The sequence below is a fragment of the Pinus tabuliformis genome, chromosome 8, assembly GCF_031772625.1.
Source record: "Pinus tabuliformis cultivar Carrire ecotype Pingquan chromosome 8, CPIR1, whole genome shotgun sequence".
Lineage (NCBI taxonomy): Eukaryota > Viridiplantae > Streptophyta > Pinopsida > Pinales > Pinaceae > Pinus > Pinus tabuliformis.
Genome location: NC_142294.1, coordinates 805,652,539 through 805,796,717, shown reverse-complemented (window position 1 = coordinate 805,796,717; position 144,179 = coordinate 805,652,539). Strand labels below are relative to the sequence as shown.

The 144,179-nt window shown below is 37.2% G+C and overlaps 2 protein-coding genes across 2 annotated transcripts; both read left to right on the top strand.

The window, feature by feature from the left end:
* Positions 1-29,545: 29,545 nt before the first annotated feature.
* On the top strand, positions 29,546-35,112 carry LOC149238038 (uncharacterized). Its single transcript, XM_089369452.1, has 3 exons — positions 29,546-29,792; positions 29,970-30,657; positions 30,996-35,112. The coding sequence occupies exons 1-3, from the start codon at positions 29,546-29,548 to the stop codon at positions 35,110-35,112; spliced, it is 5,052 nt and encodes a 1,683-aa protein (XP_089225578.1).
* Positions 35,113-49,350: 14,238 nt separating this feature from the next.
* On the top strand, positions 49,351-123,230 carry LOC149238037 (ubiquitin carboxyl-terminal hydrolase 16-like). Its single transcript, XM_089372898.1, has 11 exons — positions 49,351-50,440; positions 74,529-76,068; positions 76,403-76,491; positions 101,235-101,320; positions 101,454-101,616; positions 101,861-101,984; positions 102,156-102,313; positions 121,121-121,205; positions 121,291-121,503; positions 121,931-121,992; positions 122,122-123,230. Exons 1-11 carry the CDS (start codon positions 50,160-50,162, stop codon positions 123,146-123,148), a joined length of 3,828 nt encoding a protein of 1,275 aa, XP_089229024.1. The 5' UTR covers positions 49,351-50,159; the 3' UTR covers positions 123,149-123,230.
* Positions 123,231-144,179: the final 20,949 nt, after the last annotated feature.

Here is a 144,179-nt window from a genome sequence, read left to right as displayed (position 1 = left end):
TACTTGATGTCTTGAAAAAAGAACAATTGTATCTTAAGATGTCAAAGTGCGAGTTTAGAAAACTTATTTAGTTTACTTGGGTCATATTGTTGGAGAAGGTGAGTTGAAAATAGATCCCTCCAAGGTTGATTTCATTGTGAATTGGCTAAGGCCCAAGACAGTTATTGAGGTGAGAAGTTTTTTGGGAGCAACGCAATATTGGAGGAAATTCATTGCTAATTTTTCTCTTATAGCCGCTCCTTTGCATGCATTAACAAGTGTGAAAAAGGTTTTTCAGTGGGGAGGCAAATAGCAAAAGGCCTTTGATGCATTGAAGGAAAAGATCAGTATAGCTCCAGTACTTGCACTTCCAGACTTGAGACAGTCATTTGAGATTCATACTAATGCTAGTGACTACACTATGGGTGCAGTCCTCATGCAACATGGTAAGCCTATCTGTTTTCATTCGAAAACTTTTAATGGTGCAATGATTAACTATCCTACATATGACAAGGAATTGTATGCATTGGTGCAAAGTGTGAAAAAATGGAAACACTACTTAATGGGTAAGGAAACCATCATTCACACTAATCATCAACCATTGCAATACTTGCAATCTCAATCAAAGTTGCAACAATCAAGGCACTTCCGATGGATGGGTTTTCTTCAACAATTCCACTTGGTAATCAGGTATAAGAAAGGTATCTACAATAAATTTGTTGATATGATTTCTAGGCCTATTGTTAGTGCAGCTACTTTACTCAAGCATAATTATGTTTTACATGAAAGTTATATTGAGCAATATGCATTAGATAATGACTTTCAAAATGTTTATGCAAGCTTGAGTCAAGGTAACCAAGTAAAGGATTGGATTATCATTTGCATGATAACTTGTTGTACCATCTTGGCAAACTTTGTATTCCACATGGAGAAAGAGTTAACATCATAAGAGAGGCACATACTTCTCTTATTGCTGGTCATTTCGGTCTAAGTAAGACGATGGCACATCTACAGAGGTATTGTTATTGGCCTCATATGCTTGAAAGTGTGTCTCATTTTATTAAAGGATGTTCATTATGTGCAACCAGTAAGCATAACAATAGGAAGTTAGGATTGTACACACCGCTTCTGGTTCCTTCACAACCGAGGGAGAGTGTTTCTATGGATTTTGTAGGAGGTATTCCATTGTCAAAAACAGTTCATGATTATTTGTATGTAGTTGTGGATAGGTTCAACAAAATTTGTATTTTGATGCCATGTAAAAAGTAAGTTACATCTGAACAAACTACTCATTTATTCTTTCAGAATGTTTGGGTGCATTTTGGATTGCCCACATCCATTGTTAGTGATCGATATTCTCACTTTGTTGGGAATTTTTGGTCAAGATTGTGGGGATTCATGGACACAAAATTGAAAAAGAGTACAACTTTTCATCCACAAACATATGGTCAAACAGAAATGGTGAATAGAACAATGATACATCTTCTTTGTGGGTATTGCAGCAAGCATCCTAAGTTGTGGGATGAACATTTTCACTATATTCAGCATGCTTACAACTAAGCCAAGCACTTTTCAACTCAAACTTCGCCATTTGAGGCATGCTTGGGATACTTGCCTAAATATCCTTTGGATTTTATTTTTGGCAAAGATGTCGCTATTGAAGGTCATAGCAACATAGACAAAGCAGGAAAGTTCATTGAAAGTACACCAAAAGGTTCAAGAACAACTTGAGAAAAGCCAAGGAAAGTACAAAGCAAGGCACGACAAGCATCATCAAGATCACAAGTTCCAAGTTGGTGATGAAGTTTGGCTTCGCATTAACAAAGAGAGGCTCCAAGGAGAAGGTAAAATGCTAAAACCAATTAGATATGGTCCATTTAGAATTTTGGAAAAGATTGGTAACAATGCTTTCAGGTTGGATTTGCCTTCATATATGCAAATTTATGTTGTTGTTAATGTTAAGAATTTAAGGTTGTATGAGCCTCCTTTAATTAAAGATCAAGGAGAGAATATTCAAATTCCATCTATTGAAGACTTTTCTCCATAACTCCTTGATGAGCTTCTACAAGACACTATACTTGACAGAAGAACAAGGACATCAAAAAGGGGAAGCATCGATTATCTTCGAGTGGGCCTCAAGGGTACAAATCCTTTAAAAGCCAAATGGATGGAGGTTGGAAAGGTGAGGAAATTGTACCCTCACCTGCTGGACAATTGAAATTGATCTTTTGTGATCAAAAGGCTTCCAGTGGGGAGGAGTTATCAAGTGCTCAAAGTTAGGCTCAAAACTCAAAGTGGCATAATCTTGATAAACTTAGCTTCATATTGAAGGTGCTTCATATTGAAGTGCTCGTCATCCTAATTCCAATGGTGCAAATGACACTCGAATCCGAACTCATATGAAGAAGTTAGAGCAAGTCAAATTTTAGGTTTGAGCTGGATAGATGGCAAGAGAAGATGATGTGGTAGGACTCTTTAGCGAATGGGGAAGCACCAAGTGGCAGGCTGCCATTAGCCCCACATTTTTCAAATCGTATATCACAGGCGAGTCAGCGTTAAAGAATCAACCCCAGAACAAGCTAGGGTGCGATGCGATAATCACAATTGCACATCGCAAAAGGGAAGTACTACAAAAATCAGACCCAGCGTACTAGGTTGTGATGCGATAATCGCAATCGTAGATCGCGTAGTGAAGAGTCTTGTATATATGTTACCCCCTCACTTCGCCGATTGCGATTTGTGATGGATCCTGGATGCGATAAGATTATGGGTTTCAGTTGATATTTTCATCGGGTCTGCCGTTTATCGAAATCACATATCGCCCACGCCGCGTTCACAAACCATAAGACCTACCGGTTCTCACCGATTGCGATTTGCGATGGAGATGTCGGTGCTAATAGCTTATAGCCACCATGCAGTGAGATTTTCGCCTAATTAGCACTTTTTGGAGCGAAATTGTAGGATCATGCCAGAAATGGTGCAATTTGTGGAGCGAATATTGGGAAAACTAGGAGAGGTCATAAATTCTTTAATTTTCCACCAAATTGGATGCAAAAAGAGGCTAGATAGCCATTTTGGACATTCTAGACTCATTGGAGCAGGTTTCAGAAGCATTTGAGCATTGTAAACACATCTTTTTACACTTTTGAGCATAATAGAGAGGCCCAAGCCATTGTAAGCTAGACCAAGGAGACGTAGCCCAGGAGGGGTGAACTCTTTTATCATATTCCTATTGTAATTTGTTTTTGATGATGTTCTGTACATGGTTATGCTACTCTTCAATCTCTTATTTATGTTAAACTACTCATAAAATTAACATAAAAACTCATCATTTCACTTGCATAAAAAAATCATGAATCCTTAAGCACAATGAAAGAATTTTGTTTCTAATCTGAGGAGGATCATAGCACAAAAATCTAATATTCTAAATCGGATCATTCCAAGTAATAAAAAATCCTCATGTACTCACACCAACAAATTTGGGTGCAAAGCCCACAATTTGGGTACTCTTGCCCACAAATTCCATGTGGGTCAAATTCCTCCACAACCTTGTACCCTAAGGTTTGTAGTACCTCCCAAGCTACCAATCTAAACACTCCCTCTTAGTGACGGAGGTATTTCCAAGACTAAGAAGTAACTCATCATCATTTTCACTGTTGGCGACACTACCCCAACTCCTGACGCTCACCACTCTAACATACCCTGAAGCATGAATCACGCCCTTCTCAAAAGTGTTACTACCACTAGAAGCCTCGTGCTTCTTCTTCTCTTGAAATTCTTTTAGGTCATGCCATGATTTCTTCTTGACAATTGTAGAAGCACCCTTGCTCCCCATTGACCACATGCTCTTCTTGGGCTGCAACCTGCAAACCTCTATTAGAAATCAGCTCCCTCTGAAGCTCTAGAACGTAGACCTTCTCCTACTTCTGCTTCTCATGATATATAGGCTTTCTCATCAACCTATATAGACCATGCTCTCTGTTAACACTCCTCCAGATCTCCAAGGCTGAGGAAGAATATAGTTGAGGTAACCACAGGCCAATCTTTTGACTTGGTAGCTAGCCCTACCAAGCCGGAGAGGGCTCTCTCCAAAGGATCATAGTGAGGAGGGTTGGATAGATTAGGGTTTTAGGCTAGATATAGTAGCTCAGGGTTGTTTTGATTTGATTCGGTTGGGGTAGTCACTTGATGAGTGAATTAGGTTAGAGAGTGAACTAGGTGAGGGCAAAAGAGAATCAGAACTGCAGACATCTGATGGGCCAAGGTAGGAAAGTTAATTTAACACTTGGTAGTACAGTGGTGAGATGGTTTAGACTATTGAGGTGCTAAAAAGAGCATGAAGATCATGAATTCTTTTTAAACTGAATAAATAAAACCATCTATGATGATTTTCCCAAAACAAAGCATGCAAGATGAATTATGCTTATCACATCTTGAAAATCAAACATACTTAGAGTGAAATGGATCATGAAAGGTACAAAACATTCATACATATGTAACTGAAGAAGAAACAATGTCAAAATACCATGCCACGGGAATCCCACCAAAATAGTTGCAACTCATCCATATATTCCATGCCAAACTCTGAAACACTAATATAATATCCAATGGAGTCCAACCTGTAGAATGACTAATAAAATACATAATATAGGCCTCAAACCAATTCATCCTAGCCTCAGGGGTCAAATCCATGAGAGGAGCAGTTGCAACAAAAACTGAACTCATAGCTAGAGTGTAGGGAGGTCAAAGTGACTCATCCCTAACTTAAGCAAATTGATCCATTACAAGCCATCTGAGGCCTTTTACCAAATGTATTTACGAGTAAAAACATAATAATTACATCATCCTTATCGATTACATCAGTAAAACACTAATTTCCCATGGGTAAAAATAAAATTGGAGAGAAATAGTGAAAATCTGGGCTGACTCTAAAAAGCGCAGCACCAATGTCAAACGCACAGCACCATATTCAGACCCACTTTTTCCTGCCTTCCCGGTGTCCAAATTCCCTGGATAGCTCATTGGAAATATTATCCTTTCTAGTTTCCAAATATTCCTTTATTTTTCAAAATGGGCCTGATTTGACCCTCCAAAACTTCATTCTCCCAAGACTAGTCAAAAAGTGTAGAATGAGGGTGCAAAAATGAAGTGTGATCTTGCAGGAAAATTTTGGAGCTCTTCCTCAACTCCAAATTGATCTCATGATAGCTCATTGGAAATAAATTTCTGTCTTGTTATCATTTGACTTATTAAGAAATTCATGTGGACACTCTAGCTAGGAGAAAAAATTATTTTCCCCAGGTCACTCCAGAAGTGTAGCAACTCTCTTGTAGCAACTGTATTTTTGACATTTAGCCAAAACCATAACACTGGTGTAAAAACTGAAGGATTTTTTTCATCCTTGGACTAGTATGGACGAAAACCTCTTTCCATTTTGTAAAATTCATCTCTGTCTGGTTGGAAACATACTTTGAAGAAAAACTGGCCCTATGTGTGGCAAATGATTTGTCCCTTGGAATGACTTCTTCAAAAATGATGGAGACATGATGTTTATGAGTTGGAATGGTCTCATACTTGCTGAAATTACATCCCTTATGCATCCTCTACTCAGATGTCTCTGATTCCATAGCCAACCCTATCTCAGTGGGAGAGGAAATTAGGGTTTAGTGTAGGCAAAATAGGGGATTTGGGAAATTTATAGGAATGAAGGGAAATAAAGAGGACATGGGGCTTCTAAATTCTTAAAAAAAAAATTGGGAGGTAGGGGGGATTTTAGGAAGTAAGGAAAACTATAATTATAAGGATTGAGTGAGGGGAAGGCGTCCAAAAGGGCGAAACACAGGCCTAGTCTAGAAAAGTGTCAAAAGCGTAGCAATAGGCTAGGGTTTGTAGAAAAATGATGATTTTGAGTGATAGGAGTGATGGGAAGTGTTTAGGAAGGTATATTAAGGATAGGGGAAGGCGTAAGAGCATCAGGATACAAGTTTTTTTTTTATGATTTAACCATGGAGGTCATGAAACCAAGAGAAATGTCCTCAAAAACCCTAGGAGAGGGAAATGAGAGGAATGGGTATGGGAAAAGGTCAAGGGAGGTAGATGGAGTGTAGGTGAGTGAGATTTTTTGACTAGGGCTACCATTAGTGAGTAAATTTTTAAATGAGGACCTAGGTGGAATGACAAAAAATTCATAATGGGACCCTAATATGAGATAAAAGAGTAGTTTTGATCACTGATGCCAATATGCAAATACTGACACTAAACCTCTCTAACTCCAATGCCCACTCTACCAAAGTTAGAGCCTTTAGACCTAAGATTTTCTTTCCCATCCTAGAAAATCACGTCAAACCCCCTATGTTTAATCACTGAGATAGATAACATAATATATTTGAGCTCTAGTACATACAATACATCCTGAATTCGCATCAACTGACCTGAAATCATTATGGATAGCACAACACTTGATCCCTTGAACTCTTTTTAACTTTTTTCACCTACCATCATGTGCAACTTCAAGTCCCACTCAACTAGATTCTTGAACACATCCTGCGAACCTGTCATATGCTTTGACACACCACTGTCTACATACCGTGTAGCCTTGTCGATGATACCCTCTTGCAACCACCTCCCCCTTCTTCTTCTCATCATCTCCATGCTTCTTCTTCGGACACTTCATCAAATAATGACCATACTTGCCATAGTTGAAACACTTCAACTTACTCAAGTCCTTCTTTTGTTTTCCATTCATCCTTGTTGCAAGAGCCATGTCATCATCATAAGCCTTCTTCTTCAGATGAAGATCCTAATCTCGCAATTCTTCTTGAATGAAGTCATCCCACATCCTATTCCAATCTGGTAACTTCTCTTTCGAAATGATCCCTTTGATCAACAACTTCCACTCTGAAGTAAACCCCTTCAAAGAAATCCTCACCATCTCAGAATTTGTAATAGTCATTTTGATGGCGGTAAGCTCATCTCAAACCTGAGACGATCTCGTTAGATATGAAGTCACCCCTTCACCTTTGTCATCTTGGTGGCTTTCAACTTATCCTAGAATACCAACTGTTAGTTCTCATTCTTATTCTAGAACAAATCTTGAAGGTCTTTCCACATCTCGTGGGTAGTGTTCATCCCAAATAGAAGAGGTATCAAAGGATTCTTGACACCATCTAGGATGATCAACTTGGCCCTCGTATACATCTCTTCATACAATTCCAACTCCTTAGGGTCAATCAACTTCTTGATCTCTTTCTCGGCAAAGTCCTAGATCTTGTTCACCATCAGAACCAACTTGATCCTTTCCTTCAATGGACTATAGTTGGAAAATCCTTCCAACCTATCCTCATATTGCAGACCAACTGATATCTTCGACATTGTTATTAATGCTTCAACAACAATGTGACCAAACCCCCTCTTGAGTTGTACACATTGTGCACACTCTAATTCATTGGCCCTTCAAAGTAGCTCCGATACCATGTTGAATTTCCACGGCACGAGAGAATCTAGGTTAGGGTATTAGAATCTCTTACACTACCAACTCAAATGCCACAATAAACTACTTTGCACAACGGAATATAAACAACAATAAATCAACACGTGCATAAATAGACAAATTTTTACAATTTTTCAACAACCCAACTTCATTATATTATCAATCCATAATACAACAGTCTAGGGATCCCATATCAGGGATCATGGCCCCCAAACAATATCTGATACAAGAATATAAACTAGGGTTTGGTGTCAACAATTGTGACAACCAATCTACCTTGAACAAGATACAACTGATTGTCTAGTTGATGCAGCGTGCCTCATAGATTCTCCTGGTCGAAACCTAAACACAATTGATGGTCCTTTTTCTCCCAATTTGCAACTTTGCCTCTATCAATGGATCCTACTCCTTCAAGTCACTGAACACAACTCTCCAATTTTCCCTCTAGTTGATCATTAGTCCATCAACAAATCAACACATAGGATATTCATGCGAGTTGTTAACAACTCTATTTGTGAACAACTCCTTGACTTCCCATTGCTGCTCTTCATCTCTTAGGGACTTCTTCCCTCTATTGTCTTCATATGCTCCTCCAATGAGGCAAACTTAGGGCATAAAGGGTTTCGCTCTATCACTACAAGATGTCCTTCTCTTTAGCAAAATTGGGCTAGACAAATTGATCCCTTCACTTCCTTCTTTTGTCCTTCAAAGATCAGTCCCTGAGCATCACACAATTCTACCTCTGCTAGCAGGCTCAATGTCCTTCTTAATTCCTACACTTAGGGCCTCGTTGGACACCTACTTTCTTCCCTCCAAATAGCCTCAAGATGCCTAATCCAATTGTCCAAACTAAGACGATATATCCACTAGCAACACATCAATAAAAGGAGACAAGCTACCTTGTTTTCTGTTCCTCTTGTCCTCGGCTTTTGTGCACTTATACTGAGGTTTTGCAGCTCTGTTTAGGACAAATGACAGTCCTAGTCTTTGCTCCAAACCCTGTGTTTTATCCTCACCACGGACCTTCCTTTGTTGCATTGCCTTATCTTGTGCTTACGACCTACTTTAGGCCTCTCGACCTCCTCCAACAAATGAGTCATCCACTACAACTTACACATGAACCCTACTACCTTAATCAGAGATAAAACACTCCTCAAATGTGCCCCAAAACTACCTAGATTTCTCCTCCTAGTCCTCAACCACCTGCTTATCAAACTCGACCTCAAAATAGTCTTTAGAAGTCACAAAACAAACCTTCTACCCTTTGTTTGATCTCCTTTTGATTGGCATCTAGTTCAGAGGTATATTCATGTGATTGTGTTGCACTTGGATGTGAGGTATAAGGTCTCTCCTCCCCATTATTTATATGTTTCTATGCGTGTAACGAACAACCCTTGAAAGCGCACCTTTAAGTCTAAGCCGACTTGAAACACTTGTTATAAACCCATTTTTAACACATAAAAATTAATATCTCAGCTTTGACAAGGACTCTCTTGGTGCCTTTTGTTGCCCCTTGCTCCGTTAAGGGTTATCTACAATCCCCAAGTGTCAAGTCATAAAAAAATCCTCATGGGTTCACACCCACAACTTTGGGTGTAAATCCCAGAGCTTGATAACTCTTTCCCATAATGCCCATGTGGTCAAATTCGTCCATAACCTTGTACCCTAGGGTTTGGAGTACCTCCCAAGTTACCAATATCAACACTCCCTTTTAGTGAGGAAGGTACTTCTGAGAGTAGGAAGTAACTAGTCATTATTGTCATTATTGGCGACACTACCCCAACTCCTAACGCTCACCATTCTAGCATACCCTGAAGCATGAACTGTGCCCTTCTCATAAGTGTCATTGTTATTGGAATCCTCCTACTTCTTCTTCTCCTAAAATGTTTTTAGGGCATTCCACGATTCCTTCTTTCCAGTTATAGAATCACCCTTGCTCCCCAATGACCATGTTCTCTTCTTAGGTTGCATATTCTCCCTCTAAACATGCAAACCTCTACTAGAACTTGACTCCCTTTGAACCTTTAGAACCTAGAACTTCTCTTGCTCATGTTTCTCATGGTCTATAGGCCTTCTCGTCAACTTATATAGATCATGCTCTCTAACTCCAATGACCACTCTACCATAGATAGAGGCTTTAGGCCTGAGCTTTGCTTTCCAATCCTGGAAAATCATGTCAAACCCCTTCTTCTCAATCACTGAGATAGACAACACATTATATCTGAGCTTTAGTACATACAATACATCCTGAACTCACATCAACTGACCTGACTCCATTCTGAATGGCATGACACCTGATCCCTTGATCTCTTTTTTACTCTTATCACCTGCCATCATTTGCAACTTTGAGTTCCACTCATCTAGAGTCTAGAACACATCCGTCGAACTGTCATATGCTTTGACGCACCACTATCCATGTATCGTGAAACCTTTTTGATGGTACCCTCTGATAAATGAGAGATCAAAGAAAAATTATCTCTCTAATCTCTTAGACATGTCATCTATCTTAGTAGAAGTGGTGACACTTACAACTGCCTTCCCCTTCTTCTTCTCATCATCTCCCTGCTTCTTCTTCTGACACTTCAACGAATAGTGACCATACTTGCCATAGTTGAAACAATTTAACTTACTCAAGTCCTTATTTTGCTTTCCCTTCATCCTTGTTGTAAGAGCCACATCATCATCAGAAGCCTTCTTCTTCAGATGAAGATCCTCATCTCACAATTCTTCCTAAATTAAGTCATCACACATCCTAATCCGGTCTGGTAACTTCTCTCTGGAAACAATCCCTTTGATGAATTACTTCCACTCTAGAGTAAGCCCCTTCAAAGAAATCCTCACCATCTCAAAATCTATAATAGTCACTTTGATGGTGGCAAGCTCATCTTGAACCTGATACAATCTTGTTAGATACGAATTCACCCCTTCACCCTCTGTCATCTTGGTGGCATTAAACTTATCTTACAATACCAATTGTTGGTTCTCATTCATATTTTGGAACAAATCCCAAAGATCTTTCCACATCTCATGGGCAGTGTTCTTCCCATACATATGAGGTATCAAAGGATCCTTGACACCATCTAGGATGATCAACTTAACCCTCGTATCCATCTCTTCATCCACTTCCAACTCCTTAGGGTCAGTCGGCTTCTTGATCTCTTTCTCGGCAAAATTCCAAATCTTGTTCTCCATTAGAACAAACCTGATCCTTTCCTTCCATGGAACATAGTTGGACAATTCTTCCAACTTGTCCTCATATCGCAAACCAACTGACATCTTCCAATTGTTATTGGTTCTTCAACAACAACATGACCAAACTCCCTCTTGAGTTGTACTCGCTATGCACATTCTAATTCACTAGCCCTTCAAAGTAGCTTTGGTACCATGATGAATTTCCACAACACGAGAGAATCTAGGTTAGGGTCTTAGAATATCTAACACTACCAACTCAAATGCCACAACAAACTACTTTGCGTAGTGGAATATAAACAACAATAAATCGACACGTGCACAAATGGATAATTTTTTACAATTTTTAAACAACCCAACTTCGTTATATTATCAATCTATAATACAACAGTCTAGGGCTCCCGTACCAAGGATCATGGCCCTCATAAAATCTTTGATACAAGAATATAAACTAATGTTTGATGTCAACAATTATGACAACAAATCTACCCTGAACAAGATACAACTGACCATCTAGTTGATGTAGCGCAACACACAACTTCTCTTAGTCATACCCTGAACACAACTTCTGGTCCTTTTTCTCCCAATCTAAACTATTCTTCTAAAAATGGATCCTTTTCCTTTAGTTCACTGAACATGGCTCTCCAATCTGCCCTCTAGCTGATCATTAGTCCATCGATGAATCAACACATATGGTCTTCTTGCAAGTTGTTCACAACTCCTTGACTATCCATTGTTGCTTCTCAACTCTTAGGGACTTCTTCCTTCTATTGCTTTCATGTGCTACTCCAATTAGGCAAACTTAGGGCATGGAGGGTTTCCCTCTATCAATGCAAGATGCCCTTTTATTCAACAAACTTGGGCTAGTCAAATTGCTCCCTTGACTTCCTTCTTTTGTCCTTCAAAGATCAATCCCTGATCATCACACAAATTTGCCTCTCTTAATAGGCTTAATGTCCTTCATAAGTCTTGCACTTAGGGCCTTCTTAGACACCTACTTGTTTCCCTCCAAACAACCTCAAGATGCCCAATCCAATTGTCCACACTAGGATTATCTATCCACTAACAACACATCAACAAAGGGAGACAAAAATAGCTTTTTTCTACTCCTCTTGTCCTCAGCTTCTGTGCACTTTTATTGATGTTTTGTAGCTTTGGTTATGGCACACATCAACCCTAGTTTTCACTCCAAATCTTGGGTTTTGTCCTCACTATAAACCTTACTTTCTTGATTTGCCTTATCTCATGCATGTTTCCTAGGTTAGGCTGCCTCCTTGACCTTAAGACCTCCTCCAATAGATGAGTCATCCACTGCAACTTACATAGGAACCTTGCAGCCTTAATCAAAGATAAAATCCTCCTCAAATGTGCACCAAAACAACCCAGATTTCTCCTCCTAACCCTCAACCTCCTGCCTATCAAACTCGACCCTCAAAATTGCCTTTAGAAGTCACAAAACAAACCTTCTACCCTTCGCTTGAGCTCCTTGTGATTTGTGGATAGTTCAAATGTATACTCATGTGATTGTGTTGCACTTGGATATGGGGAATGAGGTCTCTCCTCCCCCTTATTTATATGTTTTAATGGGTGTAACAAATAGCCCTTGAAAGGACACCTCTAAGTCTAGGGTGACTTGAAACACTTATTACAAACCTATTCTTTAACACATGAAAATTCATATCTCAAATTTGACAATGGCTCTCTTGGTGCTTTTTGTTGCCCCTTGCTCCATTAAGGGTGCTCTACAATCTCCAAGTGCCAATTCATCAAAACTCGTCATGGATACACACCCACAACGTTGGGTGCAAAGTGTTGAGAAATCCTTAAGGAAACTTATTGGGGTTTCTTTAATTTGATTTCTCTTTAACATGACAATTACTTGTGATTTGTTATTTCTTCTTCTATTATTAAGTTAATATCATCAAGATAATTGTCAAAACTATGAAGATCACAAAGACAAGAACACAAGATGTAGGCATTCAGTCAAAGAAAAATCCCTCTTAGGGAAAAACCCATGTTGATTTTTAATGTACCTTGGACAAGTGGTTTCCCATGGGTTAGTCTCTACCTAGGGAAAAACGTCCAAAGTAATTCTTTTCCTAAGTGTGACTTTATAAAGTGAAAGTGACTTTATAAGTGGTAAAGTCAATGTTAAATTATAAAGTGAAAAGTGACTTTAGACATAAAGTACAATGTGGGTACTTTATTTAATGGGTGAGTTAAAAAGTAGAAAGTGAGAATTAAATGCACATTTATTCTCATCCCTTGATCTAAATGAATCTGATCCATTACATCTTAGGGTTGCCCAAAAGTCATTTGGGGAAACAAAAGGGGGAAAGAAAAGAGAGACTGCATTCATTCTTCATGAGTAGATTGGAGAAAGGAGGCTGAGAGCTGGAGAAAAGTTCTGAAGGAGAAATTTGTTGCAGCAAGCTGAAGGAGTAATTTCTGGGCAAAGCTAGGCATGGAAATCAAGGCATAGAAGATAGTAGAAGGTACAGTACAAACAACATTGAATGTTGTGAGATGCACGACATTCGAGAGAAGTTTTCGAAAAAAAATCATACAACAGTATGGAAATCCGTACAGTCTGTATGGATACCATACAATACAGTCCATATAGTCGTGTCCATACAATACATATTTTCAGCTTCAAGTGGGCACGGAAATCGAGGCAAAGTGGGCACGGTTTTCAAGGAGTTTTGGGTTGAAGAGATAAGTTGTATTTTGTTGTTTTGTTTTGTCAACAAATGTATTTTTCCTGAACTTGAAGGATAAATAAATTTGAAGAGCTCTCTAACAAGTTTTCCCCAGACAAGATTGAAGGGGTTTTGCCTGGGTCTAAGTTGACCAAAAATCTGAGTGTATTTTTATGTGTGTTGTTGGTTTTGTTATGTCCATATTTACTTTCAGCATGTGTTTACAGTCCCATGTGTTTTAATCTAAAAATTTCATTTATAGAATTCTATATGTTGAATGTATGTTTATGGGAAAGGGCATTTAATAACTGAATGGGAGTGATAAGGTGAAATTAATACCGGGTTAGGATTGCAGGAAACCTTTTTTTAGTCCTCAAATTTCAACAACCCAACTAAAATTTCTTCTCTTCTTTAAGAACCAAATCAATTGAGATAACCAAGACCCTTTGATCAAGACAAAGACCTCATCCAATCCATCTAGTCAACCTCCCATGAAAACTTGTCAAATTCTACTCATAGATCAAACTCTAGAATCTGAGTGAAATAGGGTCTCAACCCTCTCTTGCTCCTGAAATCTCATCCTACACCCTCGGTCCTGCAACTTTGCATTAGTCACCTCAGTATTCTTGCATGTGTTACAACAAAAGAGAAAAAATTTGGTCTTCCTTAGCTTGACAAGGGCTCCTTTCTTCCTTGCTTAGAAAAGGGTCTTCTTTTCCTCCTTAGAAACTTCAAATCAAATTGATGGATGGATGCCACAATAGGTCGAAGTTTTAGTCTATATATAGTCTCCCAATGATACGTAAACAACCATGGATATTCCACTGGATAGTTCGTCACAACAAATTTGATAATATTATATTAAAAATCTAAGATTCTACACTATTACAGTTTTATTTAATTTCTAGATCTGTAGATTTTATTGTAATCAGTGCCTGCGTGTAAAAGTAAACCAATCAGAAGAAGTAGATAACGAAAAAATAATCTCTCACACACATAAGACACAAGATATGCTCTCTGGTAAGCCCTTCTAGGAGAAAACCCAGCTGGAAGGTGAGGTCGCTTTGTTCTCTTTCTCTATCTGAAAATATGGTTGCAGATACAAAGAAGTAATGCCTATGGCCCATGGGCTGCTACAGTGCACAAATCCTCTTTGTTCTCTATCTCATATCTCTCATGGCTATCTTTTCTCGGCTATGGAACAAAATGTTCTCGAAAGAATGGAACGCCTCTTCCTCCTAGTGGCTCGGTTATAACACAACCTCATAGCCTACTAATGGTTAAGTTTGACTACATCAACTCTTAACTAGAGTTACAAATATACTCTTCTAGAGTCTTTTATATCATAAACACATGTCTACCCCCTTTTCCATGAATAATGGGGGTTGATGCAGCATCATCCTGAACTATAGGTGTGAAAATAGGAAGGTCAACTTCTGAGTGACATAACTTTTGCATATGGATTCTGATTGACACACTTCTTATGTCGTTGGAAAGGTCTTTGTGTGTAGAATAGCATGAAAAGGTGTCGCAGGAAGAAGCAAAATTTTACCCCCAAAAAACATTGTTTGATGCCTCAAAACGCTCCTGAAAAGTTTCAGACCTTGTTTTGCCAAACTGGGTCCCGCTAGTAAAAACAGTGCCGTGAGCTAATTCCTCCACTTTTTCCACTCCAAATGCATCGAGATGGATGAAAAACAATATAATGATCCAATTCGGATCACCCAATGAGGTCAAATATCTTCATTAAAGCCAACATGAAGGATGGGCAGGTTGACTTGATGGTGGAGGTGTAGATGACCAAGTTACATCAAAATAATTTTATTTCTTTAATTGAAAAAGCCCAATAGGGGTCTAGAACATAATGACAAGTACAATGATTCATGACTCAAACATAGAAGCAATAAATGGGTGCTTTAACCTAGAAACAAAATAAAGAAAGCATGAAACCCATGCTTATAAATAATTTTCTTTTACAATCATTTTTCTTTTTATTTTCTTGTAACAAATACATAAGAATTATAATCAATTATGAAGACTGATACTAGTTATGTTTCTCAACACAAAGCCCATAACTTGGGTAATCTTGCCCACAAAGTCCATATGGGTCAAATTCCTCCATAACCCTATACCCTAGGGTTTGGAGTACCCCCCCAAGCTACCAATCTCAACAACAATCTGGAAGACAAATCATCGATCTCTACCGAAGTTGTTGTTTGCTTCCCTTTCTTGTCCTTCTTCCTCTTCGGACATTGGCTGACATAGTGACTGAGCTCACCACATCCAAAGCAGTTGACCTTCAACAATTCTTTCTTATTATTTTCTCCTTTAGATTCTAATCCCTGGCTGGGACCCTTCTTCGCTTTTCCCTTCCCTGCAAGAGCGACTTTCTCCTCCTTCTTCTCCACCTTCGATCCCTTGCCACTGTTGGTGGTAGTTCCATCAGCGAAGTTGAGCCTCAGTTCCTCCTAAGTGAATCCACTCCACAGGTGTTCCTAATCTGGAAGCTTGTCACGCCTAGAGATCACTCGGATGAACATACGTTATTCCTTGGTAAACCCATTGAGAGTTATTCGCACAAGCTTTTCATTTGTTGACTTGTTTCCAACTGCAAAGGGTGAGAACGTCACATCCTATCTCACTAGGATGTCACATTCTCACCCTTCTGCATCTTGATTGTCCTCAACTTCTCCTTAAGAATCAACTTCCAGTCCTCGGAAGGATCCTGGTATAGATTGACTATGGCATCCCACATCTCCTTCATTGTAGTCTCTTTTGTGATATGCAGAATGATATGATCTCAAACACCATTGAGGATCATCCTCTTCACCTTGGTGTTATCCCTCCCATAGTCATGAAATTGGATGGAATTTGCTAATATAACTATCGCTATTGTAGCAAACTCCTTCAGACTGTGCTCATCTAAGAGGGATAACATCCTGACCTTCTATATGCCAAAGTTAGAGGCTCCAACCAACTTGTCCTGATCTTTGAATCCTACTGCGGCCATTTCTGGAAAACTTTGTAAAATTCAATAAACTGGACTTTGATCTTCTATCTATTAGAGATTATTTGTCTTCTGAATTATTAGTTCGATAAATAATGATTAAATCACTATTGCAATCTTCACAAATAAAAACATTGTGGAATATAAAATACGAAACTAAGAAAATATGCACACACACATAAAAAAATATGACATTGTTATTTTTGGATAATTGTCCCTAGAAAAGCCCCAAAGGGAAAACCAATGCAGCAGATGAGGGTTTTATTATTATTCAACAGTTTAGAAGAAATTACAACTGGTTTCCTTTCATTGGAAAACCTTTGGAAAATACTGATCTCTACTGGAAAATTAATCTGGAGCTTAATTGTCTCCCTCTGCAACTCAAACTGGTCCTCTCCCGGCAACTCGCACTTCTTTAGGCTATTTGCATTGCCTTTGCAAAATGTGCATTGCTTCTCTTCGGAAATTTGTTTAGCCTCGGTGTTGGGTGTGTGTTATATTCTTTCCACGCGTCACAAAGTTCAGGGCAGCACCCTGATTTTTATTTTTATTTTATACAGACCCAATAGTAGTTGGGCAGACCCAAAGATGGTGGGTGGATCTACCCATGGCTTTGCACATGGATTTCACGCATGGTTCCTAGGCACAATGTTTTTTTGCATGTGGTATTTGTAGATCTAGTCAAGGGAACTACGATTAAGTTCTAATCCAGGAGTAATGAATTGGGGCTTATGAATGCTTTGACATGTATATATATGTATTGTAACATTGAAAGGAATATAATGAAAAATCAATCTAGTATTCTCGGTTTTGTGATCTAGGGGGAAATCTCCATGTATATTTGATTTTTGCTTTCGCCATTATATGTTTTTTAGTTTTAAGAATTTGTTTGTAGGTCATTTCTATAAAGGGTTAAAACCTCCATCTGGAATCTCCCTTTTGCAAGTCATCTTTCCTCCTGGACTGCGCTAGGCCTACTCACTCTACCTTTGAATCATAGATCCGATCTCTAGCTCGTTGAACAAACTCCTCTTTCACTTGCATTGTTAACTGGTTGAATACAACTTGCTCTATAGATAATTCGACAACCTATTCCTATCTCTCGGACACTGGAAAATACTGAGGAAATCTACTCCATACACCTGCTCCAAAATCTCTGCTAATCCCTTGTTTCTTATGCTTCCTTAGCTTCAACTGTACCCTTACTAAATACCTGCAACTGGGTAGTCCAACTGCTCAAATGATAAATTGTGTCGTCCCCAAACCCTTCAACCTGCTCTTATAATCTCTCGTTGGAGTCTCAATGACCACGATCACATCTCAACCGATGGCTAAGATCATCTTGACTCTGTCAATTAACTTTTCCGGAAGTCTCTAGAGAAAAATTGAACTCCCTCAATTAATTCACTTTAATTAACCACTTTTCCTAAGTTAGACTTAGGAAATATTTTAATTATGGCTAATTAATTTAATTGAGGTGTCTCCAACTATTTTCTCGTGAAACCTTTTATGGATTTCAGAGAGCTTTTGTTCCTTAGCCTCTTAGACACCAGACAGACTAGAATACTTTTCCGTTGCTACCCCAAACAAAAACTAACACAACCTTCACTTCCCAACTACCCTTGAGTCTGACACTCAATAATCAATAATATTTTTCCAATGAAAGGACTTGGGTGTCTTGCAACACATCACCTACTACATTTGCTTCTTGGTTATTTTCCTATTGTTCATCTCCTTTTTTCCCTTTTTCAAACCAACAATCTTTCTTTAGGTGTCCTTCTTAGATTTCCCATGGTTATGTGGGTGCTTTCCTCTCCCTCTTTATTTTCCTCTATTATCCACAATCAAAGCATTGTCTATTCTCTCACTTGTGCTTTTCCATCACATATTCTCGCTAAAGATAACATAAACAACATCATTCAACTTTAAATTTCTCGAACCAAAGACATAATTATTCACAACCATGACCAAACCATTCGAACTTTTTGGCTGTGAGCACAAAATCAAAAGAGCCCTAACATCATCATCAAATTGTATTCATATATAACTTAACTGACTGTTGGTTGTGTTAAACTCATTTAAATGATCAACAATAGGCCCATTTTTTGACATCTTCTTATTCAATAAATGCTTCATAAGAAACACCTCGTTGGAGGCTAATGGTTTTTCATACAATGTAGCTATTGCCTTCATCAAACCCTATATTGTCTTTTCTTTTGAAATGTTGAAAGCTATCGATATTTCCAGGCATAGTTGTATTGTTCATAGTGCCTTTATATCAAGAACCTCTCATTCTTCATCTTTCATAATCATTGACTTCTTTGTTATTCTACCTAATGGTAGGATAAGATCCTTCTATTATAGATAGTCCTAAAATTTCATCTTCCATAGCTAGTAGTTTTGGCCTTCAAATTCTTGACCCTAAACTTGCCTTCTTCCTCCATTGCTCCCACTTGAACAAAGAACACCTCTTTCTTGTGAGTTTATAAGCCACATAACCTTTGACTTTGGAACAAAATTTAGGGAATAGGATCATAGATAAATAAAAAATTGAAATGAATGTGAAAATAAAACATAGAAGAACATAATACAAGAGAGACACTAATATTTGTGATTCACCCAATATGGGTTGCATCCATAGAGAAGCAACCAGTCCTTCCTTTATTCCATCCACCAAAATGAAAGGATAAAACTACAACACATCTACTGCAATCTCCTCTTCACTCTCTAGCAGTCTCCTCTCTCAAACATAATGTTCTTGCAGAATACACAATTGTAATACATATCCATCATAAAAAGATGGTTGCCTTGTAGGGGAAAAAAGAGACCAACACAACTTCTATTGTCATATCTATGAATTAATGATGAATGGTCCAATTTGACTATGAAATTACAATATTTCACAAGGCATTTTTCCAAAAAAATTATCTTCGAGCACGTTGCTCCTAAACCCTAGGCAGGGGGTATCTTAAACAATTGTCGCACACCCCTCCCCCCCAACCAAACCCTCCTAGACGCCATGGAGACAATAGTTGGGGGGTAAGACCCCATACACCCTCTTGTCAAGAACTGAAATTGATATGTGGTTGAAACAAGACCTCTAAATTAGGAAGATAATTAGGCTCCACAACTGATGCCACCAAATGCTAACAAGAATTTTTGGGACTTATAAGCCAAAGTTAAGTAGAAGGATGAGTGGATAAGGGAGTTGGAATGAAGACTAGATAAAATCATGAGCATAACTAAAGCCAAGTTCTTGTCAATTAAAATTTGTAGTGGAAGTTCTAAAGAAGTAGAAAATAAGCAATATATGGAATCAACAAGGGCAGGTTGCGCAACTCATAGTAGATGTCAAGTAGATGAAAGAGACAATAGAAAAACTCTATGACACATGACTTAAGTAGGCTAGGGTATTATATAGTTATTGTTGGGTGTGAACACCTCTATGGGTATTGTGTAATTAAATGTTGTTATTTTAGTCAAATCAAGTGAACCAAAGGGAGGCTTTAACCTAATGATAAAAGTTGTCTGTGTCATGTGACCCCTTGCCATAAGAAGAGGATGTCATTAAAAGGTTATGTTATACTCTCTTTTTTACCACTCAAAGTTGTGAGAAATTGGTCATTGTTATATTAGTTAATGTTCCATTATTAAATATTGACTCTTGATTATCTTAGCCAAGTACTTTTTCCTCTATTTGCAGTTGGTTTCCTCTTTTTTTCTTTTTTACTCTTTTTTTTTGTTAGCTAGACCCACGAGGTTTTGAACCACCAAACTTTACACAAGGAGTGCCTTAACAATACACTTTATCATCGACTATTCTACATCCTATGGGCATAGTGGGTTTTCTCTTAGTACTCAAGTTTCCCCACTTAGATATTGTGTCCATGGTTTTTTTATGTGATTTTAGCCTCTAGATCTAGCATTCAAGCTTAGTTCAAGCAAATCATACGTGGAGATTGTGTTGTACTCTTCTATTAATCATTTACTTAACATTTATAGTATTAAATTAGAATTGATTGATTATTATTGTTGCATTTCAATTATTTATGTTGTACTTGTGTACCATCGATGATTATTATTGCTTATTGAAACATGTTATTATTGTTTGTTTAGTTTCAATTATGTCAATTTTTAGATGGCTAGGTTCTAAATATTAACCAAAACTTACTTGAGTTCTTTCATTCAATAATGGTTAAGTTATTAGCAATAGAAGAATAAACTTAGTGAACTTGTACTAACTTGGTACAAAAATGGGTAATGTGGTGTTTTGTTCATGTGCACATTGGTGACTATCTTAGACTTAACATATATCCACCATGCTTAATTGTTTTAACATAATTAACAAAAAGAGAGGAAAGTATTCATCATTATTAAAATGATTGAAAGAGGACGTGATTTTCATTTTTGTTAGACAATATCCAATGGCCAGGCTTGATAGCTCACGAGACTAGGCAAAAACGACCTCCTTGGACTTGCTGAGGGGTTTCCAATATTTATTTATTTGGTTTAGCCAAGTAGACGATTTGGAAGGAGGATTTTTATTTATTTATTTATTTATTTTATTATTATTATTATTACTATTATTATTAAGTTTTTTTGTTGAATTCCACTCAAAATATGACTAGTGTGCTTAACTCCACTTAGGATTTAGTGCAATAAATGACATTCCAATTGGAATCATCTATCTAAGAGGTTGCAGGTTATTCCACCAAAAATGCCTAGGCCTTGCACTTGGCCTCAATCACTATCACAAGTATTGATTTATAACTAACATGAGTACAAGTAGGGTTAGGGGTTGGGGAGGGGGAGAACCTTGACCCTGAAGGCAAGCATGAAAAGGTCATTGCATGGGGACTAGTTGAGACCACTAATAATCATGCTGAAGCATTGGATCTTCTACAAGGGATGGCGATTCTAAAGAAAATGGGAATAAAACAATTATCGGTGATAAGGGAATCCTTGGTTAATATTTGGCATATGTTTAATCATTCATTGCCTCGAAAAATCCAAATGAGTATAATTGCTTAAAGAACTAAGAGGATGGCATAAAGTCTTGAATTTGTTTCACTTTTCCATGTCCTATAATCACACAACTCCATAACAAATGAAATGGCAAATGAGGCAAGCTCATTATAGACAAGTATCTTACAATTTAAAGGGGAAGTTCATAATTATTGTAATAGTTGATGTCTCATAACACAAGCAATAGATAATGCACAATCTAATCCACATCAAAGAATATGTGGCGATTCATGGGGACCACGATTAATGAATCATTAATGACTCCATATATTTGTGCTCGTTCTCAATTATTGTTGCAAGAAATTACTCATTTTTTCTATGTTTAGATGGGACAATTCACAAGATGTATGATAATGTATATTGTAATATGTGTTACATTCCCTCTAATTGTTCTTGTCACATTTTATCACTGAATACAAGGGTTTGTGAGAGAGGTCAATCCATGCATATGTCTTCAGGGTTATTAATGACTTAGAGAGCTTATAAATAAGACATTGTAGTGGGACTTGAGAGGCATCAACCTTTGTTTTTGCATATCTAGAAGCATTTTAGAGTGTATCAATTCAAAAAAGAGAATATAAACAATACTCTTGAGCATCCCAACTGAGGTGTGTACTATGAGATCATTAACACACATAGAGGCCTTTGAAGATGTGAAAAACATTGCGAGGAAGCCTAATAATGTCTTCCTTGTATATTAGGAAATGGAAAGACTGGAGAGAGGAATGGGAACATAAAAATTAAAGGGACAAGAAAGCAATTCAGAGGTAGTTGATCAAATTAAAGGCTCAAGCATAAAAGTGCAAGGGCAAGCGAATTGAAATGGAACTTATTATGGAAAGCAACAATAGTAGACTAGAAGAAATAGAAGCAAAATCAAATTTCAAAATGCTGCCCGAGAGAATCTCAAAATTGGAAGCAAAACATCTTTAAAATGAGGAAATTATAAAAATTATTCCCCTATATTATTCATTAGCTCATATGAATTAGACCAAATTGTAAACATGAAAGCATGAAAAACTACGTTGTTAGGAAATGAACATACAAAGAGACAAAACTCAACAAGCATGAAAAATGGTCACAATGGATATGAAAATCATATCTTTGAAATATAATATGTTTTGTGAGATTTATTTTTAATAAAACAATATATAAGATGTGCACAAGCCAAATAATTAAGGCAAGAAACTAGGAAAGATACTAGGTAGTTTCGTTGAAATTTAATCCTATCCTCAAAAATGTGATTAAGTCCCTTAACAAGTGTTAAGTCCTTAATTCAACTCACTTATCAAGTTATACATGCCATCGAAAATAAACTAGAGGATAACTTAATAATGGGACAATTAGTTAGGAAACTTCTTTCAAATTGGATCAATATTATTATTACAATCTTTATATAAAACAAAACAATTTTATTAGTTGTAACTTTTGTACTGCATTGATCTTCGTTAAAAGTCGGTGCAATTTGTTGTATTCGAGCTTTTACCAACAATTTCCAATATGCCCTGCTGTACCCACAATGTAGGTCCACCGACATGTATCCCAATTAAAACATTATATTTTTTTTCTAGTAAAACTTTTGAAGAATCTCATGAAATATCCAATTAAAAAAGAGGGTCAAATGTTTATACTTGACATTGTTGGTAACTCATAGAAATTCTAATATTCTAAGTTACATAAGGCATCATGTGTTTTTCAATGGATATAGTTGATGACGAGACCATATAAAGGGAAACACATAAAGTAACATTAAAATAAATTATTATGAATAAAAATTAGCACAAAGTCCAAAAGGGAAGTCAATACCTTGTTAGTAATTCTCACTTGATGAATCCCATGATTGATACATAATTAGTATATTTTAATTTTGGTTAAACAAGGAATATACCTTTTAATATCATGTTTTTAGAGTATTTTAAATTTAAATATTTGGGCCAAAACATTAAATTACGTTATGAGATGATGTATCTCCATCAAAAATTAATTTTTCTTCCACATGCTCATGTGACCAGTGAGACTGGTAAGAAAAGAAAACATATTTTGAAAGCATGCTTGATATTTGAAAATGACATGTGCTCCCATTCACAAATCACCTTTTGTTTCTTTCAATGAAGTTGGTGTAATAGGGTCACATACCAGTATACTATTTATAAAAATATATTTTTAATAATTATATTTGTATTTTATGATTGGCCTCTTTTTAAAAGGAGGTAATTTGCTTATAATTTAAGAAGAAGAAAGAAAAATTAGTATAATAGGTGGTTAATGAAAGAGGATGTTACCTCCCATGCATTACATTTCTCTATGTGAAATGTGGAATTTTTACCTTACTCACTGGTAAGTTGTTTCTTATTGGTTTTGAATTAATGTTAGAATTTTGTCTTGGTGTTGAAATGGAAATATTTATCTTCTTAAATTTAGAATAAGAATTTTAATATTATGTTTTATAATATAATTTTAATTTATAATATTATTTGTTTGTTATTATTATATATTGTTTTGTTGTTATATTAATAATTTTTATTTTTTATATTTTTTTCAAAATATATAAATATTTATAATTTTATATTAATATTTTTATTTTACAAAATATAAATGTTCTATATATATAAATTTAACAAATTTAAATAATTATATTAAAAAATTAAATTATAAAAAAGCACAATTAGTTCATTCGTTTAAAAAAAAAAAGAGTATGTTTTACTTCAAATAATAACTTTTTGTGTAACAATTATTTATAATTTCATATTAATATATTTATTTTACAAAATATAAATGTTTTATATAAATTTAGTAAATTTAAATAATTATATTAAAGAATTAAATTATAAAAATGGTATAATGAGCTTATTTCAATGTTGTGTTTTGAAAAAAAAAGAAATGGATATGTTCTATACTAAATCAGGGCGGGTTGTGTAACAACAAAGTAAAAGAATATGTCAATAACAAGTTGTAATTTTCTTTTTTATTAATTCAACCAATATTTTTAATATATTATTTAAAGAATATATTTTATTTCAAATACGAGTTTGTGGTAAAATGGCCAAGTAAAAAAAATTGTAATGGTAAAATAAAAATAATATATTAATGATAAGTTTTGATTTTTTTTAATTAATTAAAACAGTGTTTTTAATATATTCTTTAAAAGATCAGTTTTATTTCAAATATAAATTTGTGGTGGAATGACAAAATAAAAGAATATGCTAAATGCACATTTTAAATTTTATTTTGTTAATTAAAATAAATTTTTTTATTATAATTGATAATTTAGTTACTATATTTTTTAAAGTTTGTGTTTGAATATAAATGTAGTCGCTGTGAACAAGAATATGTAGTATAACAATAAATAAAAGAATAGGTTAAATTCAAGTTTTAAATTTTATTTTTTTAACTAACACAATATTTTTAGGTTAATAGATAACTTTTTTAGGTTAATAGATAACTTAGTCCATTGTTGTTTAAAGTTTGCGCTTAAATATAAATGTAGATGTTTTCATGTTTTAATGAGTTTTTCTATTTGTTTTCCAATTCTATTGATATATAGAGTATATGTATGTATATGATTCAAATAAGAGTTTGTGGTGTAACAATAAAGTAAAAGAATATGTGAAAAAGTTTTAAATTTTATTTTTTTAACTAACACAACAATTTTAAGTTAATTGATAATTTAGTTGATTAATGTTAAAAGTTTGTGTTTAAATATAAATATAGATATTTTTATGTTTAAGTGATTATATATATATATATATATCCCTTGGAAAAATCGTAATTTTCATTATATAAGGAAAATTACATGTTGTAGATGTTGTTCACATATGTAGTATATGAGGCTAAGTGCCTGTCAAGTAGAGGTGATACAAAAAATAAGATCAGCACTCCACGCAGGGAGGCTCTGCCATCAGTAGAGTTCATATAATGTTATCAAAAAAATAACTCTGCTAAGAGAGTATGATTGTCTATAAATACAACTGGTATAATATAAACATGATAATATTTAACATATAACAAAAAAGCATATGCTCTTGCTAAGCCTATACTATATGGTCCATGTAAGGGTAACGATAGTATTGGTAGTGTGCTTCATCCCGCTGCTCCCGTATCATCCATGTGTCACGTGATCTGACTGCTGCCTCCTTGGATAGCATATCGACAAATATGTTGCGTTCCCCGAAGATAGCGCAACTTCAGCAGCCGCCCTTGACCTAGTCAGAGGAGGAGAGGGTGGTCGATATGATGCTTTTCCGCACCTCTTCAGAGTCTTTATGGTCGAGGAATGCTCTGCTGCCTCAAGGACTGAATGCTCCGCTGCTTCATGCGAATGGTTGTGCCTTGTTGTTGCCTGAGGATTTTTTGTAGGAATTTTCTGACCCTTGTTCCCGCTCCTTGCTTTCCTAATCAGAGGGCAGTCCCTGTAGAGGTGACCCACTTTATGGCAGCGCCTACACCTAAATGGTACCCCCCCATAGTCCAGGATCTGTGTTCGTGTGAAATTCCTCCATTGCAGAGTGACATGCTCCTGTAAACCTTCTCGGATGTCTATATGAACTAGGATCCTAGCGAAAGCCATGATTCCCGTGGAGAGGTATGTCTTGTCAAATTCCAAGTAGGTGCTGAGGGAGTTCCCTATGCGTCTGAATATGTCTTCAGACCATAATTGAAGCGACAGGTCGAGGAGGCAAACCCATAGAGGCCCGACCCCTAACTGTTCCCTCTCTGGATCAAAAAGGGGGCTCCATCTCCTCAGCAGCACAGGGGCCTGCTCTATATGCCAAAATGATGACAAGACCCAGTTCGTATGCTCGGCCCGAGAAAATCACAAAGCAAACCAACTGTGGACGAATGCTTGAACAAAGGGTAACTTGGCCAGGTGTTGTCCCCAAATTTCTGCCACCCATTGTTTTAACCTTGCCGCCGTATATTTCCTGCCCCGAACTCTGCCCACCAAGACTCGTTCGGCGGTGTCCATGGCTTCTCCCCACTATATGTCTTCCTCTAGGCCAATGATAACATCTTGTGATCTTGATTTTACGCACTTCTGTCGTTTCCCAGGCCTATGTCCCGCGTCAGTGTCGTCTTCCTGTGTTCCACCGCGGGTAGGGTTAGTAGGGTTAGGGTTCAGGGAGTTCAGACCAGGGCCAGAGGGGAAGGCATCCGATTGGGGGGGGGACATTCATGAAACTTCCAGATAGGGGAAATGATATCAGAGCCGAGGGGGGTAGACCTTGTGAGGAAAGCAACGGCTCGCCGAGGGATGCAGTGGAGGGGTAATGGGATCCGGCAGAAGGCTGAAGAGGAGGGCCTCCAGAAGAGCAGGCTGCAAGATCAGGGCCAATGTAGCATGCCACGAATTGTAGGGAAGTCAGCGACGACGGAGGCGTAGTGAAAGGCGGCCAGGAGGGAGGAACGACAGGTAGAGTGATAACAGAGCAGGAAGGCCCCATGATCACAGGTAGAGGAGCGATGGCTTCTGTCAAGTCTCTGTTGAATGGAAAGAACCCCTCCGAGCTTGAATGAGGAGTAGTCCATATGGAGGCTCCTTTGAGAGGGTCCTCCGAATAATCAACGAGTCTGGGTCCATGTCTTCTCTGGGAGTTACGTGCCAACTACTGTCATAATCCGAGCTAACCGTCACTAAAGGATACCAACCGTTGCAATGGAGATAACGAGGGCACGACGCGGTCATGGGGAATATGCCCTATGCGGTAAACGGGAAACGTGGGGGAGCGTAGAACAAAGTTCAGGAGTGACGACGCTAGGTGGGGGGTGATGCTAGACTAGGTCGAGTGGAAGGGAGTTCCAGAAACCTACAGTAAACCAAAACCCTAGCCTGTGTCGAGGTTGGGTCATGTCCTTCGTGTGTGTGTATATATATATATATATATATATATATATATATATATATATATATAATAAGTTTTATTTTTTTTTACTTAATTAGAACAAGATTTTTACGATATTCTTTAAAGGATAGGTTTTACTTCAAATACAAATTTGTGGTGGAATGACAAAATAACAGAATATGCTAAATGCAAGTTTTAAATTTTATTTTGTTAATTAAAACAACCTTTTTATTATAATTGATAATTTAGTTGACTATTTTTTTTTTAAGTTTTTGCTTAAATATAAATGCATATGTTTTCAAGAGTTTTTTTTATTTGTTTTCAAATTATATTGATATATAGAGTATATGTATGTATGTGATTCAAATAAGAGTTTGTGGTGTAACAATAAAGTAAAAGAATAAATAAAAGAATATGTGAAATGCAAGTTTTAAATTCTATTTGTGTTAACTAACACAACAATTTTAGGTTAATTGATAGCTAGGTGGTTAATGTTAAAAGTTTGTGTTTAAATATAAATATAGACATTTTTATGTTTAAATGACTTTTTTTGCAAATTATATATATATATATATAGAGAGAGAGAGAGAGAGAGAGAGAGAGAGAGAACATGTATGTATAAATAAAAAAAGAGTCATGAAACAATTATCACAAGTTACACTTAAAAGACAAATAATATTTGACAAAAGCTTGTCATCTACAAATTGAAAAGGCATAAAGTGCCATGCCATCTAAGAGATAAATTAGTAAAAAGATAATCAACATATCCCTATGGCAAAGTAAGTAGATAGATCAAGAGGGTGTAGGAATCATCCATGTCAAGAAGAAAGTGTTTTTCTTAAGGGGAAGGTCCTTCACTGATGAGCTCAAGATCAACCACCATTGGCTCCTATTTGTCATTTCTGTGATTGGGTTCTTCGAGACACTTTTGATGTTGAGATGGTCATAAGAACAAGTTGAAACATTATTAAATTTAGGGACCTTTGATGTTCTATATGGGGCCATATCCTTCACCTCTCTTGACGCTCTCTTACAACTCAATCTATTTTACATTGGCACTGACAATTTCTTAGAGCTTGAGAGTGCGTAAAATGAGAAGGATAATGCCCTTTAGGTGGCATTCTTAACATGCTTTATTGTGCACTAATCCAATAGTCCACTAGCTCATGCATGTGAGATACTTCCATCTCCACCTTCCATGTTTGCACTTGGGTTTGAAAAAGTAGATGGGCACATATTAGAATGCCCACTTTTATTTATCAAGGTATTGGATATTTTAGTAGTTACACATAATGTAGATGAGGTCTTCTGTAGGAGATGACTAAACGTGCAATAAACTTCCCTTTATTTACAAGAATATGAGAACCTAAGAAGTCAGAGTTTTGATTGATCAATAACTCTAATCAAATTTTGAGCATTCAAGTTCGTCTAGAGAAGGGAAAATCACTCAAGGTTAGTGTTCCACCATACATGGTACTTGTATCATGGTGGAATTATAACTATAAATGAAAATTCAGTTGGATTCAAGACAAATTTATTGATCGTATAAGGATTCATTTGCTACATTTTAGATTATTTTGTTTTTTAGTAGACATTCTGCAAAGAATGATAGTTGTAGTTACCTAACCTATCTATTCTTGGAATTCTTGTTCCTAAGTACATCCTTTTGCATGGAAGTATTATTGAGGAAACCCTTTAAGAACTTCCTCACATTCTGTGAATAGTGTTTGGGGTAAATGCCATCAAGTATAATGTGTTCTCCTACCCTAGAGAGACTCTATTAGACTTGAACTCATACCCTCTTGGTCATCTTCATCTTGAAATTGGTCAATTCAAATGGATTGAACTGACCCATTGTACTATGCATTTTATCATCCATCGAACTATTCAATATTATTTAATCACACAAAATGTTCACATAAAATTTGATGCCTATTATATTTATTAAATTGTTAAATATTATTTATCCAACTTTTTAAATATTAACTACTAATTATCAATGTGATTCTTAGGTTTTGATACTTATACTTCTCCAATTATTTCAATGCAAAAACAATTATTTCTCTTAATTTTTTTAAACTTGATTTCAAAAAACTCAATCAAATTGGAATCTATCACATTCTTAATAACAACATGCATTTCACAAACAATCCAATCAATTAAACAAACACATAACCCCCCTCTCTCTCTATATATATATAATATATTTAATAACATTCTTCTTCATCATGATCTTGTATAATTGTCTTCCCAAAGTAATAATAACACTACAAGGTTTATACGAAAACTCGCGCGCGCTCTGATACGCGACCAAGCTATGTCTGCGAACGACTGCCGCCGCCATGGCTGCTCCAGGGGGTGCGGAGCCCTCTCCCACCCCTCCGCTAACACCTGCAGAAGCCTTCCGAAGTATTCTAACGCAGAGGGGAAAAAACGATCTCACCCTGAAGCCCCGAAGTTTATCAAAAAGCTGGATGAAATTCCAGAAATCGCTTTACCAGAAGACCAAACGATCAAAATCGCCCTTGCCTTGGCTGACAGAGGCTTAGTGGGGCAATTTATGGGTCGGTGGCCAACCACAAAGTCGACTGATGAATGGGTTCAACGAAACTGGAGACCCTTGCTGCCCAATAATGTGATCAGTTACGCGGTTGGAAGGGGATTTTTCATATTCGAATTCACTACCAAGGAAGACCGAGATCTGGTGTTCAGAAATGGCCCATATTTCATGGGAAATCAAGGTCTCTTTCTGAACAAATGGACACCCGATTTTGACCCCTCAGTCGATGTTCCAAAGGAGGTCCCTGTTTGGGTTCGGTTGCCCAATCTGCCAATACACTGCTGGAGCTATCAATCTCTGCAAAAGATAGGAAACGGACTGGGTAGATTCATCGACAAAGCTGATAACAAGGGCCAATACACCTGCGCCAGAATCTGCGTGGAAGTTGACCTCGAAGCTGGACTACCGGAAGCCATCAAGCTTACAGTGGGAGATTGGCACCACTTCCAGAAGCTGGATTACGAGCAATTGCCCTTTAAATGCAGAATCTGTCATGAGCACGGCCATTTTCAAAGAAACTGCCCCAAAGCACCATCAGGGGACAAAGAGGAAGAAGAAGGATGGAAGGAAATAAAAAAGGGAAAGGTAGTCTCAAAGCCAAACGAGAAGAAGCAGGCAGGACCAAAGGGGAATCATCAGCCCAATGACAAGTCCAAACCAGTCTCAAACGAAGGCACATCCTCAGGTGAAAAGGTGGAGGCCTCAGAGAACCAAGAAGAACCTCAAGACCAGCCGAAGATAAGGAAAGATACCGAAGAAGAATCAAATGCCCACTTAGCCAAAGCAGATCAAGGAGAAAAAGCAGGCAACGACGAGCACATTAGTCTTGCATCTGACTCAGGGGAAGAAACAGAAGAAAGAGAATCTGAGTCAGACAGCTCACAAATATCTCCTATCAAATCGACAAGGGGCCAGAAATCCAAGAAGAAACAGAGAGAGGAGAAAACCTACATGGATGTTCTCCAAGGCTCCCAGAAAACTCTCAAGGGAATGATGAACACCAGATCCGGGCGCAAGAATAACAAGGCTCCAAAAGGAGCCACTCCTCCCCAATCCAATAAATAATGAAATACGTCTCCTGGAATTGCAGAGGATTAGGTAGCAGGCTGAAAGAAGAGGCCCTGAAAGACATTGTGAGGTTGCATGTGCCTGAAATCCTTCTCATCCAGGAGACAAAGCTGGAGGACACTCTTCTCCTCCACTCCAGCAAAACATTCTGGCGCAAAGGCCCTGGTAGAGCAGTCAGTGCTAGAGGTGCCTCTGGTGGGATTGCCTCCTTCTGGGACAGCTCCAAATACGACTTGATTCAAGAAGAAAGTTGCCAGCACTGGATATTCACTCAGCTTCTACACAAAGACTCTGGTCAACAAGTAAGTATGTTTAATCTTTATGCTCCGGTCTCCCCATCAGAGAAAAAATTTTGTTGGGACTCGCTGCAGTCCTTTCTTTTACTACAAAATCCAGAAAACATCATTATTGCAGGAGATCTGAACGTTACTCTAGGCGCTGAAGAGAAAAAAGGTGGTTCCCCTGTAAGGGATCCAGCTAGAGAATGGGTAGAAGATATAATGATTGGCTGGGATCTGGAGGACATCAAACCTTCAGCTGGGAAATACACCTGGTCTAATAAAAGATTAGGCCCCAGCCATATAGCTGCTCGTTTGGACAGATTCCTAATCCAAGCCTCCTTCCTTACTAGCGGTCTAATGGCCTCATCCAAAATTCTGCCCAACTGCACCTCCGATCATAAACCCATAAGTCTCGAGCTCTCCATGGATGGGTTTCTCGGCCCCATTCCTTTTAGATTTAGCCCGTTGTGGATTCAGCAAGAGGATTTCAATGAAGTGGTTTCTGAAGTCTGGAACCGGAAAATACAGGGATCCCCTTTCTTCGTGTGGGAAGAAAAGTTGCGGGCTCTTAAGAGAAGACTCAAGGAGTGGGCTAAAGCTTTGAAAACTCCTGCTGCCAAGAGAAAAGAGTCTGAAGAAAATCTTGCTGTCCTCCAAACATCAATGGAGAATTCAATTATTACCCAAAGTCTGCTCCAAAAAGAAATTGAGTTGCAAAAAGCCCTTCATAAAGCCAGTAGAGACGAAGAGGAGTATTGGAGACAAAAATCCAGAAACTTATGGTTGCAAGCCGGCGACAAAAATACTAGTTTCTTCCACAAGCATGCCGAAGCCCGAAAGCAATTCAAAAATGTTTCTGAAATTCGTTCCCATGATGCAGTGGTTAAAGACTTTGAAGGCATCAAAAGAGCAGCCTTCTCTTACTTCAAAGATCTCTATTCAGCGCCTGATGACCAGCCTATAAATCCTCAAGCCTATCCGTATAATCTAATTCCCCTCTGTGTGCAAGACCCTGTCAATAATATGTTGACTGCTCCGATCAGCATGGATGAGCTCAAGAAAGCCTTGGATTGCATGGAACCGGATAAGGCGCCAGGGCCTGATGGGTTCACTGCTAGGTTCCTTCAGGCTTGCTGGTCAACTATCAATAAAGACCTTCTGAGAATGGTTAGGAAGTCCCAATACTGCGCAAATATAGGAGGCAGTACCAATTCAGCCTTCCTGGCACTAATACCGAAAGAGAAAGGAGCTTCAGATTTCAGTAGATTTCGACCCATTTCCCTGTGTAATACTAGTTATAAACTGATTACCAAAATAATATCCATTCGCCTCAAGAATATCCTGCCGGACATCATCCCGGAGAACCAAGGAGGCTTCATTAAAGGGAGAAAGATACTGGATAATATTGTGCTGGTACAAGAGGCAGTTCACTCAAGTGGCCAGAGGAAAGAGAGAGGAATGGTAATAAAACTCGATTTGGCTAATGCCTTTGACAGGGTGAGGCATGACTTTCTGTTTGCTGTCATGATGAAAATGGGCTTCTCAATAAAATTCATAAATTGGGTGAAAGCCTGCATCGCCTCTCCTTGGATTGCACCGTTGGTAAATGGCCGTTCGACTGAATTTTTTAAAGCTTCCAGGGGATTAAGACAAGGCTGTCCGCTGTCACCGCTTCTCTATGCTATTCAAGCCTCAGTGCTTAGTTTCCAGCTCGACTTCTGTCAGCAAGTCCAAATTCTGCCAGGACTCAGAATGGTGCATAAAGTCAAAGACATAAACCATGCCCAATTTGCCGACGATACGCTGCTTCTAGGTGGAGCGAGCATTAACTCGGCCAGATCTTTTAAAAAGGAACTGGACATTTATAAGGAAGCCTCCGGCAGCAAGATAAACTACTCAAAAAGCACAATCTATGGCTGGAACTGCTCAGCCAAAAATCTGGCTGATATAGCTAGGCTTCTTGAGATGAAAATATGTCAGGACTGGGAATCATTCAAATACCTTGGGATCCCAATTTTCAGATCCATTCCTAAAGTCACCCATTGGATGCCCCTATTGGATAAGCTTAAACTCAAAATTCAAGCCTGGGGAGCCTCCTGGCTGAACACTGCTGGGAAAATAATTCTTATAAAATCTGTTCTACCAAGCATGCCTCTTTTTCAGCATTCCATTCTCCTTGCCCCCAAAACCTTTCTCAGTAAAATGGATGGTATGCTGAGGAGATTCCTGTGGGAAGGAGGGAAAAACAATGAAACAAGACTTCATCTAGTAAATTGGGATACCATTAAGAGACCATTCATGGAAGGAGGTCTGCAAATGAGAGAGTTGGCTGCTCAAAACCTCGCTCTAGGCTCAAAAATTCTGTGGAATATTGTGGCTGGGAAAACAAGCTGGAGCAAGAAAGTACTGTGGAAGAAATACTTTCAAGGTCAACGATTGAGATGTTTGGACCTTCCACCAAAAACCGCCAAAGGTTCCCCAATATCCAAGCTCTGTATCGCGGCTCTGGAGAGATTCAGCTCCAAGCTGTACTGGATTCCAGGTAATGGGAAAAAAATCAGAATTTGGGAAGATCAGATTCTTGGAGACCAGCCGCTACACCATATAGAAGGCCTGGCAAATATTAAATCATGGCTGCAATCCAACAACAAAGAAACCCTCTGGGACATATCCATCTGGACGGAGGATGATGGTAGAAGATGGGAGAGCTGGAATCTAGGAGAGGTGCCTCACCGGTTGAAATCTGAAGCTTCATTACTCTTAGACAAACTCCAAGGAAAATCCCCATTGTCAGCAACAGCCAAGGACAAAAGAGGATGGGGCTCCCATACTGGCTCCTTCTCGGTTGCTGAAGGATACAAAAGTTTGATAGCTGTTCCGAATGTTCCTCCAGACCCAACGCAATGGAAATTCATATGGAACTTCCCTTCTCTCCCTAAAATAGATTTCTTCTGCTGGACGCTTGCTCATAACAGTATTCTCACTGGAGATAATCTGAGAAAACGTGGAATGGAAGGGCCTTCCAGATGCCCATTATGTATTTCAGAGGAAGAAACAGCTGATCACCTGTTGTTGTTGTGCCCCTTTGCCAAGGCTGTTTGGAACGGGGTTCTGAGCTCAAGGGCGGACAAGATTGAGATGCCAAGAAATGTGCCAAACCTGCTTCACGAGTGGGCCAAGATAGCTCCGTTCTCTTTCAATAAAAAAAAAAACCTACTAAAAACTACATGGATGTGGATCCCGAAATTCATCTGCTGGAAGTTATGGCTGGAAAGGAATAGCAGAATATTCAGAGGAGAAATCTGCTCATCTAACAATGTTATATCCAAAATTAAAGCTATGCTGGGAGAGACACTGGAAGCTAAGACGGCTTTAAGGAACGAAGTGAGTCTGGACAGCGAGGAGGAGCTTTGGCTGAAAGATATTGTTCCAAATAATCAAATCATCCCTGTTTCACCAGCCTCTTGCCATGCTATGTGGGAAATACGCCTGGAAGAACAAGAATTTCTAAAGTGGAGATCGGCCCTAGATGACCACTGTCTATTTTTCGACGGCGCCTCTAAAGGCAATCCTGGAGCTGCGGGTGGAGGTGGAATACTGCTGAATCCCGATGGCACTACAGTTCTCAGGTATCATTGGGGTCTGGGAACCGAATCAAACAATAGAGCTGAGGCTCTAGCTTTGTGGCAGGGGCTGAAACTGGCTCTCAATCGGAACATCCAATCCCTGACGTTCTTTGGAGACTCTCGCCTCATCATTCAAGCAATGAACTCTTTCTCGAACCCGATGCAGATCCACTTAGGCCGCATTCTCAAGAAAATTAGATCCATGCTGGTCAAATTTCAAAAAATTTCCTTCTACCACATATTGAGGCAGTTGAATCAACAAGCTGATTTGGAAGCCAATCTTGGCTCAGCCAGTAGCCATCGAACCCTTACAGTCAACTCTGAAGATTCTCAATACATCATTCCTTAATTGCCTTCCAAGAAATCTGTTCTATCGGATGAATGGGGGTTCAGCTTCTGAACCAGTAACTCTGGATATGCTTCAGGCTATGCTTAGCTAGTTACCAAATCTCCGGTTTCTGAGTCAAATCTTCAAGCTCCAAAGGCGGGCATTCAAGAAAACTTTGATGCTCGGATTCTCTGTCCCTGGCAGACTCATTAATACTCAGCAGAAACAGGAACCTGAGGATGAATAAATGATTTTAAGTAAACAAAGGTAGAGGCGATCTTATAACAAGAAGGGTACTGCATGGAAAAAGAAAGGAATCATTGGGCAACAACTGATTCGTTTCCATTCGTGAATTCCCAAACTGAAAGACGGAATCCCCTGTGTCGGCTTGGATAATGTGAGATCGCGTGGAGACTTGTACCAGCGAGTTACAGGTGTGCAGTTTCCCGGAACTGAGGTCGAGAATCAGATCTGGGGCGCATTTTCAATCATTAATGTTGATAGAGGTAAAGTTTAGAATCACTTCTGCAGCTGAAAACATCGCTTTGGTTTGAATGCCAAGGATCTGTTGTTGCAGTAGCCAGGAGGGTAAAAGCAAGAAGCGAAGCAACATTGACTAAGATCGCCCTTCTTCATTCCATCCAGAAAGCGGAGGGATCCTCAATAGTACGTGCATCCAGTGAAAGAGGAGGAAAAGGCATTGTTCCTTATTGCGAGACAGAGCACCAAATCGGACAACATAAACTTTTAAATGGCCGATCAACCAGAACCTAACTGGCAAACTGGAATAGTCTGGCATATCTCAGAACCAATAAGGCAAGGATTCGGTGAACATCTCCCCAAAGGGCGACATTTTGTAACCAGAAAGCTGAGAAACATGAATTTTGAGAAATCTCTTCCAGATGTAAAAAGTATGCGGCAGCTGTTTTGCCGCCCATCAAAAATTAACCGTTACAGTAAAAAAAAACATTCTTCTTCATCACGTATCTTTAACAAATAATCCAATATATATATATATATATATATATATATATATATATATATATATATATATATATATATATAATTTAAATTTAGATTTAGAGTGATACACTCATATTTAAATGATTAAAAATTACCCAAAATTTACTTTTAGTACAATCATCTAATGAATCATACAAAATTTCTATGACTTTTCCTTTAAAAAATATACATCTAAAAAAAAAATCATTTTAGTCCATAACATTTTTCAATAAAAAATCATTTTTATTATAATAATTTAAATGACAATAATTATATATATTATTTAATTACTTACCATTTTAATATTATTGTTTATTTGTCAAGTTGTCTATGTTCCTCTAGGCTTGACTTGTGGCTTGAGAAACCGTGACCCAGGGGAGGATCACACCTGGCCTAGGCCACACTAGCCCTAAGCTCACCGGTTTTTAGCATGTCTCCTCCCCCTAGCATGAGCGCAATAACCTCTGTGAGGTTTCATCTTGGGTCGCCTAGCTAATGAGACGCATCCTCAACTGATTGTGCTAGCAAGACTTGACACTCACCATTTTAATATTTTAAATAACAATAAATGTACTTTTAATTTTTTTAATATCTTTTAAAATATGTCAACAACACCTTCTAAATTTCATATTTGTTAATTGGAACAACATTTTGCCAATATTCTTTAACGAGTTGTCTTTAGTGAGACTTTTTGGAAGTTTTTCTCGTGGGTTTTTCCAGCTAATTTCTCTAAAATTTGACAGGAATTTATTGAAATTATAAGGTTGATGGGTAACCCCTGCACAATGGAAGTGCTCTAGGAGTTTTTGAGGGTGTTGAATCCATATATACAACCAAAAAACTAGTTTAAATAACACAAATCAAGATTTCACCTCAATTTTTTCTGCTGGATTCCCGCACCGGAAAGTCTAAAAAGTTGCACTAAAAAGAACTCCATTCTTTAAAGAGTATAATTTACTTAGATACAAGTTTGTGGTGTAATGAGAAAGTAAAATTATATTTTAAAATTAAATTTGAAATTTTATTTTTATTAATTTAAATATTATATTTAATTTTTAATTTTGTTGATTATTATTATTATTATTTTTTCTCAAGGAAAGAATTAGTTTCTATTTTAGTTTAAGGGTTAGAGTGAGGTTGATGGTACTAGGCTAGCCCATAAGTATACATACTTAAGAGTTTACAAGGTTCCTTGTGAGACGATCGAGTAGTTGGCACAATGGGATGTTATCCCCTCACTCGATTTCAAATCCCACCATGGGACATCTTTGACTTGCTGTGATAAAGCTCAAGGAGTAGGCTCCCCCACACTCGTGGACTTTCGACTCTTGATAAGTCACAAATTCCTAGTATAGCTGGCATACATGTTGTTGGATATACTCTTGGTGTTATAGCGGTAGCTGCTAAGTTTGATCTTGGGCCTCGTCCATATTACTCCAACGAGTTACCTATTCACCAAGGTTAAAAAAAAAAGAGTTCACAAGGCTTGAATCCAATACAACAATATTCATAGGCATGAAGTCATTATAACAATAATTATCAAGCATTATAACTCATCATGTCACTAGTGGGGATTTGAACCTAGGTGAGGAAAATAACAATCATTTTGCCCAACCACCCGAAAATGACACCAATTGAGTAACAATTTATAATTGAGTTGACTATTTTTTCTTTTTGTTAAATATAAATGTAGCTACTTCAAATAAGAGCTTGTGGTGTATCAACAAAGTAATAATATGTAAAATGCAAGTTTTAAATTTTATGTTTGTTAATTAAAATAACATTTTTAAGATAATTGCGTCAAGAGGCGCTCTCCAACCAAGTATGGAAGAGATGTTGTAAAGTCCTAACTTGGTCCAATAACATAAGAAAATTAAATTAAATTAAAAAAAAAAACAACTTAAATAATAAAAATAATAAAAATAAAAATAAAAATTATTAATTAAAACACTTCGATTCGAAGAAAAAATAATAATAATTAAATAAATAAACGAGTCGAGATCCATCTTAACTTTGGATCTACCAAGCACAGAGAGGGATCAAATCTCTTGAGATGAAAACCTCTTTTAGAGTGAAAAGAGATTTAATCCCTCTTGGTGCATGGTAGATCGAGAGTTAAGATGGGTCTAGGTTGGTTAATAACTTAGTTGTTTGTTTTTTAAAGTTTGCATTTTAATATAAATGTAAATATTTTTTATGTTTGAAAAACGTTATTTGACGTCAAAGGATCTTAGCTTGAGTGCTTTGGTGAACAATTTGTTTCCCCAAATGCATGGGTTCAAGTCTTTAGAGACATGTTGTAACTGACCCATTAGTGGCATTGATGAATAGGTGTATTTGGTGTAATAGTGGTATTTGATTTATCGAAGTTACCAATTCTCAAGAGATTATCATCACTGTTAAAAAAAAACCTCTCTCTCTCTCTCTCTCTCTCTCTCTATATATATATATATATATAAAGGGTTGGGAAACAACCATCAAAATTTATAGCTAAATACCAAAAAAACATTATTGACAAAAGTTTGTCATGTACAAATTGAAGTGGAAACAAGTACCACACCACCCAAGAAATAAAATGATAAAAATATATTCAACATATCACTATCACAAACTAAGTATAAAGATCAAGAGGATGTAGGAATCAAGCCCATGTCAAGTAGAGAGTGTTTATCCTAATCCCCATCCTTTAGTGATGAGCTCCATATTAACCACCGTGGGCTCTTATTTGTCATTGCCCTAATTGGGTTCTTCAAGACACTTTTGATTTTGAGATGGTCATAAAAACACATTGAAAATTTATCAAATTAAGGGACCTTTGAGGTTCTATATGTGGCCATATCCTTCGCTTCTTTTGATGCTCTTTTACAACTCAATCTACTTTGTGTTGGCATTAGCAATTTCTTGAAGCTTGAGAGTGTGTAAAATGAGGAGAGTGCCCTTTAGGTGGCATTTTTCACATGGTACATGGCGCATTGGTCCAATAGCCCATTAGCTCATGCACTCCTTCCATGTTTGTGCCTGAATATGAAAAACTAGATAGACACATATTAGAATGCCCACTTTTATTTACTAAGGTATACATATATTATTGGAATTACAAATAGTGCAGATGGGGGTTTTATAGGAGATGGCTGGACATGTACTAAACTTCCCTCTATCTATAAGAATATGAAAAAATAAGAAGTTAGAGTTTTGATTGATCAAGAATTCTAATCAAATTTTAGCATTCAAGTTTGTTTAGACTAGGGAAAAACCCTTGGAGGCAAAGTTCCACCATATATGGTAGTTGTATCATGTCAGGACTATAACCGTAATTGAAAATTCAATTGGATTTAATGCAAATTTATTCATTGTATGAGGGTTCATTTGCTACATCTTTAGCTTATTTGTTTTTTAGTAGAAATAATCTCCAAAGGATGATAATGGTAGGTACCTAACCTATCAATTATTGGAATTCTTATTTCTAAGTACATTTTTTTACATGGAACTACTCTTGAGGAAGCCCTATGAGCACTTCCTCACATTCTATGAATAATGTTTGGGGTAAATGTCATTAAGCACAACATATTCCCCTATCCTAGAGAGACTCTATTAGACTTGAACCTATGACCTCTTAATAATATTCACCTAGGAATTGGTGAGCTCAAATGGGTTGGGCTAACCCATTGGGCTGTGCATACATGCATTTTATCATCTATTGATCCATTCAATATTATTTAATCACACAATATGTTCGCATGAACTTTGATGCCTACTATTTTCATTCAATTGTCAAGTATCATTCGACCAATTTTTTAAATATTAACTACTAACCATCGTGCAATTCTTAGGTTTTGATGCTCATACTTCTCCAGTTATTATAATGTCAATATAGTTTTTTATTTTACTTGTTTTTTTTTTAACCTAATTTCGAGGAACACAACCAAAATTGGAACCTATGAAATTCTCATTTACAACGTGTCTTTGGGAAATTATCCAATCAATTTTATGCATGTCTATTTTGGAATGAGGCTTCAAGCTTTTAAGTTAACTATCAATAATTAATATATGGATTGTAGGAAATATCCACGTAATGATTTTAGTAGTACTTATGATAGAGGGTTGAGATTTATTCTAAATGTAGTTATGCCTTTTTTGTTTTTCAATTTAATTAAAAAATGTTATCAAAATAAATTAAAATGAAACATAGTTTAATTGTGAAATGAGTTACGGTTTTTGGGCATGTGGTACTCATAAACCAAGCCATTGGGCCATGGTAATGTAACAAAGCCTATTTATAGGTTAAGGATTGTCATGAGAAAGAGAGAGTGAAGTTAGATAATTAAAAATCTTGATACATGTTTATATGTGTTTAACTCATATATTAATTTTTTTTATAATTAATAATAACCAACTTAGATCCATCTTAACTTTGTATCTACCAAGCTCCTAGAGGGATCAAATATTTTTTCACTATAAAATAGGTTTGCATCTCAAGAGATTTGATCCCTCCCAACACTTAGCAGATCCAAACTTAAGATGGATTTAAAGTGATTTTATTATTTATTATAATTATTTATAATTAATAATAATAATAATTATTATAATTATATTAGATCTTAGGCTTTTGTGATCCATAATATAATAAGCATGTTTTTCGGATTAATCGCATCAATACTATTTGGCCGGCGTTTCGAACCAACCCACGTGGTTCATCCTGAGGACAAATGTGAGAACATTCCATAGATCCTAATGAATAAATTGCAAGGATGCATCAAAGTCCAATTAGCCGTTAGGAATTAGTTATTTAATTAATAAAATAATATTTTTTAAATTCTAATTAAAGACTAACTGTTATAAATTAACGGTTAATTATTTATATAAATATGAACTTATTTAATAATAATAATAATAATTTTATTTATAAGAAGGCGAGAGTAAAATAAAACAAAAACATATTAATATTACAAATTAACTCTTTTTCTATTTAATAAATAAATAAATAATAGAATAATAAAAATAATAATGTAAATATAATATAATATTTATACATATATGAAACTATTTATTATTAATAATAATACTATTTATATATTATCTATTATTTTATATAAAATAAATTATAATAATTATAAGTAAAATTATAAGGGGCACAACTTAAAAACAAAAAAGGAGAATCAAGAAAAAAGAGTCGGAATCCAACTCTTATTCAATTTCCACCCATCATCCTTATTGAGATTGATAACATGTTCCTCAATCTCAATAGTCTCTCTTAGCTTCTTATGGTGGAAGTGATCAACCCTCGCAATGACCTTCACATCCTCAATTCATACATGGTGCTTATATTTCTCTGCATGCTCCACAAGAGCCGATGAATGATATTGGTTATGCTTGATGTCTGCTGCACGCCCTTAGATTCTTTGTTTAATAGAGCGGCCAGTCTCCCCAATGTAGGGAACCCCACAGGAACATGGGATCGAGTAGACTCCTTTCATGTCCTTGGGGTCAATAGGGTCTTTAACGGATCTGAGAGAATTTATAATCGTATTAAGGGGCTTGAAAGTAGACGAAACATTATTCTTCTTAATAATATGGGTAATCCTGTCAATGGTCCCCTGGATAAACGGGAGCTGCACCTTAGAGATTGGGCCATCACGAGGAGGCTTAACCCTCAGATCCGTTAAAGACCCTATTGACCCCAAGGACATGAAAGGAGTCTGCTCGATCCCATGTTCCTGTGGGGTTCCCTACATTGGGGAGACCGAACGTTCTATTAAACAAAGAATCCAAGAGCATGCAACAAACATCAGGCACAACCGATCTCACTCATCAGCTCTTGTGGAGCATGCAGAGAAATATAAGCACCATATATGCATCGAGGATACAAATGTCATTGCCAGGGTTGATCACTTCCACCATAAGAAGCTAAAAGAGGCTATAGAGATTGAGAAACATGCTATCAATCTCAATAGGGATGATGGGTGGAAATTGAATAAGAGTTGGATTCCAACTCTTCTTGTTGATTCTCCTTTTTTTTTTTTTTCCTTAAATTATAGCCCTTATGATTTTACTTATAATTATTATAATTTCTTTTCTATAAAATAATAGATAATATATAAACAATAATAATAATATTAATAAATAATTTCATATATATATATTAAATATTGTATTATATTTATATTATTCTATTATTTATTTATTTATGAAATAGAAAAAAGGTTAATTTGTATTATTTAATATTAATAGGTTTTTAGTCTGTGTATAAATAAAATTGGTTATTATAATAAATTATATATATATATGTAATAATTTAAGATTATTAATAAATAATTTCATATTTATATAAACAATTAACAATTAATAATTTACAACAGCTAGTTTTTAATTAGAATATAAGAAATATTATTTTATTAATTAAATAACTAATTCTTAACGCTTAGTTTCTAATGGGTAATTCTGGATTTGGATGCATTGTTGCTATTTATTCACATTTGTCTTGAGGATGAGCCACATGAGTTGGTTCGACACGTCAACCAAATAATATTGATGTGATTAATCCGAAAGACATGTTTATTATAATTATAATTATAGTTATATTATTTTTATTTATTTATTATTTTATTTGATTGAGTCAAAATGTTAAACATTAGAACATTTCTACCATACTAGGCTGGAGGGTGCCTCTTGGCACTACAATAATAATAATTATTTAAAATAAAGTTATAATTTAGTTAAATTTTATGATTTTGTTTTTTAATCTTGATACTGTTATTGGGTTGAAGAGCATTAATTTTATGTTATTTTATTTTGATTGAGTCAAAATGTTAAACATTAGAACATTTCTACCATACTAGGCTGGAGGGTGCCTCTTTGCACAACAATAATAATAATTATTTAAAATAAAGTTATAATTTAGTTAAATTTTATGATTTTTTTTTTAATCTTGATAATGTGAGGTGTATCACAGGATAAATGTTTTGATGCACATCATGATTTGATGTCTATCAATATTAATCAACAATTTAATTTATATAGTTGTGCTAGTATATATTTCAAGATAGAAATATTTAGATTTAATGGCATTCTCATTAACAACAGACACTGGGTAAACAAGGGAGGGTTAGCTCAATTGGTTGAGTCCCCGTCGTTAAAACACCTTTGCTATTAAGAGGTCACGGGTTCAATTTCTCTCAACATTCTGGAGGTTAGGCTCTATGGTTGAGCTGACAGGAAGTGATCACTTCAAATAGATCTACCTGGTACAAATATTTTAGACATAACGGTCAATGATATTTGAGATCCATGAACCACATAGAAGAAATAGAAAGAACAAAAACAAAAACAACATATCTTAAGTGATCACTTCAAATAAATCTACCTGGTACAAATATTTTAGACATAGTGGTCAATGATATTTGAGATCCATGAACCACATAAAAGAAATAGAAAGAACAAAAACAAAAACAACATATCTTAAGTAAATAATCAAATCAATTAAATAAACACTAAAACCTATTTCTTTTATATATCTTCCAAAAAAATCTCCATATTCAACATGAAATCAAAATACAAAAATTAAAACCTATCCAATAATACAAACTAAATCCTAACAAAAACTTTAATATAGATTATTTTACTTCATGACATATTTCTATATAAATTTAATTTTATAATTATAATAATTTAGATAAAAATAATAATTTTTATTTTTATTTTTTATTTAACAAAAACAAAAACAACATATCTTAAGTGATCACTTCAAATAAATCTACCTGGTACAAATATTTTAGACATAGCCGTCAATGATATTTGAGATCCATGAACCACATAAAAGAAATAGAAAGAACAAAAACAAAAACAACATATCTTAAGTAAATAATCAAATCAATTAAATAAACACTAAAACCTATTTCTTTTATATATCTTCCCAAAAAAATCTCCATATTCAACATGAAATCAAAATACAAAAATTAAAACCTATCCAATAATACAAAATAAATCCTAACAAAAACTTTAATATAGATTGTTTTACTTCATGACATATTTCTATATAAATTTAATTTTATAATTATAATAATTCAGATAAAAATAATAATTTTTATTTTTATTTATTATTATTATTATTATTTTTTTATTTATTTTCTATTTTTTATTATTTATTTATTTATTTATTTTTTAATTTTTTTTTTCAGAGAAAAAAACGATCTTTTTATTAAAAAAAGTTACATATACATGCCGCAGCTTCCATTTAGCTGTAATACATCATATAATTCTACTAGAGAGTTATTTAGAGCTTGAGCAGAGCCTCCTCAAAAGAGGAAAAACAACTCCCAGCAATGGCAAAAAATGACCAACAGTTCCTTATGTTTGATAACAAAAACAGTGTCTGACATCTTTTCCTGGGCTTCCTTTATCAAGGAAAATAGCCCAAGACGAAAAAGATTGTACAAACAAAAAGACTTTATACAAATTTTCAGATGACAAATTTTTTTCAGCTATGTTCAAAAAAAGAAAAACAGTATGACCAGTTCAGCTATATGCCATGATTATGCAATCTGATTATAAGGAGGCTGATCTAAAAGGTGAACTTCTCCATTGTTTTCCTCCACTATTCTCCAGCTGCCCAGAACTTGTTGAAGACCTTCTTTAGAAAGCTTGTCTGCAGAGTCATTTCGTTCCCTGTAGATATGATGAATGGAAAAAACATTAAAAGATAATTTTAAATGTTGTATTTCTTCTAATAAAGGAACCAAGATATAATTATGACAGCTGCTTTGACCATTTATCCATTTAATAACATTTAATGAATCCCCAAAAATCTGAACTGTGAAGATGTTCCCGTGTATCAGCCAACATGATAATAATAAATTTATATTGTTCTCATAATTTTTTTATTATATATTTAATAAATTTAAATATAATATTTGTTTTTCAATTTAGTATGGAAGATACAATATAATGTTTTGTAATGTAAATATTTTAGCTTAGTTAAATTACATAAAAATACAATTAATATTTCCTAGCTTAGATTCATTTAACTCTGAATCTATCAAAGACCGAGAGGGACCAAATCCACTGGAGGTGCAAACCTCTTTTTGAGTGCAAAACTTGAGGAAAGATTTGCACCTTTAGAGATCCCTCTTCGCACTTATAGCTCCAGAGTTAAGATCGATCTAGGTTGATTTAATTAATAATTACTGTTTTTGTTATTATTATTATATTTATTTTATTTTCATGTAATTTGATTGACTCAAAATATTTATATAACATAACATAACCTTACAAAGTCTCTTCCACATTGGGCTAGAGAGCATCTCTTTGCGCAAAAAAATAATATTATATACCAACCTAGATCCATCTTAACTTCGGATCTACCAAGAGCCGAGAGAGATCAAATCTATTGAGGTGCAAACCTCTTTATAGTGAAAAGAAATTTGATACCTCTTAACGCTTGGTAGATCCGGAGTTAAGATGGATCTAAGCTGGTCGTTCCCCTTTAAAGAGTCTTTCACCTTCTAAATATACTATATTCCACATGAATACAATGGGTCAATATGCCATTTTTATTATCCTGTGATTGCTTTTATTTTTATTATTTTATTATTTTTGTTTACATAATATGATAGGACAAGAGATTAGAACATCTATTCCATACTGGGCTGGAGAGTGCCTCTTGGCTATATATATATACATATATCCATCTTAACTTCGGATCTATCAAGCGTTAGAGGGGTCAAATCTCTTAAGATGCAAATCTCTTTTTTGAATGCAAAACTTGAAAAAAGATTTGCACCTCGAGAGATTTGATCCCTCTCAGTGATTGATAAATCTAAAGTTCAGATGAATGTAGATTGATCTTACTTCAGAAAGCTTGTTTTCATTAAATTAATCCTGTAATAATATCTTTAAAATTTAAACATTTAATAACTCTTTGTTTATGATCAGTGGGTTAAATGACAAGAGTATAATGAGAGATTCAGTCTTAAATCTAATATTTGATAAAATTAATGTATTTTATTTGTATTTTTTAATAAACATAGTCTAAGTAGGCAATGATTTCAACCAAAAAAAATTGGTTTTTCAAGCACAATTTTGACGAAATATGGTGGAAATTTTTGAAATCCACCTTACAACTTTCAAGTTTCAGAATTTTAGGTGCTCCACGGTTCTTGAGGGTGCTGAATCCATTTCCAACATTAAAAAAATGATTCAAACACTCCTAGTTTCAATTTTTTTTTTTAAACCACTCAACTAGAAAATGGTCGTTGAGACAAAATTATCCCCTGCCTAAACAAATATGTTTATATATATATAAAGTACATGCTTATCAAGGAAAATAAAGATGTCCATATATCACATGGTTTCTAATTATCCATTTTTAAATAATGGCAAGTTAAAATAATTCTTTAACATAAACAAGGTCTTTTAAGTGTAAATTGTTATTGTTGAAACGAATAAGAAAGAAAGAAAGAAAGAAAATTCTTTTAACATCCACGAGGCTAAAGATAGCCTATGAGATAGATTGCTTCTTCATTTGCTTGATGTATTCGACCCTTTTTCTGTGAAGCCTCACAATAAATGCTCCCAACTTTTTGACAAACCCCTTGCTAAATAGATTATCCCAAGAGCCAACATATCTGCATAACTTTCCCTGCTGTATTTGAAGACCTCACATTCTAAAATGAAATATTTTTTTGTTTCCACTTTCCCGGAAGAACAAAAAATACATACTCTTTCCTCCCACACTTCTTTTGGCCTTTTCCAACGCCCTGTTTCACAACAAAGTTGATGAGAATTAGTCCTTAGCTGAGCAATAATAATTTTGGCTCTCCAGGAGATATTGGCCTCTATGTATGCTTTTGGTTGATGATTATGAGTGGGATTAAACACTTCAATATAGTACTTTTTCTTTATTCCTGGCTCCTTATCCCAAGTACGCTTGTTGAACTTATCCATAACAAACACTTTTGTCTCTTTGCTGTTTATGGGACACGTGTTCAAGCAAATGCCCCATTTACTAAACTATTTGTTATTTTGCTACATCCAAGTCTCTCTTCTTCTTCTTCCTTTTATTTTTATTTTTATTTTTATTTTATATATATATATATATATATATATATATATATATATATATATTTTTTTTTTTTTTTTTTTTTTCTTCTGTTGCACAATATGTCATTAAAGACAACCTTAGGCCATCTACCCTCTTCCATTGCTCAATTTTTTTTAAATACCTTATGACTCGCACCATAGCAATTGCTTCAATAGGAGTAACCCCTGTTTCACTTAACAAGATAGCATAAGGAACTGCACTTTTAATCTTTAATTTGTTTGTAATCAAACACTTTCGAATTTTCTTAATTTCTTTCCACTTTATGTCGGATGTACTGCTGGCCCATAGTTCACAACCATAGAGAATCATCAGAATCACTAGAAGCCCAAAAAGAGTTTGAGTGGTTTTCCAGTTCCATAACTTTGCCTCTCTACACCTATTTTGAAAAGCATAAAACGCTTTCCAACCCCGCAAAGTTCTTTTCTTTCTACAACCATCCCAACTTAGATTTTTGTTGAAGTCAATTCTGAGGTATTTATAATCTGCAACTTCTTCCAGAATGTTGCCTTCAAAGTAGAACTTATGTTGGTTATGTTTTTTTTTTTTTTTTATAGAGAAAACCACTACTTTCGTTTTATTGATATTAACTTGCATCCCCACACTTCTACAAAAATGCTCAAGGGATAGTAATTGCTCTTGCAAACCAAGAGCTGATTTAGCAATCAGAATAAGGTCATTTGCATACAAAAGAAACTTTATAACAAACTTGCCCAAATAGATACCATCACCCCGTTGTGAATTTAACCACTCCTCAAGCTTGTCGATATATAAACCAAAAAGGGTAGGAGACAGTGGGCAACCTTGCTTGACCGTGATATCACTTCTAAAACTTTCAGAAATGCTCGTTGAAGTTTTTATTTTGACTTTCACCTCTTCATACAGCCTACGCACAACTGCTCTCAAATGTTTAAGAACCCCAAGTTCCTCCATTCCGTTGCAAAGCTTATCCCTAGGAACCATGTCAAACACTTTTCTGAAATCAACAAAGCAACAAAAGATATTTTTTTTATTATTTTTTTTTCTCCCAAACTTTTTCAATAATGTGCCTTAAAGTTATATAATGATAGAGATTAATTATTTTATGTTTATTTTTTTAGTTATTTGGTGATATGATTTTTAATGAGATTATGATTATGTTAATAATTTTTTAGGTGATAATTACATTAGAGATAATTTATTGATGTGTTTGGAACCATCCTCAGAATAAGATAAATCACAAAAAATTAAAATCAAAATTATAAATACAACACTTTAATTTTTTTATAAAACACATGTATTGTGTAAACTATATAATTCAAATTTATTCTAATAATATTTTATTAAATTTTAAACAAAATTGACTTAAAAAAATAATACATATAATGTCATGATTTAAATTAAAAATAAAACAAAAATAAAATTGACTAAACTTTTTGTTTTTAAGATTAAATCTTGGATGTCATAATTTAGATTATACTTCATAACATGATTAAACTACCTCACAAAAAATAAATAAGAATTAAATTAATTTTAAAAAAATATTTGACAGGTTTTATTTTATTTTTTTCCAATTTTAATTAACCAAATTTTTTAGGATTTTGAATTAATAAATTTTAATATATATATATATATATATATATATATTTTAACAATACATATATATATATATTTTAACAATACACTTTTTAAATAGAAATATTTAATAATTATATAAAATAATATCCATACTCATAATAAAATCAATTAATTTTATTTTTCTAATTAATATATACATATTTTAATAATAATAATAATAAAATTATAACACATCCATTACCATTTAAAATATAAAATTCAGGGAAACAAACTTCCTTATACGATAATTATATTACTATTTAGTTAATATTATTTTATTTAAAGAAATGTACATCCCTTACACATCCCATTACCAATTAATATATAAAACTCTGGGAATAAAATTTCCTTGGACAGTAATTATAATACTATTTAAATAATATTATTTTATCTAAACAAATTTACATCCCCTACTCTTTAGCATTAGTTTTTCAGAGAACTACAGATATAATCTTAATATAAGAAAAACTATAAATATTAATAGGTAACGGAATATGCCATGCTTTACTTAGGGATTAGGAATTAATGGGACCATCGCGATTCCTTACCAAATAAAAATGATTATTTTGGGACAATCATGAGGTTGTTGCGGGGTAGGGTGATGCAGTCGTCGCAATTCCCAAAGAGTGGAACCTCTTCTACATTTCTTCCTGCAATACCCATAGAATAATTGAGTGAATTCTGAAAATTTACCAGTTTACTGCCCTTTTTATGCAGTATCTCATTCAAGGTTGCCTTCATTAATGCATCAATCTTCTTCTGCTGTCAGTCCTCTTATTCCAGATCCAACTGGCTTATATTTCCCCCACAGTCCTATAAAATATAATTCTGTTACTGAACCAATTGCCCCACACCACATGCCCCAGACTCCTCCCCGCCCTGGCTAAGGGCACTTACATGGAATTGAAGACTTGCTCTCCCTTATACTCGGAGACCGAGAAGAAAAATCTTGTGAAATCTTGGCAGTTTTAATCTCTCGTGAGGCCCACTTAACCCTCCTGGAGAGTACATGTCCTTGAGGAGCTAGGGCTCTTTGATTTCAGGTACCCCATCAATACGTGTCTGCTCATACCCCAATATTTCTCGGAGATCTGGGCAAAACCCATTACCTCATCTTGCCTTTTTCTGAGATGGTATACTGTAATCCCATATTGAAACATCGTATTCCCAACAGAGATCCTGTTATCCTACAACCATACGCAGGTCACTCAAAAGACAAGGGGTTGGGTTCTTCAGATTTAGTAGGAGGAGCATCGCTGAGCACCCATCCATACCCATACTGGGTCTATGTGTACCTCATCCGAGGAGGAGATACTCAGTGCTCTCGTATATATTCATTTTGAATGCCTTGTGGGCTGGTGTGCAGGGGGCAAATTAAATGCCCAGGCGCAGGGAATTTGGCATTTCAGACTATTTGCTAGCTCTAGTAATAGTGATCCTGGTTGGTCTTGCGATCGTGCGCAAATGGCAACGGGACAGAACCGCCAAGAGGGCAGAGATCAGGAAGCTTCTCAGATTGGCTGAAGAAGAGGCTGCCAGGGTTGAAGCTGAGGCTGTGGTTGAGTACTTTTATGTGGCTGCGGTTACGCCTCCTCAATGTGCGGTTTGTTTCAGTCCTACTACAACTAGGTGTTCCAGGTGCAAGGCTGTCAGATACTGGTGAGTTCCATTTTTCCACTCCTTTCTTTATTTTTGCAATTGAGGCATGGACATGAAAATTTTCTCAGCTGATATTCAGAAATGACTAGAATTGTGCATGAACTGGAATGTCTCTCTGATTTGGAGCTGGTATAGTTTAGGCCTAAATGTAACTCATGCATTAGGCATCCACACTTAGGTACTCATTTTGGCTCACCGCGCCACCCTCCCCAAATAGACCCAACAAAGTCACTTGAAAGAATGGGAGTTGAACAGTGAAAACCCATTATTCTGTTTCTGCATGTCCTGAAAGGGTACTCTCCTAAAATATACCTAACAAAATCATTTGTATAGAGGGGGTGTTGAACAGCAAAAAACCACACGTCTCCCTCCACATGCCCTGGAGACAGAACACATGGCCTACCTGTACTGATATCAGTTCATATGGCATGCACATAAGAAGTGGCCAAAACATCATTCATCTAGATCTACAAGACTATCAGAGAGAATTACGGTGAAATATTTGAAAATATAGCTAGAAGGATGTGAATGCTATTAAGAATGAAGAAAGAATGCAATGCTGTTAGGTTGATGTTGCTACGTATGAATGAAGAAAGAATACAGTGTCATGTTAGGCAGATATTGTGGAAAAGGTTCCATGTTATTTGTGATCTTGTTCATCTGTGGGATTGTAAAGAAGAAATTGTGTATTTTTTAGCTTCCTTACAAGTTGAGATGGATCATGATGAGATCAGTGGGGAGTGACATTTCCAGCAATCTGTAATGATTTAGTACCCATGTTCACTTCACATAGTAATAATAGTGGATTATAATTCTTATGGGCGAGAGCACTATAATCATCGCAGGAACAAATTATCTGGCCTTTGCCAGGTACATATATGAAGGTGGACATTCTTTCCCATAAGCCTTGGCAAGCTATAATTTGCCTATTCTTAACTCCCTGCTCAACTTATTCTCTTCTTTTTCCTTGAAAGTGATGTTTTGACAAACCAGATTGGAAGAATTACTTGCAACATCACTTTCATGGGGCAAACTAGTCCATTAGGGGTAAATCGTATACCAATGTGCTTCTTTAGGTGTATTGGCCTAGATGGGGCAATGTCTAAGCACATGCCCTGGGGAAGATTGAAATTTGAAACACTGGACAGCTTGAGAGGTCACTGCCCTCACCATTGGATAACAACCCTATTGGTTGTTCTCTTTTTTAATTTTTGAAAATTATTGATGCAACCACAGTTATTGATATTCAAAAATATATCTCTCCATTTGAACTTGGCATTGTTCCTGATGCAAAATCAAATACGTAGGAAATATTGAAGTTTTTCTTTGACATCAAGTTTTTCCTCCAAAAATACAAAAGAAATATGTAATATGCAAACATAATATGATTATCTAGGGAAAACATGCTAAATAAATTGTCCAAATTATAAAAAATAATCGAGAATTGGCACAAAGTTGAAAGAGGGTTCTATATCATTGTTGCCATATGCCTAGAATTATGTGGGAGAAGGATTACGGAGCTGTCTTGAAAAAATCCCAGGATCGAAGCAATTGTAGGACATTTTGGCGTGCGCGCGCACACACACATGTATTTATATACTATAATGCATATATATTAAAAAAGGGTATAGAATGCCAAATTAGTTGAGGCTGCCCTACCTTATACATCCCTGCTTCCCAATGTGTTGCGAATTGGATGAATCTGACTCACCGATTCATCATCCTTGCGAGTTGGGCTTGCAAGAAAAGCAGGCAGTGGTGAGTCAGACTTGTGGGCCTGGAAAAATGTGCCCAAATTGACTTAAATGGGAATTTGCTCCATTTCATTCACTTTTTTTTTACAGAAACCCTTGCAGGGAGGAAATTCTGTGAACAAAACCCCAACAGAGAAGGATTTTGGTGGAGAGGTTGTCATTACTTTGCTATAATTTTGTCACAACAATGTTCACTTACACTCATCTTACCAAAATTATGGCTCAATCGTCAGGTGTTGCTGCGCAAGCTTAAAGGAAGGGAAGCTGCTGCTCCTCTATGTCCAACTGAGAGTGATACTTCTATTGTTACTGCTCCATCTCTTGTAAGTGGAGCTAACATTTTTAGGCTTGGAAGTGAAAATAGGGCTGTAAATGCAAAGAAGAAAACCATGAGAGTAAATACCCATTCGGCAAGTCTATTGCTGGAGTAAACTATTATGGGCATGACTTTTGCAAGGTCAAATTTAGGAGCAATTACTTTTGATTGAAGGGCCATTTGTTTGCCCTCAACAATTATAGAATTGGAGCATCTCCATAAGTGTCTTTGAGCCAAAATATGACAGAGGAATTTGTTCGACAAGAGAAAATGGCAAGAACACGTAAGACGTACAAAGATGATGGTCCCCATGCATTTGTGAAAAGATAATCTAGCAAAAGTGGAGTGAGGTTAATTTTGACAACGTACTAGCAATAGTAGTAAGAAAGCGACATGCTCCTTGTGGTCCAATGGACAAGATCTTTTTCAACAAGTGCTACAAGAGGATATTATCATTGGATTCTTCTTCTATCTCAATTTCTTTTCATTTAATGTTGCATAATCTCCTTAAATTATTGAGATGTGTTGAGCTTTAGTTAATTGTGTTTCGATTGGGTACGTGGCTCTTGCTTCAGAGAAGTTTAGAACTGCATAGTTGGTTAAGGCAGAGGAGGAGGTGGATAAACTCCTAACACCTATCAAATTAGCATGGCCATCATCTTGTGTTAATATGCTTTTTGATGAATGGATGGATCCAGCATACCATTTGCTCATTAATTTCATAGCGTCATCAAAGCGTGTACCAGTCTTCTTGAAAGCAGTGGATGCTTTTGGAAAATACAAGGATGCAACATATGTGTGTGAGTTGTTCATTAAAGTTAGTGGGGAAGTAGGTGCTGATAATCGTGTTCAAAATATATAAACAATGCACTTGTTTGCAAGGCTACTAGCATTATTTTGGAAATTGAATATCTATAAATACTTTGGAAACATTGCATTGTATGTTCTCTAAACTTTGCATTTAAATTTATTGCCTTAGATGTGACCTGGATGGGAGAGTTAATTGAGGATTTGTACCAAATCTACAATTTTGTACAAAACCATACCCATGCAATGCCCTCACAAGCTATAAATGTTTCACACAATTATCATTGTTAAAGATCATAAATACTTGGTTTGCTTTCTTGTTCATCTTGCTTAAGAGGCTAAGGAAGGTCAAAACTAAATTTTAGATTTTTGGTCTTTTTGGAGAAATCCAGATTTAAATGCTTCAGAGAAGGTGAAGGATATAGTGTTGGATGATTGTGGATGGGAGAGGGTAGAACTTACCTCTAAGATTGTGGGTTCTATCATTTTTTTGTAATGGTTTGCTATAAAAGTTTCACACAATTATCATTGTTTAAGATCATAGATACTTGGTTTCCTTTCTTGTTCATCATGCTTAAGAGGCCAAGGGAGGTCAAAACTGCACTTTCATCTGATGGTTATTTCAAATTTTTGGTCTTTTGGAGACAGCTAGATTTAAATGCTTCAAAGAAGGTGAAGGATATTGTTGGATGATTGTTGATGGGAGAGGGTAGAACTTACTACTAAGATTGTGGGTTCTATCATTTCTTTGTTATGGTTTGCAAACATTGACAAAGCCATATTGGGAGATGTTTATGAGCGGTGGGACTCCACTATCGAGTCTGTGAAGGTGGTTATTTTTTAAAATGAGCATCCCAAGTATGGAACATTGAAAAAAATCTTATTGACCTGATAGAGCACCATATGGAATATCTTTGTGAGTAGGTAGGCAAAGAATTTCATGCATTTGCATTGCTGGACTCATTTGTTGAAAACTTGAATCCCAAGTTCTATGGTCACGAGTTGCTTAGTGCTAGGCATACGCACAAATTCCCTTGTCACATGAACATGAAAGTTTAAAGGGGAGGAAGATGCATTGAATAAATTGTATCAAGGTAGAGCCATCGTTGATGAGATGGACAAGGGCTTCATAGAGTTTTCCATGCAACTGGGCGATTCAGGGGTTATGGTGTGATGAGAGACATGGGGCTTAAAAGACCTATGCTTGCCAGGCAACCTGCACTATTTTTCAATACTTAGTCACGAGCTTCCTCTCTCATGTTACTTCATCCTCTTGTTGTGAGAGGAACCGGAGCAAAGATGGGAATGTGTAGGCTTTGAAGAAGAGCAAGCTTGTATAGTCTACAGTGCAGATATTGGTGTATGTGTTATTGTTGAATCAAACCAGAGCGCGGAATCAACTGGTTTAAACTGGTTCACAATTGGTACAATCTAGTGGAGCCAAAAGTGGTTGGTGGAGGGAGAATGAAAAAAGGGGAAAAAAACAAAAGAAAAGAATCCTTTCGTCTCCCTCCAATACACCAGTGACCAGATCTTAGTGTCTAATGGTTTGGGTTTACATTGATTACATTTTGCATATTTTATGTATTTTTTAATAGACCGGTTCATAAATTGGTTCACATGGCAGTTCTAGTTTTGTATTGGTTTGACCCTTGATTGTTTTAAGGTCGATACCGGTTTGACCCTTGATTGCTTTAAGGTCAATACCCGTTTGACTCTTGATTGCTTTAAGGTCAATACCCGTTTGACCCTTGACTAGTTTCAGTTCTGATAACTTTGGTATGTGTACACCAACCTCTGCCTTATATATAGGATGAGGGAAGAATGGTTGAAGGGAAGGACAAAGATATGTGTTATACTTCTTAATGATGTGGGTTTGAACAACAACTTTGAGTTGTCATTGGCCATCTTGGATCTTAATGCACTGGTCCCAGAGCCGGCCATTTTTGATGATGATGATCATCATCTCAAGGGGTCATCTTCCACACCATTACCAACGAATGTTATATTTATCATCTTGGCCAATTTATTGCTGATTGCTTAGAATATAACTAACTAGTAACATTGGGGAAGATATAAAAAATATCATATTAATAAACTTAAAAAAGTACAAAAGCATAATCTTGTTCAATTTTTTGAACATCTAAAGCAACAACAACATCAAAGAAACACATTGTTACATAAATCTCAAAATAAAACTGATATATGAATATTAAAATGTGAAGTGGTACATCGCACATCGATACTGAAATATGATATCTGTATTGAGTCATAAGTCCTGACAGCATGATACAAAATCACATAAAAACAAAAATTAATGTATATCATGAGATAAATCATGGTGATGAAAACAATGGATTTCCTCTTGTTTGCTTGATGGAAAATTGTCATAGTATCCTTAGAGCTCAATCCCGTAACTCACTTTTGCAAATGATGGTTAAAAGACTAGGAAGGCGAGATTGATGTGGACAGGATGATAATTTCCATTGCCTCATAATCTTTACTGAAATATTGTGATAATTTTGAAATGTTGAATTATCGCTGAGATTGTTGGCTTGGAGAATGAGTTCTGATATACTGTGACATGGGTGATATGTTTCTGGTAAATTTAACACTGTTACCAACAGTCCAGATGAAGAGGAGGGAGGAGACCGCAGTGGTAGTGACAGTGGTGGTGATGATGAGTTGGATTGTGAGATCCTCTTGCAGGAGGATGAGGCATGAGACTTATCTACTTATCTATTTGTATTTTGTGATTGGCATTCCCAACTATCATCCTATCTATGTAATGCATTATGAAGACATTGAATGGAAAAACTACAGTTTAAATTTTAAGGTTACTTTTGAATCTATATTGTACAGTGTTGTTGGCACTCATGTTTGATCATTGCCTATTAATAAATATTAAAAATGTATATTGTTTTGTCTATCATGATATTTCATTTGTGTATTTCTTTACACACACACATGCGCATGCAGACACACACATGCACGTGCACAAAGTATCTTCCTATATCCTATTTCAGGGGTCTGCATGTCCTGTATCACCGTGGAAGGGGACTTAGATTGCAGCATGATAGATTTGTATGCTACTAATACCTACATTACATTATAAGAACTAAATAGTAAATGTATCAAAAAAACATGATTTATAGTAAATTAAGCATCAGCCGTTTAGTACAAGACCAAATACCATCAATAGTTTAGTAGGTGCAGAATCAAAAAGTTAAAAGTTAAAACCAATAGGATGAAGTAAAATAGGAAATGGAACAGATAACATCAAACATGTAGTAGTTACAAAGTTATAAAATGGATAACAGAAAGTAGCAAATGAAATGAAATAGGCCATCATTACTTGAGGAGTTATAGTACGCATAGAATAGTGTATACAAAATATGTCATGTGCTCAAATCACAAGCGAGGAACTAAACACTCGACTGAATTGAAGTGGAAATGCAAGGAATGATAAAGAGGGATGAGAGCTCTGCAAGCTCTAAACCCTCTTTTTGAGTGTGGGGCCTGTTGGCGCTTTCCCTTACTGTTTAATTGCTAAAATTCAATATCAATTTTCTGCAATTTCCAAGTTTTAGGCACAAAGGACAGAGTGCAGGGTTCTGTTTCATATATGTTGAAAGATGGAAATATATCTACTTTCTATCTTCATCGTCTAAGACTCTGAGGTTTGATGAGTCTGATTCCACTGCCAAACCTCCTGGAATGGGGTTTATTCATTTAACATTTTATGTTAAAATGTAAGTTAATGAGTCTTTTTTTAGCTTGAAGAATCCATTTTTTTTTAAAGAAAATCCTCAATATTTGTGCTCCAGGGGGTACACAATTGTAGGTGAGAAATGCGCTCTCTAAAACGCTGTCAATTGAGAGTGTGTTTCTGAGAGAACTTTTGCAGGAAGTGCTGTTTTGGATCAGAGCCAAGACCTCGAGGATATCACCCCTTGCGATGCTGGGCTATATGAACATATATTATATATTTCACTAAAACTGGAAATAGAGAGCTTCCAAGGGAGGAATTTGGTTTGGGTGAAATTTGCAACACAGATCTAAACTATGCATTTTTTTTGATGATTGTCGCAAATTATCATATCTTTTAATAGTTGTAAAGCTTATGGAAATGGAAATCATACATCACTCTCTCTTTCTAATGTTCAAGACTTAACATCTTCCTTAGAGATTTGACCTTTTGTTAGCTTGCAGAAGTTTGTCAGACTACACTACAATATCACTTTGGTACAAGCTAAGTCACAGGGTTTGCTGAACCTAAACCTTCAGGTTTGGAATTCGGCGAACTTGAAAGAGAATTTGAGTTTCATTTACGTTTACTGAACCTAAATGTTGAACCTAATAATGAACCGAATGAATTCAAACCTCAAGCCCAATTTGAACCCTACGGCGAACTTAAATGAATTTTTTCTTTTAGGTTTGATAACAAGTTTAAATTAGGGTTTGCTTTTTAATTAAAAAAATGAAGTGTGCAGCAGGTATTCGCTCCATCTTTGCAGTTTACATTATATTTTAACGTTGTAGCATGCATTCTTCTTGTTTTGACACTTGCACATCCCTCTTTAATCATTAATTGGCAAGTCTGTAAGCTATCCAAGCTAGCGTTGCGGGGAGCGCCCCTTGGAATCCGCTCCCGAAGCGCGCTCCCTAAATTTATTTTTCGCTCCTTGTGATTTTAGAAGTAAGCGTAGGAGCGGTCGAGGAGTGATTTCTCCCTGATTGCTCCCAAAGCGATTTTTTAAGTTAGGGAGGGAGTGGGGAGTGATCGCTCTTGACCACTCTCGCACACCAGAAAGCTCTCCACGGGATAAAAGATGTGCGCAACTTTTTTTGTTGGAGGGAGGGGAAGAGCAAAAGAAATATCAAATAAAAGCCTTCCTCCCCTCCCTACAATGCATCATTTGTATCATTTGGTGAGTGAGAGGAAGATTGGAGCTTGAGGTGAGTGAGAGGAACTTGAGGAAGATTGAGAGGGTTGCTTCAAGATTGCAAGGGAGATTGAAGCTTGGGATTGAAGGCACCATTGGAGAGCTGAAGAGGTAGGGTCTAGACTCTAATCTAGCATTTGTGTTTTTTATATGTTCATTGTTAAATAAAAATGTTCTCTTCTCTCTTTCCCATTCCCATTCGTCCATTTTATTGCATGCAAGAAACTATAACTCCACCAAAGTTCAAAACTTTAAACACCATGGCTATATGGAGTGAATAGCTTAGAATTTGACAGAAATACATATATTTTTTTATTAATACTTGAATGACGATTGCTACATAGAAGGGCCCTTGGCTTATATATCGCCTTGGGTGTTTATTGGTGAAAGGGCATGATGTTCTGATCATGCCCTTTTGCCTAATTAATCCATAATTACAAAATTACTAATTTTTTACATAACATTGCCTACCTCTTGAAAAGATGCTTTGTCCTCAAAGCATACGTAATGACAAATGTTGTTGACAAAACGCTTATGTCTCTAGGAAGCTTCTTCTTCAGGTAGGTCTTTCCACTTGATAAGGTATTCTTTGATTACTCGTGATCGCAACTTATTTTCCTTGGTGGAAATGATACCTTCTGGTTCTAAAATGATCTTCCCTTTGTCATCTAATTCGAAAATGTTGTCTGTGCTGATTGGTGTTTGCCAAGTGTTTTTTTAAGGCAAGATACATGGAAAACGTTGTGAACACGACTTTTATTCACAACGCTTACCAGGAAGGTTTAAGGTGGATGCTACTTGTTTGATCTTTTTGTTAATCTGATATACATGGAAAACGTTGTGAACACGACTTTTATCAGGAAGGCTTAAGCTGTATGCTAGTTGTCTGATCTTTTTGTTAATTTGTTTTTTCCCTTTTGTTTTAAGGACAACTGCTCGTAAGGTTGAAGTTTAAAAAATACGCATTCTCCAACTTCAAATTCGCTCTCTATTTTGTTTCGGTCAGCCTGCTGCTTCATACAATTTCTTGCAATATTTAGATTTTCCTTTAGTGCTTGGACGACCTTTTGGGTTTCTTCTAATTGATCTTTAACTGCTGGAAGTTTTGTCTTGATAATGGCAAGGTCCTTCCATTTAGGAGGTTCGTAACCATACAGAGCTTGAAATGGAGTCATTTTCGCTGAAGTGTGGTAAGTGGAATTGTACCACCATTCGGTGAGATGTAACCATTGAGCCCACTTATTTTGTTTGTCTGTTGCATAACAACGTAGGTAGGCTTCTAAACATTTATTGACAACTTCTGTTTGACCATCTGTTTGAGGATGGTATGCTGAACTCATGTTGAGGTAGGTTCCTATATGTTTGAAAAATTCCTTCTAGAAATTACCTTTGAATTTGGCGTCTCTATCGCTAACAATGACCTTGGGAAACCCATGTAATTTGTAGACATTCTTGCAAAATATTTTGCTGAGTTTGATTTTTTCGTTCCAATGAAGTGTGCATACTTGGTGACTCTGTCGACTACTATGAGAATTTTTCCCTTGCCATCAGGCACAGGTAACCCTTCGATAAAGTCCATTGATATTTCCTCCTACTTCTGATTGGGAATATTTAAGGGATAAAGCAGTGCAGGTGTCATAATGTTCTCATTTTTATTTCTCTGGCATTTATCGCATTCTACTACATATTTTTGAATATCATTATTCATTCCCTTCCAGAAAAATGATTGGCGTGCATTATAGTAGGTTTTAAAGAAACCTACATGTCCGACTAACAGTGAATCATGGGACGCTTTAAGAACTTTGGATTTAAATTTAGAATTTGGACTTAGGTAAATTCTCCCCTTGTACCACAAAATATCGTTTTTCCATTCAAATTTTGAATTTTGAGGAGGGTTATTGATTATAGCACTTGTTTCTGGATCTTTTGCATACTCACTTCGAATTTCATTAAGCCATTCTAGGATAGCAACTGAAATTGCAAGTAATGATGATTCTTTGTCTTTCCTGGACAAAGCATTTGCTACTATGTTGTCTTTCCCTTTCTTATGTAATATATCCATGTCGAAGGCGGCAATTTTTTCGATCCATTTTTGTTGTTCTGTAGAGAGTGTTTTTTGCTGGAGGAGGTATCGAAGACTATTATGGTTTGTTCGTATTAAGAATTTACTTCCCAAAAGATATTGTCTCCACTTGGCTAATGTTTGCATAATGACGATTGTTTCCTTGTTGTATGTAGACTTTATACGTTCTTGTTGTTGAGTTTCCTGCTTTCAAACGTGATTGGGTGACCATCTTGCATTAATACTGCTCCTATGCCAAATCTTGAAGTATCACATTCAATCAAAAACAACTTTGAAAAGTCTGGAGTTGCCAGTATAGATGCATTAGACATAATTTCCCTTTAAGTTTTCAAAACACTTTCTTGCTTCAACATCCCATCGAAATGAGTTCTTCTTTAAAAGGTTCGTTAGGAGTGCGGTTACATGGGCATAGTTTTTAATAAACCTTTGATAGTACCCATTCAACCTAAGAATCCTCTTAATTTGGAGATGTTAACTGGTATGGGCCATTCTTTTATAGCCTTGATCTTATTAGGATCTACTTTTACTCCTTCCTTGGATATTATGTGTCTGAGGTACTCTACTTCTTCTTTTCCAAATGTGCACTTGGACATTTTTGCATAGAACTAATGTTCTTCTAATATAGTGAGAACTAATGTTGTAGATGGTCCTTCCATGTTTTACTATAGATTAGAATATCGTCAAAGAATACTAACACAAACTTCCTTAGATATGGACAAAATACCTCATTCATGGTGGCTTGGAAGGTTACTGGAGCATTAGTTAATCCGAAGGGCATTACCTTAAATTCATAATGACCTTCATGTGTTCGAAAAGCAGTTTTCACCACGTTCTCTAGCCTTATTCTAATCTGGTAGTATCCCAATCTCAAGGCCAATTTTGAAAAATATTGGGTTCCATGAAGTTCATCTAGCATTTCATCTGCAAAGGGAATCAAAAACTTATTCTTAATCATTACCTTGTTCAATCCTCGATAGTCTACACATAGTCCAAAGGATCCATCCTTCTTTCAAACTAGAACCACTGGAGCAACATAAGGGCTTCTACTCCTTGAGATGATTCCACACTTCAAAAGGTCTTGGACTAATCTTTCGATTTTAGTTTTTGGATGATGTGGATATCTATACAGTTTGATATTGATAGGGTTTGACCCTGATTTGACTTTGATTATGTGCTTGATTTCTCTTTCAGGCGACATCTTCATAGGAAGATCTTGGAACACCTTTTTGTGTTTTTGAATCAGTTTTTGAACTTCAGGTGGTAGTTCTTGAACTTCAGATGGTTCTTCGCTAACCAATCTTGAAGCCAACATCTCCATTTGATGACACTGCACTACATATACTGGTGCTCCCTTCCGGATCAGCTTCATCATCTGGTATGATGATACAATTTGATTCTGAGGGGGTTGGAACCCATATAACTTGTATTTCTGCCCCTCCCATCTAAACTTTATAAATTGCTTTTGATGGTTGGCAGAGTAAGTGCCTAGGGTTTGTAGCCATTGGATACCTAGGACCACATCCACTCCTCCTATTGGTACAGTGTAGAACAAAGATTCTAGATTGTAGTCCTGAATCTACAATTTGACTTTATGGCATTTCCCTAATTTTTCAATTTTCTTTTCGTCAGCTACCATCACTTTCATGTTGGGCATGGGATATGCGAAAATGTTGAGCCTTTTCGCCATATTTGAGTTTAAAAAGTTGTGGGTGCTGCTGGTATCTATTAGAACCATTACATTGCTCTTTTTGATATGTTCTTTTAATTTTAATGTCTGGGGCTAAGATATACTTGTCATGGCTGATAATGACGCGGAATATTCTCGCTATCTGATTCTAGAGAAAATTGTGGAGAACTTCAACTTCTTCTATGTCTTATTCTTCACTATCTCAATCATTGGTTGCTTTACATGTAGACAAGTTCTTGGTCTTTTTTCCCTTAGCATATTTATGTTTAGAATCCCATTTTTCGCCACAACATTCGCACTTACCTTCTTTCATTCTTTGTGTTTCCAAATTAGTTTTTTCTCCTTCATGTGGTTTTGGTGGAACATATTTTGTATTATCCGTGCTAGCAGTTTGGGGAAATCTTTGTTTTGAATATACTCTTTCAACTTTTGGCCATTGTATCCTTTTGAGCTTCTTTTCTGCAACTTTTGCTTTTTGTCTTGCTTCTTCTATAGAAGTGATGTCATGAAGCTTAAGCTCAGCCTAGAGATGTGGTTTAAGTCCTGTGATGTATGATTGAATAAGACGAGTCTCTGATAACCCAAGTACTCGTGTAGCTAGAGTTTCCCATTCTCTAGTGTATTCGTCCACATCTCCTTTTTGTTGCAGCTTGGTGATTTTCTTCTTTGACACCTTGGAACCTCTTAAAGAATGCATTTTTGAATTTCTTCCAACTGATAGCATGTGTCGTTTTCTTCCACCACATATACCAATTATATGCTTTGCTTTCCATTTGCATGGATGCATGCCTGATATTTTCATCATCATTGTCAATACCGTAAATCTTGAAATATTCTTTTGCTTTATTGAACTACGGAACACTGTATTTCTTGTTACCGTCAAATTTGGAGAGCTTATGTTTTGCTCTTTGTTGATATGTAGCAATTGGTGGCGTCTGCATATTTTGAAAATTTGTGTTACTATTTTGTTGATTGGGCATGAAAGATGCTTTTGGAGACTCATGGGTTTGATGTGAGTTTGATGAGTTTTATGAATCCGAAGAATTTCGATGTTGAGTAGCTTCATTATTCTGGGGTAGTTGATCTAATGTAATTTTCAACTTTTTCCAAATACAGTTCAACATCACCATTGCTTGATTATGGGCTATTAATGTTGCATTATGATTTCGATCCATCTTATTTGAAAGGATTGCATGATCCTTTTTAAATTCGTTATGATTCTGCTTGAGCTAATTCTCTATTCTCTTCGTGTGTCTTGGAGCTCCTAGATTTCATTAGAATGTCTGGTAACCTTATTCCCAAGATCTACCAATTTTTTATTAAAATCAACTACCGACATTGATGCAGACATTGATTGGGTATGTGGTGGTGTATATTTATCCAACTTAGCCTTCTTCCTTAACTTGACCTCTCTCTCTCTCTCCCCCTCTCTCTCTCTCTATATATATATATATATTGTTTTTTTATATATATATATATATATATATATATATATATATTTTAAAGTTATATAATTAAATTAACTATATAATTATAAAAGATAATATAACTATATGATTATAATTGTATAATTGTGTAATCTTTTTTTTTTTTAATATTTAATGCGAATCAATACTATACGTAACCCTTTTTTTAATGTGAATTGATATGGTGGGTTTTCCAAAAAATAAATCGATATGACAATAGGGATCCGGTATGTAGCGTTTGACCGAAGATAGAGCGACAACGATAGTTGACGAAGGGTGCGGACAATGTGTTGACTGGCGGTGACGGTTGGTCAGGATGCAGGGACAAGCAAATTAAACGACGAAGTGGCGAAATTACAAGGCAGCGGAACAAGGGAGCACACGCAAGTAGGGTTACTGGTCGACGAGTGTGACAGGTGGCCGAGATGATCGACAACATGTGGAGGAGGGCGTAGAGAGGAAGTGCGGAAAGGTAGGAACACGAGACAATGGAAAAAAAGGAATTACTGTTGCGATGGTTCGCTATAGATGCTTAGTGTTGGAAAAACACAGCAACAACGGAAATCGTGGACATGGGAAGGTGAGGGACAATGGCGTACAAGTAAACAACACGGGGAACGATGATGAACAATGACGTATGTAGCAGAACAAGCAGAGAATCACAATTGCTTTGATACTAGATGGAGCAAATAGCTCAGAATTTGACAAAAATACATATATATTTTTATTAATACTTGAATGATGATTGTTACATAGAAGGGTCCTTGGCTTATATACTGCCTTAGGTGCTTCTTGGTTAAAGGAGATCATGCCCTTTTGCCTAATCAATCTATAATTACAAAATTATTAATTTTTTACATAGCACTATATGGCTTGGCATTCTCTTGACATTGGTTCCTTTTTTTGTTATGATGGTGTTGGGGAGCAGAAGGAGGAGTGATGAAGAGGATGCAGAAGTGGGTAGTGGTGGATTTGAAAACCTTGGAGAGGAGTACCAAGAGGAAGAGGAGGAGGAGGATAATAAGAGTGGAGATGATGAGGGTAAAAAAACCAAACCAATGTTGCACGAAGCGGGGACGTTTTTTGGAAGCGGGAATGCGGAAGCGTCATTTTCCAAAAATCTAGGAAGCGAAGCGTCTGCTATATATATATAATTATATTTTTTTGCATTTATACTCAAAACAAACATCCCAAATACCAAATTAGTTGTAGAAGACATGAAAACATGCATATTTTTGCATAATCAAGATAGATATAACATCCATTGTACATTAATGATTAATTAATCGAGCATCAACCATCTAGAATCTAGATTCTTCTCCTCTTGTCTAGCCTTTGCCTCTACCTTGATTATCTAGGGATATTAGTCAACATTGCCCAATTTTGATCAAACTACCTAATTCAAGACTTAAACATGGTAGAAAAAGCTTAACATGCTTGATCGATGATTTTGACTTGATTGAAAGGTAATTTTTTGCTAAGGGCGTGCCGCGTGACAAAGGAGTTCAACAATTAACACCACCAACACTAGGGTACATATAGGGCTTGGTGCTCTTGATTAAATGCTAATCGCATACCTTCATACTTGATATAATCTAATGAAATGCCACAATCCCATTGATCCTGAATTCCTGAAAACTGTTAAGTCTGCTGAATTTTGAATAGGATATGAAATTCTATTTTCTCCATATGAAGTCCAATGAGGCTGGAACCACTCTCAAACATCCCGAGTCATTTCATGGTAATGTTAAAAATTTAAGTAAAAGGATGAAAATGAAAAACAAAGGAGAATGTCACTTTTGCTTTAAGAATTTAACATTACCATGAGGGAGCATCTGTTATATTTATATTTTTTTTGCCTTCATTCCTCACCCTAACCCAAGGTGACCCACCCCCAACAAGCAAACTCACCTAAAAAAAAAAAAACGATTTTCTGAACAGCGTGGCGCTTTTCCGGAATCGTATGGACGCGTACGCTTCGACCTTCGAAGTGCCATGCTTCGTATGGCCGAAGCGCTGTACGAAGCGCCGTACAAAGCGCGCTTCGGAGGAAAGCTTCGGAAATTTCCAGGAAGCGTCCAAAACAGGCGGAAGTGCGCTTCCGAATTTTGGAATCGCGCTTCCGAGGACGCTTCCTGGACGCATCTGCATGGGATGTGCTTCGGGCCTTAGAACTGGGGGGGGACGCTTCCTGCAACATTGGACCAAACCCCCTTGTGGAAATATCTTACTAGGTTTTCAGGAGGGAAAGGGTGTGGAACCACTAAATTTACATGCCCCCATTGCAAAATCACTTACACAGGTTCATACACCCATGCCATAAAGCATCTTTGTGGGAAGATGGCATGGGATGGAAATAAACAAATAGGGATCAAAACTTTTGGAAGTGTGTCACAACAACAAAGAGCCAAATACATAAGGGAATAGGAGGAAGCCCAATACAAATCTAAAAGATCAAAGGGTGACTTTGAACATGACACCACTAGCTTACAATCATAAAGACTAAGAACTCCATTAGCGGCCACCCATGGTAGTGGATATGGAGGCACAAGCACAAACATCCCTTTAAGGCGTAGAACCATATCAGATTTCATTGATCAAGGTTGTAGGGATGATGTGGATGCAAAAATTTTCCGATTTCTCTATGCATGTGGGATATCATTCAATGTGCTTTGCTCACCTTATTGGCATGAAATGGTTGGTGACATCAATGATGCCCCTAAAGGATACAAGAGCCTTGGGTATGACAAGGCTAGAACCGTGGGACTGCCAAAATAACACATGCTTTGGGTAAATTGACAAATTCTTGGAATGACTATGGGGTATCCATCGTATCTGATTGTTGGCCAAATGTAAAAGGCAAGCCATTGATAAGTGTTCTTGGTGTGTTTGTTAGTGGTGCAATCTTCCTCTCAACGTATGATTACTCAGAAAAGTTTGAGACCACCATCAACATTGCAAAACCATTACTTCAAACAATTGAAAATATTGGGCCATACAACGTCATCCAAGTCATCATTGATAATGCTTCTAATTGTAAGGCAGCAGGAGCAATCATTAAGGATAAAATACCCCAACATATTTTGGTCTGGGTGTTTGGTTCACACAATGAACCTTTTGATGCGTGATATTATTAAGAACAACAACCTCATTACAAATGGATTGGTGACTTGTACATGGGAGGCAATAGAATGATAAAATTTACTACAAATCATAGCAATATTCATGGGCTTTTCCGCAGTCACTCAAGGTTGGAGCTGTTGAAGATTGAGAAGACTAGATTTGCTAGCTATTACCTCACCTTCAAGTGCCTTTTGAAGGTAAGAGACTCTTTGGCTAGCATGGTATCAAGTTATTGTGAAAATTCCTTGAAATGCAACAATTGGATTTTATTCTTCTAATTGATTAATTATGTAATTTATTTGGTACGACAAGTAACAAATAAATCACACTGCAATTTTTCACAGTAAAATTATGTTGCGGAAATAAATTGGAATTGAAAAAATACATGTGCACACAATAAAAATGACACTAATATTTTTGGACAAAAGTCCCTGGAAAAACCCAATTGGATAAACAGTGTAGCAGATGAGGGTTTATTTTATTGTATGCAAAAACAAAATCTAAGTACAATATTTGAATGCCCAAACTAACAATCCTCAGCGAAATAATCTGGCCAAAATATTAGTGAGACAAATTGTCTCACCTGACATTGACCCCAACACGAAGTCTGGCTCTGTCTGGGCCACTCAAAAGCCCCTATGTTAGCCTCTTGCGCAGGCCAAATTCACACTGCCTCTGGCACTGCTCTGATGTAGTCGTTCCACCCAACTCAGCTTCTGAAGATGACTCGCTTTGCCTTCTGGAAATTTTTCTGGCCACCAGCAACTGGATCCACCTCCTCTTCAACTAAATTGAAATGCCCCCTAAAGCTGATTGCACAGGCCTTGCACAACTTCATTGAGGAATAACTTGGTCCTCTTGTTGCTGACTCTCCGACACTGAAAATCCACCAGAAATCACTTCTGCTACTCCTTGTCACTTTTTCATTCCTTTTGGCTCGAACTCTTCTTCTTTGCTTGATCTCTGCAACTAGATAGTCCGATCTACCAAGGAATTGCTCTCTTGATGTGTCTATCTCCATCCCCATCGACTTGATCTTATAATCTCTCATTGGTGAACCAACGATCGAGATTAAATCGTCATCAACAACTAAGATAATCTCAAACTCAATATGTGTGAGTTTCTAGAGCTTTTTCACCTTTTTTTAATTAATTACTATCAATTAACCAATTTTCCTAACTTAGGAGAAATTTAAATGATGGTTAATTAATTTAAATAAGGCATTTCGCAAGCTTATCTTGTGAAACCTTTTCTGGGTTTTGAAGATCTCGTATTCTTAGCCTCTCTGACACAAATTGAGATAAGAACACTTATTTGATGCTACAAAAACTCCCTCTTAGCGAGGAAGGCGATCTATTGTCATCACTTGTAACATCTTCCCTCACGCTGCTGATGTCTGGCATCTGTGACAACTTGTCATTGCCCACCAAGCCTCTATGCATACTCTGATTCATTTGTTAACCCCATAGCTGAAACATCTTGCATCTGCGTTGTCATTGACAATACGCTGTGCCATCATGCACTGCGGCCAACCTTGCTCTGCACTGCAATTGATCTCATGCTGCTGCTACTATTGCAACCACTGCAATTGAGAAACATACTATGGATCCACTATGTATTTGTATTAGCTCTGCAATTGTTTCCTGAGACTCTGACTGCAACTAGTATTTGCCACTATCTATTGAGTAATTGTTTGCACCTTGACTGGTACCACGCCCCTCAATAATTCACTGCTACTAGTCTCTATAACTGTTTTTCACGATCTGACTGCGCCAACTAACACTGATCCTCCTACTACTGAAAACTGTGGGCCCCTGTAGCAAGGGCAAGGATCCATGAGGGAACACCTATCTGATGCTATCCTCCTTGGACCCTGCCCAAATCTCTGCAACTCTTGGGTCTAGAGTTCAAGGTCTCCCCACCTCTCTCTTAGAGGTATAGCTGCATAAAGTGCAAATTCGTCCATCTTGGAGGATAGCTCATCTATGTTTGCCGAAGTTGCGGTTTGCTGCTCCCGCTTCTTGTCCTTCTTTTTCTTGGGACACTAAGTGTTGTAGTGACCAAACTCACCACACTTGAAGCATTTGATCTTCGACAAATCTTTCTTCTTCTTCTCTCCTCCCTTTGTGCCTTGTCCCGAATTGAGACCTTTCTTCGCCTTCCCTTTGCTGGCAAGGGCTATGTTCTTGTCCTCCTCCTCAATTTTCAACCCTCTGCTGCTGCTATTGCTGGCAGTACCCTAGACAAGGCTGAGCCTTAGCTCCTCTTGTGTGAAATCACTCCACAAGTGTTCCCGATCAGGCAATCTGTCACGTCCAGTGATTCCCTTGACAAATGTGGTCCACTTTAGGATAAACCCATTGAGTGCTATTCACACAAGTTCACTTTCCTTGGGTTTCTCAACTATAGTTGCAAGCTCATCCCAGAAATCTCGAATCCTGGTGAGATATGGAGTTACGCAGATATGATTCGTTTAGCAGATACAATTGCACCAATGATTGGAGAGGTGTATGAGTAGATGGATAACATGTTGGGCAAATTAAAAAGATTGTTTAGCGAAAAGATCCCAACTTTGTATGATATTATTTACAATTTTGTGTGTGCGTGGTGGGATAAACTTAATATTTCACTACATGCCTTGGTGTATATCTTTATGCCAAAATACTACTCTCCATATTGGTTGGAAAAACCTGCACCTGGGGGTGGGGTTAGGACCAAACTACATACAGATCCAGAGGTACAAAATGGGTATATGATAGCATTGGACAAGTTGGTTCCTGACAGGGAGGAGTGTGCTAGATTGCGTTTTGAATTAGGCAAATACTTCACTAGCGTTGGAGTGTTTGGTTCTTTGCATGCAATGGAAGATGGGGACAAATTAGAAGCTGTCACATGGTGGGACATGTATGGCGGCCATGGACTTTTGGCAAAATTGGCAAAAAAGGTGCTTTCACAGGTTGTAAAAACTTTTTTGCGTAGAGGTGTTGGAGCACCTATAGCTTCATCCATAATGTGAGAAGAAACAACCTGAATAAAAACTGTGTAGAAAGTTTGGTTTTTGTTCACTACAACTTGAGGTTATTGACACATTATTGTGATTGGGCTCATGATAATACAATATATATGACTTGGGACCACAACACAGAGGAAGATAATTTGGAGGTTGGATCTCTACATCTAGAAGAATTGGAAACAAAACTTTTGAAAGATGATGATGAAGCAACAACAACAACAGCCATGCCACCTCCATCATTCAGTAGCAGTGCTCAAGTTCCACAAGCTCTGCCTTTGCTGCCGCCACCTCCATCTAAATCCTCATGTGGAGGTCAGGTGCCTTCTGATTTTGGTTTTAGACATGGTCATCCGACTATGCAGGAGGAGACTCCTAGTAGACCACCACAAGCTTCTCAGAAATTAGACATTTCTTGTGGCAAGAGTCAGAGGAAGCATTAGATAATAGATTTACTTGTCTTTTCTAGTTTCCAATAGTTTTTATAATTGTTAACTCTTTCATATTTATTATGATATTTTTTGTAAACAATATATAACAATTTAAGTTTGAAGTTGGTAATTATAACTCGTTGGTAATGAATTATGAATACGATGCTTTGTGAAAGTTAAAAGTTGAAACATTTCATTTCATATTAGAATTCTTTGTTATAGTTTGGTTACTTGGTAATGGTAATAGTTACAAGTACAACTTTAGTGATCAATGGTGATAAATGTTATATATTGAATTTTGAAAGCTTGAAACTTAAGATTGATGAATCATGAGACTCGATATGTTGTATGTTACTAAGTTACTAACTTGTGGACTGTGGTTGATGAAAATTATAGCTTATAGATGATTGATGTTATATGGTTGTTCAATCCATGTTTTTATGCTTGTTATATCTAATTCATCATTCTACATGCTTTTGTTGACACATGCATCAAAATATATATTACATAAAAATTCGCTCGCGATTTGCTCCCGACCTGGGAGCTTTTGAAAATGTCGCTCCCTGCTCCCGCTCCCGCTCCCAAGTAGCCTTGATCCAAGCTCTGGCATCTAGTTTCCTTTCAAGAACCCCTCGTCTCCATTGACAGTCTGTCACCTCCTGTACAGTGTACACTCAGCACTGTATAGAGCTTCGCTCCATCTGTCGCATCCATTGCTTCCCTCATATGGTAAATCCTCACTCTGTCTGTAGCTGCTTCTTTATAAGTTTATAGTGTAGACTTGTTCAAGGCTCAAGCCTCGTTGCTGTCCTCACCGACTCCTGAGTTGCTGTTTCCTGTTGGCACCCCTGTAGGCTGTGGCTGCAATTGATAAACCTCAACTGGGGCCTTCCTCATGAGTCATGAGCCACCATCACTTATAAACCCAAGCCTTATTGATTCCATAGAATGAGTCTGGTTGAACAGGCATGCCTCTGTGCACCTGGCACCATGCAGTGTGTGTGGAATTGACGTAATGGAATTATATATAGATCCTTTTAAATTTTGAACTTGAGCAATATGTCATACTTATTTATTGATTTCATATATGCAAAATACATTATTCTCTCTTTCTAATGTTCAAGACTTAGCATCTTCCTTAGAGTGTCAGCCTACACTACAGTATCACTTTGGTACAAGCTAAGTCATAAATTTTACTATTTTTATGTTGAACATATTTTAGATTTTAATACAAGACATTATAAACTTTAATTCAAGTCAATGAAGCGAATGATAAGAACGGATTAAACATTGATGGGGGGACGTCATTTCGTGTTGTCTGTTGGAGTCAGGCGAGTCCTTTAAGGCAAGAGGGGAAGCATAAGAGGCTAGAGCCGGTGAGCTCAAATCCTATTCCCTTCAAATACAAATTGAGCGTGTTTCTGTCCCACTGTCAAGCTTCATTCAATCAAAGAGGTTGCTCCGGTCGTGTTTTCCTGATTCAAATGGGAATTCTGACTAACGAACTGCGATAATGAAATTTTATATTAACTCCGATAGGGAAGCGGATATGAAGTCCGAGAGGGAGTTGGCGGGCCACAATTTATTATTTCTGTGTTGACCATGTTATAAACTTTAATACAAAGACATATTATAAACTTTAATACAAATACATATTATAAACTCTAATACATGTAACGCCAAGATAATACTCTACTCGTATTTCTTTAGAAGATATTTTATTTAAAGTTTAAAAAGTAAGTTTATATTCTTAATCAATTTTAAAGTTTCTTTTCAAGATTAAGAGTAAATTTAGAAGATATTTTATTTAAAGTTTAAAAGTAAGTTTATATTTTAATCAATTTTAAAGTTTCTTTTCAAGTTTAATTTTTTTTTTCTAAAATAAGTTTAATAATCTGCTCAATATAGATAATTATAACTAATAATTAATGTTTAAATATTTATAAATGATGTATTAATTATATTATGATTAACTTAATAATTATTTTTAAAGTATTATGTTGAATTTATATATTTAAAAAAATATTTTTTCTAAAATAAGTTTAATAATTTGCTTAATATAAATAATTATAACTAATAATTAATGTTTAAATATTTATAAATGATGCATTAATTATATTATGATTAACTTAATAATTAATTTTAAAGTATTATATTGAATTTATATATTTAAAAATTTCCATATGTTTTTTTTAGTTCTTGTTTAATATAAATTTAATTAATATTTATAAATGATACCTTTGGAATTACTTATATAATAATTATTTATTGTATGTAAAAATTATATATTTAAACATTAACACAGGTTTTCATTTTTATATTCATATAATTCTAGTTTTTATTTTTATATTTATATAAATTTAAATTTTAAAAATTTTAAAATATTTTATATTTGCTTGTCCTTGCTGTTTCTGGATCCTGGTTTTCCAAAAATCTGGAAGATCCGTATCCGAATCCTGGTAACTTAGCTTTAAGCCCAAACCTTGTCGACTCCATAGAATGAGTCTGGTCAACTTGGCATACCACTGTGCACCCGGCACCGTGCACTGCGGGTGGAACTATATATATATATATATATATATATATCCTTTTAAATTTTGAACTTGAACAATACGTCATACTTATTTGTTGTTATAAGTATGCCGAACCCAAAGCTGAACCTCATCCAAACCTCATTGGAAAATTCAAACCTGAATTGAATTTAATCGTTGTCGAACCCGAACCATGTGACTTGGGATACAAGTTCTTTTTCTCACATGCCTTGTATTTCAAATTTTCATATATATTCCTTGATTTAAATCTATCTGGTATTTTCGAGGGTTTTAACTGGAGTTGTTTGCTTTGGGGCCATTGCTTTAATCCAGTATGAGTCGACAATGTCACTCAGAATTGGTCACTTTTGACTTGGCTCGTTCAGAAGATGAACAGAGTTGGCTGCTGACTTGGTTGAGTCACAGTAACTCAGGTGATATCCTAACTCGCTGAATAGATTAAATTGGACATTGATTTGTGCGAGACACTTTTAAGAGCCTGATATAGTACCCTTTAAAGAAAAAATGGAAACCCTTTAAAGAAAAAATGGAAATATTAAAAAAAACTTGAAACCCATAAATTTATCTTACCTTTGCAAAACCCTTCTTTTCCTTATTTATTAGTCATTGCTTGCATGTGTTATGTCTGGAGCTGATTGGGTGAGTAAAACCTGCTTGCTGTTGAAGCCGATTAGGAGCTAATTTGGAGATGATTTCAGAGGGAAGTCCATTTGTGATTGTTTACCCATTTGCATGCAGATTGAAGGGGGCATCTGTAAATTTTTGTACCCATTTTAGAACATATATGTCTATTATTTCTCATTCTACCAGAAAGCTTCTTAGAACTTTAATTTTATGCAAATTTATCAGATTTGGACTCAGATTACTTGTGGAAACTCAAAATTATGACTCAGCAATTCTAAATTCTGCAAAAGGTAGTGAATAGATTGCTGTGACTAGATTGTGATGCATGGATGGTTGTTTTGGGGTGTTGCTTTTCTAGAATCATGCGTCTTGCAGTTATTCCTGAAATTTACTTTGTTAGCTAGGTTATATCACCCTTTCTAGTTTGATAAGGTGCTTGAACTCTACTATGGGAAACTGTGATGTTTAACTATATCTGTTTTCATTATCTTCTTTATTTTTCCCAAAACAGGAGATGTATATACATGGGAATTTTGTTTTAACGCCAAGAAAAACCTTGAAAGGAAACCCAAGGGATCTTTTCCCACATTCATCGATGTTATCCCTATTAAACCTGTCTGTGTAGACTAGTGTGCCCCACCCAAGGTGGTTTGAACTGTACACCTACTGGTACAGAACTAGCCAAATGTCTGGTGACATTGGTGAGCAAATCCCTTGAGCTTACTTGGGACTGGATATGTGGAAGTAGGATTTAGCAAATCTCTATGTAGAGAAGGACTAGCACACATTTAGAGCTGAAGCCAACAAAACCCAATATCTTGAAATTGACAAAATGAAAGGTAGAAAGAAAGAAATCAAAGTGGAGTAAACCTTTGATAAATTGACACCAGATAATGTTGTATCTAAGTTGTTAATATGCACAATGCATGGAATCTGTTTTGAGAAGTAAAAGTTGTTGTGGAACAGAAACATGCCCGGAAGTTTGGAATTCCCTTGAGCAAATTATTTGGCATTTTTGTTACCAGAGATGTGTTCTAGAATCAGGGTCTTGTTTCTTAGTTGCTGTGCTTTTTTATTTCCTTTTAAAGGATTTCTTTTTATTACTTAAAAGTTTTAGGGTGCTTGCAAAATATTTAGTTTCTCAGATATTGTCTGTCTGCAAGCAAATGCAATGATGTCTTTATGCAAGTGGATATAGTTGTAAATTTGTAATAACAAACATCGGAGAAAATGAATCTAAACTTTGTTTTTCCCTCTTCATGATCTCATGAGGCATTGTTTGTTTGCAGCTCAGGAAAATGCCAAATAATTCACTGGAGGCAAGGTCACAAGCGGGATTGTCAGCCACCTGATATTGATGATTCAAATGCCTTTGTGCCAAGCATTTCAATTCAAAAAAATGAAGTTAATTTGAGTTCCTTGTCTGAACCCCAGGAAACTGAGTCTTATGATTCTAATTTAGAGGAGCGAAGACACTCTACTCCTATCATCAAGCAGTTGGATGAACATGCTGAGCCTAGAACTTCTTCTCCTACCATTGAGAAGTTGGATGGCAATGTCACTGAGAAACACAATGTTACTGCATTGAAAGGACCCCAAGCGTCTGACTTAAAGATCAGTTCTGGAACCATAGGTGAAAGACCCAGTGTGGATGACACTATCCCCAGAGTTTTGGAATCTAGTGTTCAATCATCTACCAGGAGTCCTGTACATATCGCTTCCTTGAAGGATATTCCCACAGCTGGTGTTCCTACCTCTGTGACCACTGTGTCTGATATCTCTGTCAACAGCAGTGAACACTCACCCAGCACCCTTAGATCTCCATCTGTTGGTATTGACATCTCCAAAAATAAAATTCCTTTGTCTGATGTGAGCTCCTCAAGTGCTGGGAATAATGCTTCTTCTTTGAAGGTCTCTACAACTGAACTTCCTGCTTCAAAGAATGATAGGAATCATCTTCTTGTATCTGGTATCTCTTCGGGCAGTCCTTCTGGCTCTAGCAGATTTGAGCATGGCCTCCGCAGCCATTCAAGTCATACTGATGATCTTCCTTCTTCCAAGAATGAACCTTATCTTCCCAGTTCAGGCAACAATTCTTCCATCTCAAAGAGCAGTGAAAATGGTCAACGCACTTCTAGGAAAGTTGGTTATTCATCCAACTCTAATAGCCATGAGGTAGATGCCTGTTATCCTCTCAATCAATCCTCCAGCACCAGTTTGCATGTTGTGGATGCCTCTAGCTCCCGTAATTGTACTTCCAGCAACAATGGCCAGGAGGTGGATGGCTCAGTACCTCTTAGTCGACCCTCTAGCACTATTAAGCGTTATATACCGACCACTAGAAGCTCTGGTGAAAATAATTCAAGTTCTGGAGCTTCTCTGCTCAAGCCCTCCAGTCAGAACCATTCAGCTTCAGTGGTCTCAAGCTCAAAGAGTTCATTGCTGAGTAAAGATGGTTCTCCTAGCTCTATGTGCTCCGATTCCCAAGATCATCTGTTAAATGATCTCAATGATAGAATGGCAGCGTCTAATATTGACAGCACAAGGACTTCTGATCCTAATGGTGCAAACAGGAGATCTGTTAGAACTGTGTTTCAACATTCTTCATCATTGAAGGAAAAAACTTCTGCTCGTAGCATTTCACGTCAAAAGAGTGGTAACTATGATGCAATATCCTCGAATGCATTCCAGAGTGTTGTTTCTTCCCTTCCCACTAGCAATACCTTGAAAGCATCTGTCAAAAGAGTTGCGCAGCAGCTGAAACCTTCAAAAGTGTCTAGACAAATTTCTACAAGAACTTCAAATGAAGGCCCAGGAAAATCAACCAAGGTATTTTAGAAACACAAAATATTTTGTTTTGATTGGTATAGGAAGGCATGTTTTTTTATGACAGACCATAAGTCCTACACAGATTTGTGCTGTGTACCTCTTATCAGAATTATTGCTTACATCTGAGTTTTATCCTTTAATTGGATAAGCATATGGGAACTTATGTCAATCCTAAAACTTGTGATGCAATGAATTCCAGTTTAGCTAATCTCCCTTTCTCCCCTTTATTTTAATAATACGACACCTTTAACACAGCTAATGTCTCTTCTCGGATTTTATAATGCATTTTCATTGTATATTAATTATTTACGTCCTGCATCTTTTGTTTTATCAGATGCTATTTCCATATGAATCGTTTGTTAAGCTTTTCAATTGGGAGAAGCTTGATCTACATCCTTGTGGCCTTATCAACTGCGGAAACAGGTATGACTCTTTGCCTTGTTGACATTTTACTAGTTTTTAGATTATAATAATGTAAATGCACATACTATATATCCTTTTTGTTGGTGTCCTATGTTAAATTTTCATTAGATTGTGTATGATGCACATGGTGGGTATCTGCTCTTAGTCAACATTCATATGAGTGGCAAATGCAATTGGTCTCTTGGAGCATTGTCATCCAGTCTTTGACTCAACAATACTATATCATGGTATTAGGCATCATTATATCGTCAAATTCTGGAAATATATAGTTTTCTTCTTTTATAGTAAAAGTAGCAGAAACGTGTTGAGAAACCAAGTGCAATGTAGTCTAGTCACTTAATTCCTCTTCTTGATAATTACTTGTGCATATTAGATGACTGCTTATTACTTCTTATGTGTTCTTCATCAAACAATTGTATGCTTATTCAATCATTCAAGAAAAATAGAGATCACAATGAGACAAGAGATACCAGACATTAGGTTAGTAGCCAGGGCAAAACCCACAAGGGAAAAACCCAACAATTCTTTCCTTATAGAATCAGATCAAAATGAGAGATATCCAAGTCAAGACCAAGACAAAACTGCCACAAAGATACCAAGTCAAACCCTCCTCCAAAGTCAAAGTCAACACTGGTCAAACTTCTTCAAATCAGGTCAAACTCAAAATTTCAGACCTGCAACTAGGGCCGAATTGTGGAAGTGTATTGAGAGAAGGTCTTCTCTGGCTTGTGCCTTAGCTAGAAAGACCAAGTTTGTCCTTCCTTTGACCATGTACCAGTTCATGGAGATGGAGAAGTTCATGCATAGTGATGGAGTTTCAATCACGTGGAGCCTTCCTCAGTTAACTACAGGATCGATTGGTAGTCTGAATTTAGAAGAGGATGAGTTGGCAGCTTCAGTTTTTAATTGAGGGGAGGACGAGTTGGGGAGTCAGTTAAACTCAGTTAACTAGTCAATCTCACTCGTTTTCTAAATTTGTACTCCCAGATTTAGCATGGATCGAATTGATAAAAGGAGGAAGAAGGCACAAAGTTTCACAAATTGTTTTGTGCACAAAGGTTCGACAAGACATAACTCACGAGTTTGTAAGAGAGTCTTTATTGTGAAGTGCAGGAATTGTGTCCTAAGAAATAGGAGCCACAAGTGTGCTAGGATTTAGCATCTGATTGTCCGCAGGAAAGAGGAGTTGGAGTCCTAAAAATTAGGAGTTGAAGTGTGCTAAGAAATAGGGCCACAAGTGCGCTAGGAAATAGCCTAATAGGAGACCAACACAAGGAATAAGGAGGCGAAGTGCGTAAGGAAGGAGGAGCAGAATTGAAGCAAGACAGCAGGGTTTGCAAAGCAAGTCAAGGAGGCAGCAGAGGATCAATTGTGTGCAGGAACCGAGATCAAGTAGTAATCAAGGAAGGCCAAGATCAATTGCATCAGCTGAGATTTAGTATGAGAAGCAGAATGCTTTCTCAAGAGAGACAAATTGCTTTGTAATAGATTCATTTGCTAGAAGGAGAATCAATAAAATAGCCACATCAAACAAGTGGGATTTCCCTGTTGGGTTGCCTGAGAAAATATGTGTGTGAATTTGTGCATGTGTTTTTATCTCTTTGTGTTTATTCCGCTGCTTATGAATTGTTAAGAGACTCTATATCTTGGTGAAAGTAAACTAGATTTCAGTTTTCAGTTATTCATCTATGTAGTTGCAGAGTTTCATGGGAATATAACAGGAATTTTGCCCTGCAACAGACTCAGAAAATTTTGGCCTCTTTTCACAGAATTTCGTCCTTCACATGTGTGAGTTGGTAGAAATCAGAGATTCGGTCAATGATGCTAGATTCTCCTTGTTTTAACTTATCTTTCCCTCTTCTTTGACTCTATTTCTTTCTCCTTTGTTAGGTGCAGAAGATACTTGTTGTGATAAATGAGTGAATGTGCTCTCTAAGAGGTCGAACTGTCTCTTATATATAGCTGTCCAGGAGGGTCAAATAGGTGTCACTTTGGAGGGCCAGGCTGGCTTGTCCAAGGAGGGCCAAATTGGTCATCTTGTGGTCTTGACTCTTATGACTCAAAATAAAAATTCAAACTTTCTTTCTTTTAAATGTCCAAATGAGACATGACTGAAATAATTTTTCTTTTGTCTCAAAATAAATATCTTTTGACTCTAGCATGAAGAACATGCTTGACAGAAATATAATAAATATATAAATGATAAATATACATTATGAAGACCGAACCTAGTTACAATTTCAACAAAACAGTTATGCTGAAGTCCATAAATTAAAGATGCTCCAGTCTTTTCTGTTTCTAGTTCTAAATAGAAAGTCTGGAATACTACTAGGAAAGGGACAAGTGATGTATGTACTGTAATCCCTTCTTAGAACTGCTTTGGTCCTGGTTGTTCTTGCCAGCATTCAAACGCAAGGGGATGGAAGGTACCTATCCTGTGTGAGGGAACCCATTGAAACAGGATGTCTACTTCTTCATTCTCTTATAGTTTTCAAACCAGGCACAGTTTATCAACTCAGTCAGATATACACAGAAATTTCCTGCTGCAGATGCTTTACTAAAATTTGTCTCTGGATTTACTGCAGCCCATAGCTATCCTTCCTCAAACCCTGAATAGAACTATCTGGATCTGGTTGCTGTTTCTCAAGCTTATCATTCATGTTATCTGATTTCTTCTCAATTTGCTTCTTCATGTTGCACTCCTTCTTTCACCTGTATCATCCCCTTCCACTATTTCAAATACTGCCTCTTTATATCGGGCTACTACATTGTAAATTTTGCACCTGGCTCTAGAGTGTTTGGGTCATTCCAATTTCTGTGGCACCATTCTTTCCCAGAGCCATTATGTCGTTCAGTGATTGCTGGCTTTCTTCTGAGATACCCAGAGGCTTACCAAATACGAGACCTAACTTAGGTAAGTGCTTCTGTGGAGGATAAAGCTCTTTCTTTGACTTTTTTATAGGAGAGAGCTACCCAGATCCCATTTTTTGTCAATTTGGATATACATGCCCCTTTCTCTGTTTCCGCTTCCTCCAGCCTTCTCCTGGCTCCATTCTGACAGAATTCCAGAAATTATGTGGATAGAAACAGAGTGAAGTTTGCTTTGATGGGTTACACAACAAAAGCTGTATGAAAGAATGAAGAAGGTGACAGACTCCTGTCCTCCTATTACATCTATGAGACAGAATTCCAGAAATTCTGGGAATAGAAACAGAGTGAATTTTGTTTTGATGGGTTACACAACAAAAGCTGTATGAAAGAATGAAGAAGGTGACAGACTCCTATGAGACAACAGGTTTGCTTATTCAATGTGATTGGATCAAGGATCCAAATCTATCTAAGATTATGATCCATCAAAAGTTTCTCTTCCTTGATTGTTGGCAGTGATGGGTGTATCCTTGTTAGACATTCATATCCAATCTTTTGGACACTGGATTTTTAAGTTTAAAAAGACATGGTAACTCAGTATCCCTAGCTTCAAGATAAAGTTATATCTCCTAGTTGACTTTTGGGGGTTCTTATTTTTCTTATTTCTCACTTCATTCATATTCATTATATTTCTTTTGCCAGATTTTTTTTTTTTTTGTTATTTCTCTTTAATTTTTTAATTTTATTCTTATTTTCTGTTTTTTTTTTTTTTTGTTATTTAAATTAGTTGCACCCAGAAAGCGATGAAGTATATATATATGCAATCTGGGGTTGTCTGATATACTTGTGAAGCCCTAAGGAGGATCAGAGTTTCTGTCAGAATAACACATTAAACCAGAAATACAACAGATCTAAACTTTCTTTGCTCTAATCTAGAATTACTATATTTATATTACGGACAACAAAATGGCAGTTCAATGGGCTACTGGCTGTATCAGGCTTAGATAAAAAAAAAAAACAAAAACATGATTTAAAAAAACTGATCAGTCCTGGGCCAGTTCGAGGAGGGATGGCATCCTTTTCCTCTTTCATATATACCGGTTTTTATGGTTTCTTCAAGAGCAAGTCCACGTTGGCATTGAGACACCTAACTGCTTGCATGATCAGATGTATGTTGTTCTTGATACCCTTAGGGCAGTCTGTTCTTGACACATCCAAAATCTTCAGCATGAGTCCCATGTTTTCCATTTTTAGACTTAATTCCCCCAGTATTTCCTTCATTCTGAGCTTCTTTCTTCCCCAGGTAGACTCCCTAGCTTGTGGGGGACTGGTGAACTTGTTCCATGGTTGTAGCAACTGTGTAGATGCTCCTATGGGGTTGAGACTGCTTGGGGCCCTCTGCAGGCAAGTCCCCTTCTTCCTCCATAGCTGCTTTCTTGGCTTCTCAAATCCCCCTGATAAAATGTTTTCTCTGCATGAACTGCTAAGCGCCCTGGTGAAGCCTTACTTCCTTAGCCCTGCTAGAGTTGGGTAGACAGAATACCCTTTTTTCTGCTTCTCTGCTCAAATTTTTCAAAAGCTCCAAACATTATAACAGAACCAACTGCCCACTACTTTCGAGCAGAGTTTTCAATATCCTTTTCTTTCTTAGAGCAGTGAGAGTTTCTCAAATCATGTCTGTAACTCAGCAAGTTATGATCTGTAGACAGGATCGATAGGAACTCTGTAGACCTATGCTACCTAATTCATCAGAGGTCAATAAATTTTCTATCCCACAAGTTTCACTCCGTTTTGAATGCCAGTGTTTGACTTTCTCTATTGCATTATTGTTGAACTTTGTTGGAACACTGCTATGCATGGTCGGACATGTGTTCGACACGTGCCCCATTTTAAGATACATGTCAAATGGATGTCTGACACGTCCTATTGTGTCCAGTGTTGGACATGTGGGATATGGACATGCAAGTACTGGGGGGCATGTCCTGTTTCCTAGCCTACAAGTTACTTGCATTCAGGGTATGACTCGCAAATACTTGCAAGCACAACTCTCGACTTTGTCAGGAAAGAGTTAGACTCGGGACCGAGTTAACATGGTTTGATGGAAAGGGAGGGTAGAGTTTGATTTGGGAGCATGTTTTATTCAATTATGGGCTACTTTTGGATATAGCTCCATGTCTCCTTTTTCAATTTCACCTTAATCTCACGCCTCCCTAAAATGTTATCTGATTTGACATTCAGGTTTTTTATAATTTTAGAGCTGACGAATTTGCAAGGGGATTTTCATTTCCCTTCCTTTTGGGTGGGGATAAAGTGTGTTGAATGTTAAAGTGCCATGTCGTCAATCTCCAAATTACCCACTGTTGTGACTGTACTTCGCATACAATGCTCTTGCCACCATCTTGTCCATGTGAATACCCTGCACCAGAAAATCTTCTGCTCTTATTGGACTTCAAGATTGTTGCCAGACCCACTGGGCTTCATGTTGTTTCCTCAAGGAATCCACATCCAGATCTGGAGTACATAAGCAAGGGTAGATCTTTCTGTATCATTTTTGAGTGTGCAAGAAGTACAACCAGGGTGGCAGGTAGAGCCGGAGATTGTTTATGTGGTGCATCCACTTGATGATCATTATCCTTGGATGCCACCCTTCTTTCCTAGCTGATATATTGAAACAATGTTGACTGTCTTCTCCATTTCCTTTCCTCAAGGTCCTTGGGGAATCTATTAATCTGCCTTGTGGGTTGTTATATGCTATAAGCTATATTGGCCACCAATTCAGCAACTTGGTTTGCCTACCTTCTAACATTCTGGAAACAGACTTCTTTCACAAGTTTCTTGCTTCCTTTATCCATTCTGGAGTTCCCAAATGCCAAGCTGAGTTTTTGTTTTCTTCAGGAGCAAATTTGTTATTAGTTTAGAAACCCCCTCAAAAATTCCCTTTGGATAGTTTAATTCCGAACACAACCTAACATCTGCTTTGATACCCTCGAGTTCTGCTTTCTTAATTGTTCCCTGGTCAATGAATTTTGTCATGATTGTGACAATGTTGCGTTCTTTATTTCTACGAGTTCCACTTGCCCATGCCTTTCAAGCTTTACCTTTTGTGGCATCATTGAAATTTACCTTGAACTAACCCTGCTATTGTGGTTGCCAATCTGATGGAGGGGACCTGCCCTCCCAAAGGCTGTCCTTTAAACAGTGTTGTGAAGGAGAGGGAGGGAGCAGTTCTTCCCAAAAGACTCCAAGGAGAGAAATGGTAATGGGAGTATTCTGTGCACACTTATATTAATAAATATGTATGTAGTCCCAGGAGTGGTCCTGGGAGCACTGGAGTGTTGGAGTGTTTTTGAAGTGGAAGGGGGAGGCCCTGCAGCACTCCCATGAAACACTGCCTTTAGAACCCATCTTCTTCATTGTATACTTACCAGCTTAGATCCATCTTAACTCCGGATCTATCAAGCGCCGAGAGGGATCAAATCTCTTGTGGCACAAACCTCTTTTTTGAGTGCAAAACTTGAGAAAATGTTTCAACCTTGAGAGATTTGATCCTTCTTGGCACTTAATAGATCTGGAGTTAAGATGGATCTAGGCTAGTTTGATACATATAAGCTCCGTAGTTAGTACAGTCTACTTAAAGTTGTGTTGTTAGACCGTAAAACCTAATAAGCTCCTTGGTTATACCGTAAAATCCAATAAGAATATATATCTCTATCTTTGCAGGATTCTAGGATATTAACTATCCTTGGTTTAATTTTATTTTTGATGTTATCATTTGATCTTCTAAATAAAACTCAATAACGATTGTATCTAAACTAAGTTGTTATGAACATCAGAGAGACATATTCCAGTGAGTTTTTAAGCGGGGGTTAAAACCAACAGTTGACACAGTCTAAACTATGCAACATTAAAAATAAAATGAATAACATACAAAACAACCTGGAAAAATCAATCTTTGAAGGCTATGTAACAAAGTGAGCAAGGCTGTTTTTCCCAAGTTTTACCTGGAAGACATGCATCCGTGGAGCGTATAAAGTTTTTGTGTAATGTGCCTTTTTTGAGTGGGTTTTCATTGCCAAATCAGATATGAAAATTGTTCAGGTTATGATATTTGTTGTGGAAATTAAGATTTATGTTGATCTAACTAAATTTTTTTTATTGCAATTAATGTCTCACATTAGCAAATAATTCTTTTCAATAGGCTACATTAGAGAAGAATACGACAGGCAAAACCATGGGTTGTGAAAACCTAGAGCCCAGAAACCTCCATCCATAAATTTACTATTTTGTCTCGATTTTATTATAATTATTATTTATTTATTTAATTTTGTTTTTTAAATTTTATTTAAATTTTACTTAAAAAAATTTAATTTGACCATTAGAGAAGAATACCATGGGAAAAACCATGGGTTGTGAAAACCTGGAGCCCAAAAACCTCCATCCATAAATTTACTATTTTATTTTAATTTAATTAAAATTATTAATTATTAATTTTTTTTTTATTTATTTATTTTTTTAAATTAATTAAATTTTCTTTTTAAGTGTAATTTGGCCATTAAAGAATAATATCGTAGGTTGCAAAAACCTGAGCCTAAATTTATTATTTTATCTCAATTTTATTTTAATTATTATTATTATTATTTTTTTTAATAATTAATTAATTAATTATATTTATATTTATTTTTATTACCTTATGTAATTCAACCAAGTCAAAATGTTTACATAACCTAACAGATGCATACTTATGAACCCCACATTTAAGAAATATTCACATATTTAACTCCTACACATCTAACGTCTAGCATGTACACATATAACACGTACAGATCTAGCATCTAATGCTTACACATGTAGAGCGTCTGTTGGCGCAATAAGTTTATATTCATTAGTCTTGATTCAGATTCTCTTGATGGACCTGCTCTTAAGATTTTTCTCCCAACCTTGATCTCTCTTCAACTCTGGAGTTGTAAATACTCTCAGCTCTCGATCCTTCCGCTTGGTTTTCTGATTTGTTACCCAGTCTGCCACTCTATTGGCAGTTGTTCTGACATGATGGAATTTAGTAATTTAGAATGAAAGCCTAAATGTTTTGACCATTTCAGTTGGTCTTAGAGCTTCCAATTCTGAGGAAGAACCTTATTTTGTATCACATTGATAATTATTTGGAGTCCTGTTTCTCAATAATATCCTGGAAACAAGAGCATGGTAGGATTTAACATCTGCAATTAAAGAATTGACTTCCGCTTGGTTTTCTGTATATCCTCCCAAACGTTCGATGTAGATTTTTTTGAACTGGCATTTATGATATTGGAGGATTCTCGTGCAACTTCATTCCCAGGATTTCTGTTTTCTGTCCCTTTGAAATTGATATTTGTCTAATCCTTCACATGTTGCCAATACTCCGACTTTGAGAGTAGTTAGCTGCCCTTTATAATAATCTTGAAATAATAGTCTGGATGCTGAATTTGGATTTCACTTTATTTTCTGTGAAAGTGTATGTTGTTGCAATTGCTGCTTTTTCTAGAGTTTCAGTATCCACCTTTATGCTTTTCTTTGTAATGTTGTTGCACTGGCTGTGCTATATGGTTGGCCATTCTTGGTTGCTTTTCTCTGCTTCCTGCAGTCGGTGTAACAGTCTCTGCCTGGCTTCTTTGTCCAGTATTGCTTTTTCCTTGACATTTAATGGAAATCTCTTGGCTACAGAGGCTTAGTTACAGTTTGTGATGATTATAGAAGCCAAAGTTATTACTAACTGTCTGGGACAGTTCTGTCTTAATCCAGGATCTGTTAAATGCGCATCAAGGGTTATCGAATTCCTTGAGGTGACAATCTCAATATTTTCACACCCACATGGTTGATCCGGGGTTAAGTGGATCTGTGCTAGTTTCTGTATATATAAAAGGCCAACTCAGTTGATATATGCTAGTTATAACTTGTGATGGTTATAGTAGCCAAGATTATAACCTCTGCTAGTTCAATGGATCTGTCCTACTGCATAACCTATTAAATCTAGCAGCCAAGGTTAGTACTAGCACAGATCCATTTTAGCCCATAATCTATTATGTGCCAAGACGTGTCAAATTCGTTGGGGTTCCAATCTCAATGTTTTCTCCACCCCCTTAGTTGACCTGGTCTTTAGGAGGATCTGTGATAGTTTTTGTCTGCGCGTGCGTGTGTATATATATATATATATATATAATGCATGTTAGTGTTTGGTCATGTATTTATGTTGGCTGGTTTTATGTTTATATCTCCCTTGTTTTTAAGGTTACACATGTGTGCACACATAGAGTTGATGGATACCTTCCTTCTAGGCCATAGAGTGCAGTTCTTGGTGCAAACATTTTATGCACACTCATTCAAATATTTGGTTGACTATCATACTCAAAATGATATCAACAACAATTTTATGCAATGGTACTGGTTTTAAATATTGAAGTTTTTGGTAGCTTCAAAAGGTTTTCTACATGAGCTTGGTGTCTTAGCATGTAGGAGACGGTTGATTGCCTCTTTAGGTACTTGCTTGGTGGAGTAAGTGATTTATGATTTATTATCTAACTCTAACTTAGCAAAAGTACAACAATTTAAGTCAATTAATTGTGGACTACTAAAGCAAAGTACTAAGGATAAATACTTTAATTATTTAAGTGATTTAGATATGATTTCAACGTTGATCTCAAGTGAGGTGAGATCACCTCGGCCTAAGGGGGAGGTGAAGAGTCAAGACAAACAAGTAAAGGAAATGAATTTTTTTAGAGTGAGAGGCTCAGCTAGACTGAAGAGAAGGAAGAGTGCATGGAATTTCAGGTTTATTTCCAAGAGGCTGAGTTTAGGAAATCGAGAGGCCGAGTGGCTGAAGAACATAGCCGTCAATCACTTAGGAGATTAGGGTTAGGGATTTGGCTTAATGAAGTTATAAAATAAGCCTAAGGGAGAGGTGGAGACGCACAAGTAGAGGAAATGATTTTCTTTAGAGCGGAGGCTCAGCTAGACTGAAGAGAAGGAAGAACACATGGAAATTTTGGGAGTATTTCCAATAGGCCGAGTTCAGGAAATCGAGAGGCCAAGTAGCAGAAGCACAGAGGAGGATGTGTTGAGGATAGGTTGATTTATTTAGTGGGCCAATTTTTCTTGAGTGTGCAAGGGTTATACGAGGAGAAAAGGAGAGGGTCAATTCGCTGGTGGTGGAAGCCAAGCTTTTCCAAGGCCTAATTTTTCAAGAGGCCGATTTTCTAGTGGGCCGAATTCCCTGGGCCAATTTTTCCAGTGGGGGTCGAGTACACATTCCAACAGTGCATTTTTTTTGTTTATTTTTCTCTGTGGGTCTAGGCCCAGATTTTCTCGAGGATTTTGATGAAGGAAAAAATGTTACGGGTGTATACTTATTGGTGTGATGTGATTGATTTGTTAAATTTCCATGAAACTCTGCAACTACTTAGTGAATACTGAAAACTGAAATCTAGCTAACTTTCATTAAGATATAGAGCTTCTTAACAACTTATAACTAGAAGAATAAAAAAAAACAAAGAGATTAAAACACATGCACGAATTGACACTTATTTTTCTCAGGAAACCCAATAGGGAAAACTTGCATGCTTGATGTGGCTATTTTGTTGATTTTCCTTGAGCACTTGGATCTATTACAAAGCAATCTGTCTCTCTTGAGAAAGTGTTTTGCTTCTCACACAAATCTCAACTGATACAATTGATCTTGGCCGGCCTAGATGCTGCTTGATCATGACCCTCTAACACATAATTGTTCCTCTGCTGCCTCCTTGACTTGCTCTGCAAAACCTGCTCACTTCTGCTTGATTTCTGTGCACTAGGTCCCTGTTTCCTAGTGCACACCAACCACTATTCTCTAGCGCAGATCAACTCCTATTTTATAGGGAAAATTCCTATATCCTTGCGCACTTCCTACTACCTATTTCTTAGGACCTAGCTTCTCTTTTCTGCGCACAACTAGCTCCTAAGTCCTATCACACTTGCGCCTACTATTTCTTAGGAGACAATTTTTGTGCTCTCCACAATCAAGGCTCTCCCACAAACTCGTGAACTCTGTCTTGTCACAAACCTTTGTGTGCAAAACAATGAATTTCCTTGTGCCTTTGTCCTCCTCTTTATAGGCCCAATTTGAACATGAAAGGAGACCCAATTCAAATTTAGAACTCGAGTTTTGATTTATGAGTTAACTGAGAGTGATACTATTTCTCTCTCCAATCAACACTGGAGTTCTTAACTCGTCCATTCTTCAATCAAGACTGAATACTAACTCGCTCTAACTGAACTTGTCACTGCCACCTCGTTCTGTAGTCAAACTGATGAAGACTCCACTTAACTGAAGCTCCAACTCTATGCATGCTAACTTGATGATTATTCCAATAAATTGGAAATAACTCATCCCAACTGAAGTCTAACTTATGAGGACAATTCGAGGTCTTCACTAGCTAAGGGACAAGCCAGAAGACCTCACTCGCTACATTTTCAACACTCCCTCTTAGCGAGGAAGGTGCTTTTGGGAGAGCTTCTTCCACCTGGATCTACCTCCAACACTATCACATTATTTGCTCTTGCGGTTGCTCCCTTTGAACTAGAAGACTTCCCTGCTTCCTGCTGCGAAATCTAAAGTCCTGTTCTTTCCAACCATGCTCTGTGAGTCTATCACCTCAATCACAAGTGCCGTGTACTTCATTGTAATGTCCTTTACGAATTGAGGACAAATGAGACTCATTAGCCTATCCTTCCTTGTAGGCTATTGTCCACCTAAAAGGGGAAAAAACCCCAAAAATACCCATTGTTGGGCAAGTTTTGGGGCAGTTGGGCAAATAAATTCCAAATTAGGGTTGAGTAAGATTTACTCAATCACATAAGAAGATGAAACCCCTCAAGAAAATCTATAAATAGAGGATGATTGAATTCAATTTGGATCATGAATTGTGGATCATCTAATTGGTTTCTTGAGCATTAGCTTTGAGGGTTTAAGGACCCCTTTTCTCTTTTTCAATTTCGGTGTTGAAAGATTCCACCCTAGTTGACAACCTCTTATCAATTTTCTCTGCGTGGGTGAAGGATTTTTCTGAAGCAACAAATTCTTGGGAGACAAAATTCTGTTTTGGCGCAATGATATTCTGTTTGGCATAGGAAGATTTTTAAGGCGACAAAATTCTCCTTGTTCTGTCTCGTTCTAGCTGCAGGCACCATCCATTCAAACGACAAGGTATTTTGATTTAATTCTGCCAGTCGTTCTTGCAGCGAATCTGGTAAGGGCTATTGGAATCAGTATTTCTTAGCAATTAACACTTTATTAATCTTTTTTCAGAGCATTAGTCAATCTTCAACAATATTATTATTATTCAGTATTAGAGATCAAAAACATTAAACAACACAATACAACAATGCACAAGATAGACACAGTAGACACAGAGATTTTTAGGTGGAAAACCCCCTCCGGGTCAAAAACCACTGAACGCTTCTTAGTAATTGTCTTCTTCTCTTTAAAAGAAATAATTACATCAAGTTTTTAGCTCCCACTGAAGGAGGCACCAACCCCCTAGTTTACAGGCACCCGACCTGAAGGATGCACCAACACCCTGGTTTACAGGGACCAACCTGAAGGACACTTCAATGCCCTATGCTTTATCAACACCTACTAGAAGGACCCTCCAATGCCCTGCTGCAAGCTCCGACTTGCCTTAGCACCACCTTGCTGCCTTGAAGTGTTCTTAGGCACCAACTTGAAGGCGACTCCAATCACCTGCCTTGCACCACCCTGCCACCCTAACGAGTCTGCGGACCATGTTTCACAAGTTTCACACTAGATCCCCTGTGCTCTGAATCAATATAAGAATGCTGTAATGAAGATAATGCTGCTCTGTATACTCTGTCAAATCCTGGTAGCCACTGAGCACTGCCAAATCAAGCCACTAATAAACTGCACATCAAATCCTGTTTATCAATGCTGTCACATCAACTGTCAACTGACCAACCTAGCCATTGCTCATCACTGCTCAAACTACTACCACTGACCACTGCACGTCACTGCTGAAATTGATCACTGCATATCATTGTCGAAACTGACCACTGACCACTGCACTTCACTGCACTGCACTGCTCATGAATGAATAATCGTTGAAGAGTTCATAAAGCAGGCTACCAAACATCACCGTACCAAACTGCCTGTACTGCTGTAAGTGTCAAACACAAGTTTCTGATATCGACACAATCCAAGATGCCTCAGGTCATCCTTATGACCTGCTCTCAATGCTCTCAAACACTGTTCGAGTAAGGCTACCAACATATGTCTTATAGCTGCTCAGATTAAACCCAAACTCTTTTCTTTCAACCAAGGTTACCAAGGATGCACAATACTATCAAAAATCCTGTCTCAGTGTCCTGCCATAGATACCCATCAAGATCACTATATGCGAAATACTATCCTGTACATAAACTGTCTTACCTTCACTGCTTGTATAGTAGATGTGCTGCTACAATTGAGAATGAAGCAATAAGATTTTGTGCACATACTGTCACTATCAAGGTTATGTCACAATTCACTGTTTCATTTATCTCACTGGAAAGCATATCTAAGTCATTGGTTTAAGACTACTGTGTTGATCACTCCCATATATGCATCAAGGTCATAATAGAGTTACTGTCCTATAGGGTTAGTTTGGATAGTTTTATTTCGAACACAAATAATGGAGACTTAAAGATAAGTGGATTGTGGGACTCAACTATACAATGCTAAAAATGAATGGGACCTCTTAATTGCACTTGTCCAACAATACGATTCTCATATAGTTGTGTCATAAATTTACTTAAGATTTTATATATCCATGCTATTTGTTCTTATTGCAAGTCTACGAAACCCAACCCTTTGAGCACACGATTATATTAAATGATGCAAACTATGGTAATTCCTTCTTCATACACCTTTAGGAATCATCACATAGAAGTGAATCACTTGCCAAGTTGAGGAAACAAGTTATAGTATCAAATGCCACAGATTTGTCACAGTCCACACTGTGTTGAAGGAGGTTAGCATCACTGTGACTTTAACTTCAGTGACTAGGCTGAAGCCAGAACTGTTCAATCCTTGTAAATGTCACTACTGTGTGCCACAATAAAATACAAAGGGATCATCTACAGTTGTTTCTAGGTCACTGTACTATAGATTGCAATTAATCTAATTATTCTTGTATAGTGGTAGCAGGCAACTTATAAACTTAGAGCCCAGTCCTAGAATGATTCACGATGCTTTTGAAATGCCAGAGGCATCATAGAATATTATTGTAGAATCAGCCGCAACAGACTTCAACTAGATTCCTATTCACAAATAAATGTGAACCAATACTTCTTCCTGCTGGTAAATGAAGGTCACACTGCTGTGCAAAGATAATGTTAAATTATTTCAAGGTCATACATTGCCAAAGAGACAACTATAAAAGACTTCAGTTGTCTAGCTGCAAGAAAAAGAAACGAAATCCCAAACCAAACAAAAAGCAAAGTACTCAAACCCTGTCTTCTAACTTCTTCTCTGTTCAGAAATGTGCATATGTATGAGCTCAAATGTATGCAGAATTTAATACCAAGACCTTCAACCTGCAAAATAAGTTCACCCAACGAATCACCAAACAAAAAGAATGTTTAAAACAAAAGGTTCAAACCCTTCACAAATCCGACTTCTCTGTTATGTCTTTGCTGTTTTCCTCCAGGAGTCTGCAAATTTCAGATGTAGTTACAAAAAATTATGTGTTGAAATGTTATATGCTTTTGAGAGGTGCCTAAGGTCTCTTTTTATAAATTGAGTCATGGACATAGGAGAGGCTTCTAGGAGACTAGACGTTGGAGTAGATTTAGGGAATTCATAGTTTTTAAATTAAAATTTAAAACCGTTAATTAAAATAATAAATAACTTTAATACTTATAATTTTTTTGTGTAAGCTTGGTAGTACTTCCTTTTTCTATTAATTATCTATAAGCAGGTAACAAAAATATGTCTGGTGGCCTCAACCTGCTCGAGGGAAACCAGGTCTGTTGGCCACCAATCAGCATCATAAGCCGTCCAAAATTTAAATAGTCTGATCATTATCATCCATGCTAAGTTTGCTACTGTATCTACTATATGCTTAATCCTTTGACTTGTAAAGTAAATGCTATCTGTCATAAAAACAAAATTTACTTTCTACTACTCTGCATCAGTCATCAGATGACTCAATAGGTGCCGGGTCCTTGGCACTTGACCCGGGCACTTCGTTCTGCAGCAAGGTTTGGATTTGTTTTTCCATTCACCCAAAATGGAGGTTCTGGTGATATTGTTGTACCTTGTACTTGCATCGCCTGGATTTCCTTTTGGATGTCCTTTAGACTTAGTTCCTCCTGACGGGCTTGCACTGGTTCTTCTCTGTCCCTGTATGTTGCCATGGCCATGGCCAACAGGTTCTTCATGACCTAGTACTGCTGGATGGTCTGTCTGAACAGTGTTTGATGACCTCTGGTATGCCCTGGGTCAATGAGCAATGGCTCCCAGTCCTCCATTGGAAGTTTTTCATTTACTGCCTTGGCATTTAATTCTGCCTCCCAAGTTGCTATTACAACTTTTACCTGTGTTGGCGTTCCTGCATGGTATGCATGCATTAAGTTTTGCATGCTTTCCTCCCCCGTTTTCCTTCCCCTTTTTCGCTGGGTTTTGCTCGCTGAAGCCACCAGATCCTTCATTTTCTTTTTTGCCTATTTACCTGCCTGCCAGCCTCCTTTTCTTCCCTTCCTCGCTTCTGCCTTCACCATATTTTCCTTCTGCAATTCTTTCAGTCCCCACCCCTCTCGCGTTCTTACCTGCTCCTGATGACGGAGCGCCGGAGTCTGAATGGTAGAGGAGTTAAATAAACCTGTAATGTTAACATAAGTGCAAACATTAAAACTGATTCGAATTTCATTCACGACCTGCTGCCTTTCCTTATAATTCTTCTTTACAAAATACCAACTGCAAATTTTCTCTTGGCAACCTGGTAGCCCCCAATTCCCTTCCCATCTTTCTTTGGTCCTTGCTGTGCGCAATAGTAAGGATATCGCTTCCCTCCTCCACTCAATCCCCCCTTGGAGTCCTCAAACTGGGATCCACGCTGTGGTCCAACTCCACTCCTGGGAGTTGGAAGACAAGGTTTGGGGTGACCAAAGTTAGGAATGCAAGGTGTTGGCTCCGTTTCCGCCACAAGGGCAGACCCACTAGACTTGAGATGCCCCGACACCTCCCTCTTATCATTATGAGTTCTGGCCCACCCCTGCAGTCCATCTCGACTCAGGATGACTAAGAATTGATTTAGGTTCCTGCGCGGTATTCCCCCTCGACCAGACTTTCGGCTCTCGACCCACTCATGCCCCCATTTCCTCTAGGGAATGCTTACCTTGGAGGCCCTACTAGACGCACTAGGGTTCCAGGCCCTCTCCTCCCTACTGATATCCTGTTGCCACTCAGGATTACCTGGATGCCATGTTGAGACCTACTGGTCAAGCTTCCCCCCATTACTATTCCACAATATCTCTTTCCTTCCCCTTGGGGTTTGAATTCCCCCCATTAACCGGACTAGCCAGGCTGAGCCTGTCTTCCATTTCCCATACCCCCTTCTCTCCCCCCACGGGTTCTAGAACCTACTAGCCCCCCGTAGTCTATCAGAGGAGCCATGGCCTCTTCTCAATCCTGGGCTACTGATTTTCACTATGGCAATTGCGAATTTGTTTCCCCAAGATCTAAGAGTCCCTCCTAACCCTCCACAGATCCCTTCTTTCCCCCCAGCCTTCCATAAAATGCAGCCAATACATATCCAGACATTAACAATAGACAACTGAGCCAAAATTCTTGTATTCTTTCGTTTCTTACAACAATTAAGAACTAGACATTAACAAATTAAGACATGACCAACATTTTCCGAAAAATTTCGACACTACCCTCATTCTATGCCAGACTCTCTTCCAATTTTGCAACATTGATGCCAAATCTAGACTTAGGAGAGCTCGATTTACATACTAGTCTCTTTCCAAGTCGATGAAGGCAGAATCCAAGTGCCGACGACAACCCCTTCTCCTGCTGGTCTGGTTCTCCTCTCAACTACCAACCTCGTCTCTTGGCTTTCTCTTCTCCCACCTTGCATGCATTCACTAATCTCTCTCGCCATATTTCTGCCTTGAATGGTCACTCAACCACCCATTTGGTTTCCTGAGGCTTCCTCCACTTGCCTCATTCTCCTGGGTCCTTCTACCTCATTCGTGTGGGGTCCTTGGATGGGCCACCCACGTACCCTCCTCCTTCGTCCTTCAATCATGAGATTGATCACCGTCTGGATCCAGGTTCCCTTCCCACCTCAATCAAGGGTAATACTTATAAATTTTAAAGTTGCAATTAATATTTAATTTTAGCTATCCTTTGACCATGGTATTAAACTTATTCAATTTCCCTTTGACCTTTGACTTGACCAAGGTGAAGCTGCCACATCATCACCTCATGGGGTTATGACCCATTGATTGGGGCCTTCAACTTCAAATGTGAATATCTCTCAAACCAGGAGGAACTACGTGGCGTTCCACATGACCCATTGATTGGGGCCTTCAACTTCAAATGTGAGAATCTAGTGACGTGTATCTCTAAGAAAAAATCAATGATTTTCCACTTCAAAAATCCTCGACAAATTCGGGGTATATTATCAGTCCAGGGAACCCAATCCGTAGGACTAGGGTTTTCAACCATCCAACAGTGGAGCTTCCAACTTGATGTAATCCATACAATTATAAGAAGCGTTCATTGTCAATTTGACATCAACGACTGGTGTTTTAGTCGAAGTCAAACCCAGTCAAACTCCAGGGGTTGTCATCAATGACAACACCATCCAACAAGGGTTCTGTAATGATTTGGTGGGAGATTTATCTAATTGAGAATGAAGTCTATTCGTAGAAAAAACCCTCGTGTGATATCTGGGAGCTAAACACGAACCCCCATAGGCGTAAACAATGGCAAGTTGTGTCCCATTAAGGTACGGGTAATCTTGAAAGTGATAAGGAGTTTTCTGTCGTAGGGTCACCAAGGGAGCCGAGATCCATTCTTAAAAAAAAAAGCCAGATTGAGATTTGGAGTTGGACATAGTCATTCCCGCTATGACTTGAATAAGAACCACACTAGCAAAAACCTTCATAGAGAATTGAACTGAGACAACGATGGTTCTTGCTGCGCTCATTTTGTGCCAAGTCGAAGATCAAAATTTTTCAAGAGTGACGTTTTGAGGGTCGAAACGCAGTCCGGTGGTGCGAACGTGTTTCGAAGGGTTCCGAATATTTGTTGACAATTTCTGAGCAAAGACCGAGCCATGGGACAAGACTCAAGTGTGGGTTTAATTTTTTGTTTTATACATTGAACAAATGTTTGGTTAAATTTGGGATACTCAATTTGGTATGCTTTATTATTGATGTGCCATCATATTGTTAATATTTATGGCATAAATTATATAAATGGGATCATTGTACTTTTAAATGGTTTAAATTCTATTTATGTTCTATCGTCATATTATCACATCATTTTTGTTAAAGACATAATAGTTTATTACTCGAGGAAGAAAGTTGCAAAAACCCTAGCGAAAATTGCCCTAGAATAATACACGTGTTTCTCGGTAGCTGCTTACTCTGCATAAATGTGGTACTGGGAGATCCAACTCTCCCCTGATCCCTCCCTAAACAACTCGTCTGCCCGTTTGCCCACTTGGATCAAACTCTCCCTGTACTAGGAGTCACTTACATAGTGGTTGCCTCCAGTTGCCCTAGTCTCTTCTCTTCATCATCATGTTGGTCAACCCACTTGCCAACTAGCTGAGACTCAAACTGTGATACTGGTTGGGGCTCCTTTTTGGGAGCTCTAACTTGCTCTCGCTCTAAGGATTCCCTTAGAGCTCTGCTCTCCACCCTCATGTCTCTATTCTGTGCACTTCCTACCTTGCTGCTCAGGGATGTACCTGTCTCAACATGTAACAAGTACAAATTCTTCTTCCTCACAACTATCTGCTTCTTACATCTAGAAGCTAAGTGCTGGAGTTAAGCCTTATCTATGCTGAAGATGACACCATAATCCTTGTCCTCAAGGGTAGCTAGTGAAACAAATGTCTACTTCAGACCTAAAACATAGAGGACATCTCTAAGATGGAGAAAGCCACTTGACTCCCTCTCAAAATTGACAATACCAACTCCTGTAGTTGCGCGCATGCCATCATCTCCTAGCTCAATATGAAATTGCATGTCCTTCTTCTTCAGGTGGCTGAAATACTCCTTGTTCCCGGTCATGTGGAAGGATGCTCCCGAATCAATATACCATACACTATTTTTTGTTGAGCTTTCCATACAAGCTGTCAATCAGAAATCTCTCTCGAACTGAGCAGAAAATGCATCTACCTGAGCTGTTGCAGCCACATGATGCTTACTGGACTCCTCCTTTCGATTAGGACACTTAGTGGCATAGTGTCTGAACTCATGGCAATTGAAGCACTTGATCTTGCTTAGATCCTTTTTCTTTTTCTCGCCTTTTTCACTGGACTTGGCCTCTCCTTGGCCCTTCTTGCTCTTGGCTCTACTACCTTTGCTTGCTAGGGAAAAGTTATCCTCGTCCTTTGTTGGAGCTTCTCTACTAGATCTCGTCCCTATCCGGATTTCTTCTTGAACACAGTCACTCCATAATCTTTCTCAATTGGGAATATTCTCTCTGCCACTTATTGCATCCTGGAAACCATACCAAGACTTGTGAAGTTCCAGAAGGGCAAGACTCACAAGGGCACTGTTTGCTACAGTCACGCCCACTCCACCTAGCTCATCTCGAACTTGAGTGAAATTTGAAAGATATGTGATGATGGGCTCTTCTTTGCTCATTCAAATACTTCTTAGCTTCTCCTTGAGGGCAAGCTTCCTGACATCACTGGAACCCTAATACAGATCTAAGATGGCTTTTAAACATCTCATATGTTGTCTTCTTCTCATAAAGATGAGGGATGATATGATCTTTGATCCCCTCAAGAATGGTCCTCCTCGCCTTGGTGTCATTCTTGTTATGTTGGATCAACTGTTGAGCATCTGAAGGTGGAGCTATTGCCTACTTCCTAAGTCACAGGACACGTCCTCCAAGGTCCCGTGTCCCGTATTTTACATTCTGGACACGAAAACGGCCCTAAAACGTGTCGAAAAAGATTTTCATCGTGTCCTGTAAAACGTAAAACGTATTCGCCGGTTTTCGTCGTGTCCTGCATATGGAAAATGCGTATTCCGTTGATCGAAAACGTTGCCCTAACGTTTTTCCTCTGGTTGAATACGTATCCCACTAAAAAGTGTAGTTTAAAGCCCACGCAATGGATTTTTCCCAGTTCTTTTCGTCGTGTGGCGCTGTTGTGTGTGTGGAGCTGTCGTGTGGAGCAGCGAGCTGTTGTTTGAACTGAGTTTGGAGCAGAGTGTGGTGCCGATTGTGCTGTGCAACATTCAGGCTTCAGCGTTCAAGAAAACCGGCCCGTAAACCCGTAAACCTGTGTTCAAACTTCACGTTTACGGTTTTGTAAGTTATTTGATTAATCATTATATAATTTATATATGATTGATGGGGTTTCCATTTACTGTTTCTTAGTTATAAACTTATAAATTATTTGTGTTGTGGCTTCCGCTTGCCCCATTTCTGAAATCTGCAAACTCAGAACTGTTTTCAAAATTAAATGCTTGTGGGATCGTTTTCTAATGCTAGTATGTCTACCAGCTTTGCAGCCATGTCCATGTGCCGTAAATATCCCCTTGTTTGATCCATTCTGTAGGTTAAGGATGTTTTTATTATGTTTGTCATTAAACTGACCTGCTCCTTCATTAATATCTACATTGTTATCAGCCTGCACTTCCTTATGTGCTTTCATTACCAAGGGTTTCCAAATGGTCTCTCAAAATATTGACTGCTCCTTGTAGGCAATTTTTAGCAAGGATAGGGAGCTGTTGTTTCACTTCTGAAATGCCCTCATCTGCATGTTTGACATCAACAGCTTCATCTCTGGGGCAATTTGAGTTGTTTTGCTCAATTTGTATGCACAAGTCTGCCCCTGGAGCAGCAGATCCATCATTCGTTTGTGTGAGGGTAGAGGTATCCTAACAAATATCACCATAGCTACCATCAAAATGTATCCCCAAAGGTCTGTCTCAAAATCAATCTTAAAATATCATGCAGAGTTGCCACTAGTGCTCTTATTTGTCTTCTAGGGGATCAGTGCTGCAGTCTATCACATGAGGTTTGTGAAGAAATTGCGCCTAATTTTGTATCTACTCTTTTGTATTTTCCATTGGTATTCTCTCAGGAGTCAGTATCTACTATCTATGTAAACACTGAACAGTAATACATTTTGATTTTGATGATTTAATGGAAAATCTGCATTTTATAGTTTTAATATCTAAGTTCTAAATTTATAGTTAGTAGTAAGTACTTAGTAGTTTACTAGTTTCTTATGTGCTTGTAAGTTGTACATGAACAATGAACATTGAATATTCAAGAATCAAGACCAAGCATATCAAATTCTAATTTCTAAATAGTAAATTTTGATTCTATTTATTTTTTTAAAGTGAACTATGAACTTTGAGAAGTAATTATATCTTAATTTGATTAGATAAGCTGCAACCTGCAATTTAATATGGATAAAAAACTATATTTCGGTATATATATATATATATATTTTAATTAAATATATATAAAATGTGTCCCCCGTGTTCTGTTTCCAGGTCGCTGTGTTTCGTATTGAATACTCATATTTACATGTCCTCCGTGTCTCGTGTCCTCGTGTCATGTGACTTAGTCTACTTCACATACTCGAGCACTCCATTATCTTCCAACACAACTGATATCCGCTCCTTCCATGAGCAGAGGCTCCCTCTAAATTGTGATTTGACCTTAGTCCTTGGAACACCATACTGCTATCCAAAGAACTGCTCTGCTCTTCAAACTCTAGTGCAAGGCTTCTGCTTGATGTTCGCTCTTCACTAACTGGCCAATCTGGTGTTGGTCTTTATACTGATCTATGCTTTGATACCATGCTAAATTTCCATGAAACTCTGCAACTACTTAGTGAATTATTGAAAACTGAAATCTAGTTAACTTTCACCAAGATATAGAGCTTCTTAACAACTTATATGCAACGAAATTAAACAAAAACATAGAGATAAAAATGCATGCACAAATTGGCACACTTATTTTTCTCAGGAAACCCAACAGGGAAAACCAGCTTGCTTGATGTCGCTATATTATTGATTGTTCTTGAGCACTTGGATCTATTACAAAGCAATCTGTCTCTCTTGAGAAAGCATTCTGCTTTTCACACAAATCTCAGCTGATACAATTGATCTTGGCTGGCCTAGATCCTGCTGGATCACGGCTCTCTAGCACACAATTGTTCCTCTGCTGCCTCCTTGACTTGCTCTGCAAAACCTGCTCACTTCTGCTTAATTTCTGTGCACTAGAGGCTCCTTGATCCTTGTGCACTAGGTATCTATTTCCTAGCGCACACCAACCCCTATTCTCTAGTGCAGATCAGCTCCTATTTTATAGGGAAAATCCCTATATCCTTGTGCACTTCCTACTTTCTATTTCTTAGGACCCAACTCCTCTTCTCTGTGCACAATCAGCTCCTAAATCCTCGTGCATTTGTGCATCATATTTTTTAGGACACAATTCCTGTGCTCTCCACAATCAAGGGTCTCTCACAAACTTGTGAGCTCTGTCTTGTCACAAACCTTTGTGCACAAAACAATGAATTTCCTCGTGCCTTCGTCCTCCTCTTTATAGGCCCAATTCAAACATGCAAGGAGACCCAGTTCAAATTTAGAACTCGAGTTTTGATTGATGAGTTAACTGAGAGTGATACTCTTTCTCTCTCCAATCAACACTGGAGTTCTTAACTCGTCCTTCCTTCAATCAAGACTGAAGACTAACTCGCTCTAACTGAACTTGTAACTGCCACCTTGTTCTGTAGTCAAACTGATGAAGACTCCACTTAACTGAAGCTCCAACTCTACACATGCTAACTTGGTGATTATTCCAATAAACTGGAAATGACTCATCCTAATTGAAGTCTAACTCCTGAGGACAATTTGAGGTCTTCACCGGCTAAGGCATAAGCCAGAAGACCTTGCTCGCTACATATTCAACATGATCTCTCTGATTTTACTTTTCCTCTGCAAATATTTTATTTCAGAAGTTAAAGATCAGTGATTTTATTTTCACAACAATTCAGAATTTTATTTAATAATTTTCTGGGAATAAAAGTTGTGGAGGTATAAATAAATCTGGATTGGTATTGGAAATTTAACATGAAACTGTTATACCCTTCCTAAGGTTACCTGGGTTTTAGAGTCCTTGTTTATTAAAATGGTTAATATTTATGAATCATGCCAGGCAGATGCATTCCACACATTTATAAATGCAATATACACACAATATGGTGTACAAGATCTTTACTTATATAAGCGGTCACATAATAGATAGAAGTACATATGCTCTTAACTGCCCAAGCCTTACTTTTCTCTTTGATATTGTTCAGTTTGATACTATTTATATTTTGATTTATAGTTCATAAGGCCATCTGTCATTCAAACAAATTTGCTTGTTTTGTATGGTCTATCAAATAGCTGATATCTGGAAAAATGTTTAAAATGTTTTGAGGTTTAGCTATATTGACTTTTTTTTGATAGTTTAAGAGATTTGAATTATGGAACAAAATACAGCGTGCACAAAAGACAGGATCCAGAAGTACTGATATTCTTGCAAACCAGGGCTCATTGAACAAGACTAATAGCCAAAATTCTCAGTGTTCTCTGCTTGTCATCATTACAGAGAACAATATGCATATGCGGGACAGCTTTCTTCAACAAACTAAGAATGGATAAAACTAAACTGCCTCCTATAAATACATAAGCATTCATCTGTATCTGTCTATCCTGTAATTCCAACCAGTCAGGTTTTTTAGTTGGGCTGTTTGCCACTGCATCAGCAGCCTGCTGACTTGGGCCAGTTATTTCAGTTCCTCTATGGTTCTTTCTTTGCTTGTCTCTAAAACTGCATTTAAGGGGATTTCATACCTTCACAGCTTTGGCATTTCATTGTGAACTTATTTAATCTTGTTTATTTCTTCTCTTCCTACTTACTACTTTGCTTTTTGCCCTTCATTTTTCTTCCTACCTCTTCCAGCTTTGGGTGGTCTAATTTGTGTGGGTGAGGATTTGAATTTACTGCCAGAATGGTGAGCACTAAAGAGGGATGGTGGCAAGCCCCTCAATCTGCGTAGCCACCAAAATCATCTGCTGCTTTTCCATATAGAGTTATATCATCCTGAGAGAGGTTACTAGATTGTCTTTGCCTTTCTTGCTGTCATGAAGCCCAGCTGTTTATTTCTCTTACTGAGGTGAAATCATTGGCATTAGTGCCAAAGGTTTAGCTAATTTTTTTAATTCTGCATGTGTTTCAATTTTTATTTCTTCAAATGTAGTTAATTGAACGATGTACAACAACTCTATACGTATGTTAATTTTGATTGTAAATAAAAACACAGTTAAGATTTTTGTATTTCGTGATGGTTTCTGACCTTTAGTTTATTGTTATTTCAATGTCAAAATTTTAACTGTTTGATTATTTAGATAGATACGATGTTTTCAGCTTCCATTCTTCATCCAGTTGAATCTTTCTTTATTTTTTGTGTAGATATTCTAAGGGAAGAGGTTATTTAATATCAATAACTTGACTGGTCTATTTTAACATGATTAATCATTTGTGGTTTATAAAATAAAGTACTTTCTTATTTCTACTAACGTAATTTGGATCTTTTCCTTGGGACTTTTTTCAGCTGCTATGCCAATGCTGTGCTACAATGCCTGATGTTTACGAGACCAATTGCTGCATATCTACTCCAAGGATCTCATTCGAAAAATTGTATGTTGCCTTTACTCCAGGTCATCCATGCAAGGTGGCATATCATTTTCAGGTCTAATTTAAGCCTGTAGAAGCTAGGCATTCAGGTTGTGAAAATTTACAGGATTGTTGCTTGGTTCCATGTTCAATTCAGGTCAGAAAAGGGATTGGTGCTTCATGTGTGAGCTTGAGAACCTTGTTGCAAAAGTGAGGGAAGGAAAAAACCCCATATCACCCATTCGAATATTATCAAAAATACAGAATATTGGAAATCACCTTGGATATGGGAAGGAAGAAGATGCTCATGAATTTTTAAGGTAAGTTTATTATGAACTGTTGGGACCTGGGCTTTATGATAGTTTGTGAAGAGCCAAATAGGCTACATTTTTCTTATAGTCTCCCCAGCAGAAAAATAAATTACACGCACACACAAATTTGGTGATATTTAATTTTTATCATGGAAAACTTCTAAATCAACGAGAAAGAATTTCTGTTTCTTCTGGTTTTATTTTTATGGAAGTGCTGCATATTTAATATGATCAATATGGTGTCTGCTCCTAGGTTTGCCATTGACACTATGCAATCAACATGCCTTGCTGAAGCTAGTGGAGAGAGGGCGGTTGACCATAGAACACAGGAGACAACACTTATACAACAGATATTTGGTGGCTATCTTCAGTCAAAAGTGATGTCATTTTTACCTGTTGAAATATCATTGAAATTACTTCTTTTTGCTTAAAATATTAGAGCAATATTTCTCTCTTTGATGCTCTTCTTGACAGGAATAACATATATTAGAAGTTCAACATCAAGGAAGTTAGATATTAAAATCAACAGTATTGGTCTTTCATTGCAGATAAAGTGTTTGAAGTGCCACCACATATCTGAGCGTTATGAGAAAATGATGGATCTTACTGTGGAGATAGAAGGCAACATTGAATCTCTCCAAGATGCACTTGGACAATTCACAGCTTCTGAAATATTGGATGGCTCAAATAAGTATAAATGTGACAGGTTAGTGAATATTGAAATTCAGTGTGGATTATGTTAGTAAAATTGTCTTGTCAATCTCTCATTTGTTGAAGACGTTCTTGCCATCTTTTGTTATTTTTGTTGTCAAATGGAAGTCATATGATAGTACTGAGAGAATTGATGACTCTTACAGCATGTGCTGGAGTTGTGTCACATGCATAATGCCGTCCCGTTCCAGGTGGCCATTCAGGGTCATCTTATAAACGGTCCTGATACTGACAGTTTTCACAGTTTTCTGGTCTTGGTCTCACAGCGTTTTTTTTCCATGGCCTTAAAATGCATTTTTTGGTTGTTTTGATGCCAAAGGTCAGGCATTTGGCTTAGTATACAGATTCTCTTTCCAACAAGCTAAAGAAGACCTAAGACAGAGCTACGAGTCAAAAGTAATGGCTTTGGCAAGGCTCCCTTTTTTTCAGATAGCTCAGCTTCATCCAGCTCAGTGTAAACATTGAACCCCAACTTTAGGTTAGGGTTATGGATCTTGCCTCTTAGGTTTTTTGGCAGTATTATAGAATGTAGTTTCAGCCATTCATTATGGATTTTTGCAACCGAGCGTCGTAGAGGCATGTCGTCTTGGAGATAGCTACCATCTTTCTAGTCATTGTATTTGTAAAATGTTTTCTGTGCTTCTTTCAGTGATAGAATTTGGGTTTCACTGTATCCCTATGTTAATGGTATCTTTCATTTCATTCCCAAGATAACCTGTGTGTCTGTGTCATATATCGGAGAACAAATTTGTTGCTGTTGATGAGCTTGAAGAGGAAGCATCTATAACATGTTGCTAGATGCCTGGGGCAAACTGGGAGCAGGAGTGAGGAGCATTGATTCCCAGAGAGATCTTGGAGTGGAGCAGCCTCATGAGCAGTTCAGACACATATATTAATATATATTTACTGCAGACTTCTTTATATTATAATACATGTGTTTAAAAAAACAAGGTGCCTAATGCTAAATTAGTTGCAGAAAACATAGATATTAAATCATTCACATGCATATAACCCCAGAAATATTATAATAGATCCCTCAAAGCTTCATGGGCTAAAAAATAGGGCACGTTTTCAGAATATATACATTTTCCCCTTATAAATTTTATTTATATGACTTAAATAATGTATATATACTTTGAAAAAATTGTATTGTATATATTTATGAAGTATATAGAATTATAAATTGCCCCCCCCCTTTTTTTCTTTATAAGACTCTTAAATGAATTGTAGCCCCTTTCAAAAAGATTTATCCATGCTACCATAGGTAAAATAAAAATTGGTAGGGTTCAACAAACTATGCAAAACAATTAAATGCAATGGATGTTCCTTTACATGCTGATTAGGGCATCATTGAGTATGACTATTCATGTTTGCATGAACTCTTACAAATGGTTGCAGGGCTGTTGAAATGTGCTAAAATATAAGGGCAGATTTTAAGAAACTAAGCAAAACAATTAAAGTAAATGAAGGTTCTTTTACCTCAGATTAGGGCACTGAGTATTGCAATTCATGTTCCCACTACCTCTCATAAATGGTACCCTGTCCACAATTGGTTGCTTAGTCTTTGCATGGGCTTGAAATGTGTTTACAGTCAACATTGAGGTTCACAAATTAACACGAGTCACTCTCAGACCAAACAATTGACTGTAAATGGTGTTGGTACAAAATGAATGGAGATTATGCTTCAACAAATTTTATTTCTACCTCAAATTGTCACAATTATATTTCATGCACAATTTGAGCAGAAGCAAGGCAACAATGTTGTGACTGAGCTACAGTGGGCTACATCTATTTTAATTTTTGCTCTGGTTTGAATGTTGCCACAATAGGAAATAACTCATGCTGTGGAATGAAACAAAGTCACCACAGAACAAATGTTTCGAATTTCCAATGTCTCCTCTTAGATGGCAGTGGGCACCTCAATTTCATACAGTTGTTTCAACTCACCAAGATAGAGTTTGGATTTGGATCATACACAACCTGCCATGAAAATATTATCTTTCTCCTGCATGCATAATGCTTTTAGTGAAAACTCAAATTGCTTTATTCCGGCAACAAACAACAGATGATGGGGCTTGGCATTGGATTTAAATTGAATAAAGTATTCCCTTCCTCGAACCAAGATTTGCAGAACCAATGAATATTTGTCTATCATAGGAGCATTCTGAGGAGTGGAATAAGGGCCACCTGTGAGTGGCCCCTGGAGTGGTTTGTATAGAGCTGTAGAGCCATACAGGAGACAAAAGCACTTTGAGGAGCACACTTTGCAAATTTTCAAATGATCACAAAATGCAAGTTCGATTCTGTGTTCTCATGGTTTTGGAATGGGGCAATACCCTTAGGAGCACTCCTCTCCAACATGTCTATAAGCCATAGCAAATTTGCCACTTCAGAGGGCTTGTTTAGATTGATTTTCCTATTACAGGTTAGTTAGATTTATGCTCACTTTAGTTAAGTGCAGAAGAAAAGAAGAAAGGAAGGTTTGTGGACTTTGAACAAGAAACAAATGCAATTGAAAAGAATGCTGGTTTATGTGAATAAAACCACAAGTGTTGAAACACTGTTATCACAAGGGTTCAATATTAAGATGCCTTGCTGTATGAGATTGATCTTGTTTTGCTTGCCATGTTGAGTCGTTCATGCTTGACTGAGTGAAACTTTTTTCAACTTTTAAAAGTCTTTTATACACAAGCGCTGAGACTGACTATATTGTACTTTTATTTCAAATTCGCTCTTATTGTGCTGAAATCCTAAAGGTGTGGATCTATAGTCCAGTGTGTTAGAGATATGTAACGTATTTATGTACGTGGGTAATGCTTATGTCATCACATGTCAGCTTCAAATGAAATATAATACTTATAATAAATAATAATAGTATTGTAAATGTTAGCGAAATATTTATACTTATGAAAATAAAAATATCTCTATATATGAAAGAGAGACTTGATCTATACACCTAATATAAAAGCTGCTATATAGAGAAATGAAAAGAGAGATACCAGTTTACATAAATAAAAATAGTACAGATATTATATTTATACAAAAATAATGTTACAATGCAAATATATATATTTTGACAATAATTATAAGCTATATTTTCACGTACCTGCATATGTTTTGATTTCTGAGTTCTCTTGAGGTTGAGTGTGACTACAACCAGCTTAATCCATCTTAAGTGATAAAAAAAATCACAGCTCAAAGGATTTGATCCCTTTGCAGTTGTTTGGGGTTAGGTGGTTAAACCACCATATCCACTCAGGGGTGATTTGTTGTGTGAAATATGTATGGATGCAACACTAGTAATGAAGTCATTCTTTATTCTCTCTACTAGTGTCTATGAATGTGTGAATTCTAAATTCTTACATGGTATCAAAGCAACTATTGATTCTTCGGAGTGTGATCAAAATGTTTGATGAAGGGGGGCTTGTGGGATTAACTTCAAGAGTACAAAAAGGCTTGTGGGACCAAGTTTCAAGGATAAATGTAAGTTTTTTGCCTTTTGCCATGGTAAACACATTTTAAATCATGGGAATCTATGAATCCTATCTGCATCAATGCAACCCACTTTAACATGGAGCATCGTCAACTTGATCAACACACATACCACTTTAACATGTCCTGTTTCCAAGGTTGTTGTCCCCTATATTGGACACTTTTATTTCCGTGATTTGATCCCTTTGCAGTTGTTTGGGGTTAGGTGGTTAAACCACCATATCCACTCAGGGGTGATATGTTGTGTGAAATATGTATGGATGCAACACTAGTAATGAAGTCATTCTTTATTCTCTCTACTAGTGTCTATGAATGTGTGAATTCTAAATTCTTACATGGTATCAAAGCAACTATTGATTCTTCGGAGTGTGATCAAAATGTTTGATGAAGAAGGGCTTGTGGGATTAACTTCAAGAGTACAAAGAGGCTTGTGGGACCAAGTTTCAAGGATAAATGTAGGTTTTTTGCCTTTTGCCATGGTAAACACATTTTAAATCATGGGAATCTATGAATCCTATCTGCATCAATGCAACCCACTTTAACATGGAGCATCGTCAACTTGATCAACACACATACCACTTTAACATGTCCTGTTTCCAAAGTTGTTGTCCCCTATATTGGACACTTTATTTCCGTGTACTTTATGTCCCATGTCATTATCTCAGGTGACTTAGGTTGCACGCCAATAAATCCTTCCTATATATATATGCATATAAGGTTCAAATCTCCTTAGAATTTATAAACTAAAACATTTACATTTTTACATGATGATGATACAAATTCAATCATAGAACTATATTACGTCAATGAGGATAAAATGACAAACATATGAGAAATTAGAATCACAAATTGTAGTCTTCTAATTATGTCTTCAAAATCAAAATGTATTGCATATATACTGAGCCACTGCTAGTATAGGGGGGAATGCTAGATCTAGATTTGTAAATTTCCATGGATATTCCATTTGACAACTTGTTACAAAAGATCTATTAAGATATATTTGAAGATTCATAATCTACACTGAGGGTTACTTTATGCTTAGATTTATGGATTTATTAATTACTGTGTTATGGTTATATAGAGAACAATAAAGTAAAACTCATAGAACACAATGAACCCAAGATATGATTTGGGAAACCCTTGTGGGAGAAAACCCAACTGGAAGGTGAGGTTGCTCTGCTCTCTCTTTCTTTGAATGGAAATGGATGCAAGTACAAAGGAGTGAGACTTGTGGCCCTTGGGCGACTACAGTGGACAAACCCTCTTTGTTTTCCCTCTCTCTATCCATTCTCAGCTACTTTACTAATTTATGGAACATAATGTATTCGAATAGAATGGAACCCATTTTCCTCCCGATGGTCGGGTTATAACACATTTTGATAGCCTACTAGGGGTTAAGTTGAGTTGCAACTCTAAACGATAGTTACAATATGGACTCTTCTAGAATCTTTTTCCTCATGATCTGTGGTTAGCCCCTTTTCCATGAATAATGGGGGTTGATGCAACATCCTTGAATCATGGTGGTCAAAATAGGAGTGTCAACTTCCAAGTGGCATAACTTTTGCATATGGACTCCAATTGAGGCGACCCTTGCGCTGTTAGAAAAATACATGTGTGTAGAATAGTGATAGGGGCGTGATCCTTAAGTAACAAAGTTTAACCCCCAAAAAACATCATTTAATGCCTCAAATTGCTTCCAAAACGTTTTGGACTCTAATTCACCAAACTAAGACTTGGCGGTAAAAATGGTCGTGTGAGATCTCTAAAACCATCAAGATGGATGACATAATATAATGATCTAATCTAGATCATACCTCCCCGTTTTGGGAGTATTTTGGTTCCCAAAAACTTCTACTAGATGAAGTGAGAAAACTTTTCATCTACCTTCTCTTGGGTGTACCATTTAGTCTTGTCTGGAAGTTGTCCTTTCAACCCAATTTGCCTAAGGTCATGCTGCCTCGTATTGTAGTCCTAGACCTCTTTTGCAAAACTATATCCTCTATCAACCCTTCATGAGTATCTAGTGCCGAATCCTCTAAAGGAGCTAGGACCTATTCCTCTTCTCGATCCAACAAGGAAGGTTCATAGAGTTTCAGATCCTCTACATTCACCACTGAGTGAATGCACATGTATGGGGCTATATTGAGTCTATAGGCATTATCTCCCACCTTTTGGAGTATCTCAAAGGGACCATATTGCAGAGCCTTGACTTTTTTACCAGGACCTGGTAGCATCTCCTTGTTCAACTATAACCATAGTCGGTCTCCCACCTTGAACGACTTCTTTGTTCTTTGTTGATCATACCTGGCCTTGTATTTGTCTTGTGACTTTTGCAGTGTCTCCTTTTCCTTTAGATGGATTTCGCTGATCTTCTCAACAAATTTTTTTTGCGCTTAAGGCATCGCCTGTAAGATCTCCCCTCACTCCTTGTTGCCCATATGCAATATCTAAAGGTGAAAGTGGAAAATACCCAAAACAAGTTTCAAATGGGGACTTACTAGTAGAAGTGCGGACTAGGTTGTTATTTTATTTTATTTTTGGGTTTCTTGGACTCCTTTGGTTCTTCTTGATCTCTCGATTTTCCCTTTGATTTATCCCTTGCTTTGGAATCTCCATCTTCTTCGAATAATGCGAGCTTACTAGTCAGTGCTGCCATGAGGAAGCTCTCATTATAGTTTATATTTGCTACTTGTGCTTCCTACTACACAAACCTCTCCTCTATGAGGTATTGAAGGTTAACATATTCTTCGACCATGGTTGGGGTTATATATAACTTTTGGCTTAACCGATCTGGACCCACTATAACTCTTCACAATATACCCAAAGGAACCTGTTCTGATACCAATATATTGCTGTGGATATTCCACTGGATAGTTTGTCACAATAGATCTACTAAAATATATTTGAAAATCTATAATCTACACAATAAGGGTTAATTTCTCTTTAGATTTCTGGATCTGTTAATTACTGTGTTATGCTTATGCATGCAATGGATAAAATATGGAAAATAGAGAACAACGAAATAAAACTCACAAACCACAATGAACACGCCTTATGATCTGGGAAGCCCTTGTGGCAGAAAACCTAGCAAGAACATGAGGTTGATTTGCTCTCTCTTTCTTTGGATGGAAATGGATGCAAGTACAAAGGAGTGAAACTTGTGGCTTGCGGGTTGCTACAATTTGCAAACCTTGTCTGTTTGTTCTCTCTCTATCTAGTCTCAACTACTTTGCTGATCTTTGTAACAAAATGCACTCGAATAGAATGAAACCCTTTTTCCTCCTAGTGGCCTAGTTGTAACATGTCGAAAAAATTGTAACTAGTGTCAGTCTTCATAATTGTATTTGAGTCATGATGTAATGTATTTGTCAAGAAAAAGAAAATTATAATAAAATAATTTATTTTATGAGCATGGGTTTCATGCTTCTAGGTCAAGCCTCCATTGTATGCTTTTAGGTTTGTGTCAAGAATCAAAGTCATATTCATTTTGTAAAGGGCCTTTCTTGGGTTCCTCATGTTGAAGAATGAAAATATATTTTTATGTCAATAAACCTCCATCTACCAAGTTGACTACATCTTCTACTTGTCGATCTCATTAAAGGGATACATCCTCACATTAGAAGAATAGATATATACAAGTGCTATTCGACCTTTTGGAGACAAGACACACATGAAGTTGATCTACAATTTTCAAGTGGAGAAAGAGATGTGAAAAATGTCCAAGAAAGAATTCTTTCATCATTTCAAGGAAAGGAATTTGCATAACATTGAAAATCTTTGGAAACCAAAATTTTCTGTCACAAGTACAAGGGAAGTGAAGACATGTTGCAGGGCTGAAATTCTTGTTATGAAGCAGACCAAAATTCTTATTGAGCAGACTCACGTTGTCAATTGAAGGAAGAAGCTAGAAAGTTGATTTGGTTAACATGGAGGCTGACTTGGTGGATGGAGGGAATTTATGGTTGTCTCAATTTGATTTGAATCTACTAGTGGAATTCTTTTGATTGGGTTTTCCCCTGGTTGAGTGCCTACATCTTGTGTCATGTATTGTGATCTTCATTGTTTGGCATTTGTCTTGATGATAGGAACCTAATAAATTGTAAAGAAGAATTATTAAACATCACAATAAAATGTCAAAGGAAGAGAAATCAAATTAATAATAACCCTATCTAAGCTGCCTTAGATTTCTCAACGCAGTATCATAGCTTGGTTTATTGACATGAGGGAAACTAGAAGATCAAGCAAGTGATACAAGGCTTCAAGACATTAAGAAAAAGTTAGATCCCTAAGTCCGAGCTACTAGAAGGAAGGAAATCTAAATTCAAGCACATCCATTAGCCCTAATCACAGTGTCTAAGTCGCAAGTTTGAGCAAGGAAGACAAAGGCACTAATAGCACTATTTTGAAGCACCAAGGGGCTAAGATAAATAGCCTTGTCAAGACCAAGCATCCTAAAGAAAAGAGCGAAGCACTGTGCATGAAGATAGTGATATGAAGTTACCTCAGAGATCCGAAAACTTGACACCATTTCAGAGATCTAAGAATATAGGAAGTATAAGTATACTTGAGGGTGACCGAATCCTATCTTGTGTGGACTAGGAATCATATTAAGTTAGAGAAAGGATCTCTTAAAATAGGACTGAAATATTATGAGGCCTTATAGACCTAGTTAGAAAGCTTGATATAAAGCTATAGTCACCCTGAAAAGAGGAGCTGAGATTCCTATTTCAAAGTCCTAGGAATAAGTATATTTTAAAAGACCTAACCTAAAACCTCCATAAAAAACTGAAGACTCAAGGTTGAATAATTATGGTCAATCATCTAATAGTAGTCACCATACTTAAAGAGAAAGTTGCAGTGCTGTATATTGGCATAGAAATCAAGTTAGTGTGGTATATGCACATAAGATCTGAGCTTGAATAGTCACATAGAAGAAGGTCGAGTCACCTCAATAGTCGACCTTATAGAACAAGAAAGTCGCTGTCAAGACAAGCATACCGAGTTTATTTGGAAAAGCTATATCATTAGATTGGTGAAGCACTAATCATAGGGTCACACTCAAGTCCAGTAGCAGAAGATTGAAGAGCAGTGGAATCATTCCTATTTGAAGTTTCTTTCAAGGATCTCTTAAACGAAGTAGTCTATATGAAGTCTATTTGAAAACATCTAGGAAACTCCCCTTACTACAGTCAAGAGAAAGCAACTTGAGGTACTCATCAAATTCAAGTAAGTATTACTCATTATGTTTTAGTCTTCTAACGTTATGTCTTCAGCTTGCAAGGAGAGTAACAAGCTCAATGAAACATCAATCATGAAAGACAAAGGCATGTTATTTTGAGGCATGTATAGTATGCTCTTTTGTTAAAGTCTAATGTTTAGGGTTTGTAAGTTCTCATTGTATCTAGGGATTGTAAAACTCTAGATAGTTCATATGAAAACCCTCACTTTACTTGGATACCCTATGTCATAATATCTAGGGTTTATGGCAATCCTTGGTAGGAATGAAATTGAATAATGTCTAATCCCTTGGAATTTACTCCCTTAAAAAATAATGGAAACCCTAGATAATCATCACACTATTGTACTTGTATATTTTGGTTGTGTTTGTCAATTAATATTGCAGATATATATTGAAGGAAGCAAAGATGAGGTAGACATGTTAATCTTAGTAATGGTAACTTAGTAAATCAAGTTGGATCCTTTGGGCACAAATTAACTCACTTGGAAATGGACCATAAAGATGCTAAGAAACTCCACAAGGTTTGTTAAAGAACATCTCAAGGTATGTTTGACTTAATTTGTTGTAGATCTTCTTCATTTGAAAATTGCTTTATATTACTAACTCTCTCATGTCTAGGGTTTTGAATCATAAAGATTCTTGTTAGGGTGATTAATCACTTGGTTGAATCTATCCTTATCATACTATCTCTTGCCATTTTGTTCATTTTGGTGAGGCCCTAACCTTTAGGGTTCACTATAAAACCCTAGCCTTTCGATGCTTAGAGTATGCTAATGATGAAACCCTAGTCTTCTTAGGGTTTGTTGATAAAGTTAGATCTCATGATGAAATCCTACTCTTTTGATGTTTAGGGTTTTGGTAATGTTATGGTAAAACCCTAACCTTTTAGGGTTTGATATCTAGGTTATATGATGAAGCCCTATATTTTTAGGGTTTGTTAAATAAGGGTTTATGACAAAACCCTTGCTATAGTCAATCTTAGGAATGAAATGCTAGATGTATGTACTTCTGTATGATCGAAACCCTAGCCTAGTCAAAATTGTTGTATATCTAATTTTTTGAAGTTTGATGTTTGTATCTAGGGTTTATGATAAAAACCCTAGTAAAAGATTGATATAAGTTTCTAGGAAACCATAATGAAACCCTATATATGAAAATGATAGAAAGATAACTTGATTATTGATATCCATGATTTAGTCTGAAGAAATCTAGGGTTTTTGACAAAATCCTAGTAGAGTTTGACATGAAATTCTAAAATCTTAATATTGAAACCCTAGATGTAAAATGCTATAATTGGATTGCTAACTTGGTTTAGTTACTGATATCTAAGGCTTTATGTCTTGAGGATGGAATTGAGGGTTTGTAACAAAAACCTACCAAAGTTGTTGAAATTTAAAAATATGTAATATTTGTTGATTGTGAACCTAACCAGATGTCTAAAGCATGATTATTTTGATGCTCCCATCATTTCGATATAGTTAACTTCATGCTCGTGTATATTTGTATTTGGTTGTACTTGTTATTGAAGATTTGTAGGTACATAATCTTCAAGATGTTGGAGATGATGACCGAAATTCTTGTTGAGTAGCAAACTTACGTTGTCATGTGAAGGAAGGAGCTAGAAAGTTGATTTGCTTAACATGGAGGCTGACTTTGTGGATGGAGGGAATTTATGGTTGTCTCAATCTGATTTGAATCTACTAGTGGAAGAGTTTTGATTGGGTTTTCCCCTTCATAGGTGTTTTTCCGTGGTTGATTGCCTACATCATGTGTCATGTATTGTGATCTTCATTGTTTGGCATTTGTCTTGATGATAGGAACCTAATAAATTGTAAAGAAGAATTAATAAACATCACAAGAAAATGTGAAAGGTAGAGAAATTAAATTAACAATAACCCTAACTAAGCTGCCCTAGATTTCTAAACATAACAAGCCCAATAGCTTACTAGTGATTAAGTTTGATTTCTAGAGTCTTCTTCCTCATGATCACATGGCTAGCCCCTTTTCCATGAATAATGGGGGTTGACTTGGCATCCTATCGAATCATGGCCGTCAAAGCAAGAATGTCAACTTCCTGGTGGCATTAATTTTGCATATGGAGTTCGATTGAGGTGATTCTTGAAGTGTTGGAAAGGTAACTGTGTAAAATAACACTTTTGGTGTGGTGTTTAAGAGAGAATGTCTATCCCCTAAAAACACTATTTAATGCCTCAAATTGCTTCCAGAATGTTTCGGACCCCAATTTGCCAAACTAGGACTCGTTGGAAAAAATGGTCTAATGAGTTGATTCATCCATGTTTTCTACTCTAAAAGCATCATTATGGATGACAAATAATATAATGATCTAATCCGGTTCATACTAGAACCTTAGTCATCGGGTTTGGCGAATTTGAACGAAAAAATTCGAAATTCGCCGAACTTCAAACGAATTTGTTTAAGTTCACCGAACAAAATGGCGAATTCGAACTTCAAAGTCAAATGAATTCAAATTTCAAGTTAAACTTAATCGTTAAAAATCATTCAAATTCGTTTTAAAATTCGTTAAAATTCAAATTTTTCCGTTTAAAAAAAATTAGAAATGAATCATGAATTTTGCGGGCCCCGTGGTTTTGTTTTGGTTTCATTGTTTGTGGTGGCCCATGGGTTAGAACTTAGGTTCCTTGTTTGCAGCGACCAGTGACCGGTGACTAGTCCACAACGTGAGGCTTGAGCTCATACACAGGCTACAACTTTCGACTGACGACGGGTTTTTGACAACGTTTTCGACGGGTTGTGGGCCATGGCATGTGGCAGCGTCGACGGGTTGTAACTTAGACCATAGGTCTGAGACTTGAGTTAAGAGAGCGAAGGGATTTGAAGCACTGTTTGCGGGATTTGAAGTGCTAGCTCTGTGCTTTGAGCTTAGTATCTAAACTCGTTACTCACCTCAGAGCCTATATCACTACTGTCTGTATCTTTTTGAGTGCTTGTGTGAAATTTGAGGTTTTATGCATCATTGCAAAGTAGACTCTCTAAAGTGACAAAGGCGCCGACCTCATCTCAGGCTGTGGCTTGTGGCAGCGTCCTGAAGGCTGACACTGACCAGAACTCGCCCTCAACATTAGTCCCTGAACTTGGATTCAACAGGGCTGCAACTTGGCCTCATCAACAGGCCTGAGACTTGGACTCAACAAGGCTGCATCTCGGCCTCTTCAACAGGCCGGAAATTTGTCCTTAACAAAACTATAATTCAGCTCTTAAGATACCAACACTCTGCCCTTAAAAATTGATAGAGCCTGAGAGCAGTGAGCCTTCTGAGTCCTGACAGAGCCTGACTCCTGAGAGCAGTGAGCCCTCAAGTAGCCTCGGCCCTCTAGCAAGTCGCATAGTGCACTGCCTAGATTCCAACTTCCACCTTCTAGCCTCCAGGTAAGTAAAAAATTTAAATACACTTTTTTTTTATTAGTTCAATAAAATTTACTAGTTTTTATCAGTTAAAACTGAAATACAATTTATTAGTATTTAAAGAGGCTTAGGCTGAATTTTGAACTGATGATTTTTTCTTTTTTTATAAATTACAGTGTCAAATTTTCATAATTTCATTCTGCAAAAAAAATATAAAACTAATTAAAATGTAAATTAAAAAAAAATGCAGACATTTCGGGCTTCAAGCCTTCACCTCAGTCTTCAACAATCAGAGATTCAGAACCTTCAAATTTCAATGGTACCCCCAAAATCAACTGTTGTAGCTTGGAATTTTGTCAAAAAAGATGGGAATAATCTTTCATGTCAGCTATTGACATGATTTCACTGGCTCTTTAGCTAGAGCAGTGGATCACCTTCTCAGTATTAGCAATGGAAGTGGAGGTGGTGTTGAAGGTTGCACTAAGATCTCTGATGAACAAAAAGCCACAATGGAGAAAGACTATTTCACTTCAAAGATGGAAAAGGAGAAAAGGGTAAATAAGAGGTAGCGAATTGAGAGGGAGATTGCCATGTCTTCCTCCAACACCATTAATTCAATCTCAACCATTAGTGGGTCAAGTTCTGCTCAAGTAAAAACAGGTGGAACCAAAACATTAAATCAATTCTGGAAACATGTTGAGAAACAAGAAGTTGATGATGCTGTTGCAGAATTCTTTTATGCATGTGCAATTCCCTTTAATGTGGCGAGGAGTCCATATTTTAAAAATGTAATTAAAAAGGCCATTGATTTTGGGAAGGGCTATGTTCCTCCCGGATCTGAAGCTTTAAGGACAACTTTGCTAAAGAAAACAAAAGATAGAGTGACAGGAAAGTTGGCTCAGATTAAAGAGCCTTGGAAGCTTACATGATGCAAAATTTTGAGTGATGGTTGGTCAGATTTGTGTCATCGCCCATTAATCAATGTGGTCGTTTATAGTCCTTAAGGGGTACTTTTCTTGAAGGCAGTAAATGCAATGGATCGAGTGAAGACAACATAATTTATTTTTGGAATTTTAGATGAAGCGATTCAAGAGGTTGGGGAGAAAAATGTTGTCCATGTTATTACAGATAATGCATGAAATTGTGTTGGTGTAGGGACGCTGATTATGGAAAAGTATAATCACATTTATTGGACCCCTTGTGCAACTCACTGCTTGGATTTAATTTTGCATGGCTAAGCCAAATTTCCTTGGCTCAATGAGACAATCTGAAGAGCCAAAACAATTGCAAACTTCATTATCAACCATCGTCTCACTTTGAGGATATACAGGAAGAATGCATCAAAATAGTTGTTGAGGCCTTATGATACAAGGTTTACCACTTTTTATATTACTCTGAAAAGAGTTGTTGAGGAAAAAGTGAGCCTAAGAGTTGTTTTTTGCAACACTGAGTGGGAGAGATCTACCCTTTCAAAAGAAACTAAGGGGAAAAATGTTGAACAAATAGTGCACAATAATGGCTTTTGGGAAAATGCAAACAGGGTTTTAAAAATATGTGGCCCCATTGTTAATGTGCTCCGCATGGTTGATGGTGACAAACCTTGTATGGGTTTCGTTTATGAAAGCATTGATCGTTGCAAAGAGACCATTGCAACTGCTTAATGTGGAAGCTGATTACTAGGAGATATGGGATTTAATTGATCAAAGATGGAAGATGATGCATAGTCCATTACATGCAGCAACATGCTATTTGGACCCTAGATTGTTTGGGTTACCAAGACATAGGGATGAAGAAGTCATGAATGGACTTATCCAGGCTATTGAGAAGCTAAATCTAGATCCAGAAATTGCAGGTTTGGTTAGAAGTCAGTTGAGGGCATACAGGTTAGAAGAAGGTTTATTTGGAACACAATCAACAAAGTATGATAGGAGCAAAAGTGATCCAGCAATATGGTGGGAATTTTATGGTTCAGGGGCACCAGAATTGCAAAATTTTGCAATTTGTATCTTAAGCCATGGATCAAGTGCATCAGCGTGTGAAAGGAATTGGAGTTCCTTTGACCACATTCATTCCAAGAAAAGAAATAGATTGTTATCTGGAAGATTAGAAGATCTTGTTTATGTTCGTAGTAACTTGCAGTTGGCTTTGAAAAATGTGGCTAAAGAGTTATCCAATTCCTCTACTCCGTGGATTGATCTTGTTCCAAATGCATCAATGGATGAAGCTGATTTGTACATTGATAGTGACATTGACAGGGAATTGACTGATGAATTTGATGCTGAAGCATCTAGAGGATTCACAACTCCTAATGCTCTTGATGATATAGAACTTTTTGATATAACAAGTGGGCCATAGGAACATCAAGAATAAAATTTGTGTTACTGTTTTAGATTTCTAGTTTACTTTTTGCATGAACAATTTTCTAAAATTGCCAAGCTACTTTAAACTTTCGAGTTTATATATTTTGAATACTTTTTTATTAAATTGTTTTTCAATATATGAAATCTGATATGGCCCATGGTTTTGTTGAATTTGATATGGGTGCCAATGTCTATGATGAATTTCTCACCTTGTTTACCATGTATGGAAGTTGGTTCTTTATTGGAATTTGGCACTCGCTTTCATGGTTTATAAAATTATGTGGAAATGATTTAAATGTTTGAGCAATAATCTTATGTGTTGTGCATTATGGACTTTGAATTTTACTTTAAATTGATTATATATATATATATATATATATATATATATATATATATATATATATATATATATATATATATATATATATACATGTTTTTTTTCGAATTTCTATATGTCGAACTTTATCGGCAAAATACTAGTTGCCGAACTTTATTCGAATTTCAAGGTCGCCGAACTCAAACACGAACGTGAACCTGGTGACTTAGACTAGAACTATAGATGATAGGGTCTATGATCTTAATGACATAGTTTGAAAAAATGAAACTAGTCTTCGAACTGGCGACCTATCAAATTGTGTTTTGATTTGGATTCAATGAATTGGTTTCTAAAAAATAAATACAATAATAGTTTTTAATGACAAAAATAATTTTAAGATTCCAAACCATGATTTCGAACCATTAGAGACAAAATATGCAAAATTTGTTTATCTATATACCATGTAAGCGTGAATATATCAAAATAGCACTGAGTCCAATACATATCAGCAAATTACATAATTAGTGAGGCTCTAAATGGCTTCTAGAGTCCAAAAACCATGCTACAAGCTGCTAGGCTGCTGGCTTGATCACTCATCAAACTCATCAGCGCTATTAGAAATGGGATCATCAACATGAGCTACATAAACATCATTTGGTTCAAAGTCTTCATACTCTTCAGATTCCTCAACCTTATAATATGTAAGAAATTGAGAAAAATTAATATGCCCAACTAATGGTTTTGGTTTGAGTGAAGGGTCCATATCCTCAATCTTATAATATGGTAGAAAAATATTGACATGCCTAACCATATAATTTCGTTTGAGTGAAGGGTAGATTTCTTTTATGTCCACGACAAAGGAGTTTAACAATAAATACCACTGACATCAAAGGAATTCAACAATAAATACCACCAATATCAAGGTACTTAAAGCACTTCGTGCTCTTGATTAAATGTCAATCCCAGATGCCCATGTTGAAATTATAACGAGGGTTGGTCTTCGTAATTGTCATTGTACTTGTATCAATGTGTATTTTATGTAAAACAAAAGAAGAAAAATTGTTATTATTTTCAAGCATGTTCTTCTAGCTTTATATTAGTCAAAAGAAAATCTAGAAGGGCATGTTCTTCATGACCCTTGCAAAAGAAATAAATATAGAAGTTGTAAAGTGTCATTTGTCTCACCAAAATGCCAAGTTGGCCCTCCTACCCCACAATTCGGCTCGCGACATGTGACAACCATTTGCTTGTGGAGAAGACTATATATAGACCACTTGCATCTCTCATTTGGACATTATCCTACACACATATGTGATCTGAAATAAGGATGAAGAACTCTTGGAGTACGAAAAACATAAGACAAGGTTACTTGCTCAAGGATATTTGGAAGGTCGAAAAGAAGTAGAAGTCCGAGACATAAATCTATTGTTTTGTAACTCGTCCCTGTGGATAAAAGGTGTGAAGTCTTAGGCTTTTCTGTGGATGATGAAGTTCTAAAGAACAAACATTGTGGTATCTTGAGAGGGCTGACTTGGCTCTTGGTAATTGGTCTACGGGTTAGTTCATTTATGACTTGAATTTCTCTTTATGACAAAGATTCTATAAGGAAAGGATTAATGGGCTTTTCCCTTGTGGGTTTTGCCCTGGCCTTTGGTCTAATTTCTTGTGTCCCATGGCTTTTGTGCATTGTATTTGTATAATTGCTTGATGGCCTATTGAATGAAGTAAATGCTAAATTGAAAAATATATATAAATAGTCACAAGTAATTATCATGTTAAGAAATTCTCTCTTGCATTTGAATTTCAATGACCCATAGCCTCATACATGATAGAATTCAAATAAAATGTTGCAATCCTACCAATCCTACAAACCATGGAGCAAATGGTGTACATTTGCAAAACCTTGCCATTCGTGTTTTTTCACAAGTAGCAAGCTCTTCATCAGCGGAAAGGAATTGGAGCACCTATGGTTTTATTTATTCTGTGAAGCGCAATAGGTTGGGCTCTCAGAAGGCAGAGGGTCTTGTTTATGTGCACTCCAACCTTCGCCTTGCATCTCACAGGGGTCTAGAATACAACAGTGGTCCTTCTAAAGAATGGGATGTGGATCCAGGAAGTCCTGATTTGGATCTCTCTCTTGCTGCCCTGAATATTGAGGTCCAGCCTAGAAGTGGAATTGGCCCACCATCTTCTTTAGCACCACCATCCACTGTTGAGCATGCTTCTGGTTCTAATTTTGATGAGGATTATGATGATGAGGATTAGTCTTTTGTCTTTATAGTTCTTGCAGCCTCATAGTCTTTATTATACTTGCAGCCTCATATATATAATAAAGGCTGATTTTGAGATTTGGATATATAATAAAAGTTGATTTTAGATATTCCGATATTGCTATTTTTATTATGTGATCATTCATGAGTAAATGTGATGTAAATTTAATCATAACGTTTAAACTTTAAATGTAATAAATTATAATGTATCATGTATACTTTATGATTGCACATAACATTTCTTAAATGTCCTAAATTCTAATATATATATATATATATCGCATTTCCCCATTTCCAAAATTTTGGGGGGTCACATTTGATACCCGTGCCCATTTTGGAAACTCATACCTGTTTTCCCGTTTCGTACCGGTGCCCGTTTCGGAAACTCGTACCCAGTTGTGCAACTTAGTTTCAGATGACAACGGCCATCTTTATCAATGCTGTGAGGAGAAATCTTTTTTGAAGGGGGCGATGTAATGAATATAAGTTAGATAATAAATATAATATAGTATATATAATAATAACAGTAATAGTAACAACAACCTGGGTTATAACCCTTCATTATGTTTGTTCACTTGTGACCTGTCAATCTATTTATATACACAGTCGGAATATCTTGTAAAACATCATTGAATCGGAGTTATAAAATAATAATAATAACCTGGGTTATAACCCTTCATTATTCTTTCACTTGTGACCTGTCAATGTATTTATAAATACTGTCACGAGGTCTTGTTCATTATTCAATCAGTAGTGTGTATATATATACATATTGGGTGATTTACATAATAGCCTGTTGTGCTTATTACATTATGCTCGAGAGTAGCATGTTTGGTAACTAAAGCAGGTATTGGAGACTCTAAGGAAACATCACCTACCGGCAAACGCAGAATGTGAGTTTGCTAAGCTATACTGGGTATACTTGGGTCATGTGATATGTGGGGATGAGTTAAAGATTGATTCTGCAAAGATAGAGGTCATCCTTAAGTGGCCCACTTCTGCTAATGCCACAAAAGTTAGCTGTTTAGTTTTATGGGAACAACATAATATGTAAGAAAGTTCATAGCATCTTTTTCATTTGTGGTAGCGCTACTTCATGCCATAACAATTAGTGGTTAAGAGTTTGTATTTGGGTAAGGCTCAATAGAAAGCTTGTGAAGAGTTGCACCAGATGATTAGTGAAGCCTCAGTCATAGCATTACTGAACTAGCAAAAGTCATTTTAGATAGAAACTTATGCTAGTGGATATGCTATGGGAGCAATGCTAATGCTGGGGAGACCAGTTTGCTATCATTCAGAGCTATATATTATATATTAAACTTGTAATATGTATGTTATATATTATATATGGCATGTTATATATGCATACTTATTACCATATATATGATGGTGGTTGAGGTTTAATTCTTCATTTTGCATCTTCATGTCTGAGAAAGGGATGTTTGAGGGGTCATTTTGTTTTCCTTTCAAATTCAGGTTCTCAAAAATACATGCTAAAGATGCTGGGATCTGTTACAGTGCAGTCATTAGCTAAATCAATCATGTTATTAAGAAAGTTGTCTACAACTTCACAGGTTTATGAATTTTTATGTGTGGGGTCACTGAGCTGATCATAGGATGTATTCTTGGCTGCAACATAGAAAATTGCTTGTCTGGGCCCTGCTTTCTTGGCTTTTTGGGTCACTTATTAGTTCCTTAAATAGATGAGACTAACACACCCTTATGTTGCTGTGTATGGCAGGTGCAAGTGCTATGTGAAGGCTAGAAAGCAGTTGACTGTCCATGAAGCTCCTAACATTCTTACCATTGCTCTCAAGAGGTTTCAGGTACCAGTCTAATTGCCTTTCGTGTTGGCAGTGCATTTTCCGTTTTATATTTTCTGACAGTTTTGTTTACCTTTTTCTGTCTCAGTCTGGGAAGTTTGGCAAACTCAACAAGCGTGTTATTTTTCCTGAAGTCCTGAACATGAAACCATACATGAGTGGTATGGGTGACAAACCACCATCATACAAGCTATATGCAGTCGTGGTGCATTTAGATATGATGAATGCTTCCTTTTCTGGGCATTATGTATGTTATGTCAAGAATTTACAAGGGACCTGGTACAAGATTGATGATAGCAAGGTGAGTTCCCTTCACAAAACCAATAGAATGTACTATTGACATTGTTCTATGCAAAGACCAAGTTAAAACGTTATTGTCTAAGCAGCCAACAGTCTTATTACTTTTGAGTTGGGTGGGAACTACATTTGCACCTAGTTTTCACAAACAAGGGAACTTAACAAGTTGTTTAAAACTAGATTGAGTGTTCTTAATCGTGGCACTTCCCTGTACTGGATTTATGCAAAAACATACTTTATTTTTAAACTATATTTGGTTATTTCCATTGTATGCTTTCTACTCTTAAACACAAATTTAAATCATCACTGTTGTTTTTGATTGCATTTGACTATAGAAATCCTGGAACAAATTCATGGTTGGGTCAGTGACTGCATTTTCATTGTATTATTCTCTGATTATGACTATGGCTTTACTGTCCTGCTATATGTAGGTAAAGCAGGTGGAGCTTGATAGGGTACTTGCACAAGGGGCATACATGCTTCTGTACTCTAGGTAAATAGCAATAGTGAATGGTTTATTGCTGTCTACAGTATTTCATGTTTTTTACATTGAAAGAACAGCATATATACACAAACAAGGACCAGAAATAAAAGAAACCTTCTGACACATTGTTTTTCCCAGGTCTTCACCACGACCACCGGCTGTTGTGAAGAATTGGGTGGCTCATTCCTTGGCAACAGTAAATGTCATCCCCAACACAAAAGCTGCCAAACAACCGGTGCTGAATAGTGGACCTCGAGGAATTGGTGTGCTTGATGGACGATATTCTTCAATGGCCTCCCATGCATTTAATTTTGAAGATTATGGTTTTGATTGCAATGGTAACCCAATCATAGGAAGTGGGAACATAGTGTATAGAGACTACCCTGATATGGCATCTAGTGATTCTGGATCCCTCTTCAGTTACTCGGATGAAACTTCTTGCAGCACAGAGAGTAATAGAGATTCAACTAGTACAGATGATTATGTTGAGACAATATTTGGAGATTCAGGACAACCCACCAGTTCTGGATTGGGTGAGGACCCTTATACAATGTCCAGTTCAAACTGTTATATGAAATCATCACCCTCTTCTCTTCAAACAGCATATTATTTTGAAAATGATGCATATATCCTGGATTCTGGTTTTTCAAATCAGCATCTCTGTGATGACGTATATCATGGAACAAGGAAGATTGATCCTGAATTGACCCCTCGCCCCAATCCACTTTCTCAAGATACTGATGGACTACCAGATTCACTTAGGAAGACTGCTAGCAGCTATTTTTTCCCGCCCTTTCCATCAAGCCATGTAGAAACTGGTTATTTTGATCCTAACCTTTGTAGCAGACGTAGTGATCGGTTAGATTATAGGACTAGTAACATAAACAACTATTCGGAGTCTTTGCACTTTCAGAATTCAGTTGGGGTTCCAGATACAGCAGACACTGGAGCCTATAGCAGTAGTGGTGATTTTTCTATCCCAGCAAAATCGCAATATGAGAAAGAGAAGTACCCGGCAGGATTTTTACAAGAAGCAGATAGGTTAAATTTTGATGTAACATCAAGATCTTTCAATGCAGCTTCGTCTAATTTTGATTATTGTTTTGTTCGTGACACAAGAACATCAGATTCAACTATGCCCGAGTCCTTTGGGCCCAACAGATAATTTAATTGTAAATTCATATGCAAAATATGTTCCAGTCCTTTTTTCTGTTTATAGATGAAATGTATATGCTCATTCTTGATTACTAGTGGATCTTCTAGGGATGTTCTTGCTTCAGTTGTATCTACTAAGAGTCTATCACTGACTACAAGATGCATTATTTTGCTGGCAAACGACAGAGGCCATGAAGCTAATATATTACTAGAATAACATCACAAGGTATACATACTTGAAACATTAACACTATAGATAAGCACACCATTCTGTTGGTATCTGCAAAGTATTACAAAGCCTATTATTGGCAACGCTTTGCCACGCTGAAACCATTGAAGACTGGCTATTTATCTTTAAAGGTTGCAGTGCTATAATAACATTTGGAAGCTGTATTAAGACAATGAACAGACATCATATCTATCTCAGAAATAAGATGCTTTGGTTCATATCAATCCCTGTTTTCTTTGCTCTCAAACTGCAGAATTTCTGGTCGTGGTGCTTTGCGAACAAAATATCTGAAGAGTTGCAATGTTCCAGTATAAGATATGTGATAGTCCACCAGGAATACCTGCTTTTGATTCAAATTGACATCAAATTCCCTGTTTTCACGTAAGTCATTCTTTACAAAATATTAAATCTATGCACAAATATGCCTCATTTGCTGAAAACAATGATAAGCTTAAGTTCAGGTTCAGATTCGATACCATTTGAGGCATACTCTTATACGTTTGACCTCGCTTCTGAATGTGTAGTGCGCTGTAATCATATTATCTTCAGATTTTCAGCCTCAGTGGATTCGGGTACATCTGGTTTTTGTTTGTTCATCAACATGATCCATAACCATGATGCAATTTGTTTGTGTAACATGTACACAATTACGTTTTTTCTGTTCTGCATGTTGCACATAAACATACATGAAATTTCATCATATTTTTGGTAACAAAAAGATGTCTTGCTTGATTAATTAACGCACCTTCTGGTTGAGTTTATTTGACCCAAGTCAAAAACTGGTTAAACTCAAGTCAAAAACTGGTTTTAGTCAAATTACTCGTTATAGGGTATATGAATGGGATAGACAAACCAGAGGGCTCATACTGCAGACATAAGGTTTTATTTAAATTTCTTGTTATAGGGTATTATCAATACGACAGACAAACCAAAGGGCTCATACTGCAAGCCTATAGGGCATATGCATTATCTTTAAAATACCAGATGCTATAGATGCCACATTCTTGTGATGATGGTTGTGTTCAGTGTGCTCTTTATAATGGTACAAACTTTTTTCCCTTTTTTTGCGGGGCTGTTGACAAGCCTGTTTTGTTTTTCAAGTGGGGGTTTGACAAATCCTTTCTGTTTGCCGGGAAGGGTTCAATCTCCTCAAACGTGCCACTTTGTGGGATGCTTAGGCTCGAACCTTGGTTGACAAACCCTTTTTTCGTTTTCTCGATGTGGATGGCAAATCCTTTTTGTTGGGTGGACAGGGTAGCAACTCTCAGAACGTATTACTTTAGGGGATGCTTAGGTTAGAAGCTCCTTTGTTGGAAGGAAGTGGTAATAAGTGAACATGGGCTAGTGGTATTGAGACCCCGCTAATTCACACTTGATAGGTACCACCTGAGATTCATAAAAATTAGCTTAATATTTGTGTGGTAACTACGCTAATTCTAATCTAAGATCATGTAGTTCATATAGGACCGTAGACCATATCTTGTGTTGATAGCGATGCCATTGATGCTTTTTTTAAAGCTGTGTAGGCCAGCGCCCTTTGAGTAAATATTCTTTGCGAAGAAGGATAAATATCATGCAAAGATGAAGATGCTACTTGTTCACATTGGGTGTGAATTACGTGTTAATTTCTAAATTTCAGGTCTGATTTTGACTTGTAGTAATTTTTTTAATCCATAACGTTAAATAGTAGAAGCAAACAAAATCAATCACACAGAAAATTCTCTCCAACTGATCTTCATTTTTTATTCTTAGAACAGTGTGGGCAACTTTACTGAAACATTGGAACACAGAAATTATAGAAAATTTACAGCAAAATAAAACCGGGCAAATTTACCTCCAAAAAATCTCAATCTGACACCTCTGGTGGTTGTATGACCCACACATAGCTTCTACACCACACATGTGGCCCTTTTGCTGCAAATCGCGTCACATGTGCACTCAGTAGCTCTTGCTTGCACAACACGTGTGACCTGCCTTCGCCTTTGCAGCCTTGTGAACTGGTGCTCAGAAATTGGTATGCCTTTTGCCTCTACTCAAACTCCCCCCAAATTTCTGTCATTGTTAAAACAATGTTTTAATGTTTTTCTCTTTAGCCTTGAGTATCACATTCACAAAGAAAAGACACTCAAATTTTGTTAATTGTTTTTCTTTTCTCAGGTTTGCTTTTATAATTTTTCATTGAACTAAATCTGTAACCCTAATCTCCATAGTGATAGATGGTAGGATTAAGTCCTAACCTACTTGAGATTAATTGTCGAAATTAAAACAAATTCATTAATGTAATTAAAATTACATTTCCTTGGTTTTCCTAGCTCAATAGCTAACACTGATTAATTAAGTTAATAACTGTGCTTTTCCTAAGTTCATAAAGACAATTTGTTTAAGTAAGTTTTCTAAAGAGGCTTTGGATGATTCTTCCTTGTTTGACACTTAAACATTGTAGAGATATTTGTCCGCTGCTACAAACATCAACATCATGATGCTAGAGATATTGGTGTTACTATATGTATGTAAAATTTGGGCTCTTCATGGATCTAGTTGGATAACATTGACTTCCTATGGTCCTTGGGAATTTAAGAGGTTGTTGATTCAATGCACCACCTAGGGCTTTCTTTGTGCAATGTTCACTTTGTCATTAAAGTTTTGGCTTTACTTTGATGAATCCAATTAGTGGGTAATATTGGCTTCCTTGGTCCTCAGGGTTTTAAAGGTTGTTGGCTCAGTGCACCAACTGGGGCTCTCTGTGCAATGTTTACTTTCTCATTAGAGTTTTGGCTTTGTGCACATTGTCACTTTGATGGACACATGTAATTGACCCCCCAAGTCATTCTTTGTTATGATGGATCCCAGGATGGGTGTGAGGCACAAATGTAATGCCCCCCTTTTTCTAGTGGTTGTCATCGAGTCATCTATTATAGAGGTAAGATGTTGAGCAAACCAATTGTGGAGGCCAAACCTCTATATTGGAATACACACATGCGCACACACACACACACGAGTAGTTTAAAGGGCTAATGCTTTCGCATTTTGTTGGTACTATGACTCTAATGAGGGCCTCATAATGGCAACCACCCTTTGGATGATTCTCTTGATAGTGACCTCAATCGGAAAGACTCATATTTGCTTAGCATTTTATCTCATCACACCTTTAGTCCATTTGGAACCACCCTTGATGTCCCATTTATCCTTTGCTAACCTTGCTACAAACATCAACATCATGATGCTAGCCATATTGGTGTTACTAATGTAAAATTTGGGCTCTTCATGGGGCTAGTTGGATAACATCCTTGGGAATTTTAGAGGTTGTTGATTCAATGCACCACCTAGGGCTTTCTTTGTGCAATGTTCACTTTGTCATTAAAGTTTTGGCTTTACTTTGATGAATCCATTAGCGAGTATTATTGGCTTCTTCAGTCCTCAGGGTTTTAAAGGTTGTTGGCTCAGTGCACCAACTGGGGCTCTCTGTGCAATGTTTAATTTCTCATTAGAATTTTGTCTTTGTGCACATTGGCACTTTGATGGACACATGTAATTGACCCCCCAAGTTATTCTTTGCTATGATGGATCCCAGGATGGGTGTGAGGCACAAATGTAATGCCCCCCTTTTTCTAGCGGTTGTCATCTATTCATCTATTATAGAGGTAAGGTGTTGAGCAAACCAATTGTGGAGGCCAAACCTCTATATTGGAATACACGCGCACGCGCGCGCACACGCACACACACACACACGTGCGCGCGTACACACACACACGTGCGCTCGTACACACACACACGAGTAGTTTAAAGGGCTTAATGGTTTGGTATTTTGTTGGTACTGTGACTCTAGTGAGGGCCTCATAATGGCAACCACCCTTTGGATGATTCTCTTGATAGTGACCTCGATTGGAAAGATTCAGATTTGCCTAGCATTTTATCTCATCACACCTTTAGTCCATTTGGAACCACCCTTGATGTCCCATTTTTCTCTTTGCTAACCTTGCTACAAACATCAACATCATGATGCTAGCGATATTGGTGTTACTATACATATGTAAAATTTGGGTTCTTCATGGAGCTAGTTGGATAACGTTGACTCCCCATGGTCCTTGGGAATTTCAGAGGTTGTTGATTCAATGCACCACCTAGGGCTTTCTTTGTGCAATGTTCACTTTGTCATTAAAGTTTTGGCTTTACTTTGATGAATCCCATTAGCGGGTATTATTGGCTTCCTCAGTCCTCAGGGTTTTAAAGGTTGTTGGTTCAGTGCACCAACTGGGGCTCTCTGTGCAATGTTTACTTTCTCATTAGAGTTTTGGCTTTGTGCACATTGGCACTTTGATGGACACATGTAATTGACCCCCCAAGTCATTCTTTGCTATGATGGATCCCAGGATGGGTGAGGCACAAATGTAATGCCCCCGTTTTTCTAGCGGTTGTCATTGAATCATCTATTATAGAGGTAAGATGTAGAGGCCAAACCTCTATATTGGAATACACACACACACACACACACACACGAGTAGTTTAATTGGTACTGTGACTCTAGTGAGGGCCTCATAATGGCAACCACCCTTTGGATGATTCTCTTAATAGTGACCTCGATCGGAAAGACTCAGATTTGCCTAGCATTTTATCTCATCACACCTTTAATCCATCTAGAACCACCCTCGATGTCCCATTTTTCTCGTAGCTAAACTTGCTACAAACATCAACATCATGATGCTAGCCATATTGGTGTTACTATACATATGTAAAATTTGGGCTCTTCATGGAGCTAGTTGGATAACGTCGACTTCCTATGGTCCTTGGGAATTTCAGAGGTTGTTGATTCAATGCACCACCTAGGGCTTTCTTTGTGCAATGTTCACTTTGTCATTAAAGTTTTGGCTTTACTTTGATGAATCCCATTAGTGGGTAATATTGGCTTCCTTGGTCCTCATGGTTTTAAAGGTTGTTGGCTCAATGCACCAATTGGGGCTCTCTGTGCAATGTTCACTGTCTCATTAAAGTTTTGGCTTTGTGCACACTGGCACTTTGATGGACACATGTAATTGACCCCCCAAGTCATTCTTTATTATGATGGATCCCAAGATGGGTGTGAGGCACAAATGTAATGCCCCTCTTTTTCTAGCGGTTGTCATTGAGCCATCTATTATAGAGGTAAGGGATGTTGAGCAAATCAATTGTGGAGGCCAAACCTCTATATTGGAATACAACACACACACTTGAGTAATTTAAAGGGCTAATGGTTTAGCATTTTGTTGTTACTGTGATTCTAGTGAGGGCCTCATAATGACAACCACCCTTTGGATGATTCTCTTGATAGTGACCTCCATTGGAGAGACTCAGATTTGCCTTGCATTTTATCTCATCACACCTTTAGTCCATCTCGAACCACCCTTGATGTCCCATTTTGCTGTTTGATAACCTTGCTTAAACATGTTTTTCCTCCCCAAACGTAATTCCTTCTAATTTGAACTTGTCTTTATGATCTTCTTCCTTCTTGTTCATGCAAACTAATGTGAAGCAAATGTTGGAAATCACGATTGCTGTTAGACCAAAACCTGCAGGTGTTAGTCAACAATTGCATCGCCAGAGATGAGGATCCACCAGAGGTGGTTAGTCCATTTCGCGAAACACACACAAAGCGTTGGTTGGTTTATCCGATGTACAACAATCTCCCGCCCAGTTCGAGTCGGGTGTGTATCAAACTCGTGGCCAACACTCTGATACCATTTGTTGGAAATCATGATTGTCGTTAGACCAAACCCTGCATGTGTTAATGAATGATCGTATTTCCAAAGATAAAGATCCACGAGAGGTGATTAGTCCATGTCGCAAAACACATGGGGAACACTTATTTATTCAATGTTGAACACCAAATACATTGAAGATGTCATTACAAGGAATGATAACATTTTGGAAGGAAGTGCCAGTGCTTTCTATGATTTGATTAAATGGTTTTCTATTCCACGATTTGTGTGAGGGGTACAATTGCATGATTTTTTGGGGTTAGATTGCTCCATTTGCTATGAAACCTAGATGATTTTCTATTCCACTAGTGGAAGGGGGACATAACAAATATTTAATGGTGGATTTGTGGGTATCTCCAATCGCATTTTTGTGGAAAAATGAAATTCCGACCTTGCATCCCGTTGCCACTCTTACGCATTATCCAAGGAAGCCACATCATGTTCTCTAGGTTAAGGATTGTAAATGAAAACACCTAGTTCAAATTTAATAGCTTCATGCTCTTAGGCTAACCTTGTGTGATAAGGAAAAAGGGTTTCTATGGTTAGTATTTTTGTTTTTGCATTTTGTAGTCATGGGTATTGGCGAAACATTATCTATCTTAAATTGGCACCTAGGATAAACAATCTAATAGGTACCATACCCTAAGTTTTTGGGCACTATTCTACTTTAGTTCATGTGGTTTTATGATATGATATGATCAGATCATTATATTAGTTTGCATCTATCTTGATGTATTTAGAGACGGAAAATTGGAGGGATCATCATTTAGGGTCATTTATGGGTGGGTTTTTGTTTGGAGAATTCAACTTTGAAACTTTTTAGAGCCATTTTTGTTGAAAAGTGTAACTAGGTTTGGTCTTCATAATGTCTAATGTAATCATGATTTTATGTATTTGATGGAAAGAGAATTTATTGTTATTATTATTATTATTATTGTTTTGAACCATGAGTTTCATGCTCAATGTCATTTTATTTATAGGTCAAGCACCCATTGAGTGCTTCTAGGTTTTGTCATTAAGTCAAGAAGTCAAAGAGTCATTATAATTTATAAAATACCCCATTGGGCATATTGTATGATGTCAAAATAATTTTTGTAAGTGAAAAAACCCCTCCAAGACAAGTTGACCTACATTTAGAGAATTCGGCCTACAAGAAGGACACGTTGGCCTCATGGACAACTACTCAACCTCCAAGGAAGACTATATATAAGGATACGTCAACCTCATTTGAAGGGCATCCAAGAAGTTTGTTAAAGACAAAAAAAAAACTAAAAGGTAAGCAAAAAAGAGGACAAAAAAGAGAGAGAAACAAAGTTTGAAAGGGATTGTTTTAGGGCTAAATTCCCACACATGCAATAGGATTAGGGCAACATTCATTGCAGTGAGATTGAAAAATTACAATCATTCAAGAAGGCCTCAAATAAGTGACAAAGGGGTCATCTTGCAAGCTGAGTTATTGAAGAAGAAGCAACTTACTAAGCGAAGAAGAAAGGACTATTTCACCATATTCTCACTCACACATGTGGCCTAAGGTTTTTGCAGTAAGGCCAAGTTGTAGTCAAGAAGTTATAGGTCCAAAATATTGGTCAAAGGAGAAGTTGCATCTGCTAGGAGGTAAGTTTGACTTGGGTTGAAGGAAGCTCGTCAAGGAGCAAATTGACTTGGTCTTGGAGGGGTTTTTGTCAAGGGTCATAGGTCTTGGAATTCGTCATCTGAACATTCTATAAGAAGAGAAAAATTCTTGTGGGTTTTCCTCTCAAGAAGAGAGGTTTTGGCCCTAGCTTGTAGCCTATATCTTCTGTGCTTTTGTCTCATTGATCTTCATTGATTGGTAATTGTTTGATGATAAAATAGCACTGTAATAATCAAGAAAAGAAGCTAAATACAAGTACATCAAGTTAAGTAAAAGAACATCACAAGTAGTTATCAAAGTAAGAGAAATCACCTAATTAAGCTGCCCCTAGATTTCTCAACATGGTATTAGAGCTAAGGTGATTACAACAAGGCAGCTTGAAGAAGATCATTCAATTGAAGGAGGATACACAAGGCCTAATCACAAGGAGATCATCAAAGAGAACTAAGAAGCATCAAGGACATCAAATCATCAAGAACATCGAGTATCCATCACATCACAAGGACACATCATCACAACTTGCGTGGAAGAAGACCTTAAAGACACTACCTCCATTCAAGGAAGGAACATTTTTGAAGCATCTTAAAGTCTTCACATTCTACATTTCTACATTCAAAAGAAGCAAGAAGAAGTATTGCCATCATCATCAAAGAAATCATTCATCTTTGCAGAAGGAGGACATCATAAAGAAAGCAATCATGTTCAAAGAAGGCATATTCAATTGTCAACATCATCAAGAAGGCATCAAGTTGAAGATATCATCTTCCAAGAAGCATCTTCACTTGACAAGTGTATTGTATATTTTATTTCTCAATCTACAAACCAAATGACTTCATTATGCAAGGAGAACAATAAATTGGTTGGGACCTCAAACTCCCTTGCATGGAAGAAGAGATTTGATTTAATTCTCATGGAGAATGAAGTTATTGAATATGTAAAATGCTCCATCAACAAACCATCTCAAAAGAAATCTCAAGCACTATCAAGTACATGAAAGGAGAGATAAGGGCAGAAAGGATCCTCATAGAATCAATCAAGGACTCTCTCATCCCTTATGTTGAAGACATCTAAGGAGATCTATTGAAAATTGGTGGAGTTGTTTTCCGTGAGCACTACAGGTGAAATCATATCTCTGAGAACTGAACTATACACGATGAAAATCTTAAGGGAAGAAGGGATAGTAGCTTCCTATTACATGAAGGCATCTGAAATTAGGGATCAATTACGAGAACTTAGAGAAGTAATGACTGATTGTGAGACCATTGTGCTCAATGCACTACCTCATGAATGGACAACTGTGTGTCAAGCATTTATGGGAAGAAGGAAAGCACTCCATTCAACAATATGTGGTCATTATGAAAAATTGAAGAATCTAGGTTAAAAGCAAAGAATGATGTTGGATCAACTGAACAAACACAAGCATATGCAACGTCGACTGGGAAGAAAGGAAAATTTGGGAAGTTTGAGTCTCGAAAGAAGTTTCAAAAGAGAATTGATATGTCAATGATCCAATGCTATGAGTGTAATGAATATGAGCATTTCAAAAGGAATTGTCCTAAACTCAAGAAGGACAAGAAGGAGAGATGAGAAAGAAATGAAGCTCATGTTCTTTGAAAGTTGCCGACATCCACCAATATGTTGTAAACCATGTCATCACGACTCTTTCCTCATTGGCACCACAGGTCCCACACAAGTCAATGGATTCCAGCATGGCCATTGGAACAGGGAGATTGTCACACAGGGAGGTGAGCCAGAGGACAGTTAGAGTGGTATGATTGGTGAAACTTCGCCCTAATCTTCAGCTTTGAATGGAACTGGGGAAATAGATTACCACTTAAGGCCTAGTTCGAGTCATGAAAGGATAACTGAAGTAAAATGGTTGAAGCAATCATCATGATAGAAAGATAGAAAGGAAGTAGCTCATAGCATCTTCATTGGAAGCATATTAAGGTAACCAAAGTAGCAGTATATATGGTTGGAGTAAGTCATCTAGCAAGATAGAAGATAAATAGATCATCATACATCATCATCATTAGGAAGAAGCATTTGCAGAATGAGGATCATTAAAGTCCTCCATTGGAATCTTCACTAGAAGGTTCACCTCTACTTACAAGAAGCAAATGTCTCATAGAAAGTCTACATTCCACCTTGTGTGAGATCCATTGGTTAGAAGAATGAAAGTATGGTGACAAAGATGTGCAACATGTCAAGTTGGTTGAAGTATTTTCATCTTCAAGCAAGGAAACTGCTGGAATGAAGTATAGATGACCACATGAAGGAAGAGGTATGTATATATTTGATAATAGATAGATAAATTCATGTCATCATATAATGGAAAATAAAAAGGATAAAATGCTCTATCTTGAGCATGATGAAATAAGTAGAAACTCTTCCATTAGAACGATGCATAAAGGCATGCAAACAATGTGCCTTGAACTCTTCTATATATTGACAAGATGAAAATAAACATAATATGACCTCATGAATAAAATGAGGTGGTTGGCTATCATGGTTCCTATGATGAAGGAACTATGTATATAAGATCCTAAGGAAACCATATGCTAAGAAGGTGAAAGAAGAGTTCATAAGAAGAAACATCTACTGTCTCAAGTGATCAACATCTGATAACTAGAAGGATTAACTATGTCATCTCCATGGAGAAAAGATATGAAGACCCTGACATGTTGAAGAAAGAAAGCCTTGGTAATATATTTCTTGGAGATGGATTCATATAATATGCAAAATGATGTTGATGCAGGAAGCTGAGGTCATGACGAAAGACCATCATAAAGAGGTAACTTTGATTTCATGATCATTTTGATTTTTGAAATCATCTAGTTGGATTGAAATAGGGCTACGGAATGAAGGTTGTAGTATTCACCTACAACTAATATTCATGAGATTGGATGGAAGATCCTGAAAGAAACATGACTTGGAAAAGGTAGTTGTACGAAGATAACCAAATGATGACTAGAAGATCACTTTCCGATGAAGAAAAAGGTTACATGACTATTGGTTCAACAGGATGTTTCATTGAAGATGGAGAAGATCACTGATGCCCTACAAGAAGACTCCATGATGAAGAAATTGAAGTTCATGACATGATACTGAAATGAGGAGCCCTATAAGCAGTTGATAGTATCTCCATCGAAGAGAGTTGCTATTGATAACAAGTCCCTTGTTAAGAGGGAGCGTGGGATTATTCCTTTTATAGGAATGAGTTGACCCTCCCTAGTTGAGAGGGATAGATAGACACATCATTTTTGTCTTCATGTTATGAAGAGAGAATGGAGGTTTGGGTAAGCATTTGAGATTGATTCCGATACTTTGAGGATGAGGTAGGGCATCCAATATGTAAGTAGTCGAAGAGAAAATTCTATGAGGATGTGCTAATCCAAGATGGGAATGATCTGAGAAAAACATAACTTGTGAACATATGGATGGGGTATGTGTCTTGGGAGATAATGATGAATGTGTCTATTAGTCATTGTCTCTCCATCATTGTGCTCTATTGTTATGGAGAGAGTTATTAGTCAAGGCCTTGCTGTATGTCAATGTTGGTTGCTATGATGAGATATAAGTTGAATAAATAGCTTATGAGATGACTTACCAATCCGATCTTCTTATGAAAATTCTTTAGTATGAGAATGTCCAAGAACCTTGTATGGATTATGAATACCTCCCTAGTTAAGAGGTAGTGTTGAAAAGAATAACTAGGTTTGGTCTTAATAATGTCTAATGTAATCATGATTCTATGTATTTGATGAAAAGAGAAAAATAAAATTTATTATGATTATTTTGAAGCATGGGCTTCATGCTCAAGGTCATTTTATTTATAGGTCAAACATCCATTGAGTCCTTCTAGGTTTTGTCATTAAGTCGATAAGAGTCATTGTTATTTGTAAAACACCCCATTGGGCATATTGTATCATGTCAAAAGAATTTTTGTAAGTCAAAAGACTCCCGCCAAAACAAAACGACCTACATTAAGAGAAGTTGGCCTACAAGCAGGACAAGTCAACCTCATTTGAAGGGCATCCAAGAAGTTTGTTAAATACAAGAAAAAGATCTAAAAGGTAAGAAAAAATGAGGACATAAAAGAGAGAGAAATTGAGTTTGAAAGGGATTGTTTTAGGGCTAAATTCCCACACACGTGAAAGGATTAGGGAAACATTCAGTGTAGCAAGATCGAAAAATTACAGTCATTCAAGAAGGCCGAAAATAGGTGACAAAAGGTGTTGAAATGTGTAACTAGGTTCGGTCTTCATAATGTCTATTGTAATCATGATTTTATATATTGGATATTAAGGAGAAAATAAATTTATTATTGCCATTCTTGATGCATGGGTTTCATGCTCAAGATAAATATATTTGTAGGTCAAACACCCATTGAGTGCTTCTAGGTTTGTCATAGAATTATGAAGTCAAAAGAGTCATTGTTATACATGTAAGATCCCTTTGGGCGTGTTGTATCTTGTAAAGAAAATTTTTGTAAAGTCAAAAGTGTCATAAAGACCGTCCAAGACCTTGTCAAATAAGTCGGTCTACAAGAAGGCTCAAGTCAGCCACATGGGCAACAATTCGACCTCCTAAGAAGCCTATATATAAGGGAACATCAACTTCATTTAGAAACATTCATTCAAGCAAGAAAGAAAGTTCGATATCCTCAAGAAAGAAGCTGGAAAAGGACGAAGATCAAAGAAAAGAAGAGTGAGAAGCAAGATCAAAGTTTTGGACTTCTCTCTCTCTCTCTTGTTAGGGTTTTCAAAGTAGCTGCTAGACCGAAATTGCAAAAGAAGTTGTTAGGGAGGTCGAAGTTGTTGGGTCAAAGTTGCTGGAAATTGCTGGGTTGAAGTTGTTGGAAGTTGCTGGGTTGAAGTTGTTGGGTTGAAGTTGCTAGGTCGAAATTTTTGGAAGCTGCTAGGTCAAAGTAGTTGGAAAAGTTCATCAAGAAGGAGAAATTTGACTTGGTCTTGGAGGGGTCTTTGAAAAGGGTATTAGGTCTTGGAATTCGTCATCTAAACATTTTATAAGAGAAGAATTCTTGTGGGTTTTCCTCTCAAGAAGAGAGGTTTTGGCCATGGCTTTCAACCTATATTGTGTGTCCTCTTGTCTCATTGATCTTCATTGTTTGGTAGCTGTTTGATGATAACAAGTGTTGTCACTTGCTGCAAAAAGTGTTTTCAGTGGCCCAAAGTGAAAAAGAGCAGTAAATCTTGTAGTCATCTCCCAAACCAAAGAAGCACTCAAATCTAAATTGGACCCCTTCCATTGCATAGCGCTCAGGACACGCTTTCTAACGGTATGTGGAAGTTTGAAAATAGACTTCTGGATCAGAGGATATGGCCAGTTGAAGTTCAGGGTTTTGTTGCCTTTGAAGGAAAGAAAGAAGAACATATCGAAGGTTTGGGAGCATGTCGCAAATCGCAATCGAAGTTTTCTGAAAGCAGCAATAGGGGAGGGTAGAGAAAACCAGTGATCGACGATATCGAAGATTGGAGGTCCAAGGCATATTGTACAGTGATTATTGGAGGTTCCAACGATCCCACATATCAACGATTGCAAATATCAGAGGACCAGTAGAAGAGTGATCACCGATAATGCAAATCTCACATCGGAAGGATCAAGGGCATCACACATCGACGATCACACTTAGAGCAACATGGCATATTGGCGCATCGCATGTTAGATGTCCGATATATCGGAGGCCCTGTATCGATAGTCTCACACGTTGGAGGTCATAGCCATGTCGAAAATTGACAATCGTTGATATTCAAGTAACTGTTATAAAGAAAATGCCAGGAAAAATAGTCCACAGTGTAAAATGTTGGGGAGCGCCTCAGAAAACGTGACAAAGGAAATCAACGCAAAACTAGGGGTAGGCAGGCCTTTTCTCTCTCCTCCGGGGGCCATGTAGCAGAGTATTATTAGATTTGATAAAGACACAGGGTAGCTGATGTCATCATGACGTGGCAGTACGAAGGAAACATGGCATGTCGATCTGGCACTTTCAGTGTCCTATGGGGGCATATCCAGGTGACATGTGTCACCCCTTAGGAAGCTACACATGGCATTGATGACGACATCAATCGACAATCGACGATCGGGGGTAGCAGCGCATTGTGCGTCACAAGGAATTCGCCGATAGAGAACCTCCGATAAGGGGGCTAGCCAATAGTCATGGGAGAGCACGGAACCAAGGGCTAAGTGCGGAAGGTGGTCAAAGAACCCTGATATTGCCTCACTCCTAGTTAAATCCCCAATTTGAAAACGTTGACTGAGGAGCTCCGATATAAAGGCTGAGCCCCAGGTCACAACCCTCGGTCCTATGATGAAGAAATACTGAAAGGGGCTAAACCAAAGGGGGCCAAGGAGCATCGAAACTCGCTATTTGTAACGTCCTCTAGAATAAAAGTCTTGATGCAGTAATGTTCCGATAGCGTGGTACAGAGCTTTAAAGGCGGATGGGTCGATAGTTTAGACATTGAATAGAGGTATGGAGCAGTTGCAAATCGATATGGGCTAATCCTGTAGAAGCCCCTGCAACAAGAAACCAAGGACTACATGGGCCACATAAATGAATTCGACTGCTTCGTTGCATGTCTTCGAAGAGTAAATGGAGATATGGGACTCAGGAAGACTTAATGGCTCAGCATGGAGCTCCACTCAGATACACAATGAAGGACTGCCAGGACAATCTCTAGTTCTGCTCTGGAACAAGCAAACATAGTTGATCGCTACCAACTCCAAAGAGTGGAGAAGTTAGGCAGTTAAGGTGAAAGCGACAGGAACCGACCGAGCAGCAGGAGAAGCACACTAAGGCAAAGACGTGGCCTAATCAGGGGCAATCTCAGAAATGGCATAGGGATACTTCCTCCATCATCTTTCTGTTTTCCTTTTTTTTCATTATTCTGTAATTTTTGTTTATTTTCAAGAAAGGAATCAAATCCTTGGGAATCATTTTGGGCAGCAGAGCTATCGTAGGCCGAGACATCTAGTCAATATGACAGCTAGCCCTTGGCTGGGATATTTTGTAAATGTTGATTCAAAGACCCCCTTCTCTGTATAAATAAGGGGAAGAAACACTTAGAAGAGGTTCTGGAATTCTGCACCTGCAATGGTCCAAATTCTGTGGTTCCACTTTGGTTCTATGAAGCTTGTTCATGAGGGACTTGAGCTATAGATTGCTGAATGTAAATGGACTGGTGAATGGGACTCATTTCGAAGATTAATGAAACTCTTTGGTGATTCCAATCATGGCAATGTGCAATATGTTTTCCCCTCTGTAAATCTCATTTCATATATGTTTTTCTTTCTCTGAAATAGTGTGATGAAGCTGTCAGTTTCTCTCTGATTCATGGATTTATCTAGGCTACTAAATAGCGAACAATACCTGTGTATAAGACAAATTTACTTATGTTAGTCTATAACCTACAGTACCTATGTACAAGATAGATTTACTTGTGTTATTCGATTAACCTACAGTACCTGTATGAGCACATATTTACTCATGTTGTTTGGTGATAAAGGTACCCATGAGGTATATGGCATGAAACCTTAATTCACACTCCACTCTTTCCACTCTTTCATCTCCTCCCTCTTCCATATTTCTGCTGGAACAATCATTGCTTAGGATTCTGTATTGCAATCATCCCTATGCACCGAATCCCCTCCTCCCTTTCCTCCTCTTCACTTTACTGCAACGTCAATATTAAGCTGCCTGTTGTTGTGTGTCGGCCACCAGAACCAAACATTTCTCTTTGAGGTTGGCCCGATTTACCCCCTGAACATTTGGATCCATGTATTGGCTTGAGTCTACCTTGATGAAGGGCTATTGAACCAAGCCCCTTTTATTCTCTTCTTGAAACTTTGTGACAATTGGAGCATTGCAGAAACCCCTCACAGATAATCTCCAATGCACTCTTCTATTTAAGATGTCTTAGGCATTGGTATACAATCAACCCAGAGGTTGTCTCTAGGAATATTTCTGTATCTCTTGAAGCACTTGTGCTACAGTTGCTAGAAAAAGCAACAACATCTTTTTGGCGCTGTTGCCGGGAAACAAATTAGAATATTTTTCCCCGGGTATGAAAAATTTCTACATTCCCTTTGTTAGGCGAGAAAGAGAAGTGCAGGTTGAAGATCTCTCACCTTGGCGACTCCATTGTTTCAATTTTATGGTTAACATCCTGGTGACTCCACTGTCCATATCTCTATTTGATCGTCCTGGCTTTCAAGCAGCCTCATACTCACTCTGATGCTAAATAGATGAAAGTTTCCCCTACCTTTGAACTTGAGCTCACTCACCTAAATGGGTTTTCAAAATGGCCATTCCTGCATTCCTGGCCAACCAATTTTTCCTGCTGGATTTTTCTTCTATTGCTGGTTATCCCAATCACGTCCCTTCATTTCATGAATGGAATACCTATTTTCCTAGATTCAGTGGGAACATAGATAGAAGGCCTAACCAATACCTTAAATACTTTCATGAATGCATGGAGCAACAAGGTATTATTTTTGAAGATGCGCAAATGAAATTGTTCATGTAATCTTTAGAAGAAGATTTTAGAGTTTGGTACAGAACAATACCTCTTGGCATCATATCTTCCTTAAAATGTTTTCATATGGCTTTCCATCATTATCGCAAAAGATTATATCCACCGAATGCTCTGTTTGAATATTGCTGCACACATTTTAATGTTGAAAATGTTCCTAAGGCTAATGATCCCGCTGAAGATGTTTGTGAGACTGCATTCCAAGAAGATATCTACTCACATTAGGAAGCATTGTCCAATGATCAAGAAAGCAAAGAAGGAAACATCATCAAGCTGCAAATAAACCCTCAGAGATCTTATTCAATGGAATTTGATGATTCTCCTTCTTATGATGAGTATGACTTTGATGGAGAGTCGAGCGATGCAAAACTACAACATTCCCATTCATGTGAAGATGCACAGAAAGAAGAGGCTCTAGTTTACGATGCACATCCTTCACCTGGAGAACAAGATCAAGAACCTCCTCCGATTTATGATTCATATTATTCAGAGGAGGATGAGATGGTCGCGGAGGTTCAAAGGGAGTTGTTTACTAGCAAGTGGGGAGAAGGCTTCTAGCAACGAGTTTTTCAAGAAGAACCCAAAGTTGAAGGACCAAGAAGTGTTTGTGATTACTTATTGCAGAGAGGTTCTTGCCAGTTCTTAGTAGACCCACCAGTCTATGACTCTTACAGTTCAGAAATTGAAGATTCTATTGCAGATTTCCAAGAGGGTTGGCCCATTTGCAAATGGGTAGCAAAAGATCAACAACGAGATTTTCTTGAAAAATCTAAGGCTGAGGAGCTGAACAATGTTTGTGGCTTCCCTAACCAAGAAGATATTGGTCAGCGAACATTTCATGAAAAAAGGGCAGCTGTAAATTTTTCTCGTCAGTTCTATGACCCTGAAGCTGACTACATGACGACATTCTTAAGTCAGTAGTAGAGGTTGTTTCTAGAGCATGTATCAGGTTTTTTGTTTGAAGATTTTTCATGGTGCATGCTTGTTTTGATTTTCAAACTTGCAACATGGAGGCATTAGGTCTAGCACCCAAATGTTGACCTGGATCCATTGGAGGGTTGAATTCACTTTGGTGAATTGAGCCCTGTACATAAGTAGGAGTTGTACATAAAATAAGCTCACTAGTTGAGCATTTACTTTCTAGTTGGTAGAATTTAATTTTCTGCATTTTAGTTTGATGAGGAAAGGACTTTCTGTGAATAAAGTTTCATGGAGATTTTATGGTTGTATAAGTTCATTATATTTTAAACTCCATGCCCAATGGTGAAGGCTACTGGTCTGCAGGTTCTCAATACCTTGCCAGCAAGGCACTGTCCCCAGTTGGAGCCAATGTTGTCACTCGCTGCAAAAAGAGTTTTCAGTTGCCCAAAGTGCAAAAGATAAGTAAATATTGCAGTCATCTCCCAAACTACAGAAGCACTCAAAGCTAAATCAGACACCCTCCATTGCATAGTGCTCGGGACGAGCTTTCTAATGGTATGTGGAAGTCCGCAAATGGACTTCTGGATCAAAAGATATGGCCAGTTGAAGTTCAGGGGTTTTGTTGCCTTTGAAAGGAAAGAAAAAAGAACATATCAGAGGTTTGGGAGCATGCCGCAAATTGCAATTAGATTTTTATGAAAGCAACAGCAGTGGAGGGCAAAGAAAACCAACTATTAACGATCACTGATATTGGAGATCGGAGATCCAAGGCATAGTGTACAATGCTTATCGGAGGTTCCAATGATCCCGCATATCGGCGATCGCAAATGTCAGAGGACCAACCACAAAGTGGTCGCCGATATTACAAATCTCATATCGGAAGGATCAAGGGCATCACACATCGGTGATCGGAGGTCCATGGCAATCGCACTCAGAGCAGCATGGCATATTGGCGCATCGCATGTTAGATGTCCGATATATCGAAGGTCTTGTATCGGCGGGCTCACACATAGGAGGTCATAACCATGTTGCAAATTGGAAATCGGTGATATTCAAGTTACCATTATAAAGAAAATGCTGAGAAAAAGAGCCCACAGTGTAAAACATTGGGGAGCGCCTCGGAAAATGTGACAAAGGAAATCAATGCAAAATCAGGGGCAAGCGGGCCTTTTCTCTCTCCTCCAGGAGGCCACGCGGCAGAGTATTATTAGATCCGATAAATACACAGGGATGCTGATGTCATCATGACATGGCAGTACGAAGGACACGTGGCATGCTAATTTGGCACTTTCAGGGCCCTATGGGGGCATATTCAAGTGACACGTGTCACCCCACAGGGAGTTACACATGGCACTGATGACATCATCAATCGAAAATCGGTGATCGGGGGTAGTAGCACTTTGTGCATCACAAGGAATTCGCCGATAGAGAACCTTCGATAAGGGGGCTAGCCAATAGTCACCGGAGAGCGAAGAACCAAGGGCTAAGTGCAGAAGGTGGTCGGCGATCAACAATCAACGAAACCCGATATCACCTCACTCCTAGTTAAATCCCCAATTTGAAAATGCCGATTGAGGAGCTCTGATATAAAGGCTGAGCCCTAGGTCATAGCCCTTGGTCCTATGATGAAGAAATACTAAAAGGGGCTAAACTAAAGGGGTGAAGGAGCATTAGAACTTGATGTTTGTAACGTCCTCTAGAATAAAAGTCCATATGCAGTAATGTTCCGATAGCATGGTACAAATCTTTAAAGGCAGATGTGTTGGCAGCCGAGACATTGAATAGAGGTATGGAGCAGTTGCAAATCTATATGGGTTAATCCTATAGAAGCCCATGCAACAAGAAACCAAGGACTACATGGGCCGCAGAAATGAATTCAACTACTTCGCTACACGTCTTTGGAGAGTAAATGGAGGTATGGGACTCAGGAAGACTTAATGGCTCACCGTGGAGCTCCACTTAGATACAAAACGAAGGAATGTCAGGACAATCTCTAGTTTTGCTCTGTAACAAGCAAACACAGTTGATCGCTACCAACTCCAAAGAGTGGAGAAGTCAGGTAGTTGAGGCGAAAGCGACAGGAACCAGCCGAGCAGTAGGAGAAGCACACTAAGGAAAAATGGTGGCCTGATCAAAAGCAATCTCAGAAATAGCATAGGGATACTTCCTGTAAAGGTGTCTATTTTGCTAAGAGTCTAATGTCTAAAGTCATGTGTTTTCCTTACTAAAGGGTAATCATAGGAAGTATTTGGTCACATTACAAAAATCATGTTATGCATGTCCTTGGTTATTATGAGTTGGTCACCATCCTAGTATATGCATAGATTTGGCGCTCTTTGGAGTCAGTTTGAATCTCATTTCAAGGACAACTCATGATCTTAGCAGGAAATAACGATTAGAAGGAAAATCCTTCCCTTTCCCCAAAACACTGCGTTTTTAGAAGGTGCCACACATTCATGATTTCCCTTTCTTATCATGGTCATCGCGCTCATTTCCGCTCCAGTTCATACTGCATGTCTATTTGAACCTTCATCCCCATTTCAAAACGCTCATCTCTTCACCATTTTCATTGGGGGCTTTGGTTTTCTCGATTTGTTCACTCCCAAAGGGAGATAGGGGTGCTGCGAATTCACACAGTGCTACTTTTCTCGCATGCCAGCGGCCAAACTTTCATCACAAGTGCGAATACAAGTCTATCTTTGTTCCTAAGTTTTGAATGAACTCTCACATTGCATGTAGAAGCTAGTAGAAAACATAAAAATCCCGCAAGAACGATAAATTCACTGTCGCTTCTCTTCTGAAGTCGCCGCGTTTTATCCTAATTTGCTGCGATTCCACATAGTGTGATATATTCCTCATTTGTTGTTGTCAATTTGGATTTTCTCTGTGTAAACCTTTACATGCAATAGGTGCTTAGGGTTTAAAACTAAACCAAGGATGCTTCCCTTAAGTGCTTAGGATTGAAAGTGTTTTAAAGATCAAATACCTTCAGCATTACGTTTCTGGCTTTTGCGCTGCGACTGTCCCTTTTAAACTCTCTGTCAACAATTGTGAAATTGCAAGTTCTGTAGGGTTTTCCTGAGGATGTATGCATTGTTTAAGTTTTTGTGAAATTGCTTGTTGTCTCTTGAGGCATCATCAAAGGTTTTAAATATCATAACACCTCCATTAATACACAAAACCAATTGCTCATAACCCTAAAACTAGTCACTGTTGCAAATAAAGATCATGTCAACTCCAGAAGACAAGAAGCACAAGGGAGGTGCCATTGTGCGATTTGAGCCACAAGATGTCACAACCATCATAATGGATTTTGAACAAGTAGGGTGTATGAGGTTTTGTGAAAGGATTCAGGGGTATCATCTACAATTGACAAAGGAGTTTGTTAGGAGTTTTGATGGTTTGCAAGAAAAGGTGGGAACACTAACTTTTCCAGTCTCTGCTCAATCAATAGCTGAGGCTACTGAGATCCCTTTGAATGGAGAGGAGTGGTTCAAAGGTATGGAGTTTAATTTGGTTGATTTCAAAGACTTTCTCAAACCAAAACACCGAAAATGATATGGTTTTGTTGTTCCAAGAAGCCATCTACAAGACCATCATAGTAAACTATTGGAAGTAATTCAAAGGTACTTCACATGTGAAGGGAGGTTCAGTAAAGTGTATCACTATCACAACAGGTTCTTAATGCATTTTACTAACAAGAAACCTTTGAATCTTCCTTATTATCTATTTAGGAGTCTATGTAAGATGGTTGACATAGTTCAAGCAAAAGGAAATCACATTGAAGCCAATTTGTTTCATTTTTCATTAACTAAATTGCCAGTGATAAAGGAGCTTGAGAAGAAGGAGCAATCATGACAGGAGTTTTTGGTTTCTTCAGGATGGGTGGCACAATATTCAAGCAACCAGAAGACAAAAAAAGACACCCCATCAGTTCTGATTAAAGAAGTTTCACCTACAACAACAAGCTC

Coding starts and splice junctions, on each gene's coding strand:
- LOC149238038 (XM_089369452.1), top strand. CDS start 29,546: ATGTCTGCGAACGACTGCCGCCGCCATGGCTGCTCCAGGGGGTGCGGA. Junction 29,793..29,969: donor CTTAGTGGGGCAATTTATGG/GTCGGTGGCCAA, acceptor TGGGAAATCAAG/GTCTCTTTCTGAACAAATGG. Junction 30,658..30,995: donor ACAGAAGAAAGAGAATCTGA/GTCAGACAGCTC, acceptor CCTCCACTCCAG/CAAAACATTCTGGCGCAAAG.
- LOC149238037 (XM_089372898.1), top strand. CDS start 50,160: ATGCCCAGGCGCAGGGAATTTGGCATTTCAGACTATTTGCTAGCTCTA. Junction 101,321..101,453: donor AGGATCTCATTCGAAAAATT/GTATGTTGCCTT, acceptor TGTTCAATTCAG/GTCAGAAAAGGGATTGGTGC. Junction 121,993..122,121: donor TACATGCTTCTGTACTCTAG/GTAAATAGCAAT, acceptor TGTTTTTCCCAG/GTCTTCACCACGACCACCGG.